Here is a 144,179-nt window from a genome sequence, read left to right as displayed (position 1 = left end):
ATGAATGTACTATGAAGATGGTAACACAGTATTATAGGTCAAGATTGGAAAATGTCATAGATGGTGACATTGACAAAATGATGAAGAAATTTTAGTCTGAGATGAAACAAAGATATATAATTCCTCTCTCCATGATGGAAAAGTACAAAAATGAGATATGTTTTGTGGTAGAAATTGATAATACTTTTATGGAAGTAGTAGAACCAAGGGTAAAATTAATTGAACCTATGGGATATGAGATGAGTGAATAAATCATAAAAAGGTATTTACAAAACATACTATAGTCAAAGAATGACACTGAATGCCCTAGATGGTGTACCTATGAGGATAAGGTTAGGGGAGTTCATTCTAAACTTTACATCAAGGAAATTAAGAAGAAAGTGGAGAAAAAGATAGATTTCATCATCAAGGAATTAGGGATGACTTGAGAGGAGTTTAATGAGATCAAAGGTATTTTGATAGAAGTGAAAAGTAGTGGACAAAATAAGGTGATAGCAGAAAAACCAATTTCTTTTGGAGCACCATCTAAAGGGATAACAATTTTAAAACCCAATGCCTAGACACATGCACCCTAAACAGAAGTTGCACAAGTACAACCAATCAGAGTTCAATGTGATCAACCAAGGAGGCAAACAAAGGATGACACATTTATTGTGTAGAGAAAATTTGAGAGATTGGTGAAGACAAAGCAAGAAGCTACAAACCATAAGTGGACTTGGGAAAAGAAGAAAGACACTAAAAACCAATGATTCTAAGGAATCTGATGATGAAATTGAGGAGAAACTAGTTTAGCAAACAATAGAAGAAGGAAAAACACCAACAATAAAGAAGGCATGGAAACCAAAGGTAAAAAATTTGAATATGTCGATTATTAAGGATTATAATTTTGTACAATTGAATAAGTATCATAGCTTGTATAATACTATGGATAGAAAGAAATTAGAGAGTGCCATAGTAAGGAATATGATCTTGAGGAACAAAAGATTTGATATTATAAAAGGAAAGATCTCATAAGATCTTTATAATAGGTTACTAAATAGAAAAAGGAGAGTAGTAGAAGAAGACACCAAGCTAAGAGAGAGCATGGTTAACAAATTATGTGAAGAGAACACCAAGGAAGACTTGGATATAATTTTGAAAGGAGTTGAACCCACACTAAGCAATGAAAGAAGAACTATTCTTTTTATGGGAGGAAACTATGAGGAAGTAAGGAAAGAAATAGATGAAACCATTGTGAAACACATGACTTTAGTACCTCTAGTCATGAAGGAGAGTGTGCAACCATAACTAGATAGTTAAGTCTATGTGGAAGCTAGTACTCCTAGTGATGGCAAAGAAGATGCTAAAGAGATACAAAAAGCACCATCATCTCCTCACATAGTTATGGGTACTACATCCATGCAAGTGGATAGTACACACATAATAGTAGATACAAAAGAAAACCTTTCATAGCTTATGGAACAATAATTGTTTATAATTTTAGTGCCCATACTAGTTCTAATGAAGAAGATGAAGAAGAAGAAATAAAGAGGAATATAGAGAGCACAAAATTAGAAGAAGAATAAATAAAGAAAATTATAGAGAAGAAAAGATTGGAAGAGGAAGATAGGAAGGAATAGGTAGAAAAAGAGAAGAGGAGAGAAGACGAAAAGAGAAAAGAAGAGAAGAGGATAGGAGATGAAAAGAAGAAACAAGAAAAGAAAGAAGAAGAAGAGAAGAGAAAAAATAAGAAAAGCAAAAGAAAGAAGAAGAGTAGAAACAAAAAGAAGATGAGAAAGAAAGAATAGAAGAGAGAATGAAGGCTAAGGAAGAGAAGAGGTGTACATAATTGAAAGTAGTTACACATATTCCCACAACTCCGATAACAACAACAACAACAACAATATTATCTGATGATGATGATGATCAGAAAGGATTGATGAGTTCTTTAAGAAAATTGCTCCAAAAGAATAAATCAATTAAGTCTTTGGAGAAGACATTATTAGAAGTCTTAGAGAGAATGTAGAAGACATTGCACACAATTTAGACAAATACAAACTTGCAGAATAAGGATAAAAAATTGGTGAAGTCTTTTGATGAAGAAATCACAACCTTGTTTGAAATGGCTTTAGCACAAGTATAGGCCAGGCATGATGCATTACTATTTGATATTGTATGCACAAAGTTGAAAAATTACATAAAGTCATTAGATATATGAATCAAGGGATTGGGGAAGAACATTGATCAAGGTAAGAAGTTGTATGGATAGTGCACATTGTCATACATTTACCTGTCAGATTTTGAGAATCGAATCATGGGTCAGATGAGTGAGCTTCATACACTTACCACTAGGTTGAAGTTACTAGAGGAAAATATTGAAGATTTTGGAACTGAAATAGAGAAGATTCACAATGCAATTAGCAGCATAGAGACTGATAAGGAAAAGGTAATCAAAAGGTTTTCTACTCTTAGGGAGAGAATATAAGGTTAATTACAAGTTGATCAGTAAAAGGTTATGCATAGTTCTTGTATAAAGTTTTGACACCTTTTCCATTGATGTCAAAGGGGGAGAAGTATGTATGGAAAATTAAGAGAGAAGTATATGTAAAGAAATTGTATGTGTATATGTAAGGAGAGTACACCTATATACCATTGTAAGGAGCGATAAGGAATGTAATGATCCATCAAAACATGGATAAAATATTTTATATTTTGAAGGAAATTTTGGTAGTTACTTTTTTAATTTACTTATGTTTTGTATGACATCATTTTGGGACTTAGCCAATATTCCCAAATATTACCATCAATGCCAAAGGGGTAGATTGTTGGCAATATGGTCAATTAGACATATAGAGTGTTGTCATTTATGGCAACATGTATTAAGTATTTCATTTATGTATTTAGAGTTAGAAAATTGTCTAAGTTCTAGATAGTTTGCAACAGTATAGAGACGGATGTGATATGTATGGATGACACACTTTGAGTTAGCTCATGCACAGTTAAAGATAGATATATGATAATTTACTAATGGCATATATCAATGTGCAAATGTGTATAGATAATACAATGCAAGTTACAATTAATTTACCAGTTCATGTATTTAATAGGACCAATAGAGCATATCAAAAATATGAGTTTTATGACTTAAGAAATTATTTTGGTGACAAAATAATTACTAAGTCATGATGGTTTGACATTATACATATTAATCCCTAAGTAATTATGTAATAAGTCAAGTGTGTGAAGATAGAAAGGCTAATGGAGTAGAGGTTTATTAATTTATGAGATATAAGTAAAGATCTTATCTTGTACAAATAATGTGTAAGATGTATGACATGCAAACTATTGTGAAGATAGCTTGAAAGATATGTGAGCCTTATGTGATATAAAATTTGATATATGATTAGATCAAGTGTGAGTTTCAATAGTGAGAAAGTATTGTATGTATTTTGATACTTGTGAAAAACCTTATTTCTTATTGCGTGTAAGGGAAGTGGGCTCTTCTTGCATACATTGTATTTGATCTACCAACTCCTACAAGGGTTGAGTTTTTTAACAATGCCTAGTCCTCTAAGAAGGACTTGAGACACTATATGTACTTCATAGAATCCTAACATGGTCAATATCCTTAACGAGATTCTTTTGTTTAGTGAATCATAGAAGTGGCTATCATCCCCACCATGGTTTTCCCTTATCCAAGGTTTTCCTAGTTAACAAATAATGGTGTTATGAATTATCTTTATGTGTGGTTATATTTATTGTTCAAAACTATTGCTGGGTATGTGCAAGATCATGGTGTACCAAACTATGGCCTTAAGTGGCAGTGAAAAATCAGCAAATCAGGGTTATGTCAACTTGACACATAATTTTGAAGTGGTTATGGACTTTATATCAAAAAGTTGTAAGAAAATAATTTGTAGAAAATTGAATGTAGTTTCTAAACTACTAGGCCTTATCAGGAGAAAAAAATAATTGATTGGTCAAAGTTTGAATTTTAATGCAGTACTAAGAAAATTTCAGGGCGAAAATAAAAAGTAGGTGTATGTCTGACCACCTTAATCAAAATCAAATAATAATATTTTTTTAATATAATTATAGATATGAAAACTAGACTCATGCTCGAATGTGATGCATATTTTTTGATATTTTTATTCCAAATAAATAATTAAATATGAATTTTCTACCAAAATTTTTTCAGATTAAAAAAAGTCCCGTGTCTGACCAGCCTAACTAATAGAAAATTTGATCAAATTTTTTTTTTTTTTTTTTTTCTTATACTAGGCAAAGTATAGAATGTGACGGAACTTTTAGATTTAAAAAATGTTATACCGTTTGAAAGTTATAGCTATTTTTCCTTCAGTATGTCAATCAGCACTTTACAATAATCTTCATTGATAATTAACTAATAAATACTTATCGAACTCAGAATTTGACAGAAATTATATTGATGAAATCTAGAGAGCGATATTAAAAAACTCATTTCATTTCATTCAATTTCGATCAAAATAACATTGTCAGACGGCTACCCAAAGTCTGAGTATCACTAAAACTCTCTATAAACACGTCTTTGGGGTTGACCGGGCAGGCTTGGTAAATACCAAGCCTGATCGGATATCCGATTTGACATCGGATATCCGATATGGCTCGATAGTCAAATTCCAAAAATATTCAAATTTTGGAAGGAAATTCAATTTAAACGTTCTAGTTTTTTATTTTTAAATTATTTCACTTATATTAATATGTAAAGGCATATTTTGATATATTATATATATATATATAATAACGTAATATAAACATACAATATATAATCTAGTAATATATAATAATATCTTATGTTAATCTTATTACAATATATAAATATAATATATATTATTATTATTTTTACTAAATATAATAACGTAATTTATATATATATATATATAATACTTATTATATATTATTATATTAATATGTATGTTATTAATATATACAATAACGTAAAATTTTCATTAAATGTAATATGTATTATATATTATTATATTAATATGTATAATAATATAATATTTATATAACAACGTAATATTTTTATTAAATATAATATATATTATAAATATTATTATATTAATATGTATGTTATTAATATATTTATATAATAACGTAATATTTTTATTAAATATATTAATGTAATATGTATATGTATATATATATATATATTTATATATATATATATATTATTATATTGATATGTATATTATTAATATATAAGAGTCAAAGGGGGTCATAGGGTGACCTATAACCCTTTTTGACCCATTAAATGACGATATATGTCTCTAGGGGTCCTACGACCCCTAGGGACATATGTCATCTTTTAATGGGTCAAAGGGGGTCCCTTTGACCCATTAAATGATGACATATTTCCCTAGGACCCCCAGGGACATAGCCGAATCGTTCATTGGGGTCAAAGGGGGTCATAGGGTGACCTATGACCCCCTTTGACCCATTAAACGACGACATATGTCTCTAGGGGTCCTAGGACCCCTAGGGACATATTCGAATGGGTATTATGGGTCAAAGGGGGTCATAGGGTGACCTATGACGTTCTTTGACCCATTAAATGATGACATATGTCCCTAGGGGTCCTAGGACCCCTAGGGACATAGTCGAATTGTTCATATGGATCAAAGGGGGTTATAGGGTGACCTATAACCCACTTTGACCCATTAAATGACGACATATGTCCCTAGGGGTCCTAGGACCCCTAGGGACATAATTGAATCATTCATATGGGTCAAAGGGGGTCATAGGGTGACCTATGACCCCCTTTGATACATTAAATGACGACATATGTTCCTAGGGGTCCTAGGACCTCTAGGGACATATTCGAATGGGTAATATGGGTCAAAGGGGGTCATAAGGTGACCTATGACCCTCTTTGACCCATTAAACAAAGACATATGTCCCTAGGACCCCTAGGGACATATTCCAATCAATCATATGGGTCAAAGGGGGTTATAGGGTAACCTATGACCCTCTTTGACCCATTAAACGACAATATATGTCTCTAGGGGTCCTAGGACCCCTAGGGACATATTCGAATGGGTAATATGGGTCAAAGGGGGTCATAGAGTGACCTATGACCCTCTTTGACTCATTAAACAATGACACATTTCTCTAGGAGCCCTAAGACCCCTAGGGACATATTCAAATTGTTCATATGGGTCAAAGGGGGTCATAGGGTGACCTATGACCCCCTTTGACCCATTAAAAGATGACATATGTCCCTAGGGGTCCTAGGACCCCTAGGGACATATTCGAATGGGTAATATGGGTCAAATGGGGTCATAGGGTAACCTATGAGCCTCTTTGACCCATTAAACGATGACATATGTCCCTAGGGGTCCTCAAACACCTGGGGACATATTCGAATCGTTCATATGGTTCAAAGAGGGTCATAGGGTGACCTATGACCCTCTTTGACCCATTAAATGGCGACATATGTCTCTAGAGGTCCTCAGACCCCTAGAGACATATTCGAATAGTTCATATAGGTCAAAGAGGGTCATAGAGTGACCTATGGCCCTCTTTGACCCATTAAACGACAACATATGTCCCTAGGGATCCTCGGACCCCTAGGGACATATTTGAATCGTTCATATGGGTCAAAGGGGGTCATAGGGTGACCTATGACCCTCTCTGACCCATTAAACGACGACATATGTCCCTAGGGGTCCTAGGACCCCTAGAGACATATTCGAATGGGTAATATGGGTCAAAGGGGGTCATAGGGTGACCTATGACCCTCTTTGACCCATTAAACGATGACATATGTCCCTAGGGGTCCTTGGACCCAAAAAGACATATTCGAATGGGTAATATGGGTCAAAGGGGGTCATAGGGTGACCAATGACCCTCTTTGACCCATTAAACGACGACATATGTCCCTAGGGGTCCTAGGACCCCTAGGGACATATTTGTATGGGTAATATGGGTCAAAGGGGGTCATAGGGTGACCTATGACCCTCTTTGACCCATTAAATGATGACATATGTCCCTAGGAGGACCCCAAGAGACATATTTGAATGGGTAATATGGGTCAAAGGGGGTCATAGGCTGACCTATGACCCTCTTTAACAAATTAAACGACGACATATGTCCCTAGGGGTCTTAGGACCCTAGGGACATATTCGAATTATTCATATGGGTCAAAGGGGGTCATAGGGTGACCTATGACCCCTTTTGACCTATTAAACGATGACATATGTCCCTAGGGGTCCTAAGACCCCTAAGGACATTCGAATAGGTAATATGGGTCAAATGGGGTCATAGGGTAACCTATGACCCTCTTTGACCCATTAAATGACGACATATGTCTCTAGGGGTCCTAGGACCCCTAGGGACATATTTGAATCGTTCATATGGATCAAAGGGGGTCATAGGGTGACCTATGACCCTCTTGACCCATTAAACGATGATATATGTCTCTAGGGGTCCTAGGACCCCTAGGGACATATTCGAATGGGTAATATGGGTCAAAAGGGGTCATAGGGTGACCTATGACCCTCTTTGACCCATTAAATGACGACATATGTCTCTAAGGGTCCTAGGACCCCTAGTGACAAATTCGAATCATTCATATGGGTCAAAGGGGGTCGTAGGGAAACCTATGACCCCCTTTGACTCATTAAACGACGACATATGTCCCTAGGGGTCCTAGGACCCCTAGGGACATATTCGAATCGTTCATATGGGTCAAAGGCGGTCGTAGGGTGACCTATGACCCCCTTTGACTCATTAAACAATGACATATGTCCCTAGGGGTCCTAGGACCCCTAGTGACATATTTGAATCGTTTATATGGGTCAAAGGGGGTCGTAGGGTAACCTATGACCCCCTTTGACTCATTAAACGACGACATATGTCCCTAGGGGTCATAGGACCCCTAGGGACATATTCGAATCGTTCATATGGGTCAAAGGGGGTCGTAGGGTGACCTATGACCCCCTTTGACTCATTAAATGACGACATATGTCCCTAGGGGTCCTAAGACCCCTAGGGACATATTCAAATCGTTCATATGAGTCAAATGGGGTCGTAGGGTGACCTATGACCCCCTTTGACCCATTAAACGACGACATATGTCCCTAGGGGTCCTAGGAACCCTAGCTACATATTCGAATGGGTAATATAGGTCAAATGGGGTCATAGGTTACTTTGACCCATTAAATGACCACATATGTCTCTAGGGGTCCTAGGACGCCTAGGGACATATTCAAATTGTTCATATGGGTCAAAGGGGTTCATAGGGTGACCTATGACCCTCTTGACCCATTAAATGACGATATGTCTCTAGGGGTCCTAGGACCCCTAGGGACATATTCGAATGGGTAATATGGGTCAAAGAGCGTCATAGGGTGACCTATGACCCTCTTTGACCCATTAAATGACGACATATGTCCCTAGGGGTCCTAGGACCTCTAGGGACATGTTCGAATGGGTAATATGAGTCAAAGAGGGTCATAGGGTGACCTATGACCCTCTTTGACCCATTAAACGATGACATATGTCCCTAGGGGTCCTAGGACCTCTTGGGACATATTCCAATCGTTCATATGGGTCAAAGGGGGTCATAGGGTGACCTATGACCCTCTTTGACCCATTAAACGATGATATATGTCTCTAGGGGTCCTAGGACCCCTAGGGACATATTCGAATGGGTAATATGGGTCAAAGGGGGTCATAGGGTGACCTATCACCCTCTCTAACTCATTAAACGACGACATATTTCTCGAGGGTTCCTAGGACCCCTAGGGACATATTCAAATTGTTCATATGAGTCAAAGGGGTTCATAGGGTGACCTATGACCCCATTTGACCCATTAAACGACGACACATGTTCCTAGGGGTCCTAGGACCCCTAGGGACATATTCGAATGGGTAATATGGGTCAAATGGGGTCATAGTGTAACCTATGACCCTCTTTGATGCTTTAAACGATGACATATGTTCTTAGGGGTCCTCAAACCCCTAAGGACATATTCGAATCGTTCATATTGGTCAAACAGAGTCATAGGGTGACCTATGACCCTCTTTGACCTATTAAACGACGACATATATCCGTAGGGGTTCTCAGACCCCTAGGGACATATTTGAATCGTTCATATGGGTCAAAGAAGGTCATAGGGTGACCTATGACCCTCTTTGACCCATTAAATGACGACATATGTCCCTAGGGGTCCTCGAACCCCTAGGGACATATTTGAATCGTTCATATGGGTCAAAGGGGGTCATAGGGTGACCTATGACCCTCTTTGACCCATTAAACGACGACATATGTCTCTATGGGTCCTAGGACCCCTAGGGACATATTTGAATGGGTAATATGGGTCAAAGGGGGTCATAGGGTGACCTATGACCCTCTTTGACCCATTAAACGATGACATATGTCCCTAGGAATCCTTAGACGCCAAGAGACATATTCGAATGTGTAATATGGGTCAATGGGGGTCATAGGGTGACCTCTGACCCTCTTTGACCCATTAAACGATGACATATGTCCCTAGGGGTCCTAGGATCCCTAGGGACATATTCGAATGGGTAATATGGGTCAAGGGGGGTCATAAGGTGACCTATGACCCTCTTTGACCCATTAAACGATGACATATGTCCCTAGGGGTCCTTGGACCCCAAGAGACATATTTGAATACGTAATATGGGTCAAAGGTGGTCATAGGGTGACCTATGACCCTCTTTGACCCATTAAACGACAACATATGTCCCTAGAGGTCCTAGGACCCTAGGGACATATTCGAATTATTCATATGGGTCAAAGGGGGTCATAGGGTGACCTATGACCCCTTTTGACCCATTAAACAACGACATATGTCCCTAGGGGTCCTAGGACCCCTAGGGACATATTCGAATGGGTAATATAGGTCAAATGGGGTCATAGGGTAACCTATGACCCTCTTTGACCCATTAAATGACGACATATGTCTCTAGGGGTCCTAGGAACACTAGGGACATATTCGAATCATTCATATGGGTCAAAGGGGGTCATAGGGTGACCTATGACCCTCTTGACCCATTAAATGACGATATATGTCTCTAGGGGTCCTAGGACCCCTATGGACATATTCAAATCGGTAATATGGGTCAAAGGGGGTCATAGGGTGACCTATGACCCTCTTTGACCCATTAAACGATGACATATGTCTCTAGGGATCCTAGGACCCTTAGGAACATATTCGAATCGTTCATATGGGTCAAAGAGGGTCGTAGGATAACCTATGATCGCATTTGACTCATTAAACGACGACATATGTCCCTAGGGGTCCTAGGACCCCTAGGGACATATTTGAATCGTTCATATGGGTCAAAAGGGGTCGTAGGGTGACCTATGACCCCCTTTGACTCATTAAAGGACGACATATGTCCCTAGGGGTCCTAGGACCCCTAGGGACATATTCGAATGGGTAATATGGGTAAAATGGGGTCATAGGGTAACCTATGACCCTCTTTGACCCATTAAATGATGACATATGTCTCTAGGGGTCCTAGGACCCCAAGGGACATATTTGAATCGTTCATATGAGTCTAAGGGGTTCATAGGGTGACCTATGACCCCCTTTGACCCATTAAACGACGACATATGTTCCTAGGGGTCCTAGGACCCCTAAGAACATATTTGAATCATTCATATGGGTCAAAGGGGGTCATAGGGTGACCTATGACCATCTTGAACCATTAAACGACGATATATGTCTCTAGGGGTCCTAGGACCCCTAGGGACATATTCAAATAGGTAATATGGGTCAAAGGGGGTCATAGGGTGACCTATGACCCTCTTTGACCCATTAAACGATGACATATGTCCCTAGGGGTCCTAGGACCCCTAGGGACATATTCCAATCGTTCATATGGGTCAAAGGGGGTCATAGGGTGACCTATGATCCTCTTGACCCATTAAACGACGATATATGTCTCTAAGGGTCCTAGAACCCCTAGGGACATATTCGAATGGGTAATATGGGTCAAAGGGGGTCATAGGATGACCTATGACCCTCTTTGACCCATTAAACGACGAGATATGTCGCTAGGGGTCCTAGGACCCCTAGGGACATATTCGAATGGGTAATATGGGTCAAAGGGGGTCATAAGGTGATCTATGACCCCCTTTGTCCAATTAAACGACAACATATGTCCCTAGGGGTCCTAGGACCCCTAGGGACATATTTGAATCGTTCATATGAGTCAAAGGGGGTCATAGGGTGACCTATGACCCCCTTTGACCCATTAAATGACGACCCTCTTTGTATTATATATTATTATATTAATATGTATAATAATATAATATATATATAACAACGTAATATTTTTATTATTTATAATATATATTATAAATATTATTATATTAATATATATTTTATTAATATATCTATATAATAACGTAATATTTTAGTATATATAACGTAATATTTTAAGATATACTATTTATACTATTTTAGGATAATAATTATAATATAAATAAACACTAAATATTAATATTATTATATGTATAGTAATAATAATAATGCTATTATAGCTATAATAATAATATATATTAATACTATATATTGTAGCTTAATATAAATAAAGACTATATATTTACACTATTATATCTATATTAATAATATTAATACTATTATAGGTATAATAATAATATTGATACTATAGGTATATTAATACTATTTTATATTAATATTATTGATATTTTATACTAATACTAATATACTATTAACTTAGTTATAAATTAAAGTCGTTTGCCTCCAAATATTTTCATAATATTAATATTATTGTGGCAAAGGAGGGAAAGCTTAGCAAGTTTTCCCTCCCAAATGTCCTCCTCCTATATCGGATATCCGATCCTGTATCGAATATTTGATCCTGGATCGGATATCCGATCTAATATCGGATATCCAATTATACTGACATCAATTTCAAATATTTGGCTATCCCCACAGACCCGACAACATTACTTTTTTACCTCTTTTTTGAGAAAATTTGTAAAAAGTTGTGTTTTTGGGCCCAACTAATCGAAAAGAATTCGAAAATATAACTTTAGGTGTTCAAATTTGTCATCTGAATGGGGAGCAACAGTCGTCGAAAGAATAAACGTAAAAGGAAGATATCCAATGAAGACATTGCAGCATATAGGGAAAAGGACAAAATGAAACACCAAAAAAAAAGACAAGGTATGCTAAATATCAATCAAGTTGACGATGAATTAATAGAAGGTGAAATCATAGAGTCAGATAATGAAAATGTACAGTTGGGAAATGAAAATGTACCTATTGAAAATGATAATGCGGAAATTGAAAATGTAGAGATTGAAAATTTTGAAGAAGAAATGCCACCAAGTCATAATCCAAATTGCATAATTGACCATGTCGAAGATGACAATGCATAGGAACTTAATGCACAAGAACCTTACATATCTCCTAATTATAATCGACATGAAGGTTTTAAAACACCAAAATGGATAATTGAAGTTGATGAAATGATTATGACTAGTTTGGAAGGAAAAAAATCAGAAAGAACCATTCGGTTATGGGCTTCAAGACTATATCAGATGTTTTTCGGCAACAAGACGGTGGTAGAGCAATGTCAGCTTTTCATGCACTTATTAAAGATGAAAAAGATGAGACCTATGCTTTCCAAATTGAAAATTCGTGTCAATAAAAAGTTGGAAAGAAATGCCATTATTGTGAAGAATCTTTTTAGTGCTCTCAATAGCATTGAGAAAAATAGCAGAGAGAAGGATAATAGAGCTGCTCGAAGGGTTATTACAACCTCTTTGGTAAGTCATCATTTGAGAAAGGGTAGATATATGAGACAAACTTGTATTGATTTGAATCTAAATCGTACTACTTTGAGAAGAGCACTTAGTCGATGAGAGAAAATTGATGATCCTCTTCAAAATGAAACATGGGCATTTGGTGGGAGACTTCCACGTTTTGATAAGAAGCTATCCGACGATGTGAAGGAAGATATTATACAATTTTGGCACTCTAACTCACAAGTATCACCCAATGCTAAAGATGTCTTAAAGTTGAGAATTGGCATCAGAGACTGCACGCCACATCCTAAACACTATTTGGAGGTAAGCCAAACTATGTTGTTCAAACAATTTAGAGAGAGTCATCCAAGTGTTCATATATCACAAAGGGCTTTTGAATCTTTGAAGCCATTTTATTGTGTGCCACTCAAAATTCAAAATACATGTTGCAAATATCATGTTGAGTTTTCTATGCACCATGAACTATTATGCTCCATCCGTTCTACTTTGCATAGTAAAGAAATGTTGGAGGATTGTGGGGCTAGTGGGCTTCCAAAATCATCAAGATACTTGTTAGATCAACTCTTATGTCGTAGACTTGATGGTTGTTCCTTTTATAAAAATGCTTTCTTAAATGAGAAGTGTTCAGAATGTGGTGGCTTATCCAAGTTTGACACATGTTTCCATGAGGGGTGTGAACAAGATCTTGGAAAGACAATAGTGAAAAAAAGGGTCTATGAAATGGTGAAATACACATTGAAGAGTGGGAGTGAGAGCTCTAGATGTGAATTGGTTGGAAAAGATATCAATGTGGCTAATTTTATTTCAGATTTCAAGGAAAATCTTTTTTACAAGTATGCAAGACATAGTCACAGGTCTCAGTGGTTGGATCAACAATTTAGAACGTGTAAGGAGACTTTTCCCATTGGCACTATTATATGAGTTGTTGATTTTTCTGAGAACTACACATTGCAACCTCAAAATGAGACACAATCTCAGTATTACAACTCTATTCAGATTGCAATTTTTGTTCACATAACATATAGACATGCCCCTGATAGTGCAGAAGATAATCGAAAGATTATTAGAGAGTATCATTTTTATATGAGTGATGATAGATCTCACTCTCACGAGTTTGTGCAACATTGTTTTGAAAAAAAAATTTATTTCTTACATGAGCATGCAATTGCTATGGATAGACATATCATTTGGTCAGATAACTATATAGGTCAATTCAAGAATGCTCGCATGTTTTATTGGTTGTGTAGGATGCAGGTAGAGAGAGGGGTGCCTCATATTTGGAGTTTTTTTGAGTCCGGCCATGGAAAAGGGGAACATGATGGAGCAAGGGCATGTGTGAAGAGAGCTATAGTTAAGGAGCAACTGAAGATTTCAACAACAGAGCTTCTTGATGCTCGTCGCATTATTGATTGGTGTAGTTTAGCATTATCATAGGGGGGGATTCTTAATTCAGTGGTATGCAGGTTCTTTTGGTTGGTTGAGGAAGGGTCCATAGGTGATAGATTAGATTGTGCTACAGTGACAAACTCATCAAAAATGCATTCATTTCGGAGCTCTAATTCTAGTACATGGACCATTTGGACACGACAACTAGCTTGTTTTTTTCGTACTTGTTTTCAGTGTGATTGGGATCACTGTGAGTCAAGTGAGTGGGTGGACACATGGGCTCCACATTATCTTACTCCATTTTCTATCATACCCTCTATCAAAAATGATGACATGGAAAGTTCACTTGAGCATAATCATCTATCAGATCTACTTCAGCCAGGACATGTCTTTGCATTGGTTGCACCACAAGGGAATGATGAGAAATCCAATTATTGGTTAGCATGTTGTGTAAGAGGAAAAAAAAAACTTGCACAACCGATCACAGATGATGATGGATTCATGTATCCTACTGGTTCAGTGGTTGTTGCTGGAACATGGCTGTGGACATACATGCTTAGAAGGAATGGAATTCTTGCATTCGAAGACTATCAGAAGCACAAAGTAATTCTCATATATTCACATCTTATTATAGAAACAAATGTAAAGTTATTGAAGCATCAAGGAAGACCAAAAGTAAAAAAACTTTTTACTATTGCTAATGCTGATCATGAAGCCTTGTTGGAGACCCTAAAATAGAGAGAGGACCCTATTGGAATAATTGACTAGGTATATATACTTCTTATGTTATTTTCTTCATAATGATTTAATTAATTGATGATTATCTTGTTTAATACAATAAGTTACTAATTTTTGTATGATATTGGAATGTAGGTACATCATGAAGAGTTGGAGGGGGGTGGTATTGGGGAGAATTTCTAAAATTTATGATGTATTATGATGTAAAATGTGTAGTCTTTTGTATATGGTTTTTGTATTTTGGTAGGTTCTTTTTAAGGAATTATAAGAGGAAGATATTGAACAAGTTCTTCCAAATCATATTTGCATGTGATACAAGGCTATAACGACAATTTTAAGAGCATTTATAACTATATGAAAGATAATTGCATGCGGATATCTTATTACAAATTTGGTTTTTTCCTTATTTAACATAAAGCTGAAATTATGATTATTAAAACTATTTTTATCAAACTAATGAAATAAGAAAAATCCATAAAGTACGGATGAACAATTAGAATACTTGATTTCTTCCATTTTACAACCAATCATAGCATTTGAAAGCATAAAGAGTCATAATATTGTATAATGTTTTGAAAGACTTTCATATTGAAAAGTTGTATGAAGCACGTTTGGGATAAGCCATAAAATCCATGAAAGAAGATAGCATGTAGGATAAGCAATTAAAGCCAATAAGCAAGATAGCACATGCATACTAACATGATATGAAGTTGGATATGAAGGCTATGAGTGGATGAGTCATTAGAGGTATCAACAATCCCATCATAAATGACATCTTGGATTTTATGTTTCAACACTATGGAATCTTTAGTTTTATGAAATTTTCTTCCATGGAGATTAATTTAAGAATGCCCCATGTGTATGTAAAGGTCTTAAGGGAGATTAATTTAAGAATGCAATATTCTCCTCTAACCTTTTCTCAAGTTTAGAATTGATTTCTATCATGTGCTTAGAGAGATGAAGGTAAGAAAGATTATTTGTCTCTTCTAGCTCTTTGTATTGAACATATAGAAAGAGAGATGACAAGTGAACAAATTTAAGTGTAGTCAATAGATCAAGGAAACCATTTAGTGAAAGAAATTATTAGTATGCATATCATAGACCATGAAGTTAGAAAATACCAATAGCTCTAAGACAAAAGAGCCATTTTAAGTATGTTCAAGCACTAGAGACATAGAAAATCAAAGTCAATTTATGAAACTCCCCTTAGCAAAAAATGCAAACAAATATTTGCATTTGACATTTTGACTTGGTTGAAAAAGTTTGACAATAATTGATAATATTACAAGCTTGATGTTCAAAAGCAATTTTTTTTCCAAGAAAGATAGTGACACATGGAGTAGTCTTCAAACAATCATCCATCATTTGCGGCCACCCCATACCGAGGAGTCTCCAAGGTGCTCTAAGTGCATTTGGAGGTCAATCTTTCGAGGGTCATAACTCAGAGCTCGTGAGGGCTATGGATGAACTATCAAATGCTACAGGATGATTATCCTGAGGCCTAAAATAACCTATCTCATTTTTGAGAGATCACATTCTGTTTGGATTCAGCACAGCGATCTCGCTCGATGCCAAAACTCGTAGTGTGCCTCAGTTCATAGGTGCACCATAGCGTAACTTTGAAACCACTGATCTTGGCATCAAATCATTAGTACCATTAGCTCCGGATGGGTGGGTGAACCCTAGTCACACCCTTGTTCTAGCCACGAAGACCATCCATCATTTGCGGCCACCCCGTACCGAGGAGTCTCCAAGGTGCTCTAAGTGCATTTTGAGGTCGATCTTTTGAGGGTCATAACTCAGAGATCATGAGGGCTATCGATGAACTGTCAAATGATACAGGATGGTGATCTTGAGGCCTAAAATAACCTATCTCATTTTCGAGAGATCACATTTCGTTTGGATTCAGCACAGCGATCTCGCTCGATGCCAAAACTCGCAGTGTGCCTCAGTTCATAGATGCACCACAGTGTAACTTTGAAACTGCTGATCTTGGCATCGAATCTTCAGTGCCATTAGCTCTGGATGGGTGGGTGAACCCTAGTCACACCCTTGTTCTGGCCACAAAGACCATCCATCATTTGCGGCCACCCCATACCGAGGAGTCTCCAAGGTGCTCTAAGTGCATTTTGAGGTCAATCTTTTGAGGGTCATAACTCAGAGCTCATGGCTATTGATGAACTGTCAAATGTTACATGACGGTGATCTTGAGGCCTAAAATAACCTATCTCATTTTTGAGAGATCACATTCCGTTTGGATTCAGCACAGCGATCTCGCTCGATGCCAAAACTCGCAGTGTGCCTCAGTTCATAGGTACACCACAGCGTAACTTTGAAACCGTTGATCTTGGCATCAAATAATCAGTGCCATTAGCTCCAGATGGGCGGGTGAACTCTAGTCACACCCTTTTTCTGGCCACGAAGACCATCCATCATTTGGGGCCACCCCGTACCGAGGAGTCTCCAAGGTGCTCTAAGTGCATTTTGAGGTCGATCTTTCGAGGGTCATAACTCAGAGCTCGTGAGGGCTATCGATGAACTATCAAATGCTATAGGACGGTGATCCTGAGGCCTAAAATAACCTATCTCATTTTTGAGAGATCACATTCCGTTTGGATTCAGCACAGCGATCTCGCTCGATGCCAAAACTCGCAGTGTGCCTCAGTTCATAGGTGCACCATAGCGTAACTTTGAAACCGCTGATCTTGGCATCGAATCGTCAGTGCCATTAGCTCCGGATGGGTGGGTGAACCTTAGTCACACCCTTGTTCTCACCACGAAGACCATCAATCATTTGCGGCCACCCTGTACTGAGGAGTCTCCAAGGTGCTCTAAGTGCATTTTGAGGTCGATCTTTCAAGGGTCATAACTCAGAGCTCGTGATGGCTATCGATGAACTATCAAATGCTACAGGATCATGATCCTGAGGCCTAAAATAACCTATCTCATTTTCGAGAGATCATATTCCGTTTGGATTTAGCACAGCGATCTCGCTCAATGCCAAAACTTGCAGTGTGCCTCAGTTCATAGGTGCACCACAACATAACTTTGAAACTGCTGATCTTGGCATCGAATCGTCAGTGCCATTAGCTCCGGATGGGCGGGTGAACCCTAGTCACACCCTTGTTCTGGCCACGAAGACCATCCATCATTTGCGGCCACCCCGTACCGAGGAGTCTCCAAGGTGCTCTAAGTGCATTTTGAGGTTGATCTTTCGAGGGTCATAACTCAGAGCTCGTGAGGGCTATCGATGAGCTGTCAAATGCTATAGGACGATGATCTTGAGGCCTAAAATAACCTATCTCATTTTTGAGAGATCACATTCGGTTTGGATTCAGCACAGCGATCTCGCTCGATGCCAAAACTCGCAGTGTGCCTCGGTTCATAGGTGCACCACAGTGTAACTTTGAAACCGCTGATCTTGGCATCAAATCGTCAGTGCCATTAGCTCCGGATGGCTGGTTGAACCCTAGTCACACCCTTGTTCTGGCCACGAAGACCATCCATCATTTGCGGCCACCCCATACCGAGGAGTCTTCAAGGTGCTCTAAGTGCATTTTGAGGTCGATCCTTCGAGGGTCATAACTTAGAGCTCGTGAGGGCTATTGACGAACTATCAAATGCTACAGGACGGTGATCTTGAGGCCTAAAATAACCTATCTCATTTTTGAGAGATCACATTCCATTTGGATTCAGCACAACGATCTCGCTCAATTCCAAAACTCGCAGTGTGCCTCGGTTCATAGGTGCACCACATCGTAACTTTGAAACTGCTGATCTTGGCATCGAATCATCAGTCCCATTAGCTCTAGATGAGCGGGTGAACCCTAGTCACACCTTTTTTCTGGCACGAAGACCATCCATCATTTGCGGCCACCCCATACCGAGGAGTCTTCAAGGTGCTCTAAGTGCATTTTGAGGTCGATCCTTCGAGGGTCATAACTCAGAGCTCGTGAGGGCTATTGATGAACCGTTAGAGGAGACAAGTTCATAAGGATGGAGTGGCTTAGTGGTTTTGCTAAAATAAGTTAGTGGGAATGCTTTATTAGAGGGTCTTGGCCAAACTAGTTGGGTGTTTGTGAAAATTTCTTGTTTTATTTCTACTTGGTTTTGTTTTCTTGTTTTGTGCTTGAGTATTGTTATGGGATTGGGACTTACACTCCTTCACCCTATGTTTATGGTTCCATCTATGAAGCCATTGTGAAATAGTCTTGGGGGGAAATTGTTCAAGTTTGAAATGTAATGTTTATGCATTGAAAGATTGTATGTGCATCCCAGTTTGAGCCTTGTTCCCTAGCGCGGGGGTGGTCTCTTTGAGGCCTATGGTTGGATGGAAAGCAACCATGGTCCTTGTTATTTTTTTGTGTTGCATATGCAGATTTGTGTCCAAGGGAGCAAAGGAAATGGCTTGGAATGATCATCTTGCAGATTGATGTTGGATGAGAAAACTTGACATTGTGCCCTCATTTGTGAAGGAGGATTCACCAGCTTGTTCATGTTCTCAACGATCATGTTGGACAATGTTCATGCTACTCATTGTCCATATCTTTCAATGTCCATGTTCCTTATGATTTTGAAAAGTCCCTTATGTTGCCCCATTGTAATGGAAGGAGATTGTATCATTGTTACCTAATGTACGTGTAGAAGAAAATATTGATAAGGTTGTATATGCATGTTTCATTTGGAGTTTATATTGTTATGAAAGCATTGGTACGAGTCACAAATTTTCTTTAACATCATTGTTATCATTTGAAAATGTGAAAGAAAGTTTTCTCCTTGTGGTATTGTAAATGACTAGTTGATAATAACAATCCATAGATGTTATGTGATACCATTGATTGTATAAATTTAAAACTTAGTAGATTTCTTACAATCTTGTTGTGCACTCAATAATTTGGTGAGGAAGAAATGTTGATAGATAATGAGGATATAGTAATATACTAATTGTCACATTAATATATATTGTAATGATTAATGAATGTGTGTACATTGGTAATGAGGATAATAAGTAATTCTGATCCCCTTCTCTTACATGCTAGAATCACGACCTAGTCCATATGATACAACTAACAGACCCTAATAGAATATTAGTATTAGAGGCTTGTTAGGATATGAATTACCTCACTAATTTATGAGTGTTGTATCTTGAACTTGCTCGTTTGACTTGTGATGCTAACTTGAACTAGACTGTCATCCAATCTATTTGAAAACCACCTGTGACTAAAATGTTAACACCTTCACACTATTCACATGAGTCTTGAACTCCTATTCAATGATAACCTTGTTTTACAATATGTAATTTCTTATGCAACTTCATAAGCTAAAAAAAAAGAAAAAATTGTTGTGTTTTTACTAGTAAAATTTAGGGCATGACACATGATCCACGATAAATTGAACAATACTAGATACTAAATTAATATGTATATCATTGTGCACGTAAATGATAAAAATATATATCAAAATACATGTATCCATAGACAAAACTTTACACAAATATATATCAAAGATCATGTATCCATAGACAAAGTACTCAAATATATATATATATCAAAATACATAGATCCATATACAAAATGTGGCTGATCCTGCCATCAAAATGTGTATAATATCAATGTTTCTATATACAATGTGGCATATGCCATCTCAAAATGTCTCATGATGCATCCTACGAAAACTATACTATCCTAGTGTGCTGGTGGATGATCAAAATGCAGCCTCTTCGCTGCACTAGGTGGATCGGATGCCTCCTACATAAACAAAAAAGGAAAACCCAAAGTTAGACTACTAAATTTATATGATTCTACGTATCCAACATTGAATTACTCAAATGCATAATGATCTTTTCTGTATTGGAGATTAATACTATCAAAATTTCATAATAAATACCTCTCTCATCGACCTCCTGCGCCGCTCAAGAGTCCTCTTGTATACCCTCAGTCGGCAATGTTGGTACCTCTGTGATTGTGGGCTGTATATGTTCAAATACCTTTGTCAGATGAATCTACAATTTAAACTATAACATTATAATTCATAGCATTCTAAATTTATAACATATTTAATCATGAATTCAAACTACAACTTACTATTGTAGGCTCCTCCTCAGGAGTGAGTGGCCACATCATCAAATCTACATAACTATCTCGTCGAACCTCATGTGCACTAGGAGTCTCCTATGAGATACAAAATAGTAGTTGTTAATATCACGGAAATTAGTTTTGAATTTATTTATGAAGATAAGTGATGCAAGAGCATCCCATGCTCATCAGGGGAACATTGAAGATCCAAGCCATTACAGAGGTCATGGAACATCTCTTCAAGTCAATTGGGCAATCCTTGCACCAATTATGGCTCATGGAAGCATACAAAGTTATAATGTTGGACTCATATGTGGAAGAAAGTTGTAATTGGGCATGAGATAGGATTTTAGGATTTTAGGATTTCTGCATCAATTAAAAAAATAAAAAATAAATGATACTTATACATATAATGGGGCTCTCTGTGCGAATGAAAATCCCTGATGATCTAGGACGCCCAATTTGTACAGGCTCATCGCCAGTAGCCACACCCTATATACAATAAATAATGTAATTAAATCAGATTACCACAAACATTTTACAAGAATGCATCAATATTTAATCAATTAGAAAACATCTAATTACCTTTCCTTTGTCAATGCATGCTGGCTCACCCCTCGCACTTTGTCCCCCCGGGGCAGGTGGTATCTGCAAGATAAAAGAAAGATTAGCAACCATATATGCTACACTATCAAATAGAAAAAAGAAATGTGAACACAAAATAATGTACCATAGATGTCTCAAGGCCAAATGAAATGGCCGAGAGTGTAGCATCATCTATCTGTCTGAGCTCCTCCTCGGTCATCAACTAAACATGAATGAAGATCACATACATGTAAAAGTCAGTATGGCTTAAAAATTAAAATTACTCTATTATAAAAATTAACTTTAAATAACATATGTCATAACAAAAAAATGTATACACGTACCGACACCGAAGGAGTCCATGCCTCTACATTCCCCTCCTCTCTCGCATCAGGGTCTGTAGCCTCTGCACGTGCGTCTGGTGTATCCTCGTCTAATACAAAATGATACTCAGGAAGATCACCTATGGGACCCAGGAAAATATTCTTGCATGTAATGCAAGTGTGAGGCACACAAACGTGTGATGAGCTAGCTGATGATGAACTGGCACCAACATCATCAACACGAGGAGGCAAGACTGACCTGGCCTTAGATATCATTAGGCTACTCAGCCTATGAATGGCTCTGATGGTCTGAGAGCTAGCCTCTGCCATAATATCTGGATGCTGCACTCGAGGAGGGGGGGAGATATTAGGGGGGGGACAAAAGTGCCAAGTTTCTTCCACTGGGAAGAGGGTCTATCCTGAGGAGCTCCTAGTCCTAAGCCCATGTTGGGCTTCATGCTCCAATAGTTCACTTTAAGTTTCAACACAAATTCTGCATATAATTTTTTAAGGAAATAAAATGGTATGTCTAAATTTCCATGTGGAGGGATATCAAAGACCATCCACCAACGGTCCCAAAAATTTGCACGTATGGCGTCATTTGTGCACCATTTAATCGATAGTTTGGTTTTTTTTGGGTCAACTGGTATACCCATTTTTGGGTTAGCAAAAAGGCTTGCCAAATCGTCTTTGGTTATGTTGAGGGCCGCGGCCTCATCATAATCCAAACCATCATTAAACATCTGGTGCATTTCATCACGCCAACGAAGAGCAGCATTTTGTTAGTTTGTAAGAGTTTCAATGTTATCCACTATGGTGTTTAACGTGGATAACATAGGAGCCAGCGCAGGTACATTATTGTATGTTCTATGCAAACCTCTCAACTCAGTGAGATTTTCATTTATCAAATCCTCGATTTGAGGAGGGTTTTGAGGAGGTAGAGGATCATTTGGTGGATGGTTTTGTGGGGATACTGGATCGTTTGGTGGTGGGTTGCGAGGAATATTATTCCCTGCCTCAGTGTCATCATTTTGATCAGCCATTCCTATTGAATTGCAAAACGTAATATATATTAAAAACAAATCTAAATTTTAACCATTTTTGTCAAAAAAATTGTAGATTCAACTAAAACAAAAAAAATCTTGTTAAAATCTATTAAATTTAGGTTAAAAATGAGTCAACGGGGGTGGGGGGAAGATACCTGATATCTGATATCCGATTTGCTATCTGATATCTGATTTATTATCTGATATCCGATCTGACTGGCCCAAATTCGCGTGAAAATAAGGTCCGTGGGTCTGTGATTTTGTATTTAATCCATGCACAGGTATTGGATATCCGATATTATAATATATATAATATATCATATATATTACATTTTATATATTTTTATATTATATTTTATATTTATTATATTAATTTACTATATATTATAATATAAAATATTATTATTATACTATATTATTATAATTTATAATATATTATACTTTTTTATTATATATTATAGTATAAGATATTACTTTTTATTATTATATTATATTATATATATATATATACATTATATTACATTACTATATATTATAATATATGAAATATTATATTATATTATTATAATATAATATGTTATTATAATATTATTATTATAGTATAATATTATACGATTATAATATAATAATTATTATAATAATAATATTATTATAATATAATAGTATGATATATTATTTAATATTATTATTATTATTTTATATCAACAATAATAATATTAAATAATATATCATACTATTATATGATTTTAATTATTAGTCGGATATTGGATTTAAAATCGGATATCCGATATCAAATCGGGTATCTGATATGATATCGGATATCCGATATGATATCGAATATCTGATAAGGCTCGGCTTAACCTTCCAGGTTTGGTTCCTGGATAGGTAAAAAAAAGTCAGAGCGGATTTTGAAGTGCTTTTAGGCGTCTTCAAACTCTTTTTTTTTCACATCGCCACTTTTTGGCACACCATGATCGTGCACATACCCTGCTTTACTTTCATTTGTAAGTTATAAAGTAATTAACAATATTCAATTGTGGTAAAAAGTTTATAGAATATTGATTCACCCCCCCACCCCCAAGTATTATCTATTCTAACAATGCCCTCCCTCTTTTTTCCCCATGTCCCAGAGATGGCAACACATCAAGGACTTGGGGACTCATTTCCCTCATCTTTAGCAACACCACCAGATTCCACCACCAGATATCTTAATGTTGACTATTTACTGATTTGACAATTCATGTTAAATGTTTAATATTTTAATTCAATTCAATGTTCAAGTATTTACTCTTTTACATCTTTATATCTTATATTGCAATATAAATTTTCATAAGTAGCATTTGAAGTACCATATGTACTATACACAAACCCCTCATGGCCCCCATCACCATCCCCCTGTCATCCCAAAATTAAGACCCCTCTATCCCCTTTCCCGAAAAACTTGGTCTCCTTTGTATCATCCCTAGGGTCATGTAACTATAGTTTTTATACTTGAAAACAAAATGCTTACAATATTTTTCCATACTTGGTGAATAATATACCATGTGACATTATTTTTCCAAGAAGTTTGACCTCGATGATACCAAAAATATTTTTTTTCAATAGGATGAGGTGGGATGCTAGCATGCTAAATGTCTAACAATCCCTCAAAATAGGCAGAAAATGCAATCCAATCTATAAAAAATATGAGGACATATGTGAAATTCATCTGAGATGATAAAAATGGAAAACTAGCATTTAAGATTAATTAATGATATTTTTAATAGATCAACTGTGAAAGGAAGATAAGATAAATAATGTTCAAATTACTACATTTACCCCAACTACCCTTAAGTAAAATTTATAGAGGATAATAATAATAGATTCCAACTACTAGACAATGTTGTGCACCCATATTTGTATACAAATCTTTTCATAAATAGAATTTTTAGAAATCATTCGACCAAAATATTTTAAAATTATAAATGATACAAAGAGAATGTGCAAGTAAAGAAGATAGAACATAAAAGTAATGAATCATAATGATCTCGTAAGAAAAATTTATGTATCACAAGCACTAGAAATATATCCAAATAAGAAAGATAAAGAACTACATATGAAGATCTTCTAAGTGTTGAGTGATTATTAGAGAATAATACAAAACATGTTCCAATTTGAAGAATAGGGAGATGACGCATATGTGTTTTCAAAAGATATGTAGGAACCAATGAAAGGCATAGAGCTCCAAGTTTGAAATGGCACGCATTAGTGCCATCACTACATAAAAGTTGACAAAACCAAAAGATGAATAAGATTATTGAAGAAGGAAATAACATAAAGTACATCATTAATTTTTTTCTTATATCAATAGATCCTTTTTTTGAAAGGTTACATGTAATTGTATTAGATAAGTTTGGATAGGACTTAAACTCTTAAAAACAAATAACATCTAATTGTTCAAGACTCCCAAAAGGGGGTTAGTAAAAATAATAGTAGAAAGAAAAGAAATTACAACCAAAAAAATCTAAAAACCCCAAACACGAGCACTGAGAACCAACAACCTTGAACAATGACATCACTAGCATAGAGACCACAAGCCATTACAATTGATATAAAAAGAAAAATAGAAAATGATAAGAAGGACATAATTCCCACAACAAGTCAAATTCTCATATTGATATCAAGATCCCCTTTTTTAGTTTTTTAATCAAACTCTTTCACTTATTTCACTAGTATTGGTTTGCAAGAATCCATCTATCACAAAATTTAATGAAATATGTAGCATTCGTTGCATTGAGGTGATGCATGAAGACCTCCAAGAGGTTATTTCCTCCTAGTACTACACCATCTCAAGTGAGTGCAAGCATGGACTATCCTCCATGTTTACACCCACTTTCTCTTTGATATAGTGACAATCCAAGGGTACCTTACTAGAGGTGATCTAGATCTTTACAAATAACCACATAATGAAAAACACAAGAACAATACAAGACCTTATACCAATTCGCAACACTTGATTCATAAAATAACTATTTACATGTGATGTGCCTGACTGTAATGTCTTCTAGGTTAGGACCAAATATAATAGAAATTAAAAAAATAGTTTTACAAGATCCTCAATATCCAACTCAATCCTAATCCCAGTAAGTCCAAATCTACACTCTAATAGAAACCTCCAAGGAAGATCTCAACTTGTGCTTGCGAGCCCACCGAGAAATCTCCCTCCTTCCTAAGCCTCATCTACTAGCCCTTCACAAAAATTTCTCCTCCACTTTATACTCTTCTCCAAGTTGGATGATTATGACTTAAGACTCTATAAAACACCTTTAGTTATACCCAACTAGCCCAAAGGTGTGTCTAGCCCATTACAAATTAAAATAACCCTTACATTAAATATTTGTATAAACAACAAGTTAGCTACAACACTCATTAACTATCCACAATGAAAATTAAATGCCAGAAGTTGGCTCACAGACAAGTCATGCAACACATACACTAAGATATGATCAAGTTTCACAAAAATCTACCAAGTATCAGCAAATCAGCAAGCATAACCGAGCTCCCTTCATTGACTGAGCCAACTCAGGAATATCATTGTTGAGTCCCAGTGAAAATTGAGCCATAGTATACATTGAGTTCCTCCTTTCAAGACCAAGTCCCTTCAAGAATCAAGCTACTCAATTAATACAACCATGGCCAACTCAGTATTGACCAAGACACACCTCTTTTTTTGACTGAGTCCTTCAACTACAAGGTCAAACCAAAATAACATGAAGGATTGCTAGCCAACCAAGGATGCTCCTACATCAGACACCCTAGGTTTAAATTTTTTTTCTTTATAACTAGAAGAACATCTTCTGGGATTCAACATATAAATCTCAAATTGGTCCTTTACATACATATCCTCCAAGTCCTCAACGTGTACACTCTTTACCCTGATCTTCTTCTTCTTCTTCAAATCCATCCTTGGTGTTCCATAGTTTTACTTTCCACACTGATCTCCAACGCTCTCAAAATCTACCAACTCAACTTGACTATCAATACTGAGGTTCCTTTTACCAAGGTCTTCATTCTACAAAGGAATCATGGAATTCTTCTTGCCACCTTTCACAATTGTAAAAACATTCTTGAGACAATCATGCACAACCACACAATCATATTGCCAAGGTCTACCAAGCAACAAATGATAATTGTTCATATCCACAATATCATGCAACACTTGATCCTTATACTATCCAATCTATGTTAAGATTAACCTTAGATAGAAAGATTAACCAATATCAAAAAAAATAGATCACACAGAAGAGAACAAAAGACACTAAGATTTAATGTAGTTAACCAAATCCCTAGGCTACGTCCACCAACAAAAAGTCCATTATTATTATTATTATTATCCAGTGATTAAAATCTGCAATCCCTTACAACTCACTACTGCCACAAGAAGCTACAATATCACAATTACATTATGAAATCCCTAACCCTAAACCTATTTATACAAGCTCTTTCTGCTTACAAAATTAGGGCTAGAAAAATTTTTCTAATAGGAAAAATAGTAGTTGATGCTTTTTACAATATAAGGGAATTTTTGGCTTCGAGGGTGCCGCTCCCCAAAAACCCTTGCAAAGTGTTCCCCCCCCCATACTATGATAAGAAGCACACTTAGGGTGCTATCCCTTAAACCCATCTTGGTGGTGTTGCCCCTAAAACCCCATAGAAATAATATTGGGAGAAAACCACTCCAAATAAACATTTGAGTCTGATTATATACCACATCACAAAAATCTCCCATTTGGAGATTGATCAGACTCCACAAAAATAACCCTTCACTTGGAGATTGATCATAGCATTGCTAAACATATAGCTCCCATTGGAATATATCAAACCACCCTGGACTTTGTTGTTCTTTTATTCTATTTAGTCTAGAAGACCAACCAAAGCTAAAGAGGAGTTTAGCTTCTCCCTTGTTACTACCTTGGTAAACATATCTTCTAGATTATCATCTATAGGTATATTCTCCAGCTTTAGTTGTCCATCATCCAAAACTGACCAAATAAAATGGTATCACAACTATATGTGTTTTTCTTTTTTGAATGCAGAGCTGAATTCTTTGTAAGATGAATGGCACTTTGGCTATTGGTAAAAAAATAATTATCCTTCTAAGGGCATCCCAATTTTTCCACAAAGAACTGAATCCATATCATCTCCTTGGTTACCTTTCTACTAGCAACATAATCTACCTTTGTAGTGGATAAAGCATTAACCTTCTGCAACCTAGAAACCCAACTCACTATGGCTCCACTAATAGTAAATACATAACCTATAGTACTCAACTTGATATCAATATCTCTTGCCAAATCTAAGTCAACATATCCCTATAAATTAGTATTAGAGACCCCAAAATGTAAACACTTACTAAATGTTCCTCTCAGATATCTACAAATCCATTTAACTACATTTTAATGATCAATTCCTAGATGACTCATATACTTGCTAACAACTCCTACTGCATGTGCAATATATGGCCTTGTATATACCATATCATACATCAAGATTCCTTTAGCTAAAGAATAAGGTACCTTGGATAGCTTATCCTCCTCTACTTGTGTCTTTGGACATATCTTCTTTTTCAACTTCAAATGACTAGGTGAAGGTGTGCTAACAATTTTAGCATTCTCTATAGATAAATGTTGCAAAACCTTCTCAATAAAATCAGCCTAAGATAATGTCAATTTCCTATGCTTCCTATCTTTGCAAATCTTCATGCCAAGGATTTATTTTGCTGGCTCCAAATCTTTCATAGCAAATGAATACGCTAATTGTTCTTTTAACCCCTTAATGTGATCTACGTTAGACCCATCTACAAGCATATCATAAACATATAAACATAAAATAATGTAGTTGTCATCATCCAACCTCTTAAAATTAACACAATGATCTAAATGACACCTACTATATCCATGCTCATGCATAAAGTTATCAAATTTTAGATACCATTGCCCAGGTGCTTTCTTCAAGCCATATAAACTTTTATTCAATATGCACACTAAGTTCTCCTCACCACTTTTGACCTCAAATCCTTGTGACTATGCCATGTAGGTCTCTACATACAAATCACCATGAAGGAAGGTTTTTCTAACATCAAGCTAGTCCAAATGAAAATCTTTAGTAGCCACAACACTTAAAGTAGTTTGAATATAAGTCATTTTAACAACAGAAGAGAATATCTCATCAAAGTCAATCCCTTTTTTTCTATGTAAATCCTATTACAACTAACTTGGCTTTAAATTTTTTCTTACCTCCATCCTCTTATTTTATCTTGAAAACTCATTTATTCTATAAAGCATTTTTATGTGTAGGCAACTTGCATAAATCCCATGTCTTATTTTTCAGCAAAGAGTCCATTTCTTCTTCCATTGTAGACTCCCACTGAATCTTTGCATCCACCTATACAACTTTACCATAACATTCAGGTTCATTGGCATCAGTAAGTAAAATAGAATACAAAGAAGGAGAAAATCTTTTTGGAGTTCTACTTAGCCTTTTTGACTGTCTAACATTCACTAGGGTGTATGGTATTTGTTGTTGTGGTTGTTGCAAATCATGAGGCATTGTTGAAACATCAGCTTTTGAAGTATCATCTAGCACTATATGATCATTTTCTTTCTTCTTATGTTGCTGCAATAGATCTTTGTACAACACTTTTTCACTAAATATGACATCCATGCTTCTTACAATTTTACAATTTTCAAAATCTTAAAGCCTATACCCAAATTCATTGATTCCATATCCAAAAAATACACATTTCTTTAAATTAGCTTCCAGGTTGGTTCTATTTTTAGAATCTATATGAGAAAATGCTTCATAACTGAAGGTTTTGAGAAAAGAATAACTCACATTCTTATTATTCCATGCTTCCTCTAGAATACCACAACCTAAAGGAGTAGAGGGACCTCTATTAATCAAATATACAAAAATATTGATAGCCTTTTCCCACATGTTTAAGGGAAACCCTGCATGCAACCACATGCTTCTTGCATGCTCCATTATTTTCATGTTCATGCATTTAGCCACTCCATTTTCCTATGGAGTCCTTGGAGCAATTTTTTGTCTATGAATACCATTAGTAGAGCAATAATATTCAAATTCATGACTACAATACTCACCACCATTATTAGATTTGAGACATTTTAATTTCTTTCTACTCTCATTTTCAACCAATCATTTCCATTTCTTAAAAGTTTGAAATATATTAGATTTCTATCCGAGGAAAATAAACCCATAACTTTCTAGTTGCATCATCAATAAATTTTATATAATAATGAGAGCTACCAAGGAAAGATACCTGAGCTGGTCTCCATACATCTATATGTGCAAGCTCTAATCTCTCACTTTTATTTTCCTTCCCACTCTTCACAAAACTTACTCTTTTTTTTTTTCCATACACACAACTTTCCCACAAATACATATTGACACATTTCAAACCTAGTAAAATTTACTTTGAATGAAGTACTTTCATACCTTTCTCACTTATGTGCCCAAGTCTATTGTGCCACAGTGTTGTAACAAAATCTAAAATAGCTATTTGTTACCCTTGCTAAATTGCAACAAATATTCCAAAACATTCATTTTTCTCTGAAACAATCAAAGTAGAAGGAACAATATGACCTGTACAAAGATATAAGGTGCCTACTTTCACACTTTTTGCTATTACAAGAGAACCTTTTGAAACATTCCAATTTTTACCATTAAAAGTAACTACACAACCCTTGTTACTAAGTTTTCCTACTGAAATTAAATTCCTACTTAGCCTTGGAACATGTCTTACCTCATGTAGTAGCCAATGGTTCCCATCCTACAACTTAATCTTAACTTTTCCCTTTCCAACAATTTGACAGGGTTCATTATCCCCCAAATAAAAAATCCAAAAATCCCTTTGGACATAATAAATAAAATAACCTCTATGAGGTGTAGCATGAAATGAAGCACTAGAATCTAAAACCCATGAATCATCAATACTTTCAAAGAACTAAAGCAAAGCATCCTCTTTAGATTTGTTACTTACCACATTTTTCTCCTTGTTCTGTTTTGGTTTATCTCCTTCATTTTTCTTTCAAATCTAGTATTCTTTCTTCTTATACCTTGGATTCCCATAGTAATAGAAATCTCTTGGTCATCTGGATTGAGACCTCTTTCCCTTTTACTTTCCTCTTAATTTGTCATGATTTTCAAAATTATTTCCTCTCTCAGTCATTCCACCTCTACTTTGTACATTCAAAGCACTTCCTAGTGTAGATCACTAGAGGCTTTCCTATGAGTTTCCTCACTCAAAATAACACTGACCAAATCATCATATTTTTGTGTATTAGATCCAGAAATAGAATTACTCACAGCCATTACCAAGTCATTCCAGCATTCAAGCAAATAATACAAAATAAAGAGAGCCCTAATTTCTTCATCAAAATTAATACCTACATAAGAAAACTGACTAGTAACAATATTAAACTCATTTAAATGATCTAAAATAGATCTACCTTTTTTCATCTTCATATTAAATAAATGCTTCATGAGAAATATCTTATTTGAAGCAGAGGGCTTTTCATATAGTTCTTCTAGGGTTTCCATCAACTCTTTCATCATCTTTACTTTTGTAATGTTAAATGTCACCAATGGTGCCAAGCATAATAAAATTCTTCCAAGTGCCTTTATGTCTAAAATCTCTCATCCCTATTTTTTATACTTCTCTAGTTTTTAGTTTTTCCTTCCAATAGCTTCTATAAATCCTTCTGATAGAAATAGTCCTCCATTTGTATCTCGCATAACTAAAAGGTCTGGCCATTAAAATTGTCAACCTTTAGCTTACCCTCATCTACAATTGCTCCCACTCAATCATGAGACCCCCACTCAACTGTGAGACCTTCCTATAGAGGATCACTAAAAAAAAAGACAACAGTCTAGCCAAATAAACAATTTTAAAAAATGATGACCATCTGGATCTGATACCAATTGTAATGGTTAACCTCAGGCATAAATAAAAGTTACATGCAAATATAACCAATATCAGAAAATAATAGATCACAAAGAAGAGAACACAAGACACCAAGATTTAATGTGGTTCACCCAATCCCTAGGCTATGTCCACCAATAGAAAGCCCAATATTATTATTATCCAATGATTACAATTTACAACCCCTTACAACTCAATACCACCACAAGAAGCTACAATATTACCATTACATTATAAAATCCCTAACCCTGAGCCTTTTTATACAAGATCTTTCCACTTACCCCTATAGAAATAATATGTGAAGAAAAGCACACCGAATAAACCTCCAAGTTTGATTAGGCTTCATATCACAACAATCTGGAAATCAACAAGGCACTATTCTCTTACTTCCAAAGCATGCTCACCTTGCAATAATGATAACGATTTCTCATTCTTCTCAAACCAATTTTGTGAACCATCTACTCAACAAAAAGGTTAGTACTACCACCATCCACAATCACATTATAGACTTTATTACTAGACTTGCCACTATTTATGAACAAATTAGTCCTTTGACAAGATTCTAGTTTCCTCTGACCAGTGAGTATTCACCAAACTACCAGACTCTCTCCTTGCTCAAGTTGACTATCATGATCTTCAACCTCATTCACAAAAACAACTCTTCCATTACATTAATAAGATCTATGTCCTACTTCACCATATTTGTATGAAGTACCCTTAAAATCACCTCTTTCTATCCTTCTCTCCTGATCAATAGGTTTTAGTTCATCTTCCACACTCGCTTTAGCTTTTGCTGAGCTATCTTGCTTCTCCTACCCTCTAGAATTACCTTGAATTTTCCTCTTTAGCTTCTCTTCTTCCTTTAGGGCATAATGATAAGTATCCTCAATTGAATCAATTATAAACATACCAACCTCATCTTGGATATTGAATCTCAAACAATTAATGTATCGAGCTACATTCTCCTTTGACAATTCTATATGCCTAGACTAAATAGTCAACTTGTAGAACTCCTTGGTATAATATTTCACAGATATATCTTTCTATTTCAAAATCTACAACCTTTTAAACAAATTGAGTTCGTAATTAGCAGGAAATTACTTAGCCTCTAGTTTAGTCACCATCAATCTCCAACTAGAGATCTACGTTCCACCTTCCTCATCTTCATCTTTTGGTAGTTCTTTCCAACAAAGACTAATATGTCCCTTCAACTTAGTATGTGTCAACCTTACTCTAATTGGATCCTCAATATCCTCAAGCTCAATGTAGTCTTCCAATTCAACAATCCAATCAATAAGGTCTTCAGGATTTAAATTACCCAAGAGATTTAGATTCTCCATCTTATGCTTCAACTTTAACTAAGATTTAGATCTAGAAAACAAACTAGCCCTATTTCCCATAGGTCTCTCTACATGATTAGTTCTATCCGCACCACTTGATTGAACAACTTCAAAGTATTCCACAACTTCATCAAAACCATCTTCAGCCCTTATGATCTCAACGATCATATCACTCTTTATCAATGCCATCTCAGATTTGAAACTGGCTTTAACCTCCTCTATTTCAGGTCTTAAAACTACTTTAACCTTCTCTAAGATCCTTTCTTCCACATAATCACTATGATCATCAATTGTCTTGTGGTCCAAGCTTTTTATAGGTATCTTCTAAGATCTTAGAAAATCCAAAGCAATAAATACAGAAATACAGAAGATCAATAAGGTCCACAAGATCAACCTTCTCTTCCAACCTTCACCCAAGTCTTGGTGCAAACTTCCTCAACTTTGGGGCTTGGTCTACAAACTCAGGAATAGTTGTGCTCTGATACCATCTGTTGCAATGAAAATTTGAGGGTACCCCTACTAGAGGTAATATGGATCCCTAAAAATAACCATAGAATGGAAACATAAGAAGAATGTAAGATCTGATACCATTTCACAATACTTGATTCATAAAATAATTGTTTACATGTAATGTTGCAAGTTATAAGGCCTTTTGGGTTACAGAAAAATATAATAGAAATTGCAAAAATAGTTCTATAAGATCCCTCAAGATCCAGGTCAATCCTAATCCCAGATAGTCCAGATGCACACTGTAGTAGAAACCTCCAAGGAAGATCACAACTTGTGCCCACAAGCCCATCAAGAAATCTCCTTGTTTTCCAAGCCTCAACTACTAACCCTTCTCAAAATTTACTCCTCCACTTCATCCTCTTCTCCAATTTGGATGATTCTAACTTAAGACTCCACAAAACACCCCTACTTATATCCAACTAAGCCATAGGTCAAGCTAGTCCATTACAAATTAAAATAATCCTTATGTTAAATATTTGTATAAGCCACAATTCGACTGCAACACTCATTAACTATCCACAACCCAAATTAAATACTAGAATTTGGTTAGCAAAAAACTTAGGCAATGTGGACACCAAGACATGACTGCATGTTATAAACCTCCACCAAGTATCAACAACTCTCTAAGAATAACTAAACTCCCTCCATTGACCAAGAAAACTTGGGCAACACTACTATCGAGTCCTAGTGTAAAATGAGCCATAGTATACGTCGAGTTTCTCCTTTGACAACCGAGTCCCTTCAAGAACTGAGCTACTAGATTAATACAACAACCATGAACAAATCAGTATCGAATGAGCCACACCTCTTCCTTTGATGAAGTCCTCCAACTCCAAGGTCAAACCACACCAACATGTAGGATTGCTAGCCAACCAAGGGTGCTCCTACATCACTCTTGCAACATCTTTTGCAAACCCTTTAGAAGTGCACTTAGTCTTGGAGGAAATTTAATAGTTAGGTACACTCGAGTTGAAGTAACACTACAATGAGTAAGCTATCAAGAAATCTTGTTGCTTGACCTCTATGTATATTACCTAGATGCAATGTGTGCTAAGTGTTCCATTCATTTCCATTTGAGATTTGTTCTTGTGAGCCACTACTCATTAGATATGAGTCAGTAAGATTGACTCAAACATTATAGAGGTGAATATGCAAATAGAAAATGATTCTCCATATCCAAACATTTAAAATCCACTTGCACAATGTTGTAGTTTGAAGGAAAGAATTATGAATTTGTGAATGATACAAATAAAGAAGAGAAACAATCACCTATCTTTGGTAAAGATTGAACATTTTTTTAAATTAAACTTTCAAATTTTTTAACAATGATTATATGTCACTCTTGAATTTTAGTTCTATGCCCTAGTTAATTACTTTTCTAATTTATTTTAGTTATTTTTCATATTTATAATTTAGATCATTTTAAAATATTATTTAATAAATAATTTCAATTAATAACTTAAGAATACAAATTTTAAATTTTAGCATTTCATTAAGTTATAAATAATTGGTAAACATCAATTCATGATTATCATAATCTATTTTGAAATAGAGTATTAAAAGTATCACTCTCTATAGAGATCTTATTTAATTATTTCAATATTAAGTGTTAAAATAATTTCTTAATTTAAATAATGAACATATTCTTTCTTTTGAAAAAAGATCTTTTATTCAAAGATAAGTTCTATGTGTATATTTTGTTTTGTTTCAATGGAAAAGAATTGCAATCAACAATAACTTGTTTTATTTATGATGAATATAAATAGTAATAGTAAAATGGTTTGACATAGGAATATACATCATCAAACTAGATCAATATGTGATCCATTCTAGCAACAAACACAGAAACAATTACTTAGAAGTATCATCTGCAAAAGGATACAGAGACGATAGCACTGTGCTAAACTAGAAACAATTATATTAACATAATATGCAAGAAACATAATTGAAACATAAGAGAGGCAACATTCCACCAAATACAGTGTAGTGTATATCATGGTATTACTATTATTTTACAAAACACACTAAAATGTTTTAACTTCAGCGAACAGTTTAAACATCATAAATTAATACTTGATTCGTAGACAAAAAGTGTTAAATGGTAAAAGTTGATTTATTTTTCCTTTGATATATGATGTTTAAAAGTAACCCGATGTCAGATACAGAATCCATGGTTTCACATAGCTGAAACCTTCTTCTATGTAGGCCTAGAGGAAATATCCTCCCACCATGCATTCACATGTTTCCTATTTGTAATCAGATACCCCTCTCACTATATAATGAATAAATGGAAGATGTGTCAGATCAACAAGGCTATAAAAGTCCCCTACCAAGTACTTGCTCTTTGACAACCTCTCTTCATAAACATCTAACACTTTACCCACCTCCTTAGAACTTCTCTCAATCAGTGCCAAGTCCTAAGGTTGACCACAACCAGTGAATAAGCAGCAAAACTAAAGTATTGCCCTTCCACTTCTAGCCATTGCTCCACCATAGCTCTCTCCTCTAGTGTTTTTCTTGGTAGAGAGGTCCCTTTCTCTTCATATTTCTCTACAAAGTACCTAATGATGGCCCTATATTCTACACATATCCAGTATTAAAAACAATTGCATTTTAAATAACATGAAAAACTAATATATTAATGTAAAATGATAATTATGCTATATTTGAATCAGTTCTAAGTAGGGGAGAGGATCTAATGGTTGAACATTGTGAAATCATTTTTCTTAAAATCTTTTGACAAGTTCCAAATTCCTCTCAATTTTTTATGACAGATTATTTGCAGAATCCCAACTTATAAATGAAGTTTAAAGCTGCATCAACATACTTATCATTGAGATGTTCAAAAGACTATAATTAAAATTAACTAAATTTACATGCTACATATATGAAGAATGAATATATTAATGCAGAATCATAATTCTGTGTTATTTGAATCAAAGCTAAGTAGAGGAGAGGATCTAATAGTTGAACATTATGAGATCATGCTGATCAAAATCTTGTAACAAAACTCAAATCACTTCCAATTTTTAGAACAAATAATTATTTTGCAAGTCCCTCAGTTATAAATAAGGTTTAAGGCCACATCAGCATGTTTATCATTGAGGTCTTCAAATACGACTCTCCATAAAATATACAATAATTGATGCAAGCTAAATAAGAAATATGGAGATTCAAAGTCAATCTAACAGATTTTAGGTTTAAACTATAGTGGTATACTCTTAAAAATATAAAACATTAAATCAACAAATACTATCCCAATTATAAGAACTTTCTCAACTATTAAATCATTTTCCTACTAAATCTTCTTTGCTATAAATTAAATGTAACACCACCTAAAGAAGATTTATTCATACAGTAAGTACATTTAAACCTAGACAATCCACCTTAGGAGAAGCTATATGTAGTTAAATATATCAGATGGAAGGGTATAATCTATGTTAACCATAGCAGGTTCATTATTTAACATTAGAAAAAGAATAGCTTGAGCTAAGAGGATATAGTTTGGAATCTAGAATCTAATTCTTTAACATTATAAACAATTATAATCATTACCAAACATGGTGAGATCTCCATCCTGGACCGCTGGAACTTTTCTAAATGGCTACATCATACAAATTTTAAGTTAGCAATCAACAAAAGAAAAGGTAAAAATATGAGTTATATCAATGCAAAATTCCCTACTTTAAAGGCCAGGAACTTTGGTTTTTTATGCTCTCCTTTGGTGATATCAATAGCCACAATTTCAAACTGAACGCCTTTCTCAACAAGGCATGCAAGAACCCTTCTGGTGCAACCTACCTACCCTGATCCCAACAACTTCACACCCATTTTGCTCTTCTTCTTAAATGCAAACAAGAACTATCTTTTTCCTCTATTTATTTTATGTGTTGCTATGCATTCGAGAGAGTTGTAATGGTACTTAATGAAGAGGGGAGTTAGCAAAAAAAAAATTCATATGAACAAGAGAGAGTTGTCTATTTCTATGCTCTAGCAATCTCGAAAGAATTTTAAAATGTCAAACTATCGGCTTCTACAATGTTTGTGCACTGATTTGATCAAAGCTGTAAAATGATTGGGCTAGGTGTTTAGATAATTTTTATGATGAATAGACCTTTTTCACTAATTAAAATATTAAAGATACATAGTCACAAAAAAAGGGTCGGGGGATACTGGATCAACCCGACCCAAGGCCAGAAATCAACTATTCATCAAAAACATATATAAGCAAAAACATGAAACTTTAGGCTGCAAGAGCAGTGCTAGTCGAAGGAGGGTCTTTATCATCGAAACCCCAAAAATCATTGGGGTCAGTGGTTGGCTCAGGAGGAGCCCAACCATTAGTACCTCTTTTTCTTCTTCAGCCCTAGAAGGAGAAATGACAAGACCCAGTTGGGAGAAAGCCTACTTGAATTCATGAGGAGCACATGGCCAACCTGCATCATTGGCATTAGAGGAAGCCACAGGGGACCAACCTGAGCCTAACCTTTGAGGAGGTGAGGTTGAGCATTGACAACCATGAAATTCACTACTAGGAAAGTGGCAATGAGGCTGTAACCTGGGAGTTTGTGAGCAGCAAACAAAACTACACTTTCCTTGCTGGTGACCACGGGGAGGAGTTCAATCACCGAAAAAAGTATCCAAAAGTACTTGGGCAACCATAGAAGGAGCATTTCCCTAGTGAACAAGTAGCTCCTATAGGTGAGCCAACTCCAGTGTGACTTTGTCAGTTTGTACTTTAATTTGCAACATGATATTATTACATATATGTGCTTTAGAGTACATTACAACATGAATATCAAGAAATTTTATAGAGAATTAAACAACATTACCATCTTTCTAGATTGTAAACAATATCTCCATTCTAAAAGCATGCAAGATCTAGGCATATCTAAAAGGGAGTTTGGGAGCATCACCTAGAACTACCATATACTAAGTGAAGGCCTCTGGATGAAAAAGCTTGAAGAAATCATAAATCTAGAGCCAGTAGTTCTGAGCTCTTCTACAAAACCAAAAGGTATGCAAAAAGCTTTCAAGCTAGCCACAAAGGGACGATCTAGGATATGGGACTCCCAAATGTTGAAGCTAAGGGCCCAAAGGAAAATCTTGGAAGAAGAGACACCAGGAAAAGTGAGAAATATTTGGCTCTATGATGGTATGCCAAATAGTGGAAAATCTAAGACTCCAAGACTTATGCAAAGAATGCAAATGTCAGCGCTAGTTGAGAGTGTCAACAATCAGAAGATGGGTCATCAACCATTGATAACCTAGCCTAAGCTTGTAATACCCCGAAATTGGCTCATTGCCATGTTAACCAATTCTGGTCTTTTTGATCAATTCCTAAAGTCCTATATTACTAGGCAATTCTTATTATGATTTTTGCTACTTGACTTAAGCGTCAAATGCCCCTAAATCTGCATTAATCAGACTACCTATTTAATTCCTAAGTTTTGACTCAAATTAGTCACATTAAACCTATTGATTAAGATTTAATTTAATTTAAAGTGTCTATACTTTAATTAAATTAAATTGTATCCTAACGCTAATGTACTAAGGAATTAAAAATATTAAATTTAATAATTATGCTCACTTTAATTAATTGAATGAGATTATTCAATTAAATGGAAAAGGCATTTATGAGGTCATATCTTACTTTATTAAATTAAATAATATCTTCAAAATCTTCTCTTAAGTTCCAAAATGGAAAATCTGAGTGAACTATCTCTTGAATTGGAATTAATTCAGTTAATTGCTCATCCCACTCAGATTTGAAAAAGTTAACTTCACTTGCACAAGGAAGTTTCCATTTTAATTGAACCTTCTCTTTGATCTTAACTGTCCATTCAAATTGATCTTGACCATTGATCAATTCTTGGATTCTATTTAAGGGATCCCCAATCCCTCATTGCAGATGTTGGAATTTGATTGTATTGAGTTGTTCTCAAAATAATCATGCATTCTAGCTTTCATATTTGCTTAAATACTTTAATGTCATTTTACAATAAGAATACATTCATTTAGCTTAATATCTTTTATTCCTTAGATTAATTCTTGCATTTTCATATAGATTAATTGCACAACCATATCTCTGCATAAAAATCCTTCATTTTAGAAAGGTCTGGTTGCCTGCATCTTGATCTGATAGCACAATAGGAAAGATTCTTCTAGTTAGAAGGAAATAGGTTGCATTGTCATGCCCCTTGGATAAATTATTCCTTTTTTATTCCAAGATGAATCTGCATTTAATGATCATGTTGAAGTGTAGGTGAAATATCTGAGGTCACATTTTCACGTATACAATTCTGGTACCCACTGTGGGGTAGAGAAAAATAATTTTTTTGGCCTCATCTATCTGGTTTTCTGGCATTTTCATCATTTTGTTGTACTTGTCCATACAGTCTTCTAGATTTTCACATAGAAAATCTCATTTTCTCACAAAGATTTGAGGGTTTCACCTATTGTTCTCCACTTTCTCATGCAAAAAAGTGCCCGATTGCACGAATTCTTGCATGGCACCTCATTTTCTCATGCATGACAATGAAAGACTTCACATAGACCTACACAAGATTTTGCATGAAATCTTGAAACAACACAGCTAACATGCAGTTTTTCAGTATGTTGTTTATCATTTTTCACTAATGTGTTTTCTCTAAAGAATCTTTATTTCCATTTTCTGATTTTCTACAGCCTAACAGTTGTCTACAGGTTGTTTAATGAAGACTCCTTTATACAAAATTTCCTAAACTTGAACTAACTGTGCATTTGTAGGATGCTATCAAAGATACGATTGTCGAACACCAATCTTAAAACCCACTAAAACAATGTGTATTTTTCTTGCTTTCCAAACATAGTCTAATTAGGGCTTGTAAACTTCGTAACGTGCAAGATAGAGGAATAGAGGACTATGCTCTTCACTACTTGGAGGTCATGACCAAGGGTGAATTAGAAACCTAGAAGCCTCTAAAAGACAGCATCCAAGGGAGGAAAACAAGTTAGTGGTTCTTCCAAATGAGGGCTTTAATGAAGAGCTAATGATTTCCTTTTGGGGGATCAAAGTCTTGGAATAGGCCAAGGTGGGATTGATTAAGCTAATTCGATGATTAACATGTTCTGTGTGTTTGGGTGAGAAAATAAGGTAGAGGAGTATGCTCTTTCCCCTTGACAGAAATCAAAAACTTTGACCCTTAGCTTTGAACCACCAGTCTGAGTTAATCCTTTAGAAGGCCTAACAAAATGATCCAACCTTCAGGAATGATCCAAGTGAGCATACTTCTTTTGCCGAAGATTCCAACTCACTATAATAAAGAAGATTTGTTGAGTGAAAGACTCCAAATCCATATTAATTTCCTCTCCTTCATTCTTGATATCACATATCAAGAGGAGGCTTTGTCTATTGCACTAGCCCTAGTCTTACCAAGCAAGTGTGTGCACTTTCAGATGTTGGTGTGGGCTTCTAGTCTCAACTCCACTTGTGGAGCCACTAGGGATTAATACGAATGGAAGCCAAGTAAAAACCTTTAGTTAGAGGCTACTTGGTTCACCTTTGAAAGGAGGTTCCCATAATCTTTGTGCAAGGAGGGGGAAGAATATCTCCTATAGAACTCACCATAAGCATACTACTGGGCGTTAGAAGGTGGTATATGTGCTTGAACCCTACCTTAAGGGTGTTCATTCAGCGTATATGTTATTGAGCCTTCTCTACCATTTTTTTTTTTAGGGATAAAGCATGTTTTTTATTGAGTCTAAAACATTTCCAAACCTGTATAAACAAACTGAAGGTCAAGACTCCCCTATCCTTTTGAGTTGCTTTGCCCTCAGTTGGATTGTATTTGACTACTGCTTGCTTCCTGTGTCTTGTTGAAAACACTTTGTCTTACTTGAAACCCAATGCTACTTCACAATCTAAAAATCAAACTTGCAATCTATCTGTTATCTATCAAACTTACCAACAATCTATCTGGAATAGTCTAAAATTTTCAAAATCTCTTCAAAATCCAGCTCAGTTGTTAGTCTAGTCTTAATTTTCGCACATAGTTTGCAACATTTCACATGAGTACCTTTTGTTCTATCACTTCTTCATGCAGGTCTATCCAGATCCTTGCGTGAGAACTTGCATATCTCCATGCGAGATCTTGTTGACAGCCTCCTATTTTGTCTTCCCAAACCTAGTACTTCTTCATGCAGCTTGTAGCACATCCTCGCATGACTTTATATTGCTATTCTCATTTTTTTCCTGTACCTATGTGCTTTCTTGCACACCTCCTAGAGGATCTTCATGTGAGACCTTGAGTCAAAACTATCAAATCAAGTTGTTTGAGTAATCTGTGCTCTGTGTCTAGTCTATTTCTTACATCGGTTTGCCTCTTCTCTATCTATAAACAGTCCCAAATAGTGGCATTTTTCTTAGTCAATGACTTGCAATCTATACTTTAACTAGTTTCCTCTCTTAGTTTTTTTGTTCTCATCCTCAAGTGTTTGTTATACTCCGTGTCATGATAGTCATAATCTTTGGCTATTCTAGCCTTCACTTAGACTACTCGTACCTTAGTATACAACACTCTTTCTTTACTTTTTGAGACTACATTTTAGTGTGACCCTTGTCTTGGTTTTGCTTCTTGTCCTTGTCTATGACTGTCGCAAAAAGAAGTGGAAATTTGTTTTATCCCCTTAGACTTAGGAAAGGTCAAGCTAGAGCTCATAATCATGATAAAGGTCACCTTCCATTTTATACACAATCTATGTCTAGTTTTTCTAGTGAGGAATCTTCATGATCTCCTTCACCTGTTAGGTCACCTCGACTCCAGCCAATGCTCTCTATAAACTTACAACAAACCAGGAACACCTTGTATCAAGAGGATCCTGAGACTAGCAAAGGTACCACATCTCCAAACAAAATGTCTAAATTCTTTCTCAAAGGACATTTCGAATCACAACATATTGAAGTTGAACACATTCCTACAATGGTTGATTACGAACTTCAACATGGTAATCATAGTAGGCACCAAGATCAACCTAGGAATGACAAAGAAAAAAGCCATGACACTAATGAGGAACATGAAGAGGTGGAAATACATCCTACACACATAGCAAAGTGTTGTAAAGACAAAAGCTTTTAGAAGGTCATGGAAATTCTACTCAATGAAGAGAAAGAAAAATACTTTCTCAAACTTGCCCAAGAGGGAGCTAGGCTACCTCATCATTACAATGTGGAAACCATCATCACGCTTGAAGAGGAAACTAAGACCTCCAAAATACAAAAACAACTAAAAATCATGCAAGATCAACTAGCTCAGATGACGTATGAGAAAGAAAAACCCACAAAAACATACACCTTAGATGCTCTTTGTCCATTTCCATTTGACAAGAGCATAGACATGCCTCCTTTTCCAAGAGGAGTAGAGCTACCTAAGTATGATAAATACTTTGGAACCACTAATCCCCAAGATTATTTGTAGGAATTTGGTGCCTTGCCTATGGAATTTATGCATAATTAGACATATCTCATGTGTTTATTCCCAAGAAGTCTAGGTGGTTAGGCAATGGAGTGGTTTTCACACTTGCCTCCTAGTATTAAGACATTTGATGAAATTGCCAACTTGTTTGTCTAGCAGTATTCTCATAAAATCCAATACCCTATTAATATTTGAGATTTATGTAACCTTAAGAAGAAGGCTAGGGAACCTTTCCTCACATTCCTTTAGAGGTGGAGATAACTTTACACTAAGTATTCACGCAAGATTCCTAAAACGGAAAAACTTGACATCTTCACTAATAATCTCCCACATAATTTTTGGTATAGAGTCCAACTTCAAGATCCATGCACCTTCGAAGACATGGTCACACAAGCTATCCACATAGAGGAATTCATGGTCAAGAATGGAAAACTTACACTCCATATGGACACAAAACAAAGATCCACCTCTAATAAAGACAAACCCAAGTACGTCAACAAGAATTGAGAAATTGTACATGATGGGGTTGTTGATAATGTCAGTCCTAAACTTGCTAAGGCAACCTTTAATCTCATAGATGGTCTCAATGTGGTCAAGAATACTGAGAAACCTCCTCCTGACAACAAGGAATCTGGTAATAGACCGAGAAATTCATGGGCTACATGTCCTAAATGAGAGTATACACATCTGGGTGAACTTTTGGATGTGGTTTACAAGACCTTGTTACAAAACAAGCTCATTTCACCATTGGACAATTCTCACCCTTATGATCCACAACCATGCCCACCATGGTGGAATGAAACAACATTCTATGAGTACCACCAAAATAGGGGACACAAAACTAGCAACTTCATAAACTTGCATCACAAAGTCCAAGACATGACCAATGATGGTGACATTGTGCCAAACAGACATATCAAGAACTCAGATCATAAGACCTTCAAAGATCCCTTCTCGGCTTATGAAAAAGGAGAGAGTTCAAAACCAAAACCTAACAACAAGGTCAACTATACATACTCTAATGAAAAAAATGTGATCAACATGGTTGAACCTATGCATTTTGAGCACTGTGACATTATTACCATTAAGGGTAAACAAGATAGAAATACACCCAAGACACCATTTGTCTTGAGGGGCCCTACTTCCCACACAATGTACAACACATCTTCGCAACACTGTGCCAATGTTGTTACATGTTCTCATGCCAAGTTGGTCCTTAAAGGCCCTACACCTTCTACTCTTAATCTTGAACAACATAAAGATAAAACCCTTGGTGGTCCATCTAGAAAAGGTACAAAACTTGCAACAAATTCACCAGCAACTAGCTACAACATTCTCGGTCAATTAAAATTAACTAACACTCAAATCAAAATCTTTGAGCTACTTAAAATCTCGCGTACTCATAGTTAGATTCTGGACAAAGCCCTCACTGAGGAAAATGTTTCTCAAGATCTTGATCTTGAGCAATTTCAATCTATGGTAGGTCACTTGATCTCACCTTACTTTGTGTCATTCTTTGAGGAGGATGATAACTCATTGAGACACCCACACATTCAACCTCTACACATTGAGGTCACAATACATTAGACACGTGTCTGTTAGGTACTCATCGATAAGGGCATTTGGCTGCACATTGTCTCTATTGTTCTGCTTAGATAATTAAATTATTTTGAGGACTCTATTGAACCTTTCCCCAAGATCACTATCAAAGTGTATGATGAAGTCAAGTAAAAGTCTCTAGGTCTTGTTGTCTTACCCCTTCACATCGGTCCTACAGAAAGGGATGTCACTTGTTAAGTCCTTGACATTCCCTTTACTTATAACATTTTGCTAGGAAGGCCATGGATACATGAGATGTGCGATTTTCCATCCACATACCATCAATGCATCAAATTCCAATTTCATGGCTCTAAAGTCACGATTAGTACTAGTACTAACTACACTTACAATATGCTCAAAGCTGCTAGGAATTTCATCCTTGCTAATAGGGAATCTATTGATTATCATGAGAACAAGCTAAAACAAATTGAGTAGTCATTCAAGCTGAAAGAAACTAGCATGGGTGAGTGCCATATTGAACCAATGTTATCATTCACATCTCTCCCTAAGTCTCCCTGTCATTATGGGAGATCATCTAAAGAAAAGAAAAAATTTGTGTTAACTTCTCAAACCAAGTATAATGACACTTTTGTCAAGGCTATAGTCCCCTTAGAGGATGAAAGAAAAAATAGAGCCATTGTTGCGTAAGTTTACAAAGAAGATACTCTAGTAGAACTAACAGAACAAGCTCATGAGATCACTCTTGAGAAATATGGCTTTGGTCTTAGACTCATGAATCGCTTTGGCTATAAGGGAATTGGTCCTACTAGGTGTAATAACAATAGTCTAGTTGATCCTATCAAAGAAATATCTTGAAGAAATAGAGATACATCTGGTTTAGGCTTTAAAAAGGTGCCCTTCCATTTAGGGGGCAAAAAATTCATACCAAAGTCTAAGGGTTCATCCAAAAATGAGTCACAAGCTGAGTCAGATACACAAGAAGATAATTCAAATGATGAGGATCCTTATCCTTATCCCATTCCTCATCATCTTGCTAAATCCTTTGCTGAGCCAAATGACTTTGTGCCATGCGTCAACACTATGGATGGTACTAGTGATTCTTCTAAGGGCAATATTGATCCACACTATTGGTGCGATTTTTCACAGTATAGAAATATTTTGATGTATGGGGTAAAAAATTAGTTAGGTCTATTAGTCTTGCAGATTAGGCTTTTATTTTGTGAAATCCTAAAAAAATGGTTCAATTACCCTAATTATGCCATATTATGTAAGTTGTATCTTCCTTTCAAATTCTCAGGGTTTGGCTCTAAAATTATCCACAAAAAGGCCCTAAGTGCATGAAAAACCCTTATACCTTTGTTTGGTGTTGCCCTATTTTTCAAAATTTTCAAAAGACTATTGTTTCAAAACCATTTTGGTGCAGTATTTTATCTTAAAGATTTGTTTGCATTAGAATACCTTTATTCCTTATGATAAACCTTTTGATACACTCTAATTGGATATTTTATTACAAAAAGGACACCGAGTTGAAATGTTTTGCAACACCGTTGATTTTAAAGCAAGATTAATAGTTCCTGCATTCCCACATTATCAAAATGTGTGATCTTTAAATAATGCAGGGAAGTGAGCTCATGACGTGTGGCAATGGTGACATCATGGGCCTGCCTTTTGCAGAAAGGTAATTACGGTGTGTCCTCTGTGGCATGTGTTAGATGACATGGAACGAAGAGAAAACATTTCATTGATCTATTTAGATTGAATGAATGCACAATCATCACATGTTTCTGATCACCATTGATTAAAGCAAGATCAACGGTTCCTGCATTCCCACATTATCTAAATGTGTGATCTTTAAATAATATGGGCAAGCGGGCATGGTGGGACCTGGACAAAGCTTTAAGAGTTACGTCGAGTCATGCCACGTTGGAAAAGACTAAAAGAAATGGAACACGCCATTTGTGGCAAGAGACAAGTATGCCAAGTTGGAAATGGGAATGTCATGGGCATGAAAACTTTAATTGCTATTAGAAGCACATGGACAAAAGAGTAAGTTCTCATTGGTCAAGTTGATCTAGTGGGCCACCAAATAAAGAAATCTTAGTTCACTGTTGATCAGAGTAAAATTGATGGTGCCCGCATTCTCGTATTTTCAAGATGCAAGGATTTTAAATAATGCGGGCAAGCAAGTTTCCAACACGTGTCTGGGGATCCTAAAGTTTTAAAAGGCTTCTTGTTTTTGAAATGAAGCCATCTGATGCATGGAAGATTGATGGGTAGAATTCAAATTCAAGATACAACTTGAAAATAGCAATTGCAAAAATAAATATGATATAGAGCTTCCTTCATGTGACCTAAATACTCTGATATAGTACACAAATTTGCTTTTGTTGAAGCAAAGTTACAAATTTTTGTAGTACGAGAGGATTTCCAGAGCTAGGGCATAGAATTTTTCAAGGGTTTCAGCGTAATTCGCAAAACACATTATAGAGAAAGGAGGGCAAATCTAGTGGGTAAGTGATCTGTAACCAGTAGAAATAATAATTTTCTGTTATAAATTCTCTGAACTTTTAAAGATGCCTCCACGAAAGGATTTTTTCAGGAAAATTGAATATTCAAAAAGGGGTGTGCATGATGATTTTCTAGAACAATTTCCTTTGTTAGTACATGATATAACTAAAGGAAGGGAGTTAATTCCTAAAAACCCTAGAGTAGCCATAGCAGAGGGTTTTTATGATAAGGCCAATTGGGTACGAGATGCTCAGGTATCCATGGGAGGGTTGGAATTATTCAAAAAGTTGTTTTTAGAGCGAAAATTGGATAATCCTCTAAGCAATGTTTGGGAATTTGATATTGGAAAGTTGATAGTCCCTACAGTTTTCTTCGACAATGATTTATTAATGGATTTGGCCAAGAAGTATGACCCAATTATAGGGTGGATAAAGAATCATGCTGGAGTAAACCTCTTTAGGGTTTGCCCTAAACTGATTAGAGAAGTTTTCAATCTTAACCCTAACCATACTGTGCATGAAACCATTGACATGGATAACCTACAGGCAAGGTATGATGCACAAAAATTCTACCTAAAAAGAGGGCTACTGCAGGAGCATGCTGCCAAGGTTGGTAATTTGTCTGTAATTACTATTAGCACCCCAGAGCCACTATTAAAAAGACATTTTAACATGAGGGCTAAGGCATTATATGTTTCCCTGTGTAAGATTTTTGGAATAGATGAGGTAGAACAAATTCCAGGCCCAATTGTCCTCATCATGGCACAAACTCTTCAATTTGGAATGAGCTCCATCTTGGATTTTGCAATATTTCTCACAAAAGAAATTCACAATGGTTTGGTTGGGATAGAAAAAGGAAAAGTAAATAAACCATTCTGTTTGTATTCATTGCTTATGTATATGTGTGTGTACAAGGGATTTGCCTTTTTCTCCACAGGTATGGAATTGGAAACAACCAAGGAAGGGGAGAAGAATCCAGTACAGTTATGGAGTTTAGATATGACCTCTGAAGCCACAGGTGCCAGTTATGTGAGGTTTGATAGGTACTTTGCATCAAAGCTTAGACTAATTTTAAGAGGAGATAGCCCTAGAATCCCACAAGCATTGTTAGAATTGGTCAGACCCAAGGACCATGCTAAAGGGCTACTTGTCAGTCATAACTGGGGGGATATAATTCCTTACAATGTTTCAACAGTAATAAGAGTGTATGGTTTTTTGGGAAAACCTCATGTGCTACCGTTTCATGTGCCATTGAAGATAGGATTTGCTGAGTTGTTGTGGTAGATAGGTACCATAGATGAGAGGGAGTTGACCAAAAAGGGCACATTTTTTCCAAATGTCATTGTGGCCTATGATTTTGTTTTTGTAAGGAAAGGGTGGAAACATCTGAACTTGTTTTTAGACAAATATAACATGGCAGAATCTCATGCTAGATTTATTGATCTTGAAGGTTTCTATGATATCTTCAGGGAGAGAATAAAAGCTTCTCGCATGGTACAACAAGTTTATTATCTTGAAGATGTGATTAGAAACATTTTCACCTTACAAGAACAAGAATTGAGGAAAGACAGGTGGACGGTGTTTAGCAAAACTCTTGAATTCATTAATGCTTTTGATCCCCACTATGACCCATTGAAAGAAAAGAAATACTAGGGAGCCAAGATGTAGGCCTTGATCAATAATTTTGCTAAGATCACATAGGCTATGAATGAAAAAAGGGCTACATATATTAAGGCATACCCAGACAAGACTGCAGAAGTGCAAAAAATAGTTAATAGTAAAAACATAGTGGCTCTGGCCAATATACCCTACAGAAAAGGGTAGGTTATGTAATGATTCAGAGTGTGCAACAGGGTCCTCCTCATCAAGGAAAAAGACCAGGAAGTCCATCTACAACTAGTGCTCCAAAAAGGCAAAAATTAGAACAAGGATCTTCTTCTTCTCTGCCAGAACAATATTCCCTGAGCCAATCCTCAATCAAGATAGATGATGAAGCATCTTTAGGGTAACAATTAAGAAAAATTAGAGGAGAAGGGGATATAATTTTTACTTCCATAGATCTGGAGATTGGGGAACCACAAGAACCCCTTGCACCTTCCTTGGAGCTTACTATTGTTGACTATAAAGGTAAGGAAATTGATCCTATAGTTGCCCAAGCCTCTGAGAGGTTTGTAAATGATGAAATTTTTTTGAAGTCTAGAGCATTTGCACAATTTTTGTGGAGGCTGAATATAGGAAATTTTGAAAATACTTGTAACAAAATAAAAGAAAAGAAACCAAATAAATCAGACTCTGTTATCAAAGAAGAGTTAAAATCTAAATTTTTGAATGATTTTGCCCATTTTACACCTGAGACCGAGAGATAGTTAGTTAAACAGTCAGGAGTTCTTATCTTACTTGAATGGGATCTTGTGAATGCTATGGTTTTTTATTCAATAAGAAAATAAAAGGATGTCCAGTTACAAACTGAAGAAGAAATTTGACAGGCTCACAGAGGAGTTAAATTTAGTGATGATCACCAAGCCCTTGTAATTTGATCAATTGAGGAAAGGGATAAAACTAGGATGCAGGAAATCTCTACTGCAGAAGATATTGGTACATTGACAGTATACTAGGCTAATGAAGTAAGCAACAAGAAAATAATGGGGATGGCCTCAGAAGTGCTGAAATTTGGTGGTGTTGTATTTGGCAAGGAAGAGGATAGATTTTCCCAACTCAATGCTAGATTTGAAGAAGTTTTGAAAGCATATGAGGAAAGGGGAATACAGATACAGTCACTAGAGAACAAAATGTCTCAAATGGAGAAGATACTTGGGAAGAGAAAAGTAGGAGAATCTAGTGCACCTAGGATGACCTACCCTTCACAATCACTTGCTAGAGCAAACCCTATTGTTGAAATGCCAGACACCCCTAAAAAGGCTCAATTCTATACTGTAGAGGACTTTGAAGAAGAAAAAACCAAATTACATGAGTTGCAAATAGAATTAAAGAATCAATATGAAGGAAAATTGAAGTAGGGTGTGATGTATTTAAGGGATAAAATACAATGGTCAACTTTCTTTGATCAGTTGACAAGAGTTATAGCTCTCATGGATGAGTTGAGCAGAGATGAGGTTAAATTAACTCCTCTGGCACAGAAGTGGAGGGAGAGAAACAATGATATCACATTCATGTGTATATCTGATGTCCAAATGCCTTGTCATCAAGTAGAGAAAATTTTTGATTTATTAAATAAGCTAGGAGATTTTGGTGATAAGAGAGATTCTTTGCAAAAAAGATTAACACATGTTCTCCAAATATATTGCTGAAAAATTCATTTTATTTCCTTGTGTTTTAGAATTTGTTGACACAATAAAGGAAAAAGAAAAGTGGAAAAAAGAGTTAGATGAAATATTTCATGAAAGGATCAAGAATATCATGAATGAAACTAGTCACTGGTTTTGGGCAAGAACAAATGAAGAGTTGGTAAAGATATAGTTATTCTATAATTCCATTAGAAAAGAGCTTGATGATTTAGAGGAATTGGCAATTCTTTAGTGATTATACAAAGAGAGGCTCTAAATTTTAATTGGCCAGATGATGATGTTTATAATGAGTGGAAAAATCAGTTTTTAGTATAAATGTCAAAAGATGATTAGGAGTAAGATGCAAAAGTAAAAGTTACCCTCATAATCAGTAATGAAGACATGGAAAATCCCTAGATCAAAATAAGTTTGCAGGTAGTTGAAGATGATACATAACTTTTTAACCTTATGGCCACTTACTTCGAGGATGAAGAATAAATGAAGAATCAGATCATATTCTTTTGTTTCAACAACTGAGAAGCATAACAGAAAGGGACCCACCAAGGAATGTTCGATGTAATAGCTTTTCTGTTGTTTGCTTTTATCTTTTAGAAGACACATGTCACTTTCTTTTAGCCTGAAGCTTGTTGCATCTCACATTATTTAAGTGAGATTCAAAGGCTAAAGAATGGTCTGAATTCTATTTTTCTAAGTAATATGCTTAGTCTATCTTTGGTCCAAAATTTTGAAAGCAAATCCATAATGTATTTTCTCTATCAATTCTCTGAGAATACATGAATATAGAATGAGCTGTGCCTCTTTCTGAAGGCCATTCTAAGTTTATTGTAAATAATATAACATTTTCAAACCAAATGAATACAAATTGTGAACTATCCCCATATCAGTTCTTTCTGAATCTTGTCTCCTTCCAATTACATGGTTATCTTGATATTGTATAAATAAAGGCTTGTGTAATTGAATGCAATCTAGTTAGGTTGTATATCTATTTATCACTAATGTTAATTCAATGGATTAAATAAAAGCTTTTGTTGGTGTTTTAAAAAGTACTAAAACTACTAAGTGACAAAATGCTTAATACCAAAATGATAGTACATACACAATCTAAAGACTAGCCTATTCTTATTAACAATGGCATATGTAAGGTATTTGGACCCAACTTCAAAAAAACCATAGATGGTTTCCTACTCTTTTGGCTCTACAAAACCAGGGTGGGTGTACCTAGGGATGGTTCCAAACTAGAACAACTGTATGAGGATTATTCTTAGTTTCATTCTGATTCTCATTTCAAGATCCTCAAACATATACATAATTCTCACTAACTTGGTAAACACATCCCATAAATAGATATGTCCAGGAATTCTTCTATAGATCTGTAGATGTTTTTAACAACAATGGCTAAGTGAAGCTAAAACAATTCTTGCAGATAAGTGTTGGCCGACTTTGAAGATCTACAGGAAATAAAAGTAAAATTTGATTTGATGATGCATTTGAAAAACCATTTGTAATATATTTCTCCTTTAGCTAAAATAATATGATCAGTGCCTAATCTATTGGAATTCAGAGTCATAGAAAATTCTTAGATCTAATTTTTTGCCTTACAACAAATTCTATCAGCAATTCTTATCAGAACTTATCATTTAAAATCCTTTTTAATACTTAAGGAATCTTATCACATTCATCAAAGCCTTTATTTAATCCATTGAATTAACAACAATGATAAATGGATATACAACCTAATTAGATTGCATTCAATTGCACAAGCTTTTACTCATACAACATCAAGGTAGCTAAGTATTTAAAAGGAGACAAAGTTCAGAAAGAATTGATATGGGGACAGTTCATAATTTGTATTCATTTCCTTTGAAAATGGTATATCCTTTACAATAAACTTAGAATGGCCTTCAGAAAGAAACACAGCTCATTCTATCTTCATGTATTTTCAGAGAATTTGACAGAAAAATACATTACAAACTTGCTTTCAAAATTTGGACCAAAAACAAGACTAAGCACAATACTTAGAAGAAATATAATTCGGACCCTTCTTTAGCCTTGGGCTCTCACTTAAATAGTGTGAGATGAAACAAGCTTCAGGCTATAGACAAATGACAAGTGTCCTTTTAAAAAGGCACTCACCTACAATTCTATCAAAAAGACAAGAACAAAATAATAGAAAGGCTTATTACAACAAACATTCCTTGGTGGGTCCCTTTCTGTTATGCTTCTCAGTTGTTGAGACAAGAAAATATGATTTGATCTTACAATCATTATTCATCTTCAGAGTACATAGCCATGAGGTCTGAAAGTGATGTATCATCTTCAGTTACCTACAAACTCACTTTAACCTAGGGATCTTCCATGTCTTCATTACTAATTACAAGGGTAACTGTTACTTTTGCATCTTCCTCTTCATCGTCTCCTGACATCTGTTCCATAAACTGATTTTTCCATTTATTAAAAGCATCATCATCTGGCCAATCAAAACTTAGAGCTTCTCTTTGTATCTTTATTAAAGAATTTGCACTTTCTTCTAAATCATCAAATTCTTTTCTCATAGCAGTATAAAATAACTATATTTTTACTAGCTCTTCATTTGTCTTTGCCTAGAACCAGTGGCCAGTCTCACTCATGATGTTTATTATTCTTTCATTAAATAATTCGTCCAACTCCCTTTTCCATTTTTCTTTTTCCTTTATTGTATCAACAAATTCTAAAGCACAAGGAAATAAAGTGAAATTTTCAGCCATATATTGGGAAAAACAGAGTGTTAATCTTCTCTGTAAAGAATCTCTCTCATCATGAAAATTCTCTAGCTTATTTAATAAATCAAAAATCTTCTCAACTTGATGATAAGGCATTTGGACTGCAGATATACATATGATTGTAATATCATTATTTATCTCCCTCCATTTTTGTGCAAGAAGAGTCAGTCTATCCTTTTCTCTATTCAACTCATCCATGAGGGTTATAATTCTTGTCAACTGATCATAAAAAGTTGACCATTGTATTTTATCCCTCAAATATACCACACCCTGCTTCAATTTTTCTTCCTGTTGATTTCTAAATTCTATCTGCAACTCATGTAATTTTGTTTTTTCTGCTTCAAAGTCCTCTGTAGTATAGAATTGGGGCCTTTTAGGGGTGTCAGGTATTTCAATGATAGTGGTTGATCCAAGAAATTACTGTGAAGGGTATGCAATTCTAAGTGTACTGGATTCTCCCACCTTTCTTTTCCCAAGTATCTTCTCCAATTGAGATACCCTGTTTTCCAGCTCAATTCTCTTTTTTACTTCTTGATTGTAGGCATCCACCACTATTTCATACTTACTCTGCAAATTAGTCATTTCCTTTTCTTCTCTTTCTATAGTGGCCAAGGAAAATTTAGAATAGTCCACATTCATGTGGGCTGCCTGTACATGTGATGTATCAGCGACCCTCCTCACAATGATACTCCCTGTTAGTCCTGAATTATCAGGCTGTAATGGATTAGTCCTGGATCCTCTTCTTAATGACCACATAACAAGGGCAGCTTGATCATTACTAAATGTTGTTCCCAAGAATTCCTCTTTACCTGGATCTTGTAATCCTAAATTATTTGACACAAGATTAAAAATTAAGGCATCAGCAATATCCCAATTGGGCAATAATAAAATATTTTCATTTTTCACCATCTGTCTACCCTCGTCAGGGGTTATATTCTCGAACTCTTGTATCATTTGTTCCTTTATTTGATTCTGAATGGAGGCTTCATCCATTTCTGGATGCTTTTTTTTCATAGTCCTACATCTTTGTTCAAAAATGTGCATGTTTGTCGTCCAATGCAAACTGATGGAAAGCCCTAGATTTTACAAAACTTTTATCAAACAAAAATTGTTGACTGGCTTGTTCCAAAATAGGGTCTAATTCCCTTCCTCTAAAATCTGCTACAGTTAATTCAAAACTTGGCATAGGAGGCTCCTGGGGGTTCCCTTCATCAATTTCTGCTTGAGTAACAAAAACTCCTCCTTGTGACCACATTTGTTCAATTTGCTCATTGGTGAGCTGCTCTTCCTCAATTCTCATTGGAGTTTGGGAAGGTGAGTAACATTCATCATGGGATTCCTCTTCCCTTATTATTTTTCTTCTTTTGGGAGATGGTTTAGGAGTTCTTTCTTCAAGGACAGTACTACTAGATTCAATTATCTATTTTTCTTTGTTTACAATGGGCATCTGATCCCGAATAACAGTATATCTTGTCCTCTTTCACACAACCAGTGGACCTACTCCTATGTTAGGGGTGAAACTCAATTTCCTCATAACTTCTCTGGATTTATCTGGAAAAGAATCAATAAAATGTTGTTTCTTCTCATTGATTACCTCCATTATTTCTGAGAATGTACTCATGAGCTTATTTATTCTATCTACATTAATTACAGCATTACTAAGAGGACTGTAATCTTTGTCAAAACAATTAATAAACTCCAAAACTTTTGAATAGACTCTCCATTTTTCTTTCTTTGTTTCTTGCTCCTGGAGAGAATATTCATTCCTTATTATATCTTCAGGGAAATAGAATTCATGCTGACTTGGATGAAGCTTGAACCTATGTCTAAGAGTAGAATTAAAGAAACCTTCTGTGTCACAAAAATGAGCATGAGATACTGCCATCTTATACTGATCCAAAAATTTGTAGAGGAAGATCCACCCTTCTTTAGTTATTACAAATTGGTGGGCTATAGTGCAAGTAGGGAAAATTGATCATGTTCCCCTTTTGTGCAAAAAGGTCTCCTCCACTCCTCCCAACTGCCATAAAAATTCAGCTACTCCTACCTTTAAAAGCACCTAATAGGGTAGTACATGGGGTGTCCCTTTGAATCCATAAATCTTAATGATAGTTGAGACTAGATATGGGATGATATCTCCCCAATTATGTGAAACTTTTAGACTATGGGGTTTGTCCATAGGCCTAATAAGGTGTATTAGTGCCTTAGGAATTCTGGGATTATCACTCAATATGAGGCATCTTAATTTAGAAGAAAAGTGCCTATCAAATCTAACAAAACTAGCATTTTCTACTTCCCCAGTCATGTCTACACTCCATAATTGAACTGGTAGTGCTTCCCCCTCCTGTTCCCTGTTTAAAACCATTTCTTTACCGAAATATGTAACCCCTTTAAAAAGAAACATATGCATCAATAGGGAGTATTGACCCCAAACCTTTTCCACCTTTCCCTTTGTAATCCCAACCAATCCATTGTGAATCTCATTAGCTAGGTAAGATGCAAAATCAAAAATTATTTCTACACTAAAAGAGGAGATTTGGGTGATCATATACATGAAGCTCACAGGAATAAAATCTTCTTCACGCTCTCTGAAGACTCTGCACGGGGTCCTGTATATCTCTACTGCCTTGGCATTAAAGCATGATTTCTTAAAAGGTTCTTTAGAAGATGATGTTATTGCTTGTAGGTTTCCAATTCTGCCTATGTGGGCCTTTAGTGCACCTTGTCTAACTACATCCCTTTTGGACATATATTATTTTTCTAACTCTATCAAATCAATGGGCACATGATACCTAGTGAGAGGTCCTAGACTGAAAACTTCCCTAATTTCTTCTGGACTGATGGTAATTAAAACCTCACCATCCATTCTTCTCATGACCTTAGTAGCCTAATCATAATTTTTTGCTATAGCTTCAAGAAGGTCATAATCCATAAACACACTGGGAACAACTAGCTTTCCAAGATCAAAATTCCATATATTGGCATGAGGAGCATATAATTTTCTCTCTGCAAACCACTTTTTGAACAAACTCAAACCAGTTTGAGAAGTTTGAGCACCCTAGACCCAATTACCCTTATCATACAATCCATCATCTATCCTTAGCCTAGGGTTCAGAGAGGTTAACCTTTTAACTTGCATTGTCTCTACAGTAGACTCAGGAAGCAACTCAAGCAAATCACCATGCACATTTCTATCCAAATAGTTTATTCGACCTTAAAATCCCTTCTTCGGAGGCATCTTGGACTATTTTTTATAGAACTGAAAAGCCTACAAAGATTATGGTAGTACTACTTACTTGAATTTTTTCTTGTTTTTCCTCTGTATTTCTGCAAACTTTGCACGAACAAACAACTTCACAATTTCTACCAGACTTCGGCACACTTTCCTTTAGTAATTGCTTCTGCACAAGAATGGCTCCAAATCTTTGTTTGCGTAAGATGAAACTGATGAAATCTTTCTGTATTATACTCTATTTTTTCTCATGGATGATGCTTTCATGTCTAATTAATAGAGAGAGTGGCACTACATTCTGTGTTTAAAACTATGCCATCAATTTTCAAAGATCCTACGATCATGTGATACAGAGAGAACAACTAGGAGTTGCATTTGACATGTCGGTCAATTCACCCAATGAGAAATTACCACGTATATAATTCTTTCCTTGATGGCACTTATATCTAGACCCACTGACAACTGAGGACACATGTCAGCATGTTGCTACTTCATTATGCATAAAGAACAAGCACCTTGCCATAGCGAAGCAATGACAACTGTCGATTTGATCCAAAATCGATCAAATGATATGTTACTGGGCTTCCTCAGAAAGAAGGCGGTGGGCCCTATTTTCTATGTCACAATAAGTATCTCCCTCACAACTCTTCATAGCAAGAAGACGATGGTCATTGATCATATACTCAATCAAGGGTGAGGAAACTACACGAAGTCTTTCTATTCATATTCGCTATGTCGCATAGCTTAAAAAGCATGCAACTTTTCAAAGTGAGGTAGCGAGGACTGTTGATTCTATTCCAATCTGATGCTCAGGATCTCTTTGTATATTTGATCAGAAGGGCATTGATGAAATACAAAATTTTGCATAGTTGGCGCCTGTTAAGATTTTACTGGAGTCCTAATTATCATCCCATGTCACCAAAGGTCCCACTGACTTTTCAATTTCAAGGGGCCTCGCTACTTCGCTAACGAAGAAGTGGATAATTTTTTCGATAGCGAGATGGCAAAGCATCAAAAAAATCATCATTTTGGCTCTGATTTCAGACATTCTGTTGGGTCCCCTTTCCTATTTTGACAGTAATTGCAACATGTACCTGCATAATAAATCAGTCAGAAAACAAAGCTCTGGCCATCATATCTTCACTTTGCAGTCCTGTTTTGTAAAATATTCAGCACTCGCTACCTTGCCATACATAAAAAGTGTCCATTTTGGCATGACGAGGTAACGACAACAGTAGATCAACTTAGATCGAATGGCTATGGAAATATGAGAGGAAAGGTATCTCAAGGGCATAGAAGATAAAAGGCGACAGAATATTCATCTCATTTGAAAATTCAAAAATTTCGTGCCCGACACTTTACGAATAGGGAGAACATAGGGTTTTCATAAGGTTTTTTCAAAGGCTAGCCAATGGATGGATTATCCAAAAACCCTATGTTTCAAAGTAAAAATCTGACTTTTCTACAATTGGACAAAAAACTTTTGTTACACAAAAAGTTAGACCAACAGTGGCTCTATTTGAGGATGATAGACTACTTGAGTCTATGCAAGAATTCAGAATCTATGGGAGAGAAGACCACATACTTGGTGCAAAAATGACAACTTCTTCAGAGAGCACAAAGCAACACACAAAAACAAGGAACCAGACTGCACAAGAATTTACAAACAAAACAACATGAAACCCTAAAACTACTGCTCATGGAAGAAAATAAGTATTTTTCAAGAAAAATACCTCTTCAAGAACTGTCCATGAACTGGCAATTCAAGAATATTGTCAAATATATCTTTGAGTATATAAGAATCTTCACCCCAAGTATTTTCAATGAGATATGGGCCCAACCAAATAGGATCAAACTTGTCATGTTTTCTTTTATCTTCAATTCTGGCATTCCACATTAGGACTAAATCTCCATTTTCAAATTTTTTGCTTATAGTTCTTTTATCATAGAGTGTCTTGACTTGCAATTGCAACTTTTGGTTCCTTAAACATGCTTCTTTTCTAGTTTCGGTCAGTCCTACCAATTCATCCATTCTTTCTTGTATTTCATCTATAGTATCTTCATCATATAACTGGATGTAATTATATAGTCCCATCAAGTTGTTATGAGGCATTCTGACATGAATCTCGTACACTAAATCAAATGGAGTTACACCAATTGCTTTCTTTACAGTTACTCTGTCAGCCCATATTGCCAACTGTAACTTGGAATCCCATGCCTTTTTATTATCATCCAAGGTTCTCTTAATGACTTTCAACAGGCTCTTATTATCACAAAACTTGATGAACTCCTCAGATCTGAAGCACATAGCATTATCTGTGACAATTCTCTGTGGACATCCAAATCTAGAAATAATATTATTCAACAGGAAATTATTTACCACTTTACTTATGGTATTTCTTGTGGGGATAGCCTCTACCCATTTTGTAAAGTAGTCAATGGCAACCAGAATCCAGGAATAGCCAGTGCTAGACTTGGGGAAAATCTCTCCTATGAAGTCCAGACCCTATTGTTGAAAAGGTGATTGAATCTCCACTGGCTTTAATGGAGTATTTCCTGAGAATTTCAGTTTTTCGAAAAACCTCTGATAGGGGTCACATTTCCTAAACATAACTTGTGCATCTTTAAAAAGGGAAGGCCACCAAAACCCAGCTCTCATTATCTTATGTTCAGTAGTTTTGGCCATTTTGTAGTGCCTACCCTCGTTCACATCTTTTCTAGACTTATTGTTATCAGACTATGTAGACTAGTTTTATGTTGATGGTTTAGTGGTGTTGCTTTGACACTATCAAATATTATGATAAGGATTCAATTGATATATGATGAGATCATTTAGACTTTACATTTCATGTATGTATGATGATCATTACATTTTTTTCAGTTATTAATAATGATTAGTTAGATGGTTTATTATCTCATGTGTTTTATTATGGTTACTTACACCATACTTGCATGTGTATGGTGTGTGTGTTTTCTTATTGCATGGCATTTCTGATGTGGTTAAGGAAGGGAGTCGTAGTCACCTACTTAGTCAAGATCTATACGATGCACCACTTACTACCATGGTCTGTTTAGCTTAGCATTATATATTGTATGTACATGCATGGTTTTTCTGCAGGTTGTAGGTACTGGGTATCGACTTCCCTAAATTGCCAAGATGAGCGTACCCTATTATACTATCTCAATGATAAGAGAAGGGAGATAAATTCTCAAGTCCAAATCCCAAACCTAAAAACCATTTGTCTTAGTGAGTTAGGACAGGTATCAAAATTGAATACCCACCGAATGTGTCGGATGACATATTTTGTGATTTTTAACCCTTTACATTTATTTTGTATGATTTATTCTATGATGGGTTTTCATATTTTATCTTGGAGGTCTATGGTGAATTTTCCATTGATTAAGTCTTAATAAATAGATTTAATTAATAAATTATTTATTTGAGAAAATTAATAAAATATCATGATCTTTGATATTTTGATTGTAATTATTTAAATGTGAATTATTGGGGAAAAGGAATTACATAAAAGAAAACTAGAAATTAAAATTAATAATAATTATAAAATAATAATAAAGTAATAAATAAAATAATAATAATAAAAGTTATAAAAGATTAAAATGAAAGTTATAAAATTTAAATAGAAATTTTTTAAAAGTAAATTGGAGTTATAAGCTTGCATGGGAATTAACATGTGTCAACAACATGGGGGTTAGTGCATCAATTAAGCACAAGGTGTCTACAATTCTATGACTCATCAAAAAGAATTGGAAAAGACTCATGCTTAGTTGGTGACACCTTTCAGCAGTTTCAAGAAGCATTCCAAAGGTTTCTTGAGAGCTCTTTGTATTCAGGCATTCATAGAAGCTTAGGGAGAGGGTGGAGAGAAATTGGAGCATTGGAGGACTCAAGAACTCTGAAGAAGGGAGCTTGTTCTATGGGTTTTCTGATGAAGAGCGAATTAGCATCAAAATTCGAGTAGATTCTTGTGATTTTACTTATGCTATTTCCGTATCATGCATTCCTGTCTTCATCATGTCTGTTATATGTGTCTGAAAGTTCTCTAAGATTGAACCTATAATTTGAAATTGGAATCTAGATATGCTATTTGTTTAAGAAGGAAACAATAGAAAAACCCTAGATCCAATTAAGGAGAAATAATTAGATATGAATCAAATTTGGGTTCGAATTTATATTAAATTAGAAAGACAAGATTTGGAATTAAAATAGAAATTTTATGGTGAAAATTTGAATGATTAGATGTAATCTTTCTATCAATTATATTTTTAGATGTGTATGAATAAACCCTTTTATGGTTAAATTTAGAGAACAATTATTTTAAGAGAAATTTTTTAATTCATCACAAACTGCCCTGTCACTGCCCCTTGGATAGACCTGAACTCAGTCATTCATAACTTTTTATTGTGATCAAATTTATTTGATCGCTCCAGTCAGAATTGGCACGACTTGGCCCTCTCCAACATATTTCAATTTCAGCCCGATCCAATAGTTCATTAGGGAGATATGGCCGTCGTACTAAGACTATTTTATTCAAGCACAAATATTTCTCCATTTCCCATAACTAAGAGTTCTTTATGCTAAAACTTCACAAGAAAAGAATAATATACCAAAGCATGGAATGGATTAAAGATATTATTGCAATCTTCCCTTATCAGAATCTTATTAATATGCATTCGTTTTATATTGTTTATTATCTAATCTAATTAAATCAAATTTAATTAAGATTAGTTAATAGTAGAAGAAGTGTAATTAATTATTAGTCAATCTAAGTAAATGGATTTTTTAATGAGAGAAGATTAAAAGAAAAGAGATTTTAATATAGTGGAATTTTTATAATGTATATTGAATACTTTTTAATATATTTTAAACAATTTTAGAGTTGTTTAATGAAGATGATAATGTTAAGAATTTGAAGATTATTCATGTTAAAATCTACAATGAGTCTTATTGGTTTGTGATAGGGATCTTTTTCAAACAACGTTTATATAGACAAAATATTATTAGTACAATTAGCAAATGGAGTCTAATAGTTTTGAGGAGAAACTTTTATCTATCAAACAAATACATGGGTTAGGAAAAATGTGAAATTTTTCCACTTAATATAATTTGGGAATATGTAAACAGAGACTTTTAAATTCAAAGTTGAAAACTTAACAAAACCAAAACATGTGTTTGCATCGTGTATTCTATATGCTTCTTGTTTTTGGTTTTGGGTTAACTAGTGTTGACCAATCCTAGGTTGTTACCAGAGGCTCGGGGGTTATGAGATGTGTTGGCATGTTGATCTTATTTGGTCTCGATTTTATAAGCCCAACCATGGTAATGTGATTGTATGCTCCATGAAATGTTTGTATTTACTATTTATATTTGTTCATCAGTCTTCATGTGTGAAGTTGAGGTGTATGTGTATGAGACACTTGAGCTAATCATTTTTGAGTTATCGATCAGTTATCCTTGATTATTTTCTAGTCACCATGATGGGACTGAGATGTGGATTTATTCTTGATGATGTCATGTTGTGACATGTTTGACTCAACCATTTCTGGAATCTTCGATCAGTATGATTGAGGTATATATTTTGGATATTGAGAACCATTGGATACTTTGATTATCAGTGATACTTCAGTTGCCAATAGAGAGTTGTTGTGTTCATGTTTTTCTATGGATGTTTGCTCATGGAGATTTGATGCTTTTATGCATATTTGATGATTTTATGGATTATCTTTTGTGATATTGAGATTTATGAGTCCATGAGCATTAGGGTAGGATATCTGCATGTAGTGACAGGAAGTAGCTTGCAATGGGGGCCGGGGCCCTAAGAGGCTTCCTGGGTAACTCTTTGTAAGTTGGATTAATAAGTGATAACATTCACACCTAATACTAACAAAATGAACCTAAAAAGATAAGTGTTTTGTTCTCGCCTATGCCTTGAGTGCTTGTACAGGCTAGGATGGGAGTAGTGAGATGCATGGTTGTGACCTTGCATTCCGTAGTATGCCTTGTCAGTATGAGAGGATACTAGTGGCCGCATGAAATCAGTATGGACCTATGGAGTTTAGCTAACTACCAAGGTAACTTGTACGTGATAATTACGATGACACTTTCCCGCTTGTATAGTACGTTCCTACATGTCATTGTGTGCCTCTAGGAAGTAGATGTCAGTTTTGTGATTGGAACCTTTGGGTTAGTATACTTTTAGGATTCATGGACTATAGAGATTTGTGCTATGTGTTATGGATAGCCTGTTTGGGACTTGAAATTATCTCCTCAGCACGGTAGGAGTGGACCACTTAGGTACCACGCGGTCGGGTGGTAGTGTATTTTCCACTTTTATCATTTTAGATTCATCGAGACATCGTGGTTGATGTATCCTTCGTGATGTTGGATATGTATCCTTTCATTGATGATAAGCATATGTTAGATGATGTTATCTTATGCTTATATTTGCATGTTAGATTACTTTCTACATATGATGTTGTATATGTTAGGAGTGACATTCCTACTATGTTAATACCAATGATCTCTTCGATAATTTGGGATGTTACGCACGGAGGGATGGCTAGGGCCCACGATGGTCTAGTGATGCTATTGATGATTGGGAGGAACCGTGCACTCAGTTTATTTTTTTTTATCTTTATGATGGATGTATATGTCTTCTATGATGATTTATCATGTGTATCATGTGATTGTCTTTGATGTATCATGGATTAGAATAGGATGATGTACCTTATTTCACATATGTATATTCTTTTAAGCATTCATACCCTGTGACATGTATAGTGGATGAATGAGCATTTGAAATGTAATATTTAAACATTGGACTTATCATTATTATTTCATGTGGTTCTTGTACTAGGTGGATTCATGTATGTAATTCAAAGTTAAGGGATCTTAAAGAATGTAATCTGTTATGTGTGTTATGTTTACTTTTTAGATGGACATTGCTATCGCTTCCGTTATTGTGAAAAAGTTATGTATGGTATTTACTTTCATGTAAAAAAAAAATGTTACCAAACTTAGTGAAATTCTAGGTTAATTCTTTGGATCCCTTGGCGGGGCATTACATTTGGTATCAGGGCCTGAGTTTCTACATTGGGAGCTCTGGGTATTTTGGAACAACTAGAACTGTGAACTATTAAGTGTATCTCTTCAACTTGAAACTAGTTGAACTGAAATAGAACCTGAACTGTTACTTGAATATTTTTCATACTTCAACACTTAGTTTTCAAAATTGGAGATTTTACTTAAACCTAAACATAGAATTGAACTTAGTCTATTGCAAACATGTGTCTTTTGATTGTAATAGTACCTTGTTCTGTTGTAAGATGGTGCCTGGGACTGGGTCTTCTGTTAGAGGCCATGGTAGAGGCCGAGGAAGAGGCCGTGGTCGTGGAAGAGCTATTAGTGCCCATGAGTTTTCCCATGAGGGATCAGCTCGTATAGAGAGCAGGGAAGAGCACTCTAATAGGCAGTAGGAAGAGAGCTGTAGAGAGGACCAAGCTGAGTTTGAAGAGGTTGGTTTGAGACAGATGATGCAGACTATTTTAGAATGTCTACCTCCTATTCAAGAATAGCCTAAAGTGCATCAGACAGAACAAGAGCATAGACCCAGATCTAGAAGTCCTCGGAAGGATCGTCAGAGGTCCACTATGTCCACTCAAATGAAGGATCTTTCAATATCCAAGGTCAAGCCTTTCAATGGGAAAGGTTCTAGTTATGTGGCCAAGCAGTGGCTGATTTCCCTCGACAAGATTTTTTCCATGCAGGATTTTGACAGCAATGTTAAGGCAATATTTGTGATCACTAATTTAGAGAATTTTGGGGCCACTTGGTGGACGATTGAGGAGAAGAAGCTAGGAATTGATATGAGCAGTGTCACGTGGGAACTATTCTTAGAGAGTTTCTTGAATGATTCCTACCAGAGGAATGGAAACTACAAAGGGCAGATGAGTTTCATAATCTCAAGCAGTACACTTTGTCAGTGACCAAGTATGAGCGTAAGTTTTATGAGCTTATGCCTTTTTCAGGGTTCAGTGAAAATTTAGCTCAGTTGACACAACACTTTATTAGGGGTTTGAATAACCGTATAATTGGGGGTGTCAAGGTATTTGAGCCAAAAACTCTCAAAGATGCAGTACATCGAGCAATCCTTGTTGAGAAAAGTGTCAACCTTGGTCAAGGTGGTTTTGTAGGAGCACCAGCAGCATCAGGATCTAAAGGCAACTTCAATTTAGGTGGTAATAAGAAGCCTTTCTTTTCTAAGGGAAAATAGTATCAGCAGTAGTCTCAGCAAATGCAGCAGCAGAAGGGATCAAATTCTTAGGCTCAAGGTGGTGGCAAAGGTTCTAAATTTAAGAACAATCGCTATGCTCAATGCCATAAACAGAATCAGTCTAATCAGTTACCTCAGAGTAGCCAGTCTTTTGTAAGCAGGAACAGTTGCCAGCAATCTAATGTACCACCTATGCGAAGAGGATCTGGCAAGAATATAGAATTTTTTTCATGTTGTTAGATTAGACATTATGTAGCTCAATGTCCACAATGAGCACCTCAATTTTTAGGATCTAGGCCTTCAGCTTCAGAACCCATAGTTGGTGATGCAGGGAGAGCTCATAGAGTTTTTGCAGCAGTTGACCAGCGTCAGGCAGACCATCAGGGAATAGTGGTTGAGACCACAGGTGCTATTCAAGGTATATCTCTTTCAATATTGTCTGATTCAAGAGATAAAAATTCATTTATTTCACCATCTATAGTTTCTAAGTGTAAGCTGGATACGGTGAAGCAAGATTATGGTTGGCAAGTGGAACTAGCCTCAGGGATTAAGGTCTCCACAGATTCTATAGTTCATAAGTGTGGGCTTAGCTTAGGGAGCTTTGATATGGCAGTGGATCTTTGAGTCATACCCCTTGGTTCCTATGATGTGATTCTAGGCATGGACTGGCTTGGATCTCATAGAGCCAGTATAAATTGTAGGAAGAAGATTATTTTGTGCCAAGATGACCAAGGGAATGATGTGAAGATAGTTGGGATACCGAGGCCTATATCTCTGCGGATGATTTTTGCTATGCAATTGAAGTGAAGTTTCTATAACGGATGTTAGATATTTTTTGTTATGGTAAATGATCTTGATGAGGAAGATCCTGTGAGGAAGACTTTAGATCACTCGATTTTACAAGAGTACACAGATGTCTTTCCAAGTGAGATTCCAGGCATGCCTCCAAAGAGGGACATTGATTTTAGCATTGATCTAATTCCTGGAGCGGAGCCTATCTCTAAAGCTCCTTATCATATGACTACTCAGGAACTAGGTGAGCTACGTCTTCAGCTAGAGGAACTTCTAGCCAAAGGGAGCATTCGACCTAGTGTATCACCATGGGGAGCTCCACTGCTCTTTGTGAAGAAGAAAGATGATTCTTTGTGCCTTTGTATTGACTACAGATAGTTGAACAAGGTGACTATTAAGAACAGGTATCCTTTGCCTAAGATTGATGACTTATTTGATCAGATCAAGGGAGCTACAGTATTCTCCAAGATTGACCTTAAGTCAGGATACCACTAACTTCATATTAAGGAAGCAGATATTCACAAAACCACTTTTCAAACACACTATGGGCATTATGAGTTCACAGTGGTACCTTTTGGGTTGACTAATGCTCCATCAGTGTTCATGGGTTTGATGAATGGTGTTTTTTGATCATATCTTGATATGTTTGTTCTCATGTTTCTTGATGACATATTGATATTTTCTAAGACTTAGAAGGAGCATGAGGAACACCTGCGGTTGGTATTGCAGTGTTTGAGAGGCAATCAACTTTATGCCAATGCCGCTAAGTGTGAATTCTTCAAATTGGAGATTCAGTATTTAGGGCATGTTATCTCAGGTGATGGTATTTTAGTGGATCTTGCAAAGATTCAGGCGATAATAGATTAGCCTACCCCAACTAATGTGTCAGAGATTCGTAGTTCATGGGTTTAGCTAGTTATTATCACAGATTTTTCCAGAACTTCTCTAGGATAGCACATCCTATAACTTTTTTTCAGAGGAAAGGTAAGAAGTTTGTGTGGACAGAGAAATGTGAGGAAGCATTTTAGAGGCTCGAGGAGCTTTTGACTAGTGCACAGATTTTAGCTATACCTGATCCAGAAGGTGATTTCATGGTGTGTACAGATGCTTCTCTTAAAGGAATTGGAGCAGTGTTGATGTAGAATGGACGGGTGATTGCGTATGAATCACGCAAGCTCAAGGATCATGAGTTAAATTACCCTACACATGATCTTGAGTTAGCAATAGTAGTTCATGATTTGACAAGGTGGAGACATTTCTTGTTGGGGTACAGATTTGAGCTACATAGTGATCATCGTAGTCTTCAGTACATTTTTACTCAGCCTAATTTGAATGCTCACCAGAGATGATGGATGGAATTTTTATGCGAGTATGATTTTTAGGTTAAGTACATTCAGGGTAAGGAGAATGTGGTGGCAGATGCTTTGAGTCACAAGAGACATGTGGTAACATTGATGACTCTTAGTGTGGATTTGAGGAGTCGAATTCTTTAGGCAATTCCTACGGATTCCTGGTATTAGGAAGTGTGTAGAGAGATAGATTCAGGAAGATCTTTGGAAGGTAAGTTTGTAGGTTACGTTCGATAATCAGATGGTCTTTTGAGATATTTGGGGAGGATTTATGTGCCATTATTGGATGAGTTTCGCACCTTGATTCTGGCAGAAGCCCATCGTACACCTTACTCAACACATCCAGGTGTCAAGAAGATGCATGCTGATTTGAGACGTTTGTTCTTTTGGTCTAGGATGAAGCGAGATATTGCTAATTTTGTGGCTAGGTTTCTTGAGTGTCAAAGAGTCAAGGCAGAACACCAGCACCCGGCAGGACTATTGCAGCCTAATCTCATTCCTTCTTGGAAATGGGATATCATCTCCATGGATTTTGTAGTAGGATTACCTATGACAGTTCGACGTCATGATGCTATCATGGTTACTATTGATCGGTTAACTAAGGTGGCGCATTTTTCATTGATCAAGTCTTCCTACATAGCAGCTTTTGCAACTAATGTCTTCATGTGTGACATTGTGAGATTACATGGTATTCCTAGAAAGATCATTTTTTATAGGGATCCTGTATTCACATTTACATTTTGGACATCATTGTAGCATGAGCTTGGAGCGTGGCTAAACTTTAGTTCGGCATATCATCTAGAGACTGATGGTAAGACAGAGAGGATGAACCAAGTTTTGGAGGATATGTTACGGATGTTTGTGATGGATAGGCAAACACATTGGGAGGACTATCTCTACCTAGTGGAGTTTGCTTACAACAATGGGTATCATAGTTCTATTGGCATGGCACCATTTTAGGCATTATATGGTCATCCTTTTCATACACCATTGAGTTGGGACAGCCTCGAGGATCACATTCTATTGGGTCCTGAGATGCTTCATGATATGGAGCAACAGGTAGTGCATATCCATGAGCATTTGACTATGGCACAAGATAGGTAGAAGAAGTATGCCGATACTCATAGGATTGATAAGCAGTTTGCTGTGGGTGATAAGGTTTTCTTGAGAGTGCGACTACAAAAGAGTTCGATCCAGTATGGAAAGGGTTCTAAGCTAGCACCTTGCTTTGTGGGACCATTCGAAATTTTGGAGAGGATTGGCCTGGTTGCTTACCGTCTTGCTCTACCACCCAACCTAGCTCGCATTCATGACGTTTTCCATGTTTCAGTGCTTAGGCAGTATATCCTTGATATTGTACATGTTCTTGATTGGAATGCATTGCAAGTAGAGGACGGGCCACTAGCTTTGGAGCTGGTTCGTATTCTGGAGCAGTGGGGGTTGACCCTTAGGGGTCAAACCATCAAGCAGGTAAGGGTCCAATGAGACCCTACTGATGATTCTTCAGCTACTTGGGAGGATGCAGCTAGATTAAGGGAGTTATATCCCTATTTTTTTGAAGGCTTCCAAGAGTAAGACTAATTCAAGGGGGGGTGGATGTAGTGCCTACCTTTGTTCACATCTTTTCTAGACTTATTGTTATCAAACTATGTAGACTAGTTTTATGTTGATGGTTTAGTGGTGTTGTTTTGACACTATCAGATATTATGATAAGGATTCAGTTGATATATGATGAGATCATTTAGACTTTACATTTAATGTATGTATGATGATCATTTCATTGTTTTCAGTTATTAATGATGATTAGTTAGATGGTTTATTATCTCATGTGTTTTATTATGGTTACTTACCCCATACTTGCATGTGTATGGTGTGCATATTTTCTTATTGTATGGCATTTCTGATGTGGTTAAGGAAGGGAGTCGTAGTCACCTGCTTAGTCGAGATCTACACGATGCACCACTTCTTGCCATTGTCTGTTTAGCTTAGCATTATATATTGTATGTACATGCATAGTTTTTTTGCAAGTTGCAGGTACCGGGTATCGACTTCCCTGAATTGCCAAGATGAGTGTACCCTATTATACTATCTCAATGATAAGAGAAGTGAGATAAATTCTCAAGTCCAAATCCCAAACCTAAAAACCATTTGTCCTAGTGAGTTAGGACAAGTATCAAAGTTGAATACCCACCGAATGTGTCGGATGACATATTTCATGATTTTTAACCCTTTAGATTTATTTTGTATAATTTGTTCTATGATGGGTTTTAATATTTTATCTTGGAGGTCTATAGTGAATTTTTCATTAATTAAGTCTTAATAAATAGATTTAATTAATAAATTATTTATTTGAGAAAATTAATAAAATATCATGATCTTTGATATTTTGATTGTAATTAATTAAATGTGAATTATTGGGGAAAAGGAATTAAATAAAAGAAAACTAGAAATTAAAATAAATAATAATTATAAAATAATAATAAAGTAATAAATAAAATAATAATAATAAAAGTTATAAAAGATTAAAATGAAAGTTATAAAATTTAAATAGAAATTTTTTTAAAGTAAATTGGAGTTATAAGCTTGCATGAGAATTAACATGTGTCAACAACACAGGAGTTACTGCATCAATTAAGCACAAGGTGTCTACAATTCTATGACTCATCAAAAAGAATTGGAAAAGACTCATGCTTAGTTGGTGACACCTTTCAGTAGTTTCAAGAAGCATTCCAAAGGTTTCTTGAGAGCTTTTTGTATTCATGCATTCATAGAAGCTTAGGGAGAGGGTGGAGAGCAATTGGAGCATTGGAGGACTCAAGAACTCTGAAGAAGGGAGCTTGCTCTGTGGGTTTTCTGAGGAAGAGTTAATTAGCATCAAAATTCAGGTAGATTCTTGTGATTTTACTTATGCTATTTCCGCATCATGCATTCCTATCTTCATCGTGTCTGTTATATGTGTCTAAAACTTCTCTATGATTGAACCTATAATTTGAAATTGGAATCTAGATATGCTATTTGATTGAGAAGAAACAAATAAAAAAACCCTAGATTCAATTAAGGAGAAATAATTATATATGAATCAGATTTGGGTTCAAATTTATATTAAATTAGAAAGACAAGATTTGGAATTAAAATAGAAATTTTATGGTGAAAATTTGAATGATTAGATGTAATATTTCTATCAATTATATTTTTAGATGTGTATGAATAAACCCTTTTATGGTTAAATTTAGAGAACAATTATTTTAAGAGAAAATTTTTAATTCATCACAAACTGCCCTGTCACTGCCCCTTGGATAGACCTGAACTCAGTCATTCATAACTTTTTATTGTGATCAAATTTATTTGATCGCTCTAGTCAGAATTGGCGTGACTTGGCCCTCTCCAACATATTTCAATTTCAGCCCAATCCAATAGTTCATTAGGAAGATATAGCCATCGTAGTAAGACTGTTTTATTCAAGGACAGATATTTCTCCATTTCCCATAACTAAGAGTTCTTTATGCTAAAACTTCACAAGAAAAAAATAATATACCAAAGCATGGAATGGATTAAAGATATTATTGCAATCTTCCCTTATTAGAATCTTATTAATATGCATTAGTTTTATATGGTTTATTATCTAATCTAATTAAATCAAATTTAATTAAGATTAGTTAATAGTAGAAGAAGTATAATTAATTATTAGTCAATCTAAGTAAATGGATTTTTAAATGAGAGAAGATTAAAAGAAAAGAGATTTTAATATAATGGAGTTTTTATAATGTATATTGAATACTATTTAATATATAGTAAACAATTTTAGAGTTGTTTAATGAAGATGATAATGTTAAGAATTTGGAGATTATTCATGTTAAAATCTACAACGAGTCTTATTGGTTTGTGATAGGGATCTTTTTCAAACAACGTTTATATAGAAAAAATATTATTAGTACAATTAGCAAATGGAGTCTAATAGTTTTGAGGAGAAACTTTTATCTATCAAATAAATACATGGGTTAGGAAAAACATGAAATTTTTCCACTTAATATAATTTGGAATACATAAACTGAGACTTTTAAATTCAAATTTGAAAACTTAGCAAAACCAAAATATGTGTTTGCATCATGTATTCTATATGCTTCTTGTTTTGGGTTTTGGGATAACTAGTGTTGACCAGTCCTAGGTTGTTACCAAAGGCTCGGGGGTTATGAGATGTGTTGGCATGTTTATCTTATTTGGTCTCGATCTTTATAAGCCCAACTATGGTAATGTGATTGTATGCTCCATGAAATGTTTGTATTTACTGTTTGTATTTGTTCATCAGTCTTCATGTGTGAAGCTGAGGTGTATGTGTATGAGACACTTGAGCTAATCATTTTTGAGTTATCGATCAGTTATCCTTGATTATTTTCTAGTCGCCATGATGGGACTAAGATGTTGATTTATTCTTGATGATCTCATGTTGTGACATGTTTGACTCAACCATTTTTGGAGTCTTCGATTAGTATGATTGAGATATATATTTTTGTTATTGAGAACCATTGGATACTTTGATTATCAGTGATACTTCCGTTGCCAATAGAGAGTTGTTGTGTTCATGTTTTTCTATGGATGTTTTCTCATGGAGATTTGATGCTTTTATGCATATTTGATAATTTTATGGATTATCTTTTGTGATTTTGAGATTTATGAGTCCATGAGCATTAGGGTAGGATATCTGCATGTAGTGACAGGAAGTGGCTTGCAATGGAGGTCGGGGCCCTAAGAGGCTGCTAGGGTAACTCTTTGTAAGTTGGATTAATAAGTGATAACATTCACACATAATACTAACAAAATGAACCTAAAAAGATAAGTGTTTTTTTCTCGCCCATGCCTTGAGTGCTTGTATAGGCTAGGATGGGAGTAGTGAGATGCATGGTTGTGACCTTGCATTCCATAGTATGCCTCGTCAGTATGAGAGGATACTAGTGGCCGCATGAAATCAGTATGGACCCGTGGAGTTTAGCTAACTACTAGGGTAACTTGTACATGATAATTGCGATGACACTTTGCCACTTGCATACTAGGTTCCTACATGTCATTGTGTGCCTCTGGGAAGTAGATGTCAGTTTCGTGATTGGAACCTTTTAGTTAGTATACTTTCAGGATTCTTGGACTATAGAGATTTGTGCTATGTGTTATGGATAGCTTGTTTGGGACTTGAGATTATCTCCTCAGCACAGTGGGAGTGGACCACTTAGGTACCACACGGTCAGGTGGTAGTGTATTTTCTACTCTTATCATTTGAGATTCATCGAGACATCGTGGCTAATGCATCCTTCGTGATGGTGGATGTGTATCCTTTCATTGATGATAAGCATATGTTAGATGATGTTATCTTATGCTTATATTTGCATGTTAAATTACTTTCTACATTTGATGTTGTATGTGTTAGGAGTGACATTCCTACTATGTTAATACCAATGATCTCTTTGGTAATTTGGGATGTTACACACAGAGGGATGGCTAGGGCCTACGATGGTCTAATGATGCTATTAATGGTTGGGAGGAATCGTGCACTTAGTTTATTTTGTTTAATCTTTATGATGGATGTATATGTCTTCTACGATGATGTATCATGTGTATCTTGTGATTGTCTTTGATGTATCATGGATTAGAATAGGATGATGTACCTTATTTCACATATGTATATTCTTTTAAGCCTTCATACCCTATGACATGTACAGTGGATGAATGAGAATTTGGAATGTAATATTTAAACATTGGACTTATCATTATTATTTCATGTGGTTGTTGTACTAGGTGGATTCATGTATGTAATTCAATGTTAAGGGATCTTAAAGAATGTAATCTATTATGTGTGTTATGTTTACTTTTTAGATGGACATTGCTATTGCTTCTGTTATTGTGAATAAGTTATGTATGGTATTTACTTTCATGTAAAAAAAATGTTACCAATCTTAGCGAAATTCTAAGTTAATTCTTTGGATCCCTTGGTGGGGCATTACACATGTAATGTCCCCCACATACTCCAGCATGCATTTCTTTCAAAACCTCTTTTGCCTTTTCTTTATCAACACACTTCAACAGAACTCCCTCAAAATTTCTCCACCATAGGTTATTTTGGACAATTATATACCTGATGGCTTGCAATTTAGTATTCCTCTTTTCATTGTCAGGCAAATGGGGAGGAGCTTCCATATTTTGCAAGTAATATATGACATTGGTGTACCAATCAAATTGGTCCATGTCACATAAGTCAGCTCTGAGATCATCATTTACCAGATTTATCTGATTAGCCTCTAGATTAGTTTCAGCCATGAGTTTGTCCAAACCTTGACCTCTTACTAACTTTGTTATTTGTATATCAATGTTAAATTCCTGGATTCTATTGATCCATCTACACCTCCTGCTTGATACTTCCTGTTGAGAGAATATATCCTTGACTACAGCACTAGGTACAAAAGCGATAACAGTAGCACCAACCAAGTAACTTCTGAAAGCTTTTATAGCCTTTACCAAAGCATATGCTTGCTTTTAATTTATTTCATATTTCAGTTCAGCAGGCTGTAGTGACTTGTTGAAAAAGGCAATAGGCTGCTCATATCCTTCTTGATTTTTCTATAATAAGACTGTAGCTACAGTATGGAATGATGTAAAATAGAAAATATGCATGGGTTTTGCATAATCTAGGGTCCTCAGTGCTAGAGCATTCTTTATTGCAGTTTTTATATCCTGGAATGCTTGTGAAGGTTCACCATTCCAATCTATAATGGCTCCCTTCTTGAGCATCTTTGAGATGGGTCTACTGATTTCAGAAAAATTTGTAACAAATCTCCTCAGGAAATTGACTTGGCCAAAAAAGGACTAAATTCCTTTCACATTTTTTGGTTTGGGGACTTTGTCAATAGCTGCTACCCTTTCAAGATCTAGTTTTACCCCATCCTTAGACACTATGTGTCCTAATAATTTTCCTTCCATGACCCCGAGTGTGCATTTCTTTGGGTTTAAAGATACTCCATATTCTAGGGCTTTTATAAAGATTTTTTCCAAATGTTTGCAGTGATCTTCAGCCTTATTAGAATATGATGTAAGATCATCCTGGTACACAACCATAAATTTGTCAATATACTCATGAAATGCTACATCCATGGCTCTTTGGAAGGTAGCTCCTGCATTAATCAAGCCAAACAGCATCCTCACATACACATATGTTCCCCAAGGGGTTGTGAAGGTTGTCTTGAACTGTTCACTTTCTTTTACTAGAACTTGATTATACCTAGAGAAACCATCCATCATTGACATCAATTCAGAGCCAGTCACTTGTTGTAACATGGCTTCCATATTAGGTAAGCCATAATTGTCTTTTAGAGATGCAATGTTTAAATTTCTAAAATCAACACAAAGCCTAATATCTCCATTCTTCTTCCTTATAGGAACCAAGTTTGAAACCCAGGTGGAATGCCTGATTGGTTTGATTATCCCACCATCTCTCAGTTTTGTCAGTTCTTCTTGCATTTTTGGGGCAAGGGTAGGATTGATTGGTCTCTGTTTTTGCCTAAGAGGTCTTACATTTTCCTTCAATGGTATGACATGCTGGAAAAGATCCTCCCTGTAAGCCTTAAGATCATCATATGACCAAGCAAAAACATGTCTGTATTTTCTAAGTAGGTCAATCAATGTTTTCCTGATTTCAACAAGTAGATTTTGGCCAATATAGACCCTTTTAGGAATTTCATTAGTACCCAAGTTTATTTCTTCTAACTCCTGGGGTTTGGGGTTGTTTACTCCTGATTTTACTCTATCTTGGCTATCAAAAATATTTTCAAAGACTACCAACCCCTTCGGCATCTTATTTGTTTTTAATTGCATTATTTCTTGACCAAAAATGGTTTCCTTCCCATTTATGGTTTCAATCAGTCCACTGCAATCCATCTCCTGACTATGGTACTTGTCTTCATTGAACAAAAAAATTGTAATATCTTTGTCATCCTCAAAAACTTGCCAATTTTCAATGTTTTCAGGTATGGAAGGTCTATTTTGCACCTCAATCTAGGAGATTCCTGCAAATGATATTTCTTTTGGCTTGATGGCTACATTTGCCAACAGATCAGCCATCTTATTTTTGGTCTTATCTCTCCATGAGATCCCAAATGCATCAAAGAATTCTATCTGATCCTAGACTGCATTTCTATATTGTTTCAATCTCCTATTCTTAGATGAGTAGGTTCCTTTGATCTGAGAGATAATTAGTTCAGAATCCCCTATGGCACATAATTTCTTAATTTTATGATGTATGGAAACTTTGAGTCCTAGCAGCAATGCTTCATACTCTGCAATATTATTAGTGCAGGCAAACTTCAAGGTGAATGAATACCTAAAAGTGTTATTTTTAGGGGACACAAAGACTACACCTACCCCTGCACCCTCTTTAGAACTAGCCCCATCAAAGAACATTGTCCATAATTTTGGTGAATTCATGCAACATTCAACTTCATTTTCGATGATAGCAGGTAAATTTTCAACTTCCTGAATAATTAATTCAGCCCTAAAAGAATTAATCCCAGTATCTAGGAAACAAGTGGTATCTTTGTTAATTTCTTCACCTAAGATGTGGTTAACCCTTGGTTCCCTGTTTACCCTGACAGCTTTGTCCCCTATATGAAAAGTGGCATAAGTAAGATCACATTGTAGGCTTCCCCCCATGGCAACACTCCATTTTCTAGAGAGTAAAATTCTACAGTGTGGAGGTATATCTAACACAAAGACAGACATGGTTAATTCTACTTCAGGATATGCAGCCAGTTTGAATGGTAAGGCATTTATAGTACCTATGACTGGGACTTCCCTAGCATCCATCCCTCTGCATTTGCCCTGCTTGGTATCCACCTTCAATCCTAAGGCTTCCATTACTTTGAAAGGCATTATAGTGTTGGAAGCTCCTGAGTCTATCATGCAATTTTTTAAGGTCTTCCCCTTTATGATTAGACTGAGGAAAAAAGGATCAATATCTTCTATGAATGCCACTGAGGAATCATATAGAAACATTTGAGGAATCTAGGATATGATATCACTATCCTCTATTACTAATGGGGTCTGTTGGGACATAGTTTGATCTACAATAATATTATTGTTTGCTATTCCACCCAACCATGACAAAGCCTTATTCTTATGCTCTTCAATTCTAAAAATTTTAGACAAGGGCACTTTTATAGTTATTTGAGATAACATGGATATCATATCAACAGGTTCAACCACAGTAGGTTTTACAATAGTACCTCAAATCGGAGTCCTTTGAGTAGTAGGCACCACATTTTGCTTGATAACATTCGGTTCTAACTTCTTTGGTTGCACAACTGGCTTTGTTGCTTCACTTATCTAAAATTGAACCTTCTTCTTTGCTTCCCATTTCTTACCCTTGTTCTCCTTGATTTTAGTCACATCTACATTGACGTTCTTGTCTTGATCATTCATCTTATGAGTAATGTCTTTGATGAATACACTAGATGGCCTTCCTGCATCATTATTTATTGCTCTATTTCTCAAATTGTAATTACTATAGACTTGTGAAATCATTTCGGCTATAATTCTATCAATTTCCTCCTTGGAGGGCATTCTTAAACTTGTGAGACCTACATCAGAAAATGTACTGCATACCTTATCTGTATCATACCCTTCATCATCTAAAAGCACTTGTTGATGATGTAGCTGGTAAGCAATTCTCTGGCTAGTAATATCATTTTCAAGCTCTTTTGAATCAGAATCTATCAAATCATCACACATACTCACCATATTGCAGCTTATATTGTCATGGTTTTTCTCTTCAGTTTTTCTTCATCTTGTACTCCTTGAGCTTGGGTGAATGACTGAGCAATAGCACAATAATCAATAGAATGAGGTGATTGGCATATAATGCACCATGGTACATCATCATTCATATTTATAGTGTTCCTTTGCAGGGGGTCTGCAGTACCCTTATCCTTCACATTTTGGGTCTGGTTGGGAATTGGTTTACCATCTTTCCACTGAGTGGTGTAAGGGTAATTTTGTATCCTAGGTTGCCTATTGAAAATTTTTTTATTCACAGGGGGTCTTTCAGCAACATTTGTCTTATTGAAACTAGTGGGATTCATCTTCTTGAGCATTTCTAAAACTTGGCCTATAGTAGGTTCTTCGGGCTTTTTTCCTATAGGAGTTTTGTCACCCTCCCTTTTATAATTGTTTTTAGGATTAAAAAGCTTAGGATCATCCCTCCTACCTAATTTTCCAGATGCCTTTCTATTATTCTCTATATTCACTGCAACTCTATAGGCATCTCTTAAAGTTTTAGGATCCTTATCCCTCAATTCATAAGCCATTTTGCTATCAAAAGCATTGAAATAGGTTGTGAGATAGATGTCTTCATTTAACCTCATAAATTGAAAAATTTTGTACATACCTTTTTGGAATCTCACATTGAAATCAAATGTGGACTCATTTGGATTCTTCTTGATATTGTTGAACTTGTTCAGCATGAATCCTGCATTAGTATTGTCCCCATATTGCTCTTTGAACAACTTCTCCAAATCACTCCATGAGGTAATACTATCATCAAGCAACCTCCTGAACCAATCCCTTGCATCCTCTATTAGTGAATGCACAAACAATTTCATTACCATGTCTTCATGTTCAACTTCATAATCATTCAACATGTCAATGAAAATCCTCAAATGTTCTTCACTAGCAACAACATTATTTCCAGAAAACTTAACCACTTTATCCCTTAAATCAAATGATATGGGATGGGGGGCACCAAGAATACTAGCAAATGACATCTATCTATACTTTTCTAGGTATATAGGTTTCTTCTGGAAACCAAGAACATTTGAGGTACTAGCTATATTAGCTTGACTCAGGGGAGCAGCTTGTGACTGTTGTGGTGGGACAAATGGGACTTGGGTACCAGTAGTGGAAGATGGGGTAGGAGCAGATTGGGGTATTCCCTGAGTTGAAATTGTGGGAGCACTAACTGGTGCAGGATTTGTAGGTGGGATAGAAAAATTGGGCCATGAAGCCAATGCAGAATTAGACTTTATGAATTGAATTTTTCTTCTAGTTTCTGCAGCTTGAGCTTCATTCTCAACCTTCTCAAGTTCTTTTGCAAGATCTTCCCTCTCTTTTCGACCCTTCTCAAGATTTAGATCTAATTTAGACATGGAGGGTTGTATAGGTTTTCTTGATATAGCTTGAGGCTCATTTATTTGGATTCCTATAGCCTTGCCTTTCCCTTTATCTAGAGCTTTTGCAGTAGGCTCTACAGGATCAACTTGAACAGGTTTATAGGCTTGAACTTGAGCAATAATTGGTTCTTGCCTTTGATTTAGGCATTTCTCCTGTTCTTGAACTTTAGCTCTCAGATTATCAACATCTCCAAAAACATCCTTATGGAGAGTTGTGGTATTTTCTTCTAATTTTTTATTTTTCTCTTTCAAAGCAGCCATCCTTCTTAGCAGAGCATATCTTTCTATTATGGCATCTAAGGTGGCTTGCTCCTTCTCTTTTTCAAGATGAATGCATTTAGATTCTTCCTCAACAATCCATTTCTTCAAAAATTCTATTTCAGAGTGCACTTCTTTAGGATCTACAGAAGTTCCTTTGGAATCAAAAGGGTCATCCAGATCTATAAGGTTTGGTTCTACATATGGGGCTACTCTAGGATTAAAAGGATTGTCAGATGAACTCCTAAATCCTAGCCTATAATTCATATCTGCTATAGGATCTGGTCTTAATGAAGCAATTCCCATAGTAGATACGTCCTTGTCTTGAAAAACTCTCTCATCTAGTAATGGGGTACTAAAAATGCCTCCTACGAGTCTTGTAGTTCCGGATTCAGAGCTAAGTGAAGAAGACTCTCTTCCTATTATTGGTTGATAATGGGAATTGACGGATGCATTACCTCTGGGTTTCCAAGTAGGATTTGGATCTATCTTTTTCTTCTTTTGGTACTTCCTACCACCTTGGGGTAAATCAATATACATTGATACATCAGGATTGGCTCTCATGTAAGCTCTTGTGTTTTTTCTCTTGTCAACCATATTCACCTTTTGTTACAATAAGCACTAGCTTCAAAACCTTGACTGAGTCGCCATCCTATTTTGGGAAAATATATAATAACACTTTTGCTGATTGAAGGAAAAAAAACACAAGAACAAAAATATCTGGCACAGACAGACCAATCACTGATGTCGTAAGACTGCAACTCTTGCTTGTTAGATAAGACACTTGGATAGGCTGGATACGTTAGTGTGTAGAAATGGTACTTGGGCTCTATCTTCTTTAAATTCTCAAGGTTTGACACTAAATGATTCCCTTATAACCACAGGAAAAACATAGATCACATGACACACACATACACAGCAGGACCAAAGAAATTGCAGTACTTTTTACAGGTGTGTTGGACAAGTCCCCAGCAGAGTCACCATTTTGTTGGTGTTTCAAAAAGTACTAAAACTACTAAGCAACAAAATGCTTAATACCAAAATGACAGTACATACACAATCTAAAGACTAGCCTATTCTTATTAGCAATGGCATATGTAAGGTATTTGGACCCAACTTCAACAAAACCACAGATGGTTTCCTACTCTTTTGGCTCTGCAAAACCAAGGTGGGTGTACCCATGGATGGTTCAAAACTGGAACAACTGTATGAGGATTATTCTTAGTTTCATTCTGATTCTCATTTCAAGATCCTCAAACATATACATAATTCTCACTAACTTGGTAAACACATCCCATAAACAGATATGGCCAGGAATTCTTCTATAGATCTATAGATGTTTTTAAAAACAATGACTAACTGAAGCTAAAACAATTCTTGCAGACAAGTGTTGGCCGACTTTGAAGATCTACAGGAATTAAAAGTAAAATTTTATTTGATGATGCATTTGAAAAACCATTTGTAATATGTTTCTCCTTCAGCTAAAATAATATGATCAGTGCCTAATCCATTGGGGTTCAGAGTCTATAGCAAATTCTTAGATCTAATTTGTTGCCTTACAACAATTCTATCAGCAATTCTTATCAGAACTTATCATTCAAAATCCTTTTCAATAGTTAAGAAATCTTATCACATTCATCAAAGCCTTTATTTAATCCATTGAATTAACATCAATGATAAATGGATATACAACCTAACTAGATTGCATTCAATTGCACAAGCTTTTACTCATACAACATCAAGGTAGCTAAGTATTTAAAAGGAGACAAAGTTCAGAAAGAACTGATATTGGGATAGTTCATAATTTGTATTCATTTCCTTTGAAAATGGTATATCCTTTACAATAAACTCAGAATGGCCTTCAGAAAAAAACACAGCTCATTCTATCTTCATGTATTTTCAGAGAATTTGACAGAAAAATACATTACAAACTTGCTTTCAAAATTTGGACCAAAAACAAGACTAAGCACAATACTTAGAAGAAATATAATTCAGACCCTTCTTTAGCCTTGGGATCTTACTTAAATAGTGTGAGATGCAAAAAGCTTCAGGCTAAAAACAAATGACAGGTTTCCTTTTAAAAAGGCACTGACCTACAATTCTGTCAAAAAGACAAGAACAAAATAACAGAAAGGCTTATTACAACAAACATTCCTTGGTGGGTCCCTTTCTATTATGCTTCTCAGTTGTTGAGACAAAAAAATATGATCTAATCTTATAATCATTCTTCATCTTCGAAGTACATAGCCATGAGGTCTGAAAGTGATGTATCATCTTTAGTTACCTGCAAACTCACTTTAACCTAGGGATCTTCCATGTCTTCATTACTAATTACAAGGGTAACTGTTACTTTTGCATCTTCCTCTTCATCGTCTCCTAACATCTATTCCATAAACTGATTTTTCCATTTATTAAAAGCATCATCATCTGGCGAATCAAAACATAGAGCTTCTCTTTGTATCTTTATTAAAGAATTTGCACTTTCTTCTAAATCATAAAATTCTTTTCTCATAGCAGTATAAAATAACTGTATTTTTACTAGCTCTGCATTTGTCTTTGCCTAGAATCAGTGGCCAGTCTCACTCATGATGTTTATTATTCTTTCATTAAATAATTCCTCCAACTCCCTTTTCCATTTTTCTTTTTCCTTTATTGTATTAACAAATTCTAAAGCACAAGGAAATAAAATGAATTTTTCAGCCATATATTTGGAAAAACAGAGTGTTAATCTTCTCTGTAAAGAATCTCTTTCATCATCAAAATTCTCTAGCTTATTTAATAAATCAAAAATCTTCTCAATTTGATGATAAGGCATTTGGACTGTAGATATACATATGATTGTAATATCAATATTTCTTTCCCTCCATTTCTATACAAGAAGAGTCTGTCTATCCTTTTCTCTATTCAACTCATCCATGAGGGTTACAATTCTTGTCAACTAATCATAAAAAGTTGACCATTGTATTTTATCCCTCAAATATACCACACCCTGCTTCAATTTTTCTTCCTTTTGATTTCTAAATTCTATCTACAACTCATGTAATTTGGTTTTTACTGCTTCAAAGTCCTCTGCAGTATAGAATTGGGGCCTTTTAGGGGTGTCAGGTATTTCAATCATAGGGGTTGATCCAACAAATGACTGTGAAGGGTATGAAATTCTAAGTGTATTGGATTCTCCCACCTTTCTTTTCCCAAGTATCTTCTCCAATTGAGATACCCTATTTTCCAGCTCAATTCTATTTTTTACTTCTTGATTGTGGGCATCCACCACTATTTCATACTTACTCTACAAATTAGTTATTTCATATGCATCAATAGGGAGTATTGACCCCAAACCTTTTCTACCTTGCTCTTTGCAATCCCCACCAATCCATTGTGAATCTCATTAGCCAGGTAAGATGTAAAATCAAAAATTATTTCTACACCGAAAGAGGAGATTTGGGTGATCATATACATGAATCTCACAGGAATAAAATCTTCTTCGCCCTCTCAGAAGACTCTACATAGGGTCCTGTATATCTCTACTGCCCTGGCATTAAAGCATGATTTCTTAAAAGGTTCTTTAGAAGATGATGTTATTGCTGGTAGGTTTCCAATTCTACCTATGTGGGCCTTCAGTGCACCTTGTCTAACTACATCCCTTTTGGACATATATTCTTTTTCTAACTCTATCAAATCAATGGGCACATGATACCTAGTGAGAGGTCCAGACTGAAAACTTCCCTAATTTCTTTTGGACTGATGGTAATTAAAACCTCACCATCCATTCTTCTCATGACCTTAGTAGCCTGATCATAACTTTTTGCTACAGCTTCAAGAAGGTCATAATCCATAAACATGCTGGGAACAACTAGCTTTCCAAGATCAAAATTCCATATATTGGCATGAGGGGCATATAATTTTCTCTCTGCAAACCACTTTTTGAACAAACTCAAACCAGTTTGAGAAGTTTGAGCATCCTACCCTTATCATACAATCCATCAACTATCCTTAGCCTAGGATTCAGAGAGGTTAACCTTTTAACTTGCACTGTCTCTACAGTAGACTCAGGAAGCAACTCAAGCAAATCATCATGCACATTTCTATCCAAATAGTTTATTTGACCTTAAAATCCTTTCTTCGGAGGCATCTTGGACTATTTTTTACAGAACTGAAAAGCCTACAAAGATTATGGTAGTACTAATTACTTGAATTCTGTCTTTTTTTTCCTCTGTATGTTTGCAAACTTTCCACGAACAGACAACTTCACAATTTCTACTAGACTTTGGCACACTTTCCTTTAGTAATTGCTTTTGCACAAGAATGGCTCCAAATCTTTGCTTGCGTAAAATGAAACTGATGAAATCTCTCTGTATTATACTCTATTTTTTCTCATAGATGATGCTTTCATGTCTAATTAATACAAAGAGTGGCACTACATTCTGTGTTTAAAACTGTGCCATCGATTTTCAAAGATCCTACGATCATGTGATACAAAGAGAACAACTAAGATTTGCATTTGACATTTCGGTCAATTCAACCAATGAGAACTTACCACATATATAATTCTTTCCTTGATGGCACTTATATCTAAACCCACTGACAACTGAGGACACGTGTCAGCATGTCGCTACTTCATTATGCATAAAGAACAAGCACCTTGCCATAGCGAAGCAATGACAACCATCGATCTGATCAGGAATCAATCAAATGATATGTTACTGGGCTTGCTCAGAAAGAAGGTGGTGGGGCCTATTCACTATGTCACTATAAATATCTCCCTCACAACTCTTCATAGTGAGAAGACGATGGTCGTTGATCATATACTCAATCAAGGGTGAGGAAATTGCACAGAGTCTTTTGATTCATATTCACTATGTCGCATAGCTTAAAAAGCATGCAACTTTTCAAAGAGAGGTAGCGAGGACTGTTGATTCCATTCCAATCTGAAACTCAAGATCTCTTTGTATATTTGATCAGAAGGGCATTGATGAAATACAAAATTTTGCATAGTTGGCGCCTGTCAAGATTTTACTGCAGTCCTAATTATAATCCCACATCACCAAAGGTCCCACCGACTTTTCAATTTCACGGGGCCTTCCTACTTCGCTAACGGTGAAGTGGACAATTTTTTTGATAGCGAGATGGAAAAGCATCGGAAAAATCATCATTCTGGCTCTGATTTCAGACATTCTGTTGGGTCCCCTTTCCTATTTTGACGGTAATTGCAACATGTACCTACATAATAAATCAGTCAAAAAACAAAGCTCCGACCGTCGTATCTTCACTTTGCGGTCCCATTTTGTAAAATATTCAGCACTCGCTACCTCACCATACATAAAAAGTGTCCATTTTGGCATGGCGAGGTAACAACAACGGTAGATCTACTTAGATCGGACGGTTGGGGAAATATGAGAGGAAAGGTATCTCGGGGGCATAGAAGATAAAAGGCGACAGAATATTCGTCTCATTTGAAAATTCAAAAATTTTGCACCCGACACTTTATGAATAGGGAGAACATAGGGTTTTCATAAGGTTTTTTCAAAGGCTATCCAATGGATGGATTATCCAGAAACCCTATGTTTCGAAGTAAAAATTTGACTTTTCTACAATTGGACAAAAAACTTCTGTTACACAAAAAGTCAAACCAACAGCTTTGATGAATGTGATGAGGTTTCTTTAGTAATGAAAAGGATTTTGAATGATGAATTTTGATAAGAATTGCTGATAGAATTTGTTGTAAGGCAAAAAATTAGATCTAAAAATTTTCTATAGACTCTGAACCCCAATGGATTAGGCACTAATCAAATTGATTTAGCTGAAGGAGAAATATATCATAAATAGTTATCAAAATGCAGCATCAAATCAAATTTCACTTTTATTTCTTGTAGATCTTCAAAGGCTGGCCAATACTTGTCTACATGGAATGTTTTAGCTTCAGTTAGCCAATATTGTTAAGAACACCTGTAGATCTATAAAAGAAATTTTGGCCATATCTTTTATATGGGATGTATTCAGTAAATTGTTATGAATTATGTATGTATTTGAGGATTTGAGATGAGAATTAGAATGAAACTAAAATAATCCTCATATGGTCTTTCCTAGTTGTGAATCATCCCTTGGTATACCCACCCTGGTTTTGAAGAGCCAAAACAGTAGAAAACCATCTATGGTTTTGTTGAAGTTGGGTCCAAGTACTTTGCATATGCAATTGTTAATAAGAATTGGCTAGTCTTTAGATTGTGTATGTACTGTCATCCTAGTATTAAGCATTTTGTCACTTAGTAGTTTTTGTGCATTTTAAAACTCCAACACACACTATGCTCATTTAGAATAGGGAGAGTTTAGCTAGGCATTATGTGTTGAGTACTTGGGTAAAAATATAGATGATGAAGGCGAGTATGTCCTATCATTGTTGGGGAATTCTATAGCATGTTTCCATGTAGCACTAATTCTAAGGAATATGAGTTTGACTCCCTTTTAGAAGTGACTATAGATAAAGACATTGACCAAGTTCATGTCTATGAAAACCAACTTGAAGTGGGTGAAATGTCTAGAGTTAGGTCGAATGGGTGTGATCCAACTAGTGTCCTTGAGTCATCAGTTGCTGATGTTAGTACTCAAAGGCATTCAAACACACTTGTGGACGAAGCCACTATAGGTCTCAAATTGTTGGTCTATGCATTTAATGACTATACAGTGAACACAATCAAGCTTGCTACTACTCTTTCACTCACATATCCTGAGCTTATAGACTAGAATTCTAATGCATCTAGTGAAGTCCCCACATTCCAGAATGACTATGCTCTTGCTTGCTACCTGAATATTGTCAAACCAATAATATCTTCCACCATCAAACAAAGTGTCAACATGACTAAATCTGACATCAAATATCTCAGTCATACAATTAAAAAGCAAAAACATGGAAGGTGCAATGGTGAAAACCACATTGTGGTAGTGTTGAAACCTAAAAAAGTCAAAACAAAAGATGTATCCAAGGGAGAAAACCTCTTGGAGGCACCTGTAGGTGAGATATTTATTGTGCTTCCAAGTCACTTTAAAGAGAGATCATTAGTGTTGATAGAGTTGATACAACTAATCAACCTAGGATCAGAAGAACATCCTCATATCATACATCTAGCATAGTCATTGTCTCTACAAGAAAGGGAGGAGTTCATTGCCTTCTTTTGAGAGAAGAAGATAAATTTTTCTTAGAAATATTATGACATACTAGGACTAGATTTTGATCTCATTATGCATCATTTTTGCATCACACCAGGCATTAAACTAGTTAAACAAAAACTTCAAAAAATGCATCCTCATGTTGCATTGCTTATCAAAGTTGAATTGGAGAAGCTTCTGAAATATGGTTTCATCTATGCTATTGATTATGTTGAATGGATATCTAACATTGTTCCATTCTCCAAGCATGATAAATCTATTATATTTTGTATTGACTTCCATGATCTCAACTTAGCATGTCCTAAGGATGATTTTCCACTTCCCAAAATTGATATGATAGTGGACATGATAGTAGGTTATGAGATGTACTCATTCATGGATGGGTTTTCTGGTTATAATCAAATCAAAATTGTTCCAGAAGATCAGAAAAAGACTACTTTTACATGTGCATGGGGAACATTCTCCTAGAACGTAATGCCATTTGGCTTGAAAAATGCCAGTGCTACTTATCAAAGAGTAGTTACTAAAATTTTCCATGACATGATGCATAAGACCATGGAGGACTACATGGATGATACCTTGGTCAAAAGTACAAAACACAATACTCAACTACAAGATTTGGGACCCATCCTAGATCACATGGAAAAGTTTAGTCTTATGCTTAATCTTAGGAAATGTGCGTTTGGTGTCACATCCAAGAAACTACTGGGATACATTATGTTTGAAAAAGGAATTGAGGTGGATCTAGAGAAAGTTCAAGCACTTATGGATATGCCTCCACCTCACAACATTATCCAAATGAGAGGTCTACAAGGAAGACTCCAATCTGTTCACAGGTTCATCTCATAATTGGCAGATAGATCACAACCCTTTACAAAGACTCTACATAAGGTTGTAAAATATAACTAGAGTTAGAATTGTGAGCAAAACTTGACATAGATAAAACAATATCTTGCTAATCTGGCAATCTTAATGCCTCCTATCTATGGAAGCCTTTGATTTTGTACATTTTAGCAACTAAAACATCTCTGGGAATCTTATTAGCTCAAGAGGACAAAAATAACAAGGAGAGAGCTATTTAATATTTGAGTCACGTGCTGATCTCTTATGAGATGAATTACAATATCATTGAGAAATCTTGCTTGGTAGTTGTCTTTGCTTCCCAAAAGTTGATACACTACATGCTTGCCCACAATATGCAGTTGGTGGCTAAAATAGATCCACTAAAGTACTTACTCAGTAAGGTCGCTCTCATAGGAAAATTGGCTAAGTGGATCATGATACTCAGCAAGTTTGATATTTAGTATGTCGAATGAAAGGCTATCAAGGGATAAGTGATTATGAATCAACTAGCAGATCCACCTATGTAGAGTCTTCTCCCGATGAACATCAATTTCCCTAATGAGTCAATTCTGAAACTCACACACCAAATGTGGGTGATGTTCTTCGATGGATCCTTCACACAACAAGGATCTGGTGTTGGATTACTCTTCATAATGCCATAGAGATATTCATTACCCAAAGCATACAAGACTATGTTTCCTTGTACAAATAAAATAGCAAAATATGAGGTTTTGATTAATGGCATAAAGATTGTAGCTGAATGGAGAGTAGATAAATTAGATATCTTTGGGGACTCTCAACTCATAATTAACCAAGTTAATGATGTGTATTAGACAAAGGATGAGAAATTAATCCCTTAAAAATGCATGATTGATGACATGAAGAATTATTTTGCACACATCACCTTCTAGTAAATTCCTCAAGCAGATAAAAAAGTGGCTAAAGCTATGGCCACTCTGGCCTCCTTGCTACAGATGCCCAAAAATGATCTCTAACATGAGTTCCTTATGGAAGTGTTACTCTACCTTGCCTATGATACCCCTAATTCTAGGATGATCTATTCTTTTGTAGGACAAGGACTCATCTCACTACCATCACATCTACTCCTATCTCTGTAACCAAACCATTCCAGACAATCTAACCTAGACTGAAAAATGTTACCTTATCCATAATGCTTCATGGTATGTCATTAGTGCTGACAACTTGTTTAGGAAAGGTCTTGATGGAACACTTCTTAGGTGTCTAGAACTTAAAGAGTCAAAACATGCATTAATTGATGTTCATGAGGGCATTTGCAGATCCCACTCAAATGGCTTGACACTAGCTTGCAAACTCATTAGAGCTAGTTACCATTAGCCTAAAATGGAGCAAGAGGTAATCAAGTACACCAAGTTCTACAAATAGTGCCAGCTCCATGGGAATCTGATTCATGTGCTAGCTAGGGAGTTGATTCCATCTACCACACTATGGCCATTTCAAGAATGGGGCTTCAATCTTGTGTGTCAAATTCACCCATCTTCTTCTAATGGACATAATTTCATTATTATGGCTACAGGCTACTTCATGAAGTGGGTAGAGTTAGTACCTCTCACAATAGCAAGTGGCAATATTCTAGCTCTCTTTATCACAAACTACATCATCTACAAGTACAATGTACCATCCTTCATCATTACTGACAATAGAGGACAATTTAAAAATAAAGACCTCAAGGAGCTATGCAAAAGATTTAAAATCATGCAACATTGGTCTTCTATCTACTACCCCCAGGGTAATGGCGAGGCAGAGGCATCCAAAAAGGTGATCCTCAAGATCCTCCATTGCATAGTTAGCAAATCTAGGAGGGACTAGCACCTCTAGATTAATCCAGCCCTATGGACATGCAGAATAAGTATCAAGAATCTAATGGGTACAATGCCTTTTGCTTTGGTTTATGGAGTGGATGTTGTGCTTCCAATAGAGGTTGAGATCCCTACTATGAGAATCTCTATGAAAGGCCTCATTACTGATGAAAATTATAGAATATCTTGGCTTCAAGAGCTAGTACTACTAGATGAATGTCAATAAGTAATATGCAGTCATCTACAAGCTTATTAGCAATGAATGTCCAAAATCTACAATAGGAGAGTTGAGCCACATGACTTCCAACTAGGTGATCTCATCCTAAGAGAAAATCCTAAGAATCAACAAGAACAGGTCCAAAAAGGTAAGTTTGAACCAAACTAGCTTGGTCCTTACATAATGACTACAGTGTATGGATCTGGTGCTTACTAGCTTTCTATAGCTAAGGGAGAAGTGCTCAAAGAGCCTATCAACACTCTCCACCTGAAGTGGTTTTATAGCTGATCTTATTTCAAAAACTCTTTGTACATATCTAAATATCCAAAAAAAAATCTAAAAATTGCAAAAGTTTCTGAAAAAAAATCATTGCCCTAGTAAAAACCTAGGAATAGGTGCCTTCATAATACCAAAAAAAAATTAAAAAAGAGAAAAATACAAAAAAAAATGAAAAATAAGAAAAGTGTCATTGGTGAAAACTTGGAAATAGGCATCATGGTAGCAAAAAAATATAAGCTCTACCAAGAAGGTGAAAACCTGGCAAACAGGTGCCTCTTGTTCCCAATGCTTCATCTTGCAATGCATCTCCTGGCTTCCTATACAGTTGCTTTCCTACTTCTCCTACTTTTCTGCTCATGTATCCATGGATTGAATCTTTTTATAACTCAGAGGCACTACCCTTTAGTATCCTAGAATCTATTTTGTGATAGTCACCAGTTGTTTCAACTGCATCTACTTACTATCACCAATGTCACTCTTTTTGAGATTCTCATCACAGAATCTCTTTTGCGATAGTTACCAGTTGTTTCAACTACATCTACCTACTATTACTAGTGTTACTCTTTTTGAGATCCTCCTCATAGAATCTCTTTTGTGATAGTTACCAGTTGTTTCAACTACATCTTCCTACTATCACCAATGTCACTCTTTTCGAGATTCTCCTCATAGAATCTCTTTCACAATAGTGACTAGTTGTCTCAACTATGTCTGCCTATTGTACCTTGTGTCGCTTTTTGAGATTACTTTATGAAAGATCTCTCTTGCATTAGTCACTAATTGTTCCAGTTGTGTGTGTCTATTGTCACTTAGTTCTACTCAGGTTCTTCACTTTGAAGATTTCTCTTTGACCTCAGTCACCAATCATTTTGTCTACATCTATCTACTATTGTCACCCTACTGTAGAGATTTTTTCATCCATTTTTTAGACATTGATGCTTGAAATCAATCCTATGACATAAAGAACTCAAAAATGATATACTTTTTTGGATATGCTGAGCATATTTCTTAGTTTGTTTCACTTTCACTTCATCATGTCTCCTTAAGAAACTTGATGATGTCATTCTGACTAGAGAAGTAAGGGCTGGGGGCATGATCTTTTCTTTGCTTTCTATTTGTGGTTTAGTTCCAATAATTTGAAACATTCATATCAGAGGGGTGTCCTTTATAAAAGCCTCCATCTCATATCAGATGGTCATGTGTACCTCAACTCCTTTTATATGGATACATCAAATAACATTGGTTCTTCTCCTTGCTTGTTGGAGTGAACTCTTCATGCTATAGCAAATACTAATACTCATCCTACTAAGTGAACATATGGGTCACTACCAATATACCTAGCACACTTCTATCTTAGGTTATGAATGCAAGTGTCATTGTGGATAGAATACTTATGGAATACTTAGCATAAGAAAAATATTTTGTGTGTCTAGTGTTTTTGCCATGCAAGCAACATTCTGGTCATCCTAATGTTTATGTTTTGATGCTTATGTTAACTTGCTACATCAAAAGGGATAAATGTTCTAGTCATTCAGGCTTCTAGTGCCTTGAATGCTTACATTACATCTCAATGAAACTAGAATAGATGTCATATTCATATTCTAATGATTGCAATATTGGTGAGAATTGTATTACATCTAGGATTATGCTATATGCTTGGTGATGATAATTGTTGAAGCTTGGTAACTAGACCTAGGGTTACATCTAGTTTTAGGTTGCATCTACCATAGGATGGCATTGCATACATTGCTTGGTTCAGCATATAATTTGATTGCAAATCTACTTTCATCTTCTTTGATGAGGGATTGCTAGTCTCTTCAAAATATCATGATTCTTCATGGCTACACAAGCATTTGATTCTTTGGTTCATCCTCTTGTGCTCCTCAATGGAATACCTATCATTATCAAGAAAAAACATTAAACACTACAAGAGATGTCAGTCCATTTACCTATGCATTTCATTCATAAATTCATAAATTTATTTCATCTACATGTACAACTCAAATAAAAAATGCATACATACATCACATCACGTATGCATCTCGTAATCACAACATAAAACATCTCATGTAAATCAACTTAAAAGATGGACACTAACAATGACATGTACAAAAGATACTTGGCTCAAAATCTCATATATATATATATATTAGTATCAATGAATGTGTCAGTACAAAAAATGGGTGCTACTCAAGAACTATCAATCAAAAATGGTACAAAATGGTTCTGCAACACTAATCAATACATAGCCAGAATAAAAAATCTAAGGCTAAATATCAAGATCTAACTCTATCGAGTGCACTCACCTCTTGGAGGAGGAGGCAGAGGAGGAAGCAGTGGCATATCTAGCCTAGCAGGTGGTTGTGCACCCTTGGACTCTCGAGCATACTGGGAAAATCATGGTACCTACTAATCCTCATCAGGCACCACTGAAGAGTATGGTGCAAAATAGTAGGTTTCTTGGGCCACCTATATAGTCTGACCTCATCCTACAACATCTCTACCCTCTACTTAGCTGCCTATACTTGCTCTTATAGCCTTAGGATCTCGTGATCCCACTTTGCTATTTGTGTGTCTCACATGGACACCTATATCTGAAGCTCCTCCAAATATTGGGAAGCCTATCAGATCTAATCTCTAGCCCTCCTTAATGCATCCTAGGGCTTGAAAGTAGGTTGGTCCTACATCTCCTCATGTAACATCTTTGCCTGCTATTCCGCTGACACTTGCTCCTTTGTATGTGGTCTCTATCACTAACCCTACTCTACCCCACTGCCCCCAATGCCTGGATTTGACCCCATCTAGCGAGGGGATCTATACCTATCGAACCCATGTCTAACCTGCTCTACTAGTCCCTGTTGTGGCTACTATGCTAGTGGTTGTGCTGGCCACTAGACTAGACCCTGTATAGGTGCCTATTGAGGTCCTTGTGCTACCATCCCCAATGAATTTGTGAACCGTGGGAAGGGGTGGCTAATAAAATATGCCTAGTAAGAAGGCATCACCCTAGCATCTGATACCTCTGGGAGATAGTCCCACTATGATGCAACTACATTCTATACATTTGTCATTGATATCCTGAGATCTAACTTGGAGACCACCCCCAATCCAAATCTCTTGCTACTTGGGCATAGGAACAATACTCCTGTGCAATGTATTGGGGTTGCCCATATTATTTCCACACCCACGTAGTGGGGAATCTCTTTGTAATGTGGGTGGCTCAACCTAACAGTGGCCATGATGAAAACATCTAGCTAAGATCTCAAGGAGCATCATCCCAATCCTTAGTCTCCCTCTAAGGCTGCCATACAATGGAGACTAGATCATCAAGATGTGTCCTCTAGTGCTCCATCTTACCCAGACATGCCTAGGTAAGTTTCCCCCTATATCTGCATATAAATGGCTCAGTAGGCTCTTGGGTATCCTCAAAAATAGGTTGTGTCATTGGCATTTTCTCCCATGCCCAGATCTAAAGAACGTAAACATCAGTAGCCATACTCTTCCACTCATGATAGACAATCTCATGCATCTTGTAAAACATATGGACTAGCATGCACTGGCCCCAACCAAACCTCTCAGGATCATCGAGCATCCTCTATAACATCACACCCCACCTGCACTCATATCTGTGCTATCCTCTGTCAGGTACCAAGAAGTAACTAATGAAAATGGCAAAAATAGAGGCCAACTTGTGAGTAGTGCCATATGTGTGAACGAGCTCATCCCATGTGATGGATCGCCCTATCACTAACTCCCGCTAAAAGATTTTCCTCAATGCCTCTGTGGTTGCTTAGGGCACTATGTTTTAAACTACCCTCGGCCCATGGAAGGGTATCCACAGTATCTAGTAGATGTCCTTTGGTGTAATAGTTATCTCCCCCTATGGAAGATGAAAGGTGTTCATCTCTGAATGGAAATGCTCCACCAAGGTAGTTAATAGATTGTGATTCACTAGCACTACTAGGATCTGACATAGATATGCTAATCCTAATCTATCAATATTGGCCATATCTACATCTTCAAGACTCTGCAATAGAGTTCCATAAGGTAGATAATGGGACTTGAATGCGATGTCATTAAAGAAAACTTGCACACACAAGAAAAAACAACATGCAAACAATCAATACTTGCTCAACAACTCAAAACAATGACAAAATGAAACCAAATTTCTAATAAAACATAAAAAAATGCAACTTTTAATTTTTCATAGTATGCCAGATTTTCATGCAAGAATGCAATTTCTTGCATGAGATCTTGCATCTTCACATGAGAAAACAAGTCCTTGCATGAGGAATGATGAGACTTTGAGCGAGATGCCACCAAAAATATTATGCATCTCGTATGAAAGGTGCGTATCTCCCATGCGAGATTGCCCATTGGCATGCGCAAAGAAACACTAGGCTGGTGGATCTTCTCATGAAGATAGATTGGGTTTGCGCGAGGAAAGAAACCTCCATGCGAGAACTAAAAAACCTACCCTAAAGACATGCTAAAAATGTGCTAAAAAAACATCAAAATATGTGCCAAAATTAAATGCAAAGAGGGATTGTTGACTACTCATTGGAGATCCATAGTCTGCTAGCTGGCTGTGTCGTCAAGAGTGCTTGAAACAGTGTGTACCCACTGGAACTGCCATCTTCCTCTCAGAGCTATCTTCTCCACCAAAGAAAAAATGCACAAATGATTTGAAAATGATCCTTTAGACCCTTATATAGGTTTTGACCTAATTTTTCAAAGTTCTCTAATTTGCGTGAAAATCACCTCTTGGCTAATTTGACCGTTTTGAATCCATTTTCGGGATCAAATTCAAAATTTGACACACTTAAATAGCTCAAAAACACATTTTAAAATTTTGGGACCGGTGCAATCAAACGCTTGTGCAATTCAAATTTTTTTAATATTTTATGACTCTTGGAACCTTTTCAACTCAAAATTCTTCAAATTTTCAAAATTTATTATGAAAAAGGTCAACTCAAGCCAACTATCATCAAATCTAGTCAAATTTTGGTCAAACTTGGTCTTCTAGACCTCAAAATCATGCTAAATTAACTTCAAATTTTCTTCTAATCATTCTAATCTCTTCTATATTTTGCTGACTCTCTCCTGTATTTCTCTATACTACTTTACATCATATTTTTGGTGTGTCATCATTCGATTTCACTCCTGAGGGGGCAGGATGATTATGTCATTGAATCTAAATTTCAAAATCAATCTAAATCTTCATTGCTCGAGGCATCTTTTTCCATCTTATGTCCTTATCACTCAGGGCATCTCATCACTAGGGGAATTTTTGTCCCCTCTATATGGTATCGTCTTTGTCATCTATCTCATCTTTTCATTAGCTAATCACATCTTATAGCAGTCTTTGTCAGAATTTGATGGACAGGTATCAAGACAATCTAAACCCTAACTTTTGAGGATCAAGCCTTATTCTAGGGATGATTCTATGATTCATGGTTGGATCTTGCTATCTTTTATCTCCTAAATAAATCTCTATTCTAGAGATAATCTTTAAGAGCTTATCAATCCAAGTATCTAGTTGTTCTATTTGGATTCCTTAAGATTAAGCTTTGTTCTAGAGATAAGCTTTAAAAGCTTATCAATATAGGTATCTAGGTGTTCTATATGGATTCCTTAAGGTTAAGCTCCATTCTAGAGATAATCTTTAAAAGCTTATCAATCTAGGTATCTAGGTGTTCTATCTGGATCCCTTAAGATTAAGCTCCATTCTGGAGATGATCTTTAAAAGATTGTCAATTTAGACATCTAGGTGTTCTATCTAGATCCCTTAAGGTTAAGCTCCATTCTAGATATAATCTTTAAAAGTTTATCAATTCAAGTATCTAGGTGTTCTGTCTAGATTCCTTAAGGTTAAGCTATGTTCTGAAGATAATCTTTAAAGCTTATCAATTGGTCTTTGTATCATCAATTTCAGAACCAATCTCATTTCTTGATCTTCACATCATGCTTTTTGATTTTCTTTGAATTGAAAATGTTGCTCGCACATTCATTCAAAGAGGGGAAAAATGTAATACCCCAAAATTGGCTCATTTCAATTTTAACCTATTCTCGTCTATTTTGATCAATTCTTAAAGTCCTATGTTACTAGGCAATTCTTATTCTGATTTTCACTAATTGACTTAAGTGTCAAATGTACAAAGCCATAAATTTGCATTAATCAGGCTACCTCTTTAATTCCTAAGTATTTACTTGAATTAGTCACATTAAACCTATTGATGAAGATTTAATTTAATTTAAAGTGTTTATACTTTAACTAAATTAAATTATATCCTAACGCTAATGTACTAAGGAATTAAAAATATTTAATTTAATAATTATGCTCATTTTAATTAATTGAATAAGATTATTCAATTAAATGGAAAAGGCATTTATGAGGTCATATCTCAATTTATTAAATTAAATAATATCTTCAAAATCTTCTCTTCAGTTCCAAAATAGAAACTCTGGGTGAACTATCTCTTGAATTGGAATTAATTCAGTTAATTACTCATCCCACTCAGATTTTAAAAAGTTAACTTCACTTGCACAAGGAAGTTTCCATTTTAATTGAACCTTCTCTTTAATCTTAACCGCCCATTCAAATTGATCTTGAATATTGATCAATTCTTGGATTCTATTTAAGGGATACCCAATCCCTCATTACAGAGGTTGGAGTTTGATTGCATTGAATTGCTATCAAAATAATCAAGCATTCTAGCTTTCATATTTGCTTAAATACTTTAATGTCATTTTAGAATAAGAATGCATACATTTAGCTTAATATGTTTTATTGCTTAGATTAGTTCTTGCATTTTCATATAGATAAATTGTACAATCATATCTTTGTGTAAAAATCCTTCATTCTAGAAAGGTTTGGTTTCCTACATCTCGATCTAAGAGCATAATAGGTAAAATCCGGCAACATGTCACATTGTTGGGCCTCTTGGATAAATTATTCTATGTTTATTCCAGGATGAATCCGCATTTAATGATCATGTTGAAGTGTAGATGAAAGATCCAAGGTTACATTTTCACATATACAAGGCTTATAACTAGTCATTGGAGTGGAAGGATACCACTTACAATCTTTCCACCATGGATGTGATGAGTGAATTCCAAGCTTGTGCAATAGATTGGGAGGAATTGCAGAAACTAGAAAATCAATTGTCTATCAATCTAGATGGATAAGCTTATATTGGACCTACAAATCCTCCCATGACTAAAGGCTCATAGTAACCCTGGAGAATAAAACTCTAGGAGTTCTAATACCCCTATGAAATAATCACAAAGCATTGGCTCCTTGAAGCTTGGCTAAAGGCACACCTTTTGTGGCAAACAAGGGCAACCACCAAAGGTTTTGTTGATACATTGAGAGCCCATCTCTAAAATCCATTACCAGCCCAAGGAAGCCAAGGTTTGAGAGCTTCCTAGGATTTTGAAATGCTCTTAGCAACACAAGTGCCTTGAATCTAAACAGGTTCAAAGGTCATAAGAAGGGTTTGAAGACCAATCCCCTTCCAAGCTAGACAATTAACTTGAAATCCTAAAAAATTGCAGTGACACAAAAAAAAAATTCAGCATTCATCCCCTAAGAGAGCTCGTATGACCCTCTTGACATAGAGGGCTATCGTATGCTTGTTGATGGAGAGTAACCTAAGGCCACCAAAATCTTTGGACAAAAAATAGAAGTCCCAGAAAACTCTATGAAAGCCATGATGCATAGCATCAAACGCCCAAAGAAAGTCCTGGAGAATATGTTCAAGCTTAATCCATGAGGCTTTGAAGGGAGCTCAACAAGAAGAATAGTACACATGAGTAGTAACAAGCACTTTGGAGCAGATTTGAAATTTTCCTACAAGAGAGAGGGGCTTAGTAATCTAATAGTCCAATTTCTTATCAATTTGAGGAAGCACAACATTCCATAGCTCCATAGGAGATGCTTGTAAAGAAAATGGAATTCCCAAAAATCTAAAGATTTCACCATGTTGGACCCATTTCTATCCATACTATTGCAACTAGTGAGGCCTGGAAAAAAAAGACTGGTGGTAGCAGAGGGTTTTGTGCCATTAGATAATAGACACTAAAGCAAGGCAAAAAGTATCCAAACATTGAAAAGCATTGAAAATATTCTCCTCATCATCAATCAAAGTGAGGAAAGAATCATCCACAAAATGACCATTGACTAGCTGACTAGTCAAATCCGATAAAGAAATACCATGCACCAATAATCAAGAAATGGTATTGGCCAATAAGTAGCCAAAGCCCTCAGATACCAAAACATAAAGAGAAGGTGCAAGAGGACAACCTTTCCAGATATATTTGAAGAGCTCAAAGGCTTTAGACTAATGACCATTAATGGTGATGCAAGCAGAGGCATGCCCAAAATGCATCTGCATCGATTGAAAAAATACTGGGCTAAAGCCTAGAGCTTGAAGCATAGCTAAAATAAATGTCCATTCAATTCGGTCATATGCTTTGGAAAAATCAATCTTCAAGAATAGGGCTTATCATTTGGAATGTTTGGTCCATTCCATCCCTTCCTAGATAGAAATAATGTTGTCCAAGATATACTAGGATTTAATAAAACTATTTTTTTTTCAAGTCTCACAATCTAAGGGAGAAAATGCCAAATTTTAAGAGAGAGCCTATGTAATGATTTTGTAGGAGACATTTAACAAAGTAATGGGCCACCAATTACAAATTTCTTCAGGATCACCAACTTTAGATATGAATTTAATATTCCCTTTGTTAATAATGTTTCCCAATGACATTGAGATGTATGCTTCATGATAAAAATGAAACAAATAAGGGCCAATGTCATCCCAAAGCACCTTGTAGAACTCACAAGGGAAGCCATCACATCCTGTGGCATTTTCATTAGCCATGGAGAGGATAGCTTCATTTTGATCTAAAAGCATTATCTATTCCTCACAAAAGACATATTGCCTAGGGGCAAGCCTATTAGGAGTAACATCAAGGAAAGCTCATAGTGCTTGATCATGCGTAATAGAGGACCCTTGAACTGTAATAATTTTCTCATAATGATGCACAAAATCTTGTAGAATATTTAGTAGGTTAGTGAAAACCTACTAATCTTCTCATATGCATTTAATACCTACTATAGAATTCCAACCCCTCAAAGCATTAAAAAATTCCTTGGAACCTTGATTACCAACTCCAACTAGTGGAGGTGGGCCTTAATCTGAGCTATTCAAGCCACATAGTTATCTGCAACTTATTTCTAGTGTCTAAGGTTGGCAAACTGAACCTAGAGATATATATCAAACATATTCATGGAAAGAGCCTTAGAGGCCATACATAGACCAAGAGTAGTGGCTTCATCAAATCTCTTGCGGTACATAGCTAGTTGTCTATTGTAAATGCAAAGAAAGCTTGCAGTATGGAGGATAGTGTCATTCCACCATTGAATCCATCCAACATGTGTGTGGGGCCGATGCTCAAGATACCAAACATATAGAATGTGAGAAATATTTGGTAGATGAGCCAGAAAAGATGTCTTGAGGTAAAATTGGGTTTTACTTAAGCGAGGCTGAGCTGTCTGTCAAGTGATAGAAAAGACAATGGGGGAGTGGTCTAACAATGTCACATCAGCTAGGGGAGTGATAGGAAAGGCATGCTTTTGAAAAAAGGAAAAAATTGACTACTTAGAAATCATATCCCTATCAAGTCTCTTTAAAACTCTGTCTAACCTAGCTCAAAAATTGGACCAAGTGTGCCAAATCCTATTTGGGCAATGGGGAGAAACATTAGGATCATAAAGGCCTAATTTGTTCCACATGTAAAACTAGGCCTCTCATTCACCAGTTGCCCACCTAAATGGTAGAAGTCCTTCTTTGTCAAAGGCTAGCTCAACTATGTTGAAATCCCCACAAAAATCTCATGTCACAGGTGGGAAATGATCTACCAACCAATGCCATAGATGTGAACACTCAACAAAATCATTGGGAGCATAAATGTTAACAATTCAAAAAGAACGGTTTTGAAAAGATGGCAAGATCCAAATCGCTCTATGAAAAGGGTTTGAACCATGAGAAACAATAGATAAAATTAAATGAGGGGAAAGAAGAGTAACAAAAACCCCTCAACTACCTTCATACTAAGAAGAAAAAATGACATGACAAGTTGAGGCAAGAATAAATCTAGCAAATTTAACTTCTTGGAGGCAAATAACATCAAGATTAAATCAATGCTTGGTATCACAGACAAAATATTTTCTAGGGAGGTTTGTCAGCCCCAACACATTTGATGAAAGAAAATTGATGGTAAACTAGATTCCATATCATCCTCCTCCCCTAGAGAGGAAAAAATGTTATGCAAAAATGAGGGAGACTCAAAAGTGGGGTAACCAATAGCTATGACCCTCCAAAGTTTCTCCCCATTGTAGGAAAACTCCTCGTGGCCATCTAGGCTATGAGACTAGCATAAATTTTTCTAAGAAATCATTGGCATCACTTATGGTGCATGATTCCAAAGAGGATGTGGATCTAGGGTAGGAACCCTCTCTCTCCCTTGGTCTCTAGGGTTTGGAACAAGAGGTGGAGGGAGAAAAGGAGTAGAGGAGTCAATTGGTATTTAGCTTGAGCTAGGTTTTCCATGATCCACAAGCAAAGAACTTGCCTTAGCCACTGTCGAACCCTTCCCCTTTTTCACCACCATATTCCATTCATCTTTTTTGGCTACAAGAGTGGGCTTTGTTTCTGGAGCCAAGGGACAGTTACATTCCAACAACAGACAACCTCTAATCTTATGCTTAACTAAGTGGCATAGATAGTAGGCATTTAGAAGGTTGAGGTATAGCACCTTCTAATAAAAGGTGGTACCACCTACCTAGATATCCACTAAATCTTTGAGGTCCCTAAATAGATTGATCTCAACACAAACCCTATGCTACGGACGAGCATTGAAAAACTTGTTTGGTACAAGGCACACAAAATTGCTAATGGTTTGCATAATAGCACGTAAAAAAGACCAAGAAGGAATGGGAAGCCCAAGAAACTCCACCCGCACAGGAACCTTAAGCTACCGATCATTGGAAACAACAAAATTGTGTGAATACCATTGAAAAACTAAGAGGGATAACTTAACAGTCTAGGGCCCTCACATAAAAACATGTTTAGCTTGGCCTGCATTGGCAAAGAGAAAAAGAAAAAATCCTTTGGTAAGGCTTTGAATTCCTTCAAGGTGAACACCCTAAGGTTTGGAAACCCATTCCAACAATGTGCTTTCAGAAGGAGTATGACCCAAAAAATACCCAATAAGGGTTTGTGATGCAAAGTATGCACAAGGAAGCAAAGGTTACTTCAAACCTTCTACCCAAACCTCCAAACTTCACAAAAGTTACTCAAGGGTTTGACACACTTCCCAATAAACCATACTCTAATTCTAAAACCTCTTCAGCAAGCTTACAATCCCAAGTCTTCAAACAAAACAGAAAACCAACCATTTCCTATTTGGAGCAACAAGGCTTACTACCCCCCAACATGGCACAATGTGGTTTTTTGATGTTCCCAAGCTTCCTAAAACCAACTAAGGCTTGAGACAACTCCAATTTGATCAAAACAAAGAAAATCAACATTTGGATCCAGTCCTAACAACCCAAAATGCGAAATGCAGCATTTGACCTAGTAGCCCAATTAAGCTTCCTAATTCAGTTTTTCAACAATAACTCAAAAACCTTCCAAAGGACCTAGAAAAAAAAAAATTTGAATACCCTTTTTCAAGTTATGAAAGACTCCAAAGTTTTAAGGCCTCACTCCACTCCAACATGGCTTAACCCAAACCATGCACTTAGGCCTAATTAGCTACTTTAGGTGTGGTCTACAAGGTGATGTCCAAGAGATGGGTTCATGAAATCAAACCTCCAACTCCATAGTGTTCTTCTAACCTAAATAAAGATTTTTTTCTTTTACACCAAGTCCCCAACTTCCTTCCTTCACATTACTCAACCAAATTGCATAAAAAAGGTCTAATACATAAGGGATATTAGACCTAGGGCTTACTCCCATAAATCTCTACTACAACCTCCTACTTCAAGACTTTTAGAATATGAAAGTACATTTCCCTAACTTTCTCCATGCCTAGTTGGAACAAACTCCAATACTGGAGTTTCAAGTTAGGGCCATTTGTTTGGCCAAACCCTAATTTTAAGGGTTTCACAGGGCAGTGACCAAGAAAAATCAATAACTTGAATATCTTGATTGATGAACACTTAAAATCAAAACCAAAAATTCATAAATAAACTGGGCTATCGAATAAATATAAAATTTTCAGCCTCCAAACATTCAATGTTGTACTGTACGGAAAAACCAGTCAAAACTGTCTAGAAACGTCATATTTTTATTGATTGAAAGAGTAATTACAATTGTGTTCTTCATACTATGCCTTCCATTGGGTGTCTAGAGCCTTTATAGGCCATTTTGAATGCATAGAACCACCCTATGGTAGTTGTAGCCATTGGGAATGGTTATTTGAAAAAGTTGTCAAAAACTTGCAAAAGTTGCTAATGCAACTTTTTGCAATTTTATCTATATTAGAAAATCTTCTTCGTAATTGACTTTGAACCATTCCTAAATATTATCCTAGAGCTCTAAACACTTAAACTACCCTAGAAAAAATAAAACAAACCAAATTCCACCTTATTTGTACCAAATGATGCCCAAGTTTATATTAATGCCTTCGGGTCTTGTATCCATTACATGGGTGGATGGTCTTTGGGAGATCACTTAATCAATCCCAAGACCTTATTATATTAACAAAACAAAATTTTGCTTATGTGATCTACACCATTCTCATCTACACAAAAGAAACTCCAATCTCTGGAGTGTTGTGGATTGGAAGATCAAAACCATGAGCCTTAAGATCTTTCTCTATCATCCATGTTGGATATGCTATTGTTTTCCCCTTCCACTATACTAGGTACTCATAGTAAGTCTTCCTCCTACTCTATTTACTAATTCTCTTGTCTAGAATGGCTTTCACCATGGGTTTAGACATTGGTGGAATAGTTTTCTTCAATTCTTCTTTGAGATCTACAAATGTACCTGCATCCACATCATTTGAAACAACACCCTTAAAAACATACAGGTCAGAGACATTAAATATTGGAGACAAATTAATTTCATGTGGTAAATCAAGTTGATAGGCATTGTTGCCACATTTCTTGACTATTTTAAAAGGGCCAATCTTCTTTATTTTCAATTTTGTGTGCATTTTATTTGGAAGTCTGGCCTTATTGAGATGAACCATTACCATATTCCCCACCTTAAACTATAGTTCTTTTCTCCTTTTGTATGCCTGCTACTTATACTTGGTGGAAGTATCCTACAACCTATCTTGTACCTATTGGTGGACCTCTCTCATGATCTTTGCAAAATCCTCAACTTGTGCACTTCTTCTTTCCATGTCCTTGACTTCTCTAAGTTCCAAGGTACCCCTTGGGTGAGTGCCATAAACAATTTGAAAAGGAGTTAGACCAGTGCTCCTATTAATGGAATCATTGAAGGAAAATTCTGCTTGGGGTAAGACACAATCCCATGAAGCTCCATGTTTCTTGTAAAGACACCTTAGCATGTTCCCTAATGACCTATTGACTACCTCAGTCTGCCCATTAGATTGAGGGTGATAGGGAGATGAAAAACAGAAGTTGGTGCCTAATTTTCTCCACAAGGTCCTCCAAAAATGCCCCAAAAATGTAGGGTCCCTATCAGATATGATCGACAATGGAAGACCATGAAACCTAACAACTTCTTTGAAGAACAAACCTACTACATAGGAGGCATCATGAGTGGTTTTGCAAGAAATGAAATGGGCCATTTTAGAAAACCTACCCACAACTACATGTTATTTAGTGTGGAGCTTAATCAGTCCCCAAGTGGGAGATTGTTAGATTATGGTGACTAGTCAGGAAAGTAGTATTAATACTTCATAATTAGTGGCCAACATTGTAGCTGACATATGGCTGACATATGGACAAAATTTTGTAACCCTAAAATGGCATAAAATACTTGTATATAAGGGTTTAGGGTTAGGTATTTTCATTATGTTATGATGCAAAATTGCTTCTTGCAGCAGTATTTAGCTATAAGAGATTACAGATTGTAATCAGGTTGTAATCACTAGATTGTAATAATATTGGACTTTTAGTTTAGTGGATGTAGCCCAAGGATTGGGTGAACCACGTTAAATCTTGGTGCCTTGTGTTCATTTCTATGTGATCTATTATTTTCTATTATTGGTTATATTTGCATGTAGTTTTTATTTCTGTCCATGGTTTATCCTAACAAGTGGTATCAGAGCCTAGTTGTTTTCTAGTTATCCTCTATAGGAAAGTTTCATAGTTGAGTGGGAGCCTCACAGTTGAGTGGGAGCAATGGCAGTTTAGGGTAAACTGAGGGTTGATAGGTTTAATGGGCAGAACTTCTAGTTATGGAAGATGCAAATGGAAGACTATATGTATCAGAAGGATTTATGGAAACTATTGGAAGGAAAAGCCAAGAATCAGGGATTTATGTCAAATGCTGAATGGGATCTTTTGGACAGAAAGGCACTCGAATGCATTCGATTATGCTTGGCACCATCGGTGTCATTTAATATTACAAAAGAAAAGATGACAGAAGAGTTGATGAAAACCATAGTGACACTATATGAAAAGCCCTCTGCTTCAAACAAGGTATTTCTCATGAAGCATTTATTTAATATGAAAATGGCAGAAGGTGGATCTATTGCAGATCATTTAAATGAGTTTAATACTATCACTAGTCAGTTATCTTTTGTGGGTATCAATTTTGATGAAGAAATTAGGGATCTCTTGATTTTTTGTTCTTTGCCTGAAAGTTGGAATGGCTTGGTAATGGCTGTGAGTAATTCTATTCCTGGATCTAGTACCCTAAAATATGATGATGTGATCGGTGTTGTTTTGAGTGAGGAAACTTGCAGGAAATGCTTAGGTGGATCTACATTAGGAAGTGCTTTGAATGCAAAAAGTAGGGGTAGAACGACTGAGAGAGGAAGTAACTCTAGAAATCATGGAAAATCAAGAGGAAAGTCAAAGGCAAAGAGGTCTCAATCAAGAGGACCAAACGACTACTAGTATTATGGGAAACCTAGGCACAAAAAGAAAGATTGTTGGAATCAAAAGAAAAATGAAGGAGATAAATCAAATGGAGACAAGGAGGCAAATGTGGTAAGTAACAAATCTGAAGAGGATTCTTTACTTCTATCTTTAGAAAGTGTTGATGATTCATGGGTTTTAGATTCTGGTGCTTCATTTAATGCTACACCTCATAGAGGTTTTTTCATTGATTATGTCTAAGGGGATTTTGAGATTTTTTATTTGGGGGATAATGAACCCTGTCAAATTATTGGAAAGGGGTAAATTAAGATTAAGTTGCAGAATGGGAATCATTGGCTACTACATGAGGTAAGACATGTTCCAAGGCTGAGTAGGAATTTAATTTCAGCAGGGCAACTCAGTGATGAGGGTTGTGTACTTACTTTTAATGATAAAAATTGGAAGGTTTCAAAAGGTTCCCTTGTAGTAGCAAAAGGTGTGAAAGTAGGAACCTTATATCTTTGTACAGGTCATATTGTTCCTTCTACTTTGATTGCTTCAAAGAAAAATGAATGTTCAAGAACAATTGTTGCAGTTGAGCAGGGAGAACAAATAGCTATTGTAGATTCTGATACAGCACTGTGGCACAATAGACTTGGGCACATGAGTGAGAAAGGTATGAAAGTACTTCATTCAAAGAAATTTTTACCAGGTCTGAAATGCATTAATATGGATTTTTGTGAAATTTGTGTGTATGGAAAACAAAAGAGAGTGAGTTTTGTATAGACTGGGAAGGAAAACAAAAAGGAGAAATTAGAGCTTGTGCATACAGATGTATAGGGACCAGCTTAGGTATCTCCCCTTGGTGGCTCTCATTATTATGTTACATTTATTGATAATGCAACTAGAAAAGTATGGGTTTATTTCCTGAGACATAAATCTGATGTATTTCAAACTTTTAAAAAATGGAAATGCTTGGTTGAAAATGAGACTAGTAACAAATTAAAATGTCTTAGATCTAATAATGGTGGTGATTATTGCAGTCATGAATTTGAAGATTATTGCTCCAATAATGGTATTTGTAGACAAAAAATTATTCCAAGCACACCACAAGAAAATGAAGTGGCAGAGGCAATACTGTAGTATATTTGATTAATAGAGGTCCCTCTACTCCTTTGGGATGTGGTAATCTAGAGGAGGCATGGACTAGTAAGAAGGTGAGTTATTCTTTTCTCAAGACCTTCAATTGTGAAGCTTTTGCTCATATAGACTCTGAAAATACAACCAAGCTAGAAACTAAATCAAAGAAATGTGTCTTTTTGGATATGGCATTAATAGATTTGGTTATAGGCTTTGAGATTTTTAAAATCATAAAATTATTAGAAGTCGGGATGTTATATTCAATGAGAAAGTGTTGTACAAATATCTATTGCAGCAACATGAGAAGAAAGAAGATGATTATGTAGGGTTGGATGATACTCCAAAAGTTGATGTTCCATCCATTCCTCATGATGTTAAACAATTGCAACAAAAAATATCACACACACCAACGAATGTTAGATGTTCAACAAGGAAAATTAGACCTCCACAAAGATTTTCTCCCTCTTTGTATTCTATTTTACTTACTGATGCTGGTGAACCTAAAAGTTATGATGAAGCTGTGTAGATGGATACTAAGATTTAGTGGGAGTCTACAATGAAAGATGAAATTTACTCTTTGCTGAAGAATAAGACATGGGATTTGTGCAAGTTTCCTACAGGTAAAAAGGCTTTACAGAATAAGTGGGTTTATAGGTTGAAAGAAGAGGAAGGAGGTAAGAAAAGATTTAAGGCTAGGTTAGTTGTAGAAGGATTTGCAGAGAAAAAGGGAATTTATTTTGACGAGATATTTTCTCCTATTGTTAAAATGACTTCTATCTATACTGTTTTAAGTCTTGTGGCTACTGAAGATTTGCATGTAGAGTAGTTGGATGTTAAAATAGCCTTCCTTCATGGTGATTTGGATGAAGAAATATATATGGCTTAGCCACGGGGATTTGAGGTCAAAGGTAAGGAAAACTTAGTGTGCAAATTGAAGAAAAGTTTATTTGGCATGAAGCAAGTACCTCGGCAATGGTATCTAAAATTTGATAGGTTTATGCGTGAGCATGGTTATAATAGGTTTCATTCAGATTATTGTGTTTATTTTAAGAGATTGGATGATGATAGCTACATTATTTTATGTTTACATGTTGATGATATGCTTTTAGCTGGGTCTAACATGGATCATATTAAGGGGTAGAAATGCTAGTTAGCACATGCATTTTCTATGCAGGATTTGGGGGTAGCAAAAAAAATCATTGGTATGAAGATTTGCGAAGATAGGAAGAATAGAACATTAATGCTATCTCAGGCTGTTTATGTTGAGAAGGTGTTGCAACGTTTCTCTATGGACAATGCTAAAGCTATCAGTACACCTTTACCTGGTCATTTGAAATTGACTAAGGAGATGTGTTCTAAGACACAAGAAGAGGAGGATAAGATATCCAAGGTACCCTATACTTCAGCTATTTCAAGCTTGATGTATGCTATGGTATGCACTAGGTCAGATATTGCACATGCAGTGGGAGTCATTAGCAAGTATATGAGTCATCTAGGAATTGAGCATTGGAATGCAGTCAAATGGATTCTCAAATATTTGAGAGGAACATCCAATAAGTGTTTACACTTTGGGGGCTCTACTACTAATTTGTAGGGCTATGTTGACTTAGATTTGGCAACAGATATTGATACAAAGTGGAGTACTATAGCTTATGTCTTTATTATTGGTGGGGCAGCCGCGAGCTGGATTTCTAGGTTACAGAAGATTAATGCTCTATCCACTACAGAGGTAGAGTATGTTGCTGCTACAAAGGCAGCCAAGGAGATGATATGGCTTTAGTTCTTCTTAGAAGAATTGGGACATCCTTAGAAGGATAATTATTTGTTCATAGATAGTCAAAGTGCCATTCATCTTGCAAAGAATTCAGCTCTGCATTCTAAGACCAAACACATACTATTGCAGTACCATTTCATTCGGACAGTTTTGGATGATAGACAACTAAAGTTGGAGAAGATACATACAAATGACAATCCAATAGATATGTTGACAAAGGTTGTAACAAGGGAGAAGTTGAACTCCTCTTCAGCTTCAGTTGGTATTTTAGACTGAACATGAATAAAAAGAACTATAGAGTCTAGGGTGGTTTGATCCAATGGGAGCCTCATGTGGTAGTGGTATTGCTACAAGATTAGGCTCCAAGTGGGAGATTGTTGTTTAGTGTAGAACCTGATTAGTCCCCAAGTGGGAGATTGTTAGATTATGGTGATTGATTAGGAAAGTACTATACTTCATAATTAGTGGCCAACATTGTAGCCGACATATGGCCGACATATGGCCAACATGTTGTAACCCTAAAACAGCATAAACTACTTATATATAAGGGTTTAGGGTTAGGTATTTTCATTATTTTGTGATGCAAAATTGTTTCTTGCGGCAGTATTGAGCTATAAAGGATTATGGATTGTAATCAGGTTGTAATCACTAGATTGTAATAATATTGGACATGCAGTTTGGTGGACATAGCTCAGGGATTGGGTGAACCATGTTAAATAATGGTGCCTTGTGTTCATTTCTGTGTGATCTATTATTTTCTGTTATTGGTTATATTTGCATGTATTTTTTATTTCTGTCCTTGGTATCATATCCTAATTTTGTTCTTGGTAGACCAACAACAAAGTCCATACTCATTGAATCCCAAGGTTTATGAGGTATTGGAAGTGGAGTGTAGAGTCCTGCATTTGATGTGCCTCCTTTTTCTTGTTGACAAATTAAACACTCCTCAACATATCCCCTAACATTAGTCTAAAATTTTGGCCAAAAATAAAATCTCCCAACCTACTCTAAATTTTTATCCACCCCAAAATGCCTTGCTAAACTACCACAATGTTTTTCCTTTGTGATGTTCTCCCTAATGGATCCCTTGGGAACACAAAGTTGAATCCCCTTAAACAAAAGACCTTCTTGTAAGATGTACTCACCAAATTTAGTATGGTACCTTTCACCCATGGACTTGCAGACTTGGTATGCCTCCTTGAAATCCTCATCTTGATCATACATGTCCTTCATTGGATGAATTCCAATGGTTTCCAATTAAACCTCTTGAATGGTCAACTTCATCCTACTAAGTGCATCAACAACCTTGTTTTTGTCTCATTTTATGCTTAATAGTGAAGGTGCAAGCTTGTAGAAATCCAATCCATTTCATATGCCTATGATTTAACTTTTCTTGCTATTTCAAGAAGCTTAATGCATGATTATCAATGTATACAACAAATTCATTAGGTACTAACTAATGCCTCCATTTCCTAAGGGACTGCACCATAGCATAAAGTTCAAGATCATAGGTTGAATATTTTTGTTTGGTCTCATTAAGCTTTTCACTGAAAAAGGTCACAAGCCTACCCTCCTAACTTAGAACACCCCCAATTGCTTTATTACTTGCATCACACTCCATTGTGAACAATTTTTAGAAGTTAGGGAGCACAAAAATAGGTTGTTCTACAATTTTCCTTTTCAAACTTTCAAAAGAGTCATTAGCCTCCTTGGTCCAAGAGAAAACACATTTCCTTCCTCCTTTAATGGCATCTACCATTGGAGCACACACACCACTAAAATTCCTTATAAATTTTCTATAGAAACTACACAAACCATGAAAGCTCTTTACCTCTGATGGAGTGGTGGGTGGTGGCCAGTTAAGGATGGCCTCAACCTTGGAAGGATCCATCTTTAGCTCTCCTTTTGATATCACAAATCCCAAAAAGATTAGCTCATTCTGCAAAAAGGAATATTTCTCCAAATTTATCATCAATTTCTCTTTATGAAGCCTATTCAAAATCAAATCAAGGTACCTTAAGTGCTCATCCATGTCCTTGTTGAATATCAAAATGTCATCTAAATATACAACAACAAACTTGTTTAAGAAAGGTTTTAAGACTTCATTCATTAGTCTCATAAAGGTGCTAGGTGCATTTGATAAGCCAAAAGGCATCACAAGCCACTCATACAAGCCTTCTAAGGTCTTAAATATTGTCTCCCATTCTCCACCCTTGATTCTAATTTGATGATATCCACTCTTGAGGTCCACCTTTGAATATATGCTTGCCTTCCCCAAAAAGTCCAATAAATCTTCTATTCTTGGCATAGGAAACCTATATCTAATGGTTATCCTATTGATTGTTCTTGAATCCATACACAACCTCCAAGTACCATCCTTTTTAGGAGCTAGGACTACAGGGACTACACATGGGCTTATACTTTCCCTAATGAACCCCTTGGCTAGTAGATCTTCAATTTTCTTTTCCATCTCTTCATTCTACTCTGGGCTCATCTTATAGGCTCCCTTATTTGGAAGTGTAGCCCCTAGGGTGAAGTCTATAAAGTGATTGATATCTCTTTTAGGTGGCAAGGCCTCTAGTTGGCTACCTGTGACTATCCCCTTATACTTCTCTAACAAGTCCCTTACCTCCTTCGGCACCACATTGATAAACTTGAGTGGATCTTGTGGTGGTTTGATGGGTTTTTTTTTAGGTCTAACAACCAATGGATAGCAGGGTGTGTCCTTCTTGTTAGTGACCCTCATGAATTCTTTCTCACCTACTAACATCATTCCATTTGTAATAGGGCTCCCATCATCAGGAAAAGGTGGCATGGTGTATTCAATCCCATCCTTGGTTATTGTGTATATGTTTGTCTTACCATCATTTTTGGCACACACATCATATTTCCATGTCCTCCCAAGAAGCAAATGGCATGCATCCATCTCTACCACATCACATAAAACTCTATCACAATACTCTCCTATCTTGAATTCTACCCACACCTACTCACTTATGAGGGTTTGTTTGTCTTTTGTTAGCCATGACACCTTGTAGGGATAAGGGTGAGGACTTGTTAGTTTCGATTTATCTACCATCTCCGTAAAGGCCACATTATTAGAGGATCTAGAATCCACTAGAACTCTATAGACTTTATTATTCACTTTGCATAGGGTTTTAAATAATGTTTTCCTCTAAGGTAGTTTTTTAGTTGTAGTGGCTCTAATCATGGTTCTTTGCATCATCAAGGATTCACCATGCTCTAGAAGTGCATGCCATGGAGTGGCAGATTGGTAGGAAGTGACACTCTGACTGTCCTTCTCTTGAGTCAATTGGATTTTTCTATCCCCTTGCTTATTATTTTTAGGGCATCTAAAGGATTGATGTCCTACCTGGTTACAAGTGAAACATTTGCCTGTGAACACACTAGGACCCCTTCCACTAGACCTTCCTCTACCATTGGGTCTCCTGCCCCTAAAAGTTCCTCTATTTGTAGACTCCCCATCAGCACTTGATCCACTAGACTCTTTATAAATTTTTTTAAAGGATCCTCTTCCATGGAACCTACCTCAGTCCCTATTATTGTTACCTCTACCCCTACTTCCTGTTTCCCCTTTTCTTTTGTGTTTCTCTTGAATTTTTAAAGCCATATTAAAGCATTGATGTACTAAACCAAAAGTAATCAGTGTTAATTCATCTTGTATACTATACTTCAAACCATTTACATACCTTGCATGTTTTTGCTTCTCAGTCTCATACATCTTGGCTCTGAGGGTCAGATTGTGGAATTCTTGAGTGTAGGTGATGACATCCAAGTCCCTATGTCTGAGATTTTGCAACCTTTTGTGTACCAACACCTCATAATCTTCTCGTATGAATTGCTTTCTTATCTCTTCCTTCATCTTCTTCCATGTAGAAATCTTCTCCTTGTTCTCATCCAATCTTTCATTTTTCAAAAAATTCCACCAACTCAAGGCAGGGCCTTTGAGTTTGGCATTGGAAATCCTAACCTTCTAATTTTTAGGGGTCTTTTCATATTCAATATGGTTATCTAGGGCTTCAATCTAGTCCATACACTCATCAGGGTCCAACTTACCATGAAAAGTGGGTAAGTCCCCTTCTCCTTTCTTTCCAACCCTCTTTAATGCAGCAAGGAAGGGAATTTCATCTACAGGAATGTTTTCTTTCTCCTCATTCCCTTCTATATCCTCAAGCTTTAATTCATCATCACTCCCTTTCCTCATCTTATTCTTGAGTCTATCCAACTCCCTCTTCATGGTCCTATTCTCTTCCCAGACAACCCTACTCTCTACCATTTGTTCCTTAACTAGCTTGGCTAGTTCCATATTGGTGATCCTCAAAGGGATCTCCCTCTTAGGCTCTTCTCATCCATTAGGCATTATGTCTCAACAAATCAAAGTGGCTCTAATACCACTTGATCCAGAGTAAGCACAAGGAAGCAAAGGTTACTTCAAACCTTCTACCCAAACCTCCAAACTTCACAAAAGTTACTCAAGGGTTTTACACACTTCCCAATAGACCATACTCTGATTCCACAACCTCTTCAATAGGCATACAATCCCAAATCTTTAAAAAAATCATAAAACCAACTACTTCCTACTTGGAGCAACAAGGCTTCTTACCCCCCAACTTGGTACAAAGTGGGTTTTTGATATTCCCACCCTTCCTAAAACCAACTAAGGCTTGAGTCAATTTCAACTTGATCAAAACAAAGAAAATAAACAATTGGATCCACTCCTAACAACCCAAAATGAAAAATGCAACATTTGACCTAGTAGCCCAATTAGGGCTCCTAATTTAGTTTTTCAACATTAACTCAAAAACCTTCCAAAGGACTTGTAAAAAAGAAGAAGTTTTGAATGCCATTTTTCAAGTTTTGAAAGACTCCAAAGTTTTAAGGCCTCACTCTACTCCAGCATGGCTTAGCCCAAACCATGCACTTAGGCCTAATTAGCTATTTTAGGTGTGGTATACAAGGTAATGGCCAAGAGATGGGTTCATGAAATCAAACCTCCAACTTTAGAGGTTTCTCCTAGCCCAAATAAAGATGTTTTTCTTTTACACCAAGTCCCCCAACTTCCTTCCTTCACATTACTCAACCAAATTGCATAAAACAAGGTCTAATCCATAAGGGATATTAGAACTAGGGCTTGCTCCCATAAATCTTTGCTACAACCTCCTACTTCAAGACTTTTAAAATATGAAAGTACATCACCCTAACTTTCTCCATTCCCATTTGGAACAAATTCCAATGGTGGACTTTCAAGTTAGGGCCATTTCTTTGGCCAAACCCTAATTTTAAGGGTTTCACAGGGAAGTGACCAAGAAAAATCAATAACTTGAATATCTTTATTGATGAACACTTGAAATAAAAACCAAAACTTCATAAATAAATTGGGCTATCAAATCAATGCAAAAGTTTCACCCTCTAGACATTCAATGCCATACTATATAGAAAAACAAGTCAAAATTGTCTAGAAACAAGAGATTTTTATTGATTGAAAGAGCAATTACAATTGTGTTCTTCATACAATGCCTTCCTTCAGGTTTCTAGAGCCTTTATAAGCCATGTTGAATGGATACAACCACCCTATGGTAGTTGTGGCTATTGGGAATGGTTATTTCAAAAAGTTGTCAAAAACTTGCAAAAGTTGCTAATGCAACCTTTTGCAATTTTTGCTATATTAGAAAATGTTCTTCCCAATTGACTTCCAACCATTCCTAAATATTATTCTAGAGCTCTAAAAACTTAAACTACCCTAGAAAACATAAAATAAACCAAATTCCACCTAATTTGGACCAAAGGATGCCTAGGTTTATATTAATACCATGGGGTCTTGTATCCATTACATGGGTGGATGGTCTATGGGAGATCACTTAATCAATCCCAAGACCTTATTACATTAACAAAAAAAACTTTTTCTAAGGTTCTCTACAACAGTTTGCTACGGGTGTGTGCAGGATCATGGTGTACCAAACTATGGCCTTAAGTGGCAGTGAAAAACCAGCAAATCAGGGTTATGTCAACTTGACACATAATTTTAAAGTGGTTCTGGACTTTATATAGAAAAGTTGTAAGAAAATAATCTGTAGGAAATTGAATCTAGTTTCTAAGCTACAAGGCCTTATCTAGAGAAAAAATTATTTGATTGGTCAAAAGTTTGGATTTTAATGCAGTACTACAAAAATTTCAAGGTGAAAATAAAAAGTAGGTATATGTCTAACCACCTTAATCATAATCAAATGATAATATTTTTAAATATAATTTTAGATATAAAAAGTAGACTCATGCCTGGATGTGATGCATATTTTTGGCAATTTTTATGTCAAATAAATAATTAATTATGAATTTTCTACTATACTATTTTCAGAATTAAAAAACTCCTGTGTCTGACCACCTTAACTAGTTCAAAAAAAATCAAAATTAAGTTTTTTTTTTTTTTTTTCTTATACTAGTCGAAGCATAGAATGTGACACATCTTTTGGATTTCACAAATCTTATACAATTTGAAAGTTATAGCTATTTTTCAACCAATATGTCAATCAGCACTTTGTAGCTAACTCCATTAGAAAATAAGTAATAATTACTTACTGAACTCGTAATTTGACAAAACTTATATTTATGAAAAGCTAAGAACATTCTTAAGAAACCCTTTTCATTACATCAAATTTTAGTTAAAAAAAAGTCGTTAGCTACATGCTTGAAGTAAAAAACACATAAGAACATGCCAAAAACACATTTTCGGGATGTTTTAAAGATGACCATATAAGGTTGGTATTTAAAGATATAGTAGGAATTATAAAGGTATTAATTGTTTTCATTTAGTATCAGGATGGGTGGGAAAAAAGTGGGAATAGATTTTGAAATTCTTTGAGGCATTTTAGAACTACATATTTTTCAGATCGCCACTTTTTGGCACACCATGATCCTGCACATACCCCTACTCTAACCATGTGCATGCACTATTAAATTCCTTGACATTCAAAATAAAATCAGGAGAGGAATTACGTCATGAAACACCTTGGGAACAAAATTTCATAGGGGTTTGGTTGGCAAAGCCATTATATCCAATAGAAACAACAACCCCAGCACCAAAATCAACTATTGGGCTAGAGAAGGCTGAACTTATTATAAATGAAATCCTATTCTTGTAGTGAATGTGGTATGACAAGTAGTGGAAACCAGCAAGGATTTACATGGAAGCCATACAAACCCTAGCAAAGCTCATCCTTCTTTTAGCTTCCAAAAAAAATTTTATAGTTCTTTTTGAAATACAACCCATAGGTGTTTAGATAATTTCATAATTGTATTTTCTAAGAAAAAAAATTAGACCTAACCTGATAATAAATAAAAATAATCAATAAAAGACATAGTAGCTGAATTAAATAATAATCAATAATCAATAAAAGACACAATAAAGAGTAGAAATTCAAGAAAATGATCAAAATCTATATATAAAGATTTAAAAATGACTTTAGAGGTTGAATAAAGCTGCTTTTCAAGCTTGACATATGTTTCTAGGAATTTTTGTAGCAAGTATCTATTTATAGATGAAAACACAAAGTAGCCAATTGAAACATAATGTTATAGTAAAATTGCAACTTTTCAACTTTTTAGAAATGTAATTACAAAATATAGCTAAACATCTACTTTTTGGAATACGTAACAAAGTAGCATGTCTTATACAATCAACAACTATATTATTGTGTAGACTAAAACCCTAAACAACTTGTTTCTATCACAATATGTGCTAAAAATATGCATAAAATGAATACTTATTGTATTCCATTTCATTCTAACCTAAAAGAAGCCTCAAAAAGGAATGCTTTACATTTTCCAATATCTTGACAAAAAAGGGCACTTAGTTGGCATATTATTTAAATGTTCAGTCCTTCCCTAATATGAAATTTGAAATGAAGTATCTTCCAAGCCAAGATCTGTGCACTAGCCTCAACTTTTGACATCCAAATTTGGGAGATTAAAATTTATTAACTCCATTCCTTTAAACTTGCAAACCCATTTGATTAGGTTTAGTATCTAGCTTCATAGAGGGTAGTAATTTCAAATAAATTTCTTTCAATGGAAAGAAAAAGGATAGGTTCCAAGCCAAACCTTGTATGTGAAGGCACTATATTAAGAGCATAATATAATTTCATGGGAAGATCTAGAGAAACCAGAGAATTCATAGCAGTAAGGAATTCTTTTGAACTCCCTCTTATGCCAAAATGATATTTTTGATATTAATATAGTTAACCCAATATAATGAGTTGAAGTCTCATATATATCAAGAAATTGTTACACTCCTATATTGAAATAATAATATATTTTTTAGGTAAGATAATTGCAAAAGGTGCACCATGATATTGTACTTGTTTGTTCCATCAAATGGATGAAAAATTAAAAATAAAATTATGTACACACTTGTTTTCAAGACTTCCAAATAAATTGTAAAAGAGATGAAGCCTTCCTACAAAATAAATAAGCCATCAAAATATTATCAATCCATGCAATCTTATGTCATTTATTATTACATGTAACCCAAAAAAAATAATGATGAGGAAATATTTTCCAAGGTTCCTCTCTAGTCCCAACTCTAATTATCTTCTTAGAAGATAAATAACAACCTTGAGCCTTAGGAACTAAAAATGCTCACTCCTTAAATTATTAGAAGTTTTCTCCAAGAAATGAAACAACTCAAGAATTAGATCCAAGGTAAAATTCATGTGTCCTTGCATATCTAAGGTTAAGTGGTTCAATCATGGTAAAATTGGGTAGTGTACCTATGAAATGTGGGCCTCTGAACCTCACAGACACTTCAACATGGTCATTACCTACGGAATCATCTTGGGATAAACATGGTATTGTTTACCCAAGACACCTGATAGTGTGACCCGTTGCCTCCTATCTAAAGGGTTTTTTCTTATTAGATATTCTCAGATTCGAGGCGTAAGCAACCAAACCCTCTAAGAATGAAGGATTTAAAGAAATGCAATTAAGCCTATATGTTATGTAAGTAATCTAGATGAAGTGAAAGCAATTAATCGAAGAAATAAAAGACATTAAGCTAAATGTATGAATTATTACGCTAAATGAGAATATAAAATGATAGCAATGTGGAAACTTAGAAAATAAGGTGAGTGCTCAATTCAACAGCAATTCAATAGCATAAAAATTCAACCTTTGTAATGAGGAAATTAGGGTCTCTTAAATAGACTTTCCTGGAATCCATCAACGGTTGAGATCGATTTCAATCAATGGTTAGGATTGAAGATGAGATTCAATTAAGGTGGAAGATTCCCAAATTAGAGGGAGTTAATTGCCTCAAATTTAAGTGTAAGAGTCAGTCAGCTCAGATAGACTTTAGTGTGAGAGTAAGTGATCTGGGTCACTTCTAATTTGATTAGCAGTGAACTAGGAATTTCCATTCTTGAACTAAAGAGAAAATTAGGAGAGATATTTAATTTAATAAAATACGATATGCTCTCATAATTACCTTTTTCTATTTAATTAAATAATTCTATTTAATTAATTAGAGATACTTTTCTTATTTAATTAAATAACTCCATTTAATTAATTTAGGAATAACTTCCCATTTAATTAAATAATTTTGTTTAATTAATTAGAATAGGCATAGTTATTAAATTAAATAAATTTCATTCCATAGTACATTAGCCTTAGGAGATAATTTAATTTAATAAAGTATGAATACTTTAGATTAAATTAAATTGAGATCACATAGGTTTAATGTGACTAATATGAGTGCATACTATAGAGATTAAGTAACGAGTACGATGAATGCATATTAGGGTTTTCTGCATCTGAAAATTAAGTCAAGTACCAAATAGCAGAATGAGAATTTCCTATTAGAATAGGTCTTAGAATTGATCAAAATATACTAGAATTGGTATAATGACAATGAGCCAATTTTGGGGTATTACAGGTATAAGGAGTACATAATTTGATTAAAAGGTAAAAATAATCGAGGACCATTTATAAGTTGTATCTTATAGTTAGTCAATTTGATCATTATTTATCTATGGGGACTTAGAATAAGTTATGTCTTCAATGTCTTCTAAGAAGGAGCTCTAGGGATAGTGAATTTTTGTTGAGTAATCAATGTGGCAACAAATATAAAAGATTTTTTTTGTATGTAGTTTTGAAATCTTTAGAGAATGGTTTTGGAAAACCTAATGTTAATGAAGAATTAATTAGGCAACACAAATAGTAGAGTTAGTTTTTGTGGGTTTGTTACCCAATATATTTTGGGTTCAACTATAAGGATAAAACTTTGTTAGGCTCATGTTTTGCATGCAATTGTGTACATCCCTAGTGGATATGTCTCGTTCTTGATTACCCTTTTGAGTTTTACATTGGGTTGTGTAATGAAGTAGCTTGAATATAATAAAAATAATATAACAAAAGCCTTAATTAAACTCGTTTGTAAGAGGAAAAGTGAGGATTTTATCATTGAATTTCATCGTGTTACATTTCTTAATATCTCCTATAAATTAATTGCTAAATCTCTAAGTATAATAATTAAACATGATGTAAAATATATAATTAGGTCATAAAGAACCAAGTTCATTTGCAAAAGTTTTATACCATATAACCTTATGTTCACATGGAAAGTTGTGGAACAGGATTGAAATCAAGGAAAAGTGCCTTCTATTTAAGTTTGAATTTTGATAAATCTTATATTAGAATATGTTGTAGCTTTCTCCTAAAGAAGTTGCAATGTTTAGGTTATGAGACTAAATTAAGTGAACTTAATTTTTTTCAAGCATGATAATACTCAATTCTCTATAAAGTAATAATTAAAAATAATATTCCTTCTAATTGATCTATTAATAAATGTTGTCTTCTATCACTTTTATTTATGTTCTTTCTATTTATGCACCCAGTTATCTACAATAATGTAATATTCAAATAAATTTAATTAAGGGTATCTCTAAATAAACTTAACTGAGAGTATCTCCATTCCAAGTAATTCAGTAGTGCTTAAATCCTATTTTTTATGACAATATTTTCTTTCTTCTAGACTCTATAGAGGATACTAGTAATGTTTATTTATTGATAAGAAGGAAATGCTCATTTTTATTAATTTCAAAAATAGTTGTATTTTATCCCATTCAAGTGTAGGCATTAGGGAAAAAGAATAATGTTAAGAATAACCTTGGTGTATCCTGGGAAAAAAGTCTTGTAAAAACATATAGATGCCCTATATAGGGTCTTGAAGAGGGCATACCTTGTTTTATAGATTATAAAAAATATAGATTTTATAATTAAGTTATTTATTCGATTAAAATCAATGTTGTAGAGTTCTCTCGATAGAGAGATTACAAGATTCTCATTACTAGTAGGGACATTAATTGCTATCCTATATCATTCCTATTAATCTTTAAGATCTATGAAGCACTATAGGACAAGCTGAACTAGTTGAGGGAAACTAAAACTGAGTATCATATAGTACTAAATAAACCATTCAAGTAACAACCACTTCTCTAGACTATACAAATTGTTTATCTTGATAATGAAATTGATATAGAACAACTTACTACTAGGACATTCCATTATAAAAAAATTAATCATCAAGATAAAAATCTACCATCATTTAAAACTAGTTCAAAGTTTCAACAATTCTATTAACAAACTTTCTCATAGTTAGACCTTGAACAAACCAACAAGAATAGATAAGATTATAATTTAACAAGACTAGATTTTTATTATTTATCCTTAGAGTCTATTCATGTAAATGTATATCTATATGACTTTAACCATACTACGTAAATCTGTGACATAGTAAATTAAAGTGTAGCCAAGGACCTTTTCCTATTAAGTTTTATAATGCACTTCAGATATGTATACCCTATAAGGACATGTCTAGATCAAAATGAGCCCACAACTGTGTCTACTAAAGTGAACATAAAAACTCAATAAAACATGGTAAAAGTTAACCTAAGAGTAGAATAAGCCTCATAATACCAATAATCTTGAGTCTATTCTATTAATATGAGTGAGACAGAACAACTTACTAATCTTTTATCATTGATCAATTCATCCATACCATCATGCATAGAAAAAGATAATTTAATGTAACTTAACTGTTTTGGAATAACCAAAAAACCTAATCTATTTAAAGAGTAAAATTAAATGTAGATCAAACATATTTTAATTATAATGCATAAATTTATGTCAAAATTTAACAAGCCAGTGGCTAAATCTGTAGAAATGAAAATACTAACTAATAAATTGAGAACTCATCCATGACACTAAAAGTTAACTAGATGGAGGAATGAAACTAAACCCACTTAACTTCTATAGAAACTATAGAAAATCCATAGATATATTCATATTGTTATAAAAATGTTATCAAAGAAAATAAAAGGTAAGTATGAACTTAGGAGTTTTTTTTTTTTAAAGAAAAAACTAGTGTAAAGATAGACAATTTATAAAACAAAGGCATCTACTAATCCTTCCTAAAGGTCTCTCATAGGTCTTCAATGGTGGCATGCATAGTGTGTTTATAAAAAATACCTTTATCCTAAAAGTAACTTTCTAAGAAATCCTTCTCAATAGGATCCATGATGGAAAAGAAGAAAAGGGTTAAACTGAGGCTCCTTCCATAGACCCTTCTATTTTCCCACAATCTAGTAAGATTTACTATGAAGATTATCGGGTACAATGGGATTAGTTCCCCCTAATGTAGAGCATGTTCTAGCTCACTACGAACATAATTGTAAGATCTCCACTTATATTCATGATGCAATGAGAATTTGAGGGTACCCCCTTGGAGGTAATCTAGATCCCTACAAATAAACACACAACAGAAACAAAACACAAATATAAGATCTAATACCAAACACAACTCTATATTTATAAAATAATTATTTTACATGCAATTTTTTGAGCTATAAGGCCTTCCTAGTTATGGCCAAATATAATAGAAATTTATAAAATTAGAAGATCCCTCAAGATCCAACTCAAGTCCTAGCTAGTCCATATTCACATACTGGTATAAATATCAAAGGAAGATCTCTACTTGTTCTTGCAAGCCCACCAAGCAATCCCTTGTTTCCCAAGCCTTAGCTACTAGCTCTTCAAAGTTCAATCCTCTACCACATCCTCTTCTCCAAGATGGATGATTATGTCTTAAAACACCACAAGACCTCCACTTATACCCAACTAAGCCACAAGTTGGCCTAGTTTTCTACAAATTAAATAAACTCTTACATTAAATATATGTTGAGGAACAAGTCAGCCTCCAACAGATATTAAATACCAAATGCCTTAAAAGAATTGCACCACTTATTAAATATATCAAGAAGAATTAACTAATACCAAGATAGGACCACAAAAACTCCCATGATCTTAATCAAAATATTAAATGCTCCAACTTGATCAAGAAAATTTGCAAGAAATTCATCGTACAAGCCATGCTATCGAGCATCAACAAAAGCCACAAGCATCATCAAGCTCACACACAAATTTTTTAGCAACATGGTACATGCTCAGAAAAAATAGATGTTGATCTCCTTCAATGAATGAGTCCTTTCAGTGGCCAAGATTCCTTTAGTGACTAAGCACCTTGGCAAATACTACACCCAATGATGACCAAGAACCACTCCTTTGGTGATCAAGTACACAACTCCAAGCCAAAATCCCTCCAACATGCAGGATTACCAACTACCCTAGGATTCTCCTACATCATTCACCCTAGGTGTGAAAAGATGTTCTCAGTAACTAGAAGAACATCTTCTAGGATTCAACACACAAATCCAAATTGGTTCTTCACATACATTTCCTCCAAGTCAACTTGCACACTCTTTCCCTTGATCTTCTTCTACTTCTTCACATCCATCCTTGATTTTCCATAGGTTTTCTTTCCACACTGATCTCTAATGCTCTTAGAACCCACCAACTCAACATGGCTACCAACACTCAGGTTCCTTCTACTGAGCTCTTCATTCTACAATAGAATAAAGGAATGATTTCTACCACCTTTCACAATTGTAAACACATTCTTGACACAATCATTCACAACCGTATAATCATACTGCCAAGGCCTACCAAGAAACAAATGAAAACTATCCATGTCTACAATATCACACAAAAATTGATCCTTATGATGCCCAGTCTAGAAATCAACAAGATACTACTCCCTCACATTGAAAGCATGTTCACTTTGCAACCAACCAATCCTATAAGGATAAGGATGTCTCATTCTTCTCAAACCAAGTTTTTGAACCATCTCCTTAGCAACAAGGTTATTAGTACTTATGCCATCCACAATCACCTCATATACCTTACCACCAGACTTGCAACTAGTCTTGAATAAGTCACTCCTTTGACAAGAATTTAATGTCCTCTAACCAACTAGATTTTGACAAACCAAAAAATTCTCTCCTTTCTCAAGTTGATTATGATGTTCTTCAACCTCATTCACAAAAAAAAATCTTCTATCACCAGCCTTCTAGTGACATTCATAAGCTCTTTGTCCCTCTTCATGATATTTGAAACAAGTACCCCTACCTATTCTTCTCTTTTGATCAATAGGTTTTGGTTCATTTTCTTCACTTGGTTTAGCTTTTCCCAATCTATCCCGCTTCTCCTTCCCTCTAGAATTACCTTGAATTTTCCTCTTCAACTTATTATCTACCTCCAAGGAATATTAATAAGCATCCTCAATCAAATCAATCTTCAACATACCAACCTCATATTGGATATTGAATCTTAAACCATTAAGGTAGTGAGCTAGCTTCTCCTTTGACAATTCTCTATGCCTAGAATGAATAGTCAACTTGTAGAACTACTCGTTATAATATTCCATAGACATATATATCTACTTCAAATTCCACAACCTTTTGAACAACTTAAGTTCATAATCGATAAAAATGAACTGAGCCTTCAACTTAGTTACCATCAACCTCCATCTAGGGATCTTCATTTTACCTTCCTCCTCTTTGTCTCTTTGCAATTATTTCCACCAAAGAGCAACATGCCCTTTCAACTTAGTTTGTTCCAACCTTACTTCGAGTGAATCCTCAATATCCCAAAGGTCAAAGTATTCTTCCAATTCACCAATCCAATCAATTAGGTCTTTAGAATTCAAAGTACTTGGTAAATTAGAAACATACATCTTATGCTTCAACTTCAACTAAGATCTAGGTCTAGCAAACTAACCAGCCCTAGTTCCAATAGTTCTCTCCATACAATCAATTATAATCTCACCACTCAATCCAAAAACTTCAAATTCTTCAAAAACTTCCTCATAACCATATTGAGTACCCACATACCAAGATACACAACCTATAGAACTTATGATCTCAACAATTATATCAAAGATATTGTCAATCAACCTAGGGTCCAATCTTCTTCAAGGCATCTCCCAAGATCCTTTGCAAACCCAAAGAAATAATTTCACAAATCTAGAAGATCAATCAAATCCACAAGATCAACCTTCACTTCCTACCTTCACCCAAGTCCTGGTGCAAAGTGCCTCTAGTTCAACACTCGGTATACATACTCAAGAACAACTAAGCTCTGATATAATCCAATGCAATGAGAATTTGAGGGTACCCAACCTAGAGGTAATCTAGATCCCTATAAATAACCATATAGTGGAAACACAATGCATGCAAGATTTGACACCAAACACAACTCTTTATTCATAAAATAATTTTTTTACATGCAATGTGCCAAGTTGTAAGGCCTTCTTGTTTATGACCAAATTCAATAGAAAATCACAAAAATAGTTCTGTAAGATCCCTCAAGATCTAACTCAAGTCCTAGCTATTCAAAACTCACACTCTAGTAGAAACCTCAAAGGAAGATCTCCACTTGTGCTTGCAAGCCCACCACATAATCCCCTTGTTTCCCAAGCCTCAACTACTAGCTCTTCAAAGTTTTCTCATCTACCACATCCTCTTCTCCAAGCTAGATGATTATGTATTAAGAAAACACCAGACCCCTTACTTATACCCAATTAAGCAACAAGTCAGCCTAGTAAGCTACAAATGAAATAAACCCTTACATTAAATACATGTTGAGCCACAAGTTGGCCTCCAACAAATATTAAATAATAAATACATTAAAAGGATTACAACACTTGTCAAATACATCAAGAAAAATTAACCAAGACCAAAATAGGACCACACAAATACATACAATCACTCCATATCATGACCTTAATGAACATACATGAAATGCTCCAACTTGATCAAGAAAATCTACAAGAACGTCATCCCACAAGCCATACTACTGAGCATCATCAAAACCAAAAGCATCACTGAGCTCCCAAAAGCATTGTTAAGAAACATAGTACATGTTGAAAAATAGTAGATGATGAGCTCCTTCAGTGACCAAGTCCTTCCAATGACCAAGCCCCCTTTAGTGACCAATCACCTTGGCCAATACTGTGCCCAATAACATATGAGCATCACTCTTTTGTAATTGAGTCAACAATTCCAAGCCGAAATGCCTCCAACATGCAGGATTTCCAACTACCCTAGGATTCTCTTGCATCAATTCATTAGGGTCATATCCAAGCCTCCCAATAACTCATTTTGAACAATTCTTAGAAGAAATTAACAATGAGGGAATTTTCTACATCAAAGTTCCTTGCTCCTGCTATAACCATTGCAATTATATTTATATTAGAGTGAAATCTATTAGGGTAGATGATATATTGAATACTAGGGCATCAAGCCCTAACCTCTACATGACATTGTTTCTCATAGGCACACATTACCTAATTTTATACAACTTAATTGGGGCATAAAAATCCATGATCTGTGACATAGTTTGAAGCTTTATGGGAGTATCCATGGCTTTGAAGTGTAGAACTAAACTAATTTTCTCTTAGTAATAGAAAAGAAAATTTAGTATAAATATCAATGCTACCGAAGATGGAATGTGTATGTAAGATACATACGTGGGAAGGAGAGAATTTTTAATGATAAGGACATGCCATCTTGGCTTAGGAAAAAGTGGGAAATAAATATTAGAGAGAGTATAAATGGTAAATCAAGCCAAGCATGTACCCATCATAACAAAAGAAAGTTATAAAATTAGGATTTTATTAGTGATAATAGATATTAATAGTTAAGGTGGGTATGGGTGAGGATAGATAATGGCTTTACAAATTTTGCTTGCTCAGTCATTACCTAATTTGTTTGACATGCAACTTAACTCCCTATAAATATGTTTGATAGATATTTTTTAAGTTTACTAGCTAACTTCAAAGCTTTGATAAGAAAAATAATCAATTTTTGATTGGGAATTGACTAATTTCTAAGGGCATTAATTACTATGGTTTAATCTCCCTCTATTGCTACTTGATGAAGGTTCAATTATGAGAAAATCCAAAGACCCTCTATAAGGGCTCTTAAATCAGGTTCCTTGTTTGCAAATCTGCCTATTGACTTTGATAATTTTACAAGAAGTTCACCAAGATGAATTCTAATACAACAACCAATACCACATATCCCAAGGTTTCCTCTAGAGGCACCATCAAAGTTTAGCTTGACCCAATTCTTAGTAAGAGGGGACCAAACACACTATGCTCTTTTCCCCTTACTTCCCTTACCTCCCTTACCATAAAATAAAGGAAGTTTTAATCTTGGCCACCAATTTCTCATATTATCATCCCAAGGAGACATTGACACTATTGACCCATTATGTCTTTTTTTTTTTTCGCAATTTAAGATTTCAATAGTGGATACCTCTATTTTGACAGTAAGTTAGAAGACATACTCATTTTTTTTTATAGATTCACCTATTTCTCTCCTTCAATAATTCCCAAATGGTGATAGAAGGATAAATGATCCATAATCCATGAGAGAAACTTCTTTTGTTCAACTTAGGCCATGAATATAGTAAAATGGACATATTCTTGTTAGGAAAATCCAACACGTAGTTCATTTTGTTACAAAGCTAGTACCAAACAACTATATCATATGAGCAATTTGGAAGGATATGGTTAGCATCTTCATCAGCCAATATACATAAGGGACACCAAGAAGGTCCTTCATAGCTAGTTCTCCTTATTCTATCTGTAGTCAAGATCTTTTTTGGAGAACTAACCATAAGAAGCCTCCATATTTGGGTAGACATAAGGGATCCTAACACAAGGTTTGGGTAATCTCCACCTTATGTGATTCCTAAGACTAAATGTAATTATAACCATCTTTAGATTTATATTCACCATTTTTAAAAATCCATCAATTAGAATCTCCTATTGTTTAGTTAAGGTAATATTTATTTCTTTTAGTAATGCATTAAGGCTTCCAGCTTCCTTAGGGGGATATAGAAAATAAATAATGACTTTAATTTCTTTCCCTTTAGAGAATTATCATCTTTGTCCACATAATTTATTAGATAGGGACCAAGGCTTCCTTCCAAAATTTTTCTAGTTCACTAAAGACTTTCCATATTTGTAATTATTTGATAACCTCTTCAGGAATCCATCCAGAAATGACTTTTGAGTACACCATATTTTCCATGTATTTTTAGTAAGGATAATGGATATGAAACTAAGAATATAGTTGTATAAGTAAGAACCCTTTGGTGGATTTTTGGCTCTAAGGATATTGAATGGATCATTTGGATTTAGATATTTGTTGTAGAGAACTCTATCCCATTTTAAGTTGGGAAATCTAATCATTCTCCTAGCCCCAAGAGCCATGGCTTGATCTTTAGGTTTCTAATTCCAAAGCCTCCGTCAATCATAGGTTAGAATACATTTTTCCATGCCAAGAGGAACACTTTCTTATTACACTAAGAGCCTTGTCAGAGGAAATATTTTAATATTTTATTAATACTATTCCTTTTTTGTGCTGCTAGATCAAAAACTACTAGTCGATAGCATGACAAGCTTGACAATAGTGACTTGAGCAAGGTAATTCTTCCTATTAAAGACAATCATTTACCTTTTGAAGACTAAATCCTAGATTTGACTTTTCCTAGAAGAATATCCCAACTGGAAGAAATTCTTCTTCCCAATTCTAATTGGTTGCTTGAATGTTTTCAAGAGATAGAACCCTTTTTAATATTTAGAGTTGTATTGATCTCGTTTTCCATAACTTCATTATTAGTGAACAAGATTTTTTTTTATTTGGACAGGTTGATTTCTTGTCTAGATGTTGACATGCAGATATGAAGAATCTATTTAAAGGATTTTGCATCCTTGATGCTAGCTTCCCCATATAACACTATATCATCCAAAAAAATGTTTGTGGTTTATAGAATATTTCCCATTGGATAATTAGATACCTTTAAGAGGATGATTTGATATGTAGATCCCAAAATCCTTTCCTAGCGATATGAACATTAGGATGAAGAGAAATGAAGAGATAGAGTCCCCATTTTTGAGGTATCTAGAGGATGACCAAAAACCTTTAGGGGTTGACTTAACCAAAATAACAAAGTTAAAAGTGCATATACTCTCAAAGATCAAGCCAATCCATTGATAAGAGAAACCAAAGGATTGCAATAATTTACAAAGTAACCTTCAATCCACCTTATCATAGGCATTACTAGTATCTACTTTGATAAGAATACCTAGAGAACCATTATATACTTAAGAGTGTGGATAGCTTCTTCTTGAGAAATGATTACTCCATCTTAAATGGATCTACCCAGAAAAAACCCTATGTGTTCCTTAGTAATGAGATAGGGATTAATTTTTAACATCTAGTTAGCCAATATTTTGGATAGAAATTTATAAAGAGTGTTACAGAGTGGAATTGGCAAATAGTCCTTGAAACATTCTATTGAATAATGTTTGTGAAAGTGCTAGAATAGTATGGTTTACTTCTTTGAGTAAAACACTAGAGTTTCTAAAGCCCTCCAAGTATTTTGCAACTTCATCACCCAAAAGTTGCCAACATTTTTTAAAAAATTGGGCTACTAAGCCATCAGACTCTAGGGATTTGTTAGGGTCCATCTGGAAGAGGGATACTGCGATGTCCTTCTTGTATTTTTTTCTCAATAAGGTTTTGTTATGATCTTTTTAAATCAATTTTGGAATGTTATTTAGGAAGGAATTTCAAAAAGATAGAGAAGATCCTCTCAAAGTGTTCAAAATGTTTTCATAGAAAGATACCACCTCAAAATAAATATTTGAGGTCTTTTCCAACATTGTATTTTCATTATTTTTTATTTTTGAAATTTTATTGTTGTCCCTTTTAGATTTGTTACTATTTTTTTATTTATGTCCCTTTCCTTTAACCAAGTCTTTCTACATTTTTATTTTCAAAACATTTTCACTTTAGCTAGAATGTTCTCTTATCTCATCCTAAGATATTTTTACTTAAGATGTAGGCATTCATCCATTCCTCTCTTCATAACTTCTGAGTTAACACTAGCCATGTCTAACTCAATCTTAGCCTTAAGAAAAAAGATCTTACCAAATTTAATTTAATTCCATTGAATTTAAGCTTTTGCTTAATTATTTTGATTTTTTCCAACCACCTTATGCATTTTGGTGCTCAAAACTTCTATGATAACTTGCAAATATTTAAGTTATTTGAGTAGCGATTCATCTTTGAACTACATCAACTCAAATTTAAATAGATTTCTATTCAAGGAACCCCATAAGTCAAGTGTTATAGAAACTAGGTAATGATATAACCCAGAGAAAGGAAGAGTTTCAGATTCCAAATGAGAGACCTTGGTGGGGAAGTTTGCTAATATAAAAAACCTATCTAGTTTCTCTACTATTTGACTAAAGCCCTACCTTCTATTTTTCCATGTAAAAGAATTATCTTTATATTTTATTTCCAAAAGGGAAGATTAGGTAATCCAATTATTAAAATCCATTGAAGCTTGTGATAATTTTTCCAAGCCTCATCTTTTCTGAGGAGGTTCGTATTGTATTGAAATCCCCTCTTAGTATATAAAGGGATTGGTAGGACTACATATAATGATCGGTATCTCACCATAGGCTCCTTTTGTGTGGTATGGGAGTAGGCCCATAAATTTTAATTAAAGTAAACTGGACATTAAAGTTGAGACCATTTATATTAGAAGATATCTAATATATTTCAATTCTTAGGAGAATAATACTCACCATACTGGGGTTACAGATAATTTTCAAACCACCGGAGGCCCCTATGCCTAAACTACTAAATATTTCTCCCATCCTTTTCTTGAAAGAATTTAACTCCTAGCTTATTTTGGTTTATTGAAAATTTCAAGTTTATATTATTGATAGAAATAGGTAATACTAAGGGGGTGGGGGTGATGAATCATCATTATACAAATGTTTTCCCACAACTGTAAATTGTTAATTACTTTATAACATGCATATGAAAGTAATACAACAATGTTGAATATTAAATACAACCATACACAAGAAGAACTCATAATACCATATTTTCTTAACTATAGAAACCTTGGCCAAGGGAAAACCTAGGTGGGGATGGTACCCACAAAACTATCTAGTAAACAAAAGTATCTATTTGAGGATATTGACCCTAATAGAAGCCTATGAAGTACATATAGTGTCTCAATCCTTGTTAGAGGACTAGGCCCTATCAAAAGCATCAACCGTGTTAGGAGTTTCTTCAACCTTTTTAGGAGTTGTTATTACAAAATGTGTGCAAGATGAGCCCACTTCCAAAACATGCAATTATACAATGTCGTTCTTATATACAAAACAAATAGGTACAAAAACCTCTTGTTTTTGTCTACTGGAAATATAATATAGACTGGGTGATTGATAGGGGGAGGGGGTAAATCAAGAACCAATAAAAATTATACTTTAATTCACCAATTAAGAATTCACCATGTAATCTAATCTAATTGCATGCATGAAAGATTAAAAGCAATAGAATATTCATAAAACTTTGACACAATATTGATAACCCGAAAATATTCCAAATAGAAAGTAGAAATGGGGTGGGGATGATACCCACAAGCTTTATTACTATAGCTTACAATTGATCACTTTTGATGATCTATGATATTAGGAGCAATAAGGATTGTTAGGTCCATCTTGTGGAAGGATTTAGAACATACAATGAATTATGCACTCTATTAGGAGATTTGGTATGAGACTATTAAGTTCACCTTGTTAAAGCATTTGACTGATGCACCTATTAGGATGAATTAGTGGCTGATCGTTGATCTACAACTTAGTTTTTTGAATGAGATTCCTTTGAATAAAAATGATCACCTAGCTATGATAGATAAGTCTCTACTTCTTCTTATACTTCTTGTAGCCTTATTTTAATTCACACTCATCTACTTCTTCTACTTGTTCTCATTGATTACATTGGATATAAAAAGATATATTTCATATATATATACCAATCCAATTAATTACCTTCTAGAGTCAACGAAAATACCAAATTCAAAAAATCTTCACAAAGTTAGCACAGTGTTATAACTCAGGTTTTGAAGACCACTTGGTGATGTTATAACACTTGACAACACTTGTAGATGCTTGAAAAACTCTAGCACTCAGTTGATGTAGATGCTTGCTCCATACATATCACTTGGAGCAATAGGAACTCGGTCAACACCAGATGACTTGATGAATATTGAAGAACTCGATAGACTCAATTAAAAAAGCATGGTTTAATCAATGCTACCTTCATTCACTTGATTAACACAAAAAGAACAGTAGACACTATAGACCTCGATTAACACTATACTTTTTCTTAGATGCTTGGTAGATAATATGAAGCTCAACATGAAAATCTACTTGACTGGCTTGGTAGCAACAAAAATACTTGACTTACATTTCTAGCAGTACAATAAACTCGGTAGAAACTATAGAGGTTGGTAGAAATGTAACCAAGGGTTAAGTCACTAATAAACAAATGATCTGACTATTAGATCAACAATCTCCCCCTTTTGGCATTTGTAACCAAAATACTTATCATACCAAAAATATAAATACTCACAAATCAAGTCAAAACTCAACCTATCAACAATTTGGATCTTCAACTTGGTTTTGACTATTGTCTACTGCTGCTACTACTCGGTAACCTCTGACTCTATTTTTTTTATTTTTCAAAAAAAAATATTGAAAACATGTTTTCTAATTTGTATATACATCTTTCATAATGTACATATGATTTACATTTACATTCCCCCTTTTTTGACACAAATATCAGAAAAATGCATAACTACAAGGTAATACAAAAATGGAACAAGAAATTACTATGAAACTTTAAAATTATGGGCATAGTCTTTTCCTAATTCTCTTGCAAAACTTTTGATGCATGTAAGGCTATTTTCACTTCTAATGAAAGTTCCCTCATGTGATCAGCTATGCAGAAATTGTTATCATGGATCAATGTCATTGCTTGTGTAATATGTTTTTGCATTACATCCATGTTGGGAAGGATCATGCCTTGAATTTATGCAAGTGTCACCCTTATCCTAGCTTCTTCCCTTAACAATTCAGCTTGGAGATTTTTCAAATACCCAATCTTTACAAAATGCACAAAACTGTAGCTAGGGTCAAATGATAATTGATGTGCACTTGCCTTCAAATCAGCATTTATCTTGGCTAGCTTATCTTTTATTTCCATTTTAGAGTTAGATATATCACTTAACTTTACAAACAAAGTAACAACACTATTTACAGATACTTCAAATTATCAAAAATAATAGACAATTCTACTTGGTCAATGGCTATTGTAATGTTCCTATCTTTTTAGCATCTCAGTGGAGCTCTTAGCCTTTACAATCTTTGAAGGCTAAGTGGAAAAATAAGGAGAAATTGATTAAATTAATTTCTTATAAAGTCATTAAATAAATTAAAATTAAAAGGTGAGTTTATATTTAATTAATTTAATTTTCTAGAAGCACAACTAATTATTGTATTGGAAAGGGAGAAGCTTCTAGAGAATGCAATTAAATAATATTTTATTTCCTTCTAAAAGGGTGAAGGAAAAGAATAAATAGGGAGGGCAGCCCCACTGTTGAGCATTGAATGTGTTGCCATCTACTCTTTTGGATAGCTTGTGGAGCCAATGGTTTCTGCAATTGTTATATTGATCATTGGGAATGAACACTTCCATTGATTTGCATAAGTAAGTTGGTCAAATATCTTCTGAAGGCTTACAACTATTGGAGAAGACAAATCTGCCTTTTCATTGTGCCAATTTTGTGGCCTAGGACTAGCTTTGTGCAGTAAGGAATAAGTTGGATTTTACTCTAGTAATTTGCTACAAGAAAATTCATGTTTTTGGAGAAATTTTAGGTTTTTATCTACTACATTTTGCATTGTTTGAGAGTATATATTTAGGGCATTGGTAGGGTTTGTAAAATCTATTATAATCTAGTTTATATTATAATTTTATGTCAAAATTTGTTTCCCTAATGTCTTATTGATGTAGATGCATATTTTCCTATTTGTAATCAATATTATTCAAAAACAATTGCATCTTCATTGTTAGTTTTTTGCTCTATTCTTTGGAATCATATTTATTAAGGTTTGGCACTAAGAAAGAAATCAAAATTTACATATGCAATATATCTCTTGTTTGCAAAGTATTTGACAAAATGTCAAACAATTGAATTTTAGAAGGATTTGGTGTTTCATGAAGTTATAACTTGTTGGGATTATTACATTGGTATCAGAGCTAAATCATACCATCCTAAGGGTTTAGCAATCACATGCAACCACCTAGGGTTGGCTCTTATAGATTTTACACTTGTAGGTGAGACTTGTTTGATAGAGAACAAGATTTTGATAGGTAGCTAGACACCATGGATGACAAGCAAGAGTGTAGCCCACCAAGAGACAATAGGAATGAGGATCATAAAATAAGAGAATTTTTTAGTGAAATACCACCTAGTAGACCTCCAAATATAGGTATTGAGCATTTTATTGAGTTAGAGGAGGATACTAAACCAATCATGATCACACCCTATAGGAATCCAAAGAGATTAAAGGATAAGATCGAGAAAACCATCAAGGAACTACTTTCTATGGTGCACATTAGACCAAGAAAGTTGCCTTTCAATTTTTTTGTGGTTTTCATGAAGAAAAAGGATGGAAATTTTATGATTTTCATAGATTATAGGGTCTTGAAAGAGAAGACTATAAAAAATAGGTACCACATCCCATAGATTGATGAGTTATTAGATGAGCTACATGGAGCATGTTTCTTCTCCAAAATTGATTTGAGATTAGGCTATTTTCATATCTGAGTCAGAGAATAAGATATAGAGAAGATGGCATTTAGATGTCATTGTGGCCATTTGGAGTCTATAGTTATGCCATTTGGGCTAACTAATGCCCTAGCTACTTTTCAATCCACAATGAACAGGGTTTTTCAGCATCAGTTGAGGAGATTTGTGTTAGTCTTCTTTGATGACATCCTGTTGTATAATAGGCCATGGGACAAACACATGTGGCACTTAGACACTGTGTTGAGAATTTTGAGCATGGAGTTCTTGTATGAAAAGGAGTCCAAATGTGATTTGGGATTATCATAGTTATTATATTTGAGTCACATTATCAGTGCTCAGTGAATACACATGGATCCTAAAAAGATTAGTGTTATTATTGAGTGGCCTACTCCAGTGAACCTAACATAGTTGAGAGGATTTTTGGGGTTGTGTGGGGTCTACAAGATCTCTATTAGTAAATATTTTAGGAATACAATACCCTTGATAGAATTGATGAGAAAAGGGGCTTTCTTATGGACTCTTGAGCCACAAGAGTGTTTTGATAAATTCAATAAGTTGATGAGTTCTTGTCTAGTGCTAGCATTACCAGATTTTAACAAACCTTTTGGGTTACACTGTGATGCATTTGGAAAAGGTGTTGGAGCATTGCTTATGCAAGACAAGTGCATGATTAGTTATGAGACACTAAAGCTTAACGGACTTGAAGGAGCTTTAGAATTTATGATTAGGAAATATTGGCCATAATGCATGCTTTAGTCAAATTCAAGAAATATTTAGTGGGTAGAAAATTCAACATAAAAAATAACCACAATAGCTTGAAACATTTTCTAGGGCGGTGAGATTTTAATGATAAGAAAAAAATTTGGGTAAGTAAATTATAGGTGTATGATATTGATATTACCTATTCAAGGGGACACAGAATGTAGTAGTAGATTTGCCTTGTCATGAAGACCCCACTTGTGCTTGATTCTAGATATATCAGAGGATTGGAGACATTTGATCCTTGCAGAGTATGCAAAGGATACATGGGCATCGAGATTCATAGATTGATTGATTGAGAATAGTAATTTCACCCTTGTGAATGAGATCATCATTTACAAAGGGAACATTTATCTAGTGCTAGGGTCAAAGGTGAAGAGGATGGTGTTGAGAGTTTATCATGACTCACCTATGGTAGGACATAGAGGTGTTTACAAGAACTACCAATAGATTCATGATCATTTTTCATGGAAAGGGCTCAAAGATAAGGTGTTGCAATATGTTAGAGAGTGTCCTACTTGTCAGCAAAATAAATAGAAGCACTCTTACCTAGCCAATGTACTTAAGCCACTTCCAATTATTGATAGGAAGTGTAGTGCTTATCCATGGACTTCATCATAAGACTACTAAGAGCTCAGGGTAGAGACTATATATATGTTTTTGTTGATCAGATTACAAAGTTTGGTCACATTTTCCTAATAAACACTACATATAGTACTACACAGGTGGTAGATTTATTCTTCAGAAAGGTATTTATGTTTCATGGTTTACCTCAAAGCATTCATAGTGATAGGGATAGAAGGCTTATGAGTCACTTCTAGTAGGAGTTTTTTAGATTATGTGGGATAGAAATAACTCTAAGTACTAGATACCAGCCCCAAATAGATGGTCAGATAGAGATAGTGAACAAATGGGTGGAGGGAGACCTTGAGAATTACATAGTAGGGCAACAGAAGGCTTGGGTTAATTGGATATATCTATGCGAATATTTTTATAATTCCACTTATCACATATCTATCTAGATGTCACCATTCATGGCATTATATGGATATGAGGCACCCAATTTTATGGATTTGTTACTATTAGATAGTATACTACCTAGTGCTAGAGACATATTATAGGAGAGTTAGGATATTGTGAAGGCTCTTAAGCATAATATCACTAAGGCACATAATTAACAGAAGTAGTATATTGATTAGAAGAGAAATGAGCAAACTTTTGAGGTAGGTGATATGGTATAACTGATGTTGCAGCCTTACTAACAGTCCACTCTCAAGAAGAGTGGTGCTGAAAAACTTAAGCCATATTATTATGGACCTTTTAGGGTGATCAAAAGAGTTGGAGAGGTGGCTTACAAGTTAGATTTACTAGCAAAGAGTAGAGTTCATATATTTTTTATTTGTGACATCTCAAAAAGGCATTAGGACACTAGATTGTTCCTTATACAATGCTTCCACCCTTGGACGATAAGGGGAAATTGGTTTTGTTACTAGAGGCTATCATTGAGTTTAAGGAGAGGAATTTGAGGAGATGTACTATTAGGGAGTACTTGGTAAAGTGGAAGGACCTACTAGTAGAAGATGCTACTTGGGAGAATGAAGAAATTTTGCAGCATCCAAAGTTGAGATTTCCTTGGGGACAAGCAATTTCAAGAGGGGAGGACTATAATGTCCACATATTTTTAGCATCTCAGTGGATTTCTTAGCCTTTACATTCTTCAAAGGCTAAGTGGAGAAATAAGAAGAAATTGATTAAATTAATTTCTTGTAAAGTAATTAAATAAATTAAAATTAAAGGGTGATTTTATATATGTCGGTGTAAATACATATGGGTGATCCCACAATAATGGGTTCCACTTTTTGACCAATTTTGACACTGAAATCAATATTTTTGCAACAAACGTCACGTTCAAGTGACTATATCTCCAAAACTATAAATAATTTCAAGATGACACAAACTAGTGATTTTGAGTACTTTGTTCCTACTTTGTAACCATATTTTTTAATTTTAAAAAAAAAATTATTTATGTCAATTTTTTTTATCTCCTCCAAAAAGTGGTACATAATAAAATTCAATATTTTAAAAAGTGACAGTCCGCTTGACACACAACTTTTTTTCTAGAAATGATAATGAAGTAATTCTTTTGGCGTTGGATTTGTAACATCAATATCCAGTGTCTGCATTTGGTTTGATTTATTTTTGTTGAATATTGTATAGTTTATGAAGTTTTGAAGTGACATGAACCGTAATTCAGACATACGTTCCATTTGACACAAATAATTTGAAGTTAATTTATCATAAACCATTTTTATTTTTTTTGAATAGAAAGGTATCTCAATAAGCCACTGCCTCCATATTTTTCAAAAAAAAATTGACCTAATTTACTAATTTTCTCGAGGTGTCAAATTCGGTTGATGTTCAATCAATAATGAACCTATAATGAGTTAAACTCATATTTGAAAGTCTTAATGATTAAATTATGTAATAAAATTATAGTCATTGGAAAGCTTGCTCTGAGTAACACATTTTGAAATTTTTTATTTTATAGTAGGAGATCATTCTCCTGTATTTATGGCAGTCAAAAGAGCAAAAAAAGAAAGAAAAGAAAAAAAGGTTAAAATTTTTGTGATTTTGCATGTTCGTGCAAACATGGTGTTCACGCAAACACCTTTACCATGTTCGCGTGAACCTATGTTCACGCGAACATGCAAATCATGTTTGCGTGAACATATATATCACATATGTTCGCACGAACATACGAAATATGTTTGCACGAACATGATTAAAAAAAAGGTTCGCGCGAACACTAAGTGTGTCCACGCGAACATATGGTAAACTCAATTTCTGATTTTACAATTTTTTTCATTTTTGTTCATCCCACTAAAGTAGAACCCATTATTGTGGGTTCACCCATATTTACTATTTATACTTTACTTAAGTTTACTTAGGTTAAAGCATTAGTTTATTATTTATTTGGTGAGACATTTAGAAGTTTGTGTACTTTTATGAGTTGGCATGTTGACAACACAGAAGTAAGAAACTCTAATTGAGCCCATGGTGTCTACAACACTAGAGTTTTCATAATTAACTGAGTTTTCATGTAGACAACACAACTATTTGTACTCTTATTTTAGCACATGGTGTCTATAATATTATTTTGTGTGCCAAACCTTTCTAGGCTTATCCTCTCATCATCACACTTACTCATGTACTTAATGGAGGATAACCCACACCTAGTGGACGTGTTCCTAGTTGTATGACTTTTCATGATGTTGATTTCTATGCATTCTAGAAGCATTCCAAAGGGCTTTATATATAAGCACTCCTAGTGTACTTTGACATACATTGAATTAAATAGTACAAAATCAATTGTGGATATTGTTATTCTAATCATACCTTGTTGGTCTATTGTTGTGCTTGTGTTTGAGTTCCTTGATCTTGGGTGAATTTTTTCATAAGGAAAATTCTTACGTAGTATCAGAACTTGGGGAGATTCTCTTCATATAGCCATTCAAGACCATTCTTTCTTCAGCACCTCAACCTAGATCCAGAGAATCTACAAAAATTAGGAGCATCTAGAGCCAAAATAGACCTTGCCATTGTGTCCAAAACATCAATTCAGTGAAAATCATATATAAATTTTCTTATACTAGGCCAAAATTGATTTTGAGGAAAAAAAAATTTCAAACTGGCACCCGAAGGCCCGATTTGCAAATCTAGTATGATCTATTAGATCTGCACATTTCAATTATTTCAGATCTACAACTGTTTCTTCTCTGTAATATTTTCAAAATTTTGGAATTTTTTAAATGTTTTTTGGCTAGTTGGCCTTGTAGACAATTTTTTTTGTAGGAACTAGGCAGTGACACCCTGGCCCCTATATAGAATATTCACAAAGAATATTCTATTACATTTGGTGATATTTATCACATATTTTCCTGGCAGTCTGCAATTACATAGTGGCTAATCTATCAAAGATTACCATGCGGTGGCAAGAACTTGGCACACAAACCACACTCTTGGAAGTTCTTGTTACAATCCATCCATAGCCTTCAGTTTTTTAATGCCTTTGTAATTAGTTTACCCATGCATGTAGGACTAATAAAAGGCAACCCACCTGTTGTATAATATTTGCAACCCCTTGTAGCTCCATCTTCTGTGGTCTTTGGCATTCCTAGCTTATGTTTTGTAGTTCCCCATCACCATTGGAAGACTTTGGCACCAAAAAGAAAAATTTAGTGCACTGTCAAGGTTCTTGCCCACCACATTCAAATTCTTGATGGATAGTGAAGGTTTCTAGTTTGGTCCATGTGGCCCTCTGTAACCCTACACATGTGGCAATCACACATTAGGTAGCAAGCTCACACCACTATACATCCAGTCAGCATATGTCAAACACATCACCATCCACATCTATGGGTTCCATACAATTTCATACACTAACATTATCATCTATATAGTATGTTGTCATCATTAGTCCACTATCCTAAATTTGACAACTATTTGGCCATCATCAGGGAGAAAAATAGAATTGCTGAAATGGTTGTATGACTATCAAATTCAACCCCATCTTTTGCTAATCCAACCCCTCTCCAGATTGATTTTTTATTTGATAGTCCAACTTTGGGAGGCCATATCTCAGTCACCTAGACTCCAAATCAGGTGCAATTTTTTTTTATTTTGGCTAGAATTTTCTAAACTTTTTATTGGTGTAGTTCTTTTCTAGTTTTGGTAAATGGATTTTTTAGAAATTGCATCTTTTGGTGATTGTACCTATCCAATCTTATAATTTGTGACTTTAAATGCTCTGTATGGGCTCATCTGGACATGAAAATAGGTTCTATATTTTTTTTAAGTGTGTTACTTTTTGACTACTTTTGAGATCTACAATCATATTGTAGGGTTGTGTGGACAAAAGTGTCACATTTAGAATTAGGTCCTTTTTTGCATTGTAATACTTTGATATATCTTTAGAATTGTTGTATATTTGAGATACATTATAATGTTCCAATTTTGAACTCCATAAGGAGGTTGTAAAAAGGCAAAGTCAAAAGTCCACCAAGGCCAAAATTGTCAAGTGGCCATTGTAAATGCACTACAATAAAGTGTCAAAAGCATGTTTTCTTTTCTTTTTTTTGGGGGCAAGAGGGCGGGGGGGTTTCTTGATTGAGTGAAAAGGGGTGGTGTTCTTGGTTTTGTGTTCCTCATTTTCTATTATTTTCTTTCATTTTCTACATCATGGAAAATTTTAAGTTTCCAAAATTAACTCCACATAACTATGCTACATGGTTCATTAAAATGTGGTGTCACTCAATGCATAAAGGAGTTTCTCAATATGTAGATGGTACCCTTCCTAAACCAACAAGTGATGAAGTATCTACCAGTGAAATCATTAATTGGTAAATAATGGATAAGAAAGCCCTAGGTGATATTTGTTTGGAGGTTGAAGACAAGATCATATATCAAATTTAGAAGTCTCATACATCCAAGGAAGCTTGGGATACCCTCCAAAACCTATATGGTAAAGTGTCTGAGGAAGATGTTTTCAAAACTGAAGATGAACTTGTCTCCTTAGATCCAAAGACATTTGATTCCATAGAGGATTTTATCATAAAGGTGAATGAATTAAGAACAAAGCTTGATGATTTTGGGAGTCCTATTAAAGATGATAGGATAATCTATCTCATTCATAATAAGCTACCATCTGAGTACTTCACATTTGTTTCTTCGTATAACACCTCAAAGACTACATTAGGGTCTACATATCAGAAAGTCTCTTTTGATCACTATGTTATACTATTGTATGAAGAAGAAAAGAAGTTTAAATCAATGGGGATTTTCAATTTTCCCAAGTCAAAGGCATTGGTGGAAAATAATGAGGGTTCTCAAAACTTAGCTAGACAATCTTCAAATAAAGGAAAGGGCAAGAATAAGAAGTGTAAGAATAAAAAATTAGAGGATGTAGAAAAAAAAACACCATCATCAAATCAATAAGGCAAGTCTTTCTCAAATTCAAACAAGAAGGGAGAAAATAATAAGGACAAGAAAAAGTGTGCCTATTGTAGCAAGATGGGTCATGATGAACATGAGTGTTATCATAAAAAGATTGATGAGTTAATGACCATCATGAAGAAACATTATGTTCCACTTCCTAATTCTTATAAGGAGAAAGGATCTTCTTCAAATTCAAAGGAAAAAGGGCAAGCACTCAAGGAAAATTCAAGTTCTTCAACAGAATGGATTCTTGACTCATGTGCCTCATAACATACAGGTTCTTCAAAAGGTGGTTTTTTTTTTCATTAAAGAAGTCTAAGGTACCACACATTTTTGTGGGACATGATACAAAAATCAAAGTTGAAGGGAAAGGAAATGTAGTGATGGAAAATGGAGAGTTCAAAGATGTTCTCTATGTTCCTAACCTAAGTTCTAATCTCCTCTCAATTTACCAAATCACTCACCTTGGAGATGGCCATAAAGTTGAGTTCCTTCCTAAGTTAGTAAAGGTGCTCATTCTAAAAGATGATTCAATGGTTGAAGTGGGGAAGTTAATCATTACAAAAGGTTGTACTCTTTCTCCCACTTTGTACCCAAGTGTCCTTCACAAACCTTATTGACTCAATCCAATTTACACATCCAATTATGGCATAAGTGGTTTGGTCATCTTGCCTTCTGCTATCTTTAGCAACATTGCACAAACAATATGGTCAAAGGTCTACCTAAAATCAAATTTTCCCACAATGAATGTTCAACAAGTTTAGTGGATATGCATCTAGAAGAGAAGTTACATAAAGGGAAGTCTTCAAGAGTGCCAATTGTTCTTTAGTTTGTTCACATGGTACTAGCAGGTCCTTTTGCAGTGACATCAGTTAGCCAGGGTTACTACATACTTACTTTCATTGATGATTTTTCATGCTACACTTAGGTCTACTTTCTTCATCACAAGAATGAAGTGTTGGACAAGTTTCTAGCATTCAAGACTCATGTTGAATAAATTTCAAGGAAATCCATCAAAGTTCTTTAGATGGAAAATGAAAGTAGATATGTGAACAAAAGACTTAAAGACTTTTACAAACTTGAGGGTATTGATCTTTAGAATCCATCAACATTCAATCCACATAAGATAGATGTTGTAGCATAGAGGATATGAAATTTTAAGTCAATGGAAAGTTGCATGATACAAGCCAAGTCTCTAGATCCATCATTTGAAGTCGAAGCAATGAATAGTGCCAATCACATACTAAACAAGTCTCCTTATCTTTCCTTAGATGGAAAGACTCCTTTTGAGGCATGGTTTGGCAGAAAACCAATTGTGACACACTTCAGAGTCTTCAGTTGTCCAACATAGGAAAACATATCTTCTAGGGGATGCAAGGTACCACAACCTAGGCCTTGGACTTTTATTGGATATGAAGACAATGTTAAGGCATATAGACTTATGGATCTTGAGACTCATGATATTTTCATAGAGAGGAATGTACACTTTAAGGAAAGTTCACCCAGCTTATCCTCTACTCCTCTCCACACTTCATACAATTTGAAAACTGATAGTGACACCAATGATAGTGCTTTAAGATATTTAGATACATTGGGTTCTATCAATAGTTGTAGCAAGAGGTCATGACATCAACATACTCCACATGCATACATAGCCATAGTGATAGGTCCAGAACAATAGGATACATTTAGTCTTCCAGCTCTAGCATTGGAGGATGACTACATAGCAGACATTTTAGGTTTGTTCATGGAGTCAGACATAAAAGATTTGGGAGACTTTTTTGATGATATACAACTTCTCTTTGATGGGTCAGATCCTTCTTCAATTGTTGTGAGGCCTCACTCTAACCCTCATGTCCATTCTCTACATGATTAGTCTTCACAAGTTGATATGATTATGGACCCTTATGTACAATAGTTGTAGGAGGTCTCTTTATCATTTTGGGAGACTATTTGTTCTTTGGAACATGTTCTACATACATCCTTGCTAGATCTGCACTTCTTCTTACCAGTCTTAGAAAGAGCAACCATTAGTATCAACATAGGGACAATTGAGTAGGTTTCAGAGACACATTTCATCATTGAGATTCTTTCTACACATAGGGAAAGCATCTCATCTGTACCTTTTCCATTGTTTCTTCCAAAGGGGAGGAATGTTATTCAATGCTCATGGATTAGCTTCTACATTGGAGTAGCTCTCACTGATTGGCACACTACATTTGGGGGGTGGGGAATACCTTGTCTCCTTCTTCTTTTTTATGGGGGGACTTTTTCCTCTTAAGGGGTTTTATCCTTCCACTTCTCTTTTGTATATACTCGATTTATGTCATAACAGGATGGGGGGGGGGGGGGGGGGGGGGGGTTGATTACTCCATCCATCCATGCATCATGTCTTTTTATCTCTCTTTTTGGAGGAGTGTATTTCCTATGAGGTTTTCCCTCTTTCTCCACTTTATGAGAGATTGCATTGCATTATTTACATGGGTACCTAACATGGCCTAGAAGTTAGGACCCATTATGCAACTCATCCTAGTTTTCATAAGCTTAAGGTCATTCCCATAAGTTTCACTTAAGGGGGGGTGTTGGTGTAAATTCATATTTACCATTTACACTTTACTTAAGTTTACTTAGGTTAATGTATTATTTATTATTTATTTGGTGAGACACTTAGGAGTATTCATACTTTTATGAGTTGTCATGTTGACAACATAGAAGTAAGAAACTCTAACTCAACACATGGTGTCTATAGCACTAGAATTTGGATAATTAATTGAGTTGTCATGTAGACAACATAGTTATTTGCACTCCTATTTTAGCACATGGTATCTATAACATTATTTTGTGTGCTACACCTTTCTAGGCTTATCCTCGCATCATCACACTTATTCCTATGCTTAATGGAGGATAACCCACACCTGGTGGACATGTTCTTGGTTATATGACTTATCATGATTTTGATTCCTATGCATTCTAGAAGCATTCCAGAAGAGTTTATATATAGGCACTCCTAGTGTACTTTGGTATACATTGAATTGAATAGAAATAAATCAATTGTGGATATTGTTATTTTGATCATACCTTGTTGGTCTTACAATATCTAATTAATTTAGTTTTTTAGAACCACAACTAATTATTGTATTGGAAAGGGGGAAGCTTCTAGAGAGTACATTTTCTAGAAGTACAAGTAATTATTGCCTTGGAAAGGGGGACGCTTCTAGAGAGTGCAATTAAAAAATATTTTATTTCCTTCTAGAAGGGTGAAGGAAAGGAATAAATAGGGAGGGCAGCCTCATTATTGAGAATCAAATGCATTTCCATCTACTCTTCTAGATAGCTTGTGGAGACAAGGTTTATGTAGTTGTTATATTGATTGTTGGGAATGAACACTCTCATTGATTTGCATAACTAAGGTGGTCAAATATCTTCTAAAGGGTTTTGACTAGAGAAGACAAATTAGTCTTTGCATTGTGCCAAATTAGTGGCCTAGGGACAGCTTCGTGGAGTAAGGAACAAGTTGGAATTTTTTACAGTAATTTTCTACAAGAAAATTCATATTTTTGGAGCAATTATAGCTTTTGATCTACTACTTTTTTCATTGTTTATGAGTAGATATTTAGGGCAGTAGTAGAGTTTGTTAAATCTATTATAGTCTAGTTTATATTAGATTTTTATATTAGAATTTTTTTCCCTAATGTCTTATTGATGTAGATGCATATTTTCTTATTTGTAATCAGTGTTATTCAAAAACAATTTCATCTTTATTGTTAGTTGTTTAGTGTGTTCCTTGGAAGCATATTTATTAAAGATTGTCATTTAGAAGGAAATCAAAATCTACATATGCAATGTATCTCTTGCCTGCAAAGTGTTTTACAAAATGTCAAACAATTGAATTTGAGAAGGATTTTGTGTTTCACAAAGTTATAACCTGTTAGGGTTATTACAGCTATCCTTTGTACTACCTCCTCCAAAACTTTATTCTCAATTTTTGTTTCTACCCTTTCCAGAAGCTTATCTTGACCATTGATGTACTCATTATACTTGTGAACAAATTCACTTAATTGATCCAAAATATGTTGTTTCTCATCAACCTCAATATTCAAAACATCCTCAAATATGCATTTGATATATTCAAGTACCTGGTTTATTTTATTTCTTTCAGCTCTTAGTTTTTTTTTGTCTTTCTCTTTTCTTCCAGAGCTCACTAAGGGTATCTATTGACACAAAAAAATTTACCCTTGCCTAATGCTTTTACCTAAAGGTAACCTTGTATAACAAGAAAAGAGTCTTGAAAGTGTGGGACTTTTTAGTTAGAGATTGAGTCTCTAGAGAAGGTTGACTTCCTTACTATCAAGATGCACCTAACTACTTTTTAAGAGGAAAAGGGAGAAGGAATACATGAAAGAAAACTACCTATTGTAATCTAAGGGGGGTGATACACCAAATAGTATTGTTTAATCTTATCCCTATGCAAGAAAGTGTAGTTCATCAATATAATCCTCAGATACAAATTCTATCACAGCTTTGACTCAACAATAATGCACAAATCAAAAATCAATGAAATGTATAAGGAAGGCACTTCACTCTATATCATTCAAAGACAAATAGACACAACATATAATTGAAGAATGAAAGAAATACATAAATATAAGGAAAATGATGTTGCATGATATATTAATGGAAGAAGGAGATAAAATTGAAAATTATATTGATTCATAGGAAAAAGGGGAATTATAGTAATAGAGCATAGAATACCACTACTATAGAATCAAAGAAAACGACCGACCCCTAGAGGGATTACAAAAATTTCTTTTATAGTTCAAGCATAACTGAGATAACTTCAAAAGCCAAAGCCAATTATGGCCATTAAAGGCACATAGGACAATAACTGCAAATATGGAGAAGATATGATTAACGTACACATCCAAATGTAGGAAATATGATCTTTCATACAAATTTGATCCACAAAAAGATGGAAATAGTGGCCAAAAAAATTTAGATTGGGTAGTTGGATTTATATGGTACTAAAGGAATGAAATCTACATTGAATAGGCATGGAGAACACTCAAAAAAGCAACTGCAAGTAATCTAGGATTTACTCACCATTAAAGAGTTTCTTTCTTTGTTTTAACATGCCAAATCAAATATATCATTAGGTCAACTATATTCAACCTCCACTCTATACCTTCCTGCAATTTCATTGGTCAAAGACCCTCTATCATTTTTGAGCATAGATAAGCAAAACACCTTTTTATGTCAACCAAGGGTTTTATGATCCTACGATCACCTTTTAAGTCAAAACCCCCTGTATCATCTCAAGAAAGGAAATTGGCCTTTACAATCTTATGATCATCAATTTTTCACATGGTTGAGGGTTCCCTTTTAAGCTTTCTCCAATACTAAGACAACAACTTGTCATAGCATCACTAGCATGCATTTTAGCTCCTACGATCTTATGATCGTAGTCTATGATG

The 144,179-nt window shown here is 35.3% G+C and overlaps 1 pseudogene; it reads right to left on the bottom strand.

Annotated features, from left to right (window-relative positions):
• Positions 1-35,975: 35,975 nt before the first annotated feature.
• LOC149528553 (glutathione S-transferase F9-like) lies at positions 35,976-111,130 on the bottom strand (annotated as a pseudogene).
• Between the last annotated feature and the right edge of the window lie 33,049 nt (positions 111,131-144,179).

This window comes from Cupressus sempervirens, chromosome 11, assembly GCF_028749045.1.
Source record: "Cupressus sempervirens isolate cs-2001-9-10 chromosome 11, ASM2874904v1, whole genome shotgun sequence".
In the NCBI taxonomy this organism is placed as follows: Eukaryota; Viridiplantae; Streptophyta; class Pinopsida; order Cupressales; family Cupressaceae; genus Cupressus; species Cupressus sempervirens.
This window is presented reverse-complemented; position numbering and strand designations above follow the sequence as displayed.